Source organism: Moschus berezovskii, chromosome 3 (genome assembly GCF_049115385.1).
Source record: "Moschus berezovskii isolate FMDL1 chromosome 3, NW_MosBer_1.0, whole genome shotgun sequence".
In the NCBI taxonomy this organism is placed as follows: domain Eukaryota; kingdom Metazoa; phylum Chordata; class Mammalia; order Artiodactyla; family Moschidae; genus Moschus; species Moschus berezovskii.
Window position 1 is genome coordinate 17,864,498 of NC_142462.1, and position 144,179 is coordinate 18,008,676.

A 144,179-nucleotide genomic window follows, 5' to 3' on the forward strand; every position below is an offset into this window, starting at 1 on the left:
ATTTAGGATAGGCATTTTTGGCAAGAATATCACGGAAGTGGTGGTTCTTTTGTTGCATTCTTTCAGGAAGCATGTGGTATCAACTTGTCCCATTAATTACTGGTGATGGTAACTTTAATAGCTTGGTTCAAATAGTGTCTTCCAGACTTTATTTTACAGTAAAGTTACTGCTTTTTGCCAAGGTTATTGTTAAGATATATTGACCAAAGCAGGATATTGAAGAGATATTTACACATCCATATTCACTTATTCACTGCTCTATTATTTTCAATAGTCAAGGGGTAGAAGCAAATCAAATGTCTATCAACAGATGAATGGATAAAGAAAATGTGATATAGATATACAATGAAATATTAGGCTACCTTAAAAAAGAAGGAAATCCTGTCATATGCTACACCAAGAAGGAACTTAAGGACATTGCTGCTGCTGCTGCTAAGTCACTTCAGTCGTGTCCGACTCTGTGTGACCCCATAGATGGAAGCCCACCAGGCTCCCCCGTCCCTGGGATTCTCCAGGCAAGAACACTGGAGTGGGTTGCCATTTCCTTCTCCAATGTGTGAAAGTGGAAAGTGAAAAGTGAAAGTGAAGTCGCTCAGTCGTGTCCGACCCTTAGCGACCCCACGGACTGCAGCCCACCAGGCTCCTCCATCCATGGGATTTTCTAGGCAAGAGTACTGGAGTGGCTTGCCATTGCCTTCTCCGCTTAAGGACATTATTCTACCTGAAATAAGCCAGTCATAAAAGGACAGATACTATATGATTCCATTCACATGAAATAGTCAAAAATCATAATAAAAAGTAGAAAGGTAGTTGCCAAGGGGGAGGAGCAATTAGTGTTTAATGATTATACAGTTTCAATTTTGGAAGATGACAAAGTTCCAGAAATCTGTAGCACTACAACATGAATACAGTTAACATGACTGAACTGTACAGTTAGAAACAGTTAAGATTGCAAATTAATACTATGTGTGGTTTTTGTTATACAGTATGAAGAAAAACAAGATGGCCAGAACACTATGTGAAAAATGTTCGTCTTTAATGGTAATCAGTTCAGTTCAGTTCATTCGCTCAGTCGTGTCCGACTCTCCGCGACCCCATGAATCACAGCACGCCAGGCCTCCCTGTCCGTCACCAACTCCCGGAGTTCACTCAAACTCATGCCCATCGAGTCGGTGATGCCATCCAGCCATCTCATTCTCTGTCGTCCCCTTCTCCTCCTGCCCCCAATCCTTCCCAGCATCAGAGTCTTTTCCAGTGAGTCAACACGTCAAACAAATATTAATTAGCAAACAAACTTACAAGTTGCCGGGGGGAAGGATGGGTGGAAGGAATTGTTAGATAACTTGGAATCAGCATGTACACACTACCATATTTAAAATGGAAAACCAACAGGACCTACTGTACAGCACAGGAATTCTGCTCAATGTTATGTGACAACCTGGATGCGAGGGGACTTTGGGGGAGAATGGATACATGTGTATGTATGACTTAGTCCCTTTGCTGTCCACCTGAAAATATCACAACGTTGATAATCTGCTATACTCCAATACAAAATTAAAAAGAATTTTTTAAGAAGATTGCTTTGTCAATCTATTTTAAATGGTTGGAGGAAAGTACCACAATTTATTTATCCAATCTCTTGGTATTAAAAATACTTTCAAAATTTTGCTGCAATAAACAATCTTATGTGTAAAAATTATATATATTAATTAGAACCAATAGTAGCAATGAATATTATCATTATTGTCATCTTTGCCAACCAGCCTTTGCATGGATTAGGGTGTAAATTGATATTATCATCTCTTTTTTCTTATTGGAGTATTGCTTGGTATTGGGCTGTGTTTCCCCTGTGGCTCAGCGGCAAAGAATCTGCCTGCCAATGCAGGAAACACAAGTTTGATCCCTGGGTCAGAAAGATATCCTGGAGAAGGAAATGGCAACCCATTCTAATATTCTTGCCTGGGAAATCCCAAGGACAGAGCAGCCTGGTGAGCTACAACTCATGGAGTTGCAGAGTTGGGCATGACTTAGCAACTAAACAACAACAAACATAGTTTGGTCTTACTTTCTTAAAAGCATTTTGACAATTAATACATTAAATGTGGGGAAATAAAAAGTTTCAGTGAAGTCCTAACTCTAAGCACCTCAGAAGTGAATTTATTTGGAAATAGGGTTGTTGCAGATGTAATAGTTAAGAAAGTGAAAGTGAAGTCACTCAGTCATGTCTGACTCTCTGTGACCCCATGGACTATGTATATAGCCCACCAGGCTCCCCCGTCCATGGGATTCTCCAGGCGGGAATACTGCAGTGGGGTTGCCACGTCCTTCTCCAGGGGATCTTCCCGACCCAGGGATCAAACCCGGGTCTCCTGCATTGCGGGCAGACGCTTTACCCTCTGAGCCACCAAGGAAGCCCAAGTTAAGAAATCACACTGAAATAGAGTCAGCCCCTAATCCGATTTGGTGTCCTTATGAGAAGATTAGAAGAGACACGGACTTACAGGGAGAGAATGCCATGTGACGATAGAGATTGAAGGGATGCAGTTGCAAGGAAGCAATGCCAAGATGGCCAGCAAACCACCAGAAACTAGGAAGAGGCAGGAAAGGATTCTCCCTTAAGGTTGTGGAAGGAGCATGGCCCTGCTGGTGTGTAGATTTCAGCTGCTAGCCTCCAGAACTGTGAGACAGAAAATTCTGTTGTCTTAAGCCACCCAGATTTTGATACTATATTAGAGCAGCTTTAGGAAACTAACATAATGCTTACACATTACATTATAGGGAGATATTTTGAGACTATGCAAACATCCTATTTTACTGCAGAGATAGAAGATGTGTGTGTGTGAACATGTATACATCTTCATATTTTCTAGCTGTGTTCACTGGGAGGACTCAGAAGCAATGATACCCTAGAATATCAAGTATCCAGATCTTAGGTTCTACTTGATTATCTATGATTCTTGTGTTGAACAGTTACCTCTGTGGTGGTTCCAAAATGACGATTTGCTATCGCCATCATCATCTTCTACACTAGCTGATATTCTAATGTAATGAGGCATTTATTCATGCACGCATGCACGCATTCATTTTTTTATCAGTATAGATTCAGGGACTCTGATCTATAGTTTATAATATATTACTATACTAATTTTGTTACCCAAATGGTCCTATATACGGCCAGTGTGAGCCCCTTCTAGCTGGCTCCTGAATTCTCTTTGGTAAACCTCCATTATTCTTTGGACATTTAAGAATTTTCTGGCATAAGAAGATGTTCTGGGTCCATTTCCATGGTATTTCATCTGATACAAATGCTAAGCATGACTGGCATGTGATCATCTTTCCAATTTTATCTTAAATGTTTTCTCTTAAGATAGACCTATTTTCATCATTTAATCTAAGCATCTCCCTTCTTCATCCCCTATTGCAACACTCCTTTAGCCTCCACAGCCTTTACTTATTAACATTAGATTAATTCCCTCAACAAATATTTATTTAACACCAACTAGCGCCAGACAGTGTACTAGACTTTATTGTCTTTCGTAACACGCTATGTCCACTTTCTTTACCAAGCATAATCATGCCCAGAGCATCACAGAGCCTAAATAAATATTCCCTGAACGAATGAATGAGTGACCTGACACTAAATCCAATAAGAAATTCTGAGGTGGTTTGAGGGGGAAAAAAGGAACAGGAAAATATATTATTCTGTCAGACAAATTTATCTCAATCTTGCCTTATTGTTTTAGTACTTAATTTGCTTTAGACACATACATGGACCCCCAAATTTAGGCAATAAAAATAAGTTTGTCATACAAAAGTCATTAAATTAAAAAAAGTCATTAAATATATTTATAAAATTACTGATGGAAGTCCACAATACATTACTGAAAACTCTTGAGAACAGGTATATTTTAATATTATTTTAAGATTCTTTAAGTGTAATTAATATAAGGTATGTTCCTTATATTATGTAACATAGTCAATAGGGTAAGGGCAATACCCTATAATAAATGTTAAACTTCCTATAGCAAAGACTCATACCAAGTAGGATTGAGAAGGATAAGCATTTCTATTTTTGTTCAGGTCAAGTTCTATCATTAAATGGATTTTCTATGAAACTATTTAAAAAATTGATATCTTTGGATTTGGAAATAGCAGGTAAGGACTGTGAACTTAAAATCACATATTTTTCTACAATAATTCAATGCAGTATTTCTCCAAAATGTGTTTTTTTAAGCTTGATTTTTATACCTAGGCAGTTTCTTTCTTGTTTTTAATCCCACTGAATTAAAAATGCTATTTGACAAATTAGGTCATCGGGATGACAGAACTACTTACCTGCATATGTCCTTCATTTTCACATGCAGCTGTTAGTCCGTAAGACTGATCACATGCTGTGTCCAGTCCACATCTGTGGGACAGCACTTGTGTTTACCACACCAGCTTTTCTTCCGGAGTAAACAGCGTCCGTGGCGGTTATGTCTGGGGAGTAAGATATTACCAGCCAGTAGAGTACAGATAAGAGGGATAGAAGCCATTTGGAAGCCCATCTCTTACAAACAATCCACGACTTTTCGGCTTTAATTTCCTATTCTATAGAAGTCCTGGATATCACGTGTTCCAAATCGTACATGCATGGAGGAAGGCTGGCATAGGGGTGGTGGGCTCTGATGTGACTGAACAGTAAACTTTCAGGGTTAAGACACTGAGTTCAGGGATATGTTTGTCACATCAACACAATTCACAACGTAACCTTTTCCCTACATGAAAATCAATCCCACATGAAAATCGAGGCATGGGACCTCAAAGATAAGAGCAAACACTGATCAGGCAATTCTCCTTTACACATAACTCTCATTTATACCACAAGTTAATTGGCATGTCGTGCAAGACTGTGGACTGAAATGTCAGCTAGTAAGTACTAGTGATAATAATTGCCTTTACACCCTGACTGTCAACAATCCTTGACGAAGACATTTTGCTAATAGCTCACTCAGCTGTCTGTTTCTCACTCCAGTGTCCACAGCATCTCTGAGCTGCTCTGCCCCAGGTTTTTCTCCAGAGCACCAGCATCTCACCCAGCCAGAGCCCACCAGTGCAGGGGAGTCAACGCCCCCCAGAGCGACTCAACTACAAGATGGTGAATCAGTGAATGAAAAGTCTAACCCTTCTGTCATGTGGTGGGAAAATTCCGAGGTTAATGCTACACAGTTCACTAGTGATCCCAGCAGGACTGAGTTATGGTTTCCAGAAGAATAGCCAGATTCAATGACGTACCCTTCATTGTCTTTCTAACCTCTTCACCCTTTCTAGCTTCCTGGGATTACCTCCCAAAAAATGGCCTGTTTGGGGGAGAACCAAACTGATTCAGTACTTCTGTGTTGAATTTATCTATAAATTCAATCAATTTCATTCCCAATTGGTTTATTAAAAAGGAATTACATATTGTTTGAAAAGGATGCAAAAACAGACATTAGTCAAAACAGACAACAAACTAGTTACTGAGGTACTAGGGAACATATTTCTGACCCAATAAAATCCACTTTTAAGGCAGGCACTTTTCTGTTTGGGCTTCTTTTATGAAAATCCTCACCAAAAATCACGTATTCCAGTATGGAGAGACTTAATAGTCTATATTTTCAATGGGAGCCCTAATCATTTCTTACGTTCATGGCATTGTTTTGAATTATAGTATGTGTACCTATTGGCATAAGTTGCTTATTTTTTTTTAATCACTTTTTTCCTTCAGTGAGCCATTTTTGAACCATTGATCCACATTTGTGATTGGGAATGTAAAACAGTATTATAATGATCAGTTGGAGCCTCTGGAAAGTAGATGCTGAAACGGAATTGCAAGTTCAAATGTTTACTGGGACCAAAGTTGTGAAAGACAAGAGGGGATGGAAACAGAAATGGGCAAGGAAAATCTTCAACTCAGGGAAAATCTTCAACCCAATGATGGGAATCTGACATCTCTGAAAGGAACGGGGGTGGAGAGGAAGCAGGATTGGAAGGAGGTCATCTGACCACAACACACACCTGACAAAGTCACAGCCAACCCAATAGAAAGCTCCAAAAGAAAGATTTCCCACTCCAGTATTCTTGCCTGGAGACCCATGGACAGAGGAACCTGGCGGGCAACAGTCCATGGGGTTGCAAAGAGTCAGACATGACTGAGCGTGCACGCGCGCACACATGCACACACACACGCACATGCACACACACACCAGGCCCTAGGACTCAGACCATGCTCAGTCATGGCTGGAGAGCAGCTGTCCAGGAAGGCTCTACCTTTGTTCAAAGGCCAAAGGCAGATCCTTAAAGTGCTAACAACTGGAAGCTCTCAGCTAACCACTCTCCTCGCAGCTGAATGGCAAATTCTTTCCTGAAAGAAGATCCAAGCAGCACGTCACCATTGCTGCCACGACATTAACAAATATAAACATCAATATGAAAACGTGATAAATTACCTACGATGAACTGCAGCCTATTAATGGAACGTAAAGTGAGATGATCTAACCACAGAAATCCTTGTTGCCCATGTACACTCTTTTAAAACATGAGATTTATTAATAACGTAGTAAGGTTTTAATAAAACACAAGCAACATTTTAATTTTGTGAAATGTGAATAAGATACCATCCCCGCCTTTTTCTGTCCATTAGATTCTGGCGAACACTTAAACTTACATACCCTACCCTTTTGCTACTCATTAGAGGGATAACTGTAACACAAACTGTAGCTGATTCACGATTGTGCACGGCTTCCCAGGTGGTGCTAGTGGTAAAGAATCCACCTTCCAATGAAGGGGACACAGGAGATGCAGGTTCAACCCCTGGGTAGGGAAAATCCCCTGGAGAAGGAAATGGCAACCCCCTCCAGCATTCCTGCCTGGAAAATCCCATGGACAGAGTAGCCTGACAGGCTATAGTCCATATAGACTTGTAAGAGCACACATGATTCGTGACTCAACCACCACCACCACATCCTCTGTTAAGTCCCAGGAATATGTGGTTGGGAGGAGAAGTTTCAATGAAAAGGACATGATAGAGTGTGCCCCCCTAAGTGGAAGACAAGTCGTTGCACACAACACTGACAGAATCTTTTTGGATTCTGGAGTCAGATTTACATAGCATTTGTGTACCTCTGAGCAATTAATTAATAGATTAATACAGAAATCTGCCCAGAGCAGACTAGGAGAAGATTTTTCAGATGGTCTAGACCACAAGGTTTCCCAGACAGCCTCTGAGCTTGTATGATGGACACACTGATCTAACAGTGTTCACGATGCATGAAGCAGGCCAACATGTTATAAAGACACTCTGCTAAGCCTTGAAAGTAGTATTACCACAGGAGATCCTGGGGTTTTGGAGCTAATTCATGTCACCATCAGCAGGTAACTGTTCTCTTTTTGAGTAACAACTCCTGGCATGCTTCTAAAACCAAATATGTGATTATAGAGTCAGGATAAGTATGCAGTCTGGGCAGCCCGTCATGAACTGTAGATCTGAACTGTCAGATCCAAAGAACCACATTTACCCTAAAACACTCCAAGAAGTAGTATATAAAAGAATAACCTTTACAGGCCACAATGATATTTAAGTAAATGTGTTACTCACTTGGAACACAACAGCATACATTTATATATTACAGGAAGTGCTTAATAAAAATTTCATTCAGTTCAGTTCAGTCGCTCAGTCGTGTCCGACTCTTTGCAACCGAATAAATAGGTGAACCTGTTCCTAGCAACAAAAGATTCCTACTATACAGGAGACAATCAAATAGTTTCTGAAGTAAATTTTGCCACACATCAGGCTTCATTAATAATATTTATTTTAAAGATCACTCTTAATCGTAACAAATATAAAGTCATCAATGTTTTACAAATTGTCAAAAATGCCTTAAGTACAAAAAAAACTTAGTAAAATGAATGTTATACTGTATATTATTTGGTATATACTTAATACTGTCAACATGCATACCATATGTCAGAAAAGCTCATGCATTATTGGAAGAGAGAAAAAAATAAAAGTGCTATATTAAGACTTCCCAGGTGGCTTAAGTGGTAAAGAATCCACTTGCAATGCAGGAGATACGGGTTCAATTCCTGGGTCGGGAAGATTCCCTGGAGGAGGGTATGCCAACCCACTTTAGTATTCTTGCCTGGAAAATCCCATGGACAGAGGAACCTGGTGGGCTACAGTCCATGGGGTCCCAAAGAGTTGGACACGATTGAGCACTCACGCACGCAAAAGCGCTACATTGTCTGATTACAAATTCATTGCTTCAGTGAGTTTTCTTTCTTCAGGAATACCATTTACCTGCAATGTGTAAGAATGAATATGAGTGTGAGTTAGACATGGACAACTTTTAGACTTTGAGCAAAACAAATTATGGCAAGGCGTAATTTTCTATCTTCTTAACATAATTATGTTGCATTATTTCTTTGCATTTGGTTTTCAACAACAACAAAAAAAGAGGAAAGTCTAAATTAGTCCTCTCCTTCCTGGAGAAGGAAAAGGCTACCCACTCCAGTATTTTGGCCTAGAGGATTCCACGGACTGTATAGTCCATGGGGTCGCAAAGAGTCGGACGCGACTGAGTGACTTTCACTCTTGGGTCACAGTTATCATGTTTTATATTTCTCAAAAGGTATGGTCTGAAAATTTCTCCCACAATAAACAAAAAGAATGAGTTTTGACTGTGGGATGCATGACTGCATCATTTAATCATGGCTCTTTAGAAAAAATCATGTGTGTAGGAAGGACAGAGAAAACGAGAGGATCGGAAGGGACCTCAGGACTGGGGGCGTGGGCCCGTCGAAATGGCAGCACTACTGCCAGCTCTAAACTGCCCTATTATCTGAGCTAGTGCTTAAGGGCAGGGTTAAACCCCAGCAGGTAGTTCATTTCTTAAAGTTCCGATGATCTTTTAAGAGAAAACGACTAACTAAAGAAAACAAACTTCAAAATACACTCTCCACTGGCAAATTCCATAGAGGAAGCTCAAATAAAATATCTTGATATCCAAGAGACAAACATGGTGCTTAAATTATCTTCATAAAGAAAACTGTGATACCAACATCGTGCTTTGAGGTACTTGCAAAAAGCAGATTATATAACCCCTGCACAAGTGTTGTTGCCTCCTTGTGATACTACAGTACCCAGGAAGGAGCGGCAGGAAAGCTGTGCCCATGAAAATACTGACACATCCACAGCTGAATCTACGCATGTGCACACAGAATGGAATAGCGCTGAGAAGCAAACTTTATGTTTTCATTCAAATGAACAGAAAAGGAATAAGGAGTGTAACGTGCCCATTTAGCTCTTCTCTCCAGGAGGCACAAGTCTATTTGGTGTTACATTTATCAGAGGAAGAAACACAACAATCTATCATAATTATAAAAGATGCTAGCGTGGTTTCTCTCCCTTTAGCATCTAGGTACTTTGGTGACTCACTGAAAATGAGAACAAGTCAAAAATAACCAAGAAGAGATGGTGCAATAATATACCCCAAATTACAGAAAAAATATAAGAAAACAGGAAGGTAATAGGCTATAGTGTGAACTAAAAAGGAGATGAAAGCTTTCCTGACTCAAGCAAAATGCTTGTTTCCCAAAACCTGCTTTAGAAAAATAACTTAGAAAATTAGGCTGAACAACCTAAAATCCCCCTAGGGAAATTCATTGGCTCTTATAACACTTGCTCAGGCATAAATTGTCTTTTTATTTGGAAATGGTGCCTATTACTAAAATGTAGCAAGCTAACAAGTCTACTTGCTAAAAATTTATACAACTATTAAATAAATCTCTCTAACATCATATACTTAGGTTTCCTTATTTCCCCCAATGGGAGGGGAGAGAAGTAAAATCTAGATTTTTTATATATTCAAAAGAACTATTTACTGTTTTTCTAGATACTGTCTTCCTTCATTCCTTGTCTGGAATAATTAAGAAACAGAGGAAAGACATCTTGGGAGAGATTGAAGCCTATGAGGTTAATGAGGAAGAAGTTCTAACATTTCCACTGTAGAAATACCCTTTAAAAAAATTTATCTCTTGAAAAAAAAGTCATGAAATTAGTGGTAGTAAAGAGTCATTTATTTCTTCGTTCTTTAGACAACACGCATTTATAGCAGTTTGTTCCTTCATCAATCACCTGAATGCTCACATGATAGAATCACTGCATCAATATACTGAACAGTCTTGTTGAAACATGTTAACATTTAATTAAAACACAGCAATCAAAACTGTGGGGAAAATTCGTATAAACATTATCTCATACTTAAAATCTGATGAACAACTTCATTATACTTGCCTCAAATCTTTGAAAAGTTGTCAAACGAAAATCTCCTTAAATTCCCGAAAGCATTAATAGAGAAGGTAATTTTTTGAATGAAAATATGCACAGATTTTCTATATGTGCCTAAAGTTTTAACGAGACTTACTTAATAGCTTCCCCACCACAATACCACTATTCATACTCAGAATTCCACATCCAACTTACAGTTTTAAAACGTCTCTTGCTTTTCCAAAAAAGCTACAAAGGCATTACTGGTTGCTTGGCAATTAGAACTAGGAATCAACCACTAATTAGAAGACAATCATGAATAAGTTATCTACTTGGTACAGAGATGAATGAAATAATTGGCTGTGGAAAATTTTTAGGGACACTTGAAAGAAATAAACTTAAAGAAAGCAAGTCTTAGGGAAACAGAATAGTCCAGGGAGAATTGTCCGCCATCTTGTTATTGGTCATGTTATAACAGCTTTTTAAAGCTGCATTAAAACCAGGCCAACCATTTCTTCTTTATCCCCCTGAAGCCTCAGTGATTAGTCACAATGGTTTTCTTTTGTAAGAGTCAGTTTCAAGCTGCTCACTTACTGAGACAAATCCTGGAAGCATCCAAGCTAAGAATCTTTCATACCAAGGGGAAGAATAGGGAGCTTCGCTGAAGGAAGGGGATTTTATTCAGTCTTCCTTAATTAGACAGGACCTCCATGGACGCTTTTGCTTTAAGATCATTTACTCTGCGTTTATCACTCTGATGCCAATCTATGCAATAATCTAAGCTATTATCCTGAGGTTCTAACTCTGATTAGAGAATGACACAACTGTTTTGCCTTACTTGGTAAAGCTAAAACTTCATAAATTATCTACAACTAAAACAACCTTTTAATCTATTAGCTTCATTCATAAACATCAACTTACTATTTTTAGTACTCACCTGTAGTCTGCTGTTGGGGAATTTGAGTCTGATGTGGCAAGTTCCTAGAAATGATTAACATTTTTTAGTAAAACTGTTTTTATTCAAACACATATAAACAGAGAGCAGACACATTAGAATGAAAAACTTTATAGCTAGAAAGGACTCCAGAAATCATCCAATCAAGCACAAACATGGTCCCCCAACCCTCACAAGTTTATGGATAAGGAAACCGAGGTCTGAGAAAGATGAATAATAACAATATTTGATAAGATTCAAGGAGTTTCTACTACCTGCTAAACTCTATCTCACAAGAACACAAGGAGGTAGGTATCTATTATTTTTCCCAATTTACAGATGAGGAAATAGGCTTAGAGGTCCAAGGCTACATAGCTAGGAAGTGGTAGATAAAGATGTGAACACAGGGACTGCTGGCCGTGTGCCGACAACCTGTACACTTTCAGATCCAGGTCTAGATCACATGCACACACTCACAGAACAACATGTATCACCTTCTTCAATCACTGTGCCAAATCCGTGCTCCTCCACCCAGCCCCCAGGAAATGACACTGGCTGTCCACTAACTGGACAAGTCAAAAGTACACAAGTCCTCACTGACTCTCCCCTCGTTCCGCCCCCACATCCAATCACCTGGGAACCCTTCAGGGGTCTCCTTAGCCTTCTGTGAATCTATTCACATCTTCCCCCTCTCCACTGCTGCCTTGGTGGAAGCCATCACCATTTCTCATTTGGATCTTTGCAACTGGTCTGAATTGTTTCCTCATTCCCATTCTTGCTTCCTTGTCATTTACTGTGTACGCTGCAGTCAGATGATCTTCCAAGGCACAAATCTGACTATGTCATTCAAATGAACACATTTCGTTGTTTCCTTATACCTACCTGTGAATTAAGTTTCAAGTTTCTTAGTGTGGTACAGAAGTCCAACCCAATATATCTAGTTCCTATATGGAGCCCTCCCTGCACTGCTTGAAATGGAACCACCACCACCATGGCCTCTATTACCTCTTGCCGCCAACTAGCCTGCATTTATCCTTGCAAACTCAACCCAAAATTTGTTAGAGTGGCCTCTTGTTACTCCCACAATTTAAAGCACCCCACAAGGAATGTTAATTAAAATATTTAACTTATTACTTTCAATTTATAAAGTAACATCTCAAGTACCACCTCTTCTACGCCTCTTTCCTCTCCAAGCATTCCTTCCCCAATTATGTTACCATTCAGCATGCTTTCATGCACATGTTGTCATTGTATTTCTCCTCACTTAATATTTAATTGCCCCAAAGTGCCTTAACAATGAGAATGTTCCTAGTTTGTGTAGTACCCCTAGCAGTAAGCATACAACGTTTGAATGAACACACACAAAAATGAAGATACTTAAAAAGATTCATATAATGTACATGTTCACTGACACACATTCACCCACTCATTTTCATATTTTGATACGAAAACTAGTTTACAAAAATGTACAATTTAGATTCTGTGTAGAAGAAATTCTAGGAGTCAATCTTGCAACAGAGTAGGGCTTGATCTAAGCCAGGGATTTTCAAGGTTTTTTGTTTCTCTTCAGGAATGGAATTCCTTTTAATTGCAATCCTAAGCAGAACTCTTGATGTACAAAAGAGATAAATGCGAGGTTGCCTGGGTTGAAACAAGGGAGCCAGGAATGCCGCCTCCTTTGTTTTCTTAGCCTCTCATGCTGGCCCCGAAGGCATTTTAAAGAAACCTCCAAGAAACAGAGTTTGAAAACCATTGATCTGAATCATTCCAGCCAGGCAAATATTATGCTCCACATACAAGGACCTAAACTGGAAAACAGTACATGCTAGTTAAACATTGTTTAAACTCTTAAACTAATCCATAGGAATGTTAATGACTTCAGGTGTTTTTTTTTTTTAATTTCAGTTCTATTTAAAAGATACGGTTAAGGAAATAAAATCAAATTTAATTCAGTTTGACGAAGTTACTTTATAATTCATCTCAATAATCACATTCTTTTTTTTTGCTATTACCTATCAGCCCTATTTATCCTTGTGAGGTCTCAGGGAGTATTTTCCTTTGTTTATTCTTTCAGTACTTCACACATGTATTTATAGTGCTTTTGATCACAAAAGAAGATGAACTTACAAATCACGGAAAGGACATTAAGTTATATATTTAAAGATGGAAAAACAAACATCTTTACTACCAAAGTAAAAAATGCAATTTCGTTGGCATTTGGGAAGGGGATATTTGCCCTTTCAAGGGGAAACAAGAATTTTAACATCTCAGGCTCAGGTACAACTAACTTTGGGTCTATTCTACATTAGAAACAAATACAATATACCTCACACACACACACACACACACACACACCCTCATTTCCTATCATCTCTAGCTCTATTTAGCGTATTAAATCAATACATTTTGACAAAACAGAGACACCAAATAGGACAAAGAAAGTCTCTCAAAAACCCTAGATAAAGATAACCAAACTCAAAAATCAAGCTGTGAATGAAGTAGCTGCCAAACTCAAAAATCAAGCTGTGAATGAAGTAGCTGCCCCCCACTCCCACCCCACTCCCTGGTCAGCCCCCTCACCCTTCTGTGGAACACAGATTTCAAACCATAGATCAATCTATGCCCTGTAATTTCTTCTCTGGCCACCGTTTTTTTCCCCCTCTTCTGCTACAACTTTCTAAATGGCAATGGGCTTGGTTAGGTTTGAAGAGAACTGATTAGTTGAGAAAGTGCCACACACAAATAAGCAAAAAATTGAGAGAAGTATGAACAACTGTGTGCGCTACGTTAGTTTAGAGATTTAAAAGTATCTGCAGTGTGTGTCCCAATTGGTTAACGATGCACATATGCTCCTTGCAACTTCAACGGAAACTTACATGAGTTGCATATATATAAGCACAGTGTGTACAAAAAGGTGCTCAACAAAACATTTGTGGAGATTCAACATCCTCTGTCTCCAAGTGTATACACATAACTGATTTTGTGGCTGTCCAAACTTGTGGCTACATGTGAGCCTGTGAGTGTTAATATACCTATGATGGGCATATTTGAAGTACGTATTTCATTTAAAGGCTGAAGGGAGGTACCTCATTAAGAGTGCTGCTTAAGGAATACTGAAAAAATGCCCACTACTGACTTTGCTATAGCTGAGCAGAGAATGCTGTAAGAAAATGGAAACGTTTTCATCTTTGGTGAAAGCAGGTTGCTAAAGGCAATTAGACAGGAGAGTGGGGTCTGACTTCAAACAGAAGTCCTATAATCCTTCAAAGAAAGGACCTTTATAAAGTCATAAGACTATTTAGAATAATTAAGTTATTAAAGGACTAACAGAAAGATTATGATGGGTAAACTGAATTATGTAGAGAAAAGATTTACAAAAACTGTAATTCTCTGAATTATTAGCATTAATTATTTTCTATTTTTACTATCATTAATTACAGGCATTTAAATAGAAAATTATGTAAATTAGCTATTGCACAAACTCCATCCTTTAAGATAGCAAAGGTAATAACTTGCAAATTAACAAATAAGTGATTTGGGGGAGTACACAATCATTTATTATTTGTATAACCATCTTAAGGTAATTTGATGTTCCTGGATACCCCGTAGAGTTATTCTATGAGTAAGGGTGATGATTATCAACTCATTATATTCCAACTTGCTTGAAGACCCAGAGCAAAGAAAGGTTAAGTGATTTCTATAAAAGCCACAGAATCTGTGCCAGAGTTGAAAACAAATGACATTAGTTTACTTACGGGGAACACAAAACACTTCTCTTGTGAATTAGTATGGATTCATTTAACAATATGAAATAGTAACATCTTTTGGGGATTTCTCAATTATCAACAAAAACTGGTATTACCAAACGTTAAATTTTCTAAAAATTCTTTTCTACAGAAATGCTGATTTGGGTCCTGATTTGACTACTTTTACTGAGGAATCAAGTCATTATTTGGCTCAAAGAAGGAAGAAAAGACACAAAGAAATTGGAAACATCACCACAATTTTAAATTTCAAGATCTAATTTTAGTTAAAAATCAATGTAGAATATATATGCAATACAAAGAAAAAAGGAGATATTCATTTATTTTAGGTTTTTTCCTCCTGCTTTTATAAAGCCAAAAGCAAGTCTACTGCAACTTTAAAATGGAGTCCAAATTACTAGACCCAAAATCCATCAGAGAGATATACTTAATCGCTTTTAATGTATCCTTGCTGAATTTTTTAAGAAGTCAATGGCTCTGACATATACTTGGCTGCTTGATACTTGTTGTCAATAAGAAATTATTATCTTCATCTCCAGAAAGTCTCTTCAACTAAACCTAATTTTTTATTTATGGAATTTTACCATGAAGTTGGTTCTCACTATTACCCAAGGGAAGACAAATGGAAAAATTCTTTAGGTAAGAGCAAAATGATTAGTTACTAAATATCTATAATTAGAAGACTTAATTCTACTTTTATACTGTTAATTTATAAAAAATTAAACACAACCTACTTCCTGTTTTGAGGGAGACCCAATCACCCTGGATTAAGTGTTACGTTTAGCATAATGAATAAGGAAAATTTTGGTATAGCCAAGTAAAATCTTCCTGGAAAATGTTTGGGTACCTTCCCTTATCATTCCTTACATAAACTCCTCATTGAAGATGCCTCCCATGCAGGAAAAAATCAACTGATATTGATGTTGCTATAAGAAAAAGACAAAGACCACACGATTCATTATAAATTTAAGAATAAATCATTTTTCAGAAATTTGAATATTGGGGAGCCTCTGGTCAATGCTGTCCATAAAATTGCAGAGTGAGTACAATTTCCTGGGTGGTTTTTTATCCTTTCAAGGTTTACCATTTCTCTGTCCCATTAAGACATCATTTTCTAGTCACCACTCACCTCTCACTTCTCCACACCATCCCCTTCTGCAATTTAAGAGAGTGTGAAAGCATAGAGGCTGATGGGCATAATAAACTCACGAAGCCCAACAGTCTAGACTGCCACATTTTCTTTCGCACAGACCCCTCAAGGGGAATTAGGAGAAACTGTTCCCCCTCCCACCAGCCCCAGCAGAAATACCAGAAAATTTGAATCCTAAAACGGAAGCTCTTTAAATATTTAAAAGCTGGGATTCCCAATTTTATTTTTCCTGCTCCATCATAATACACCCTAGAAGCAGGGCCCTGGGATCAATATCGTTAAAGCCTCACAGGGGAGTGTCTCCTGAAACTTGGTTTGGGAATAACCAGGCTAGATTATCTCTCAATAGTCCTTTTAGGATCTACAATTCTATTCCTTGGAATTGGACTTTCTTAAATTACTGTGTTAGTCGCTCAATCATGTCTGTCTCTTTGTGATCCCCATGACTGTAGCCTGCCAGGCTCTTCTGTCCATGGGATTTCCCAGGCAAGAATACTGGAGTGGGTTGCCATTCCCTTCGCCAGGGGATCTTCCTGACCCAGGGATCGAAACTGGGTCTCCTGCATTTCACGCAGATTTTTTATCATGTGAGTCACCAGCGAAGCTCATAATTTAAATTAATATAAAAGCTTATCTTTGAGATACATCGTGTGTGCTAAGTCACATCAGTCGTGTCTGACTCTTAGCAACCCTATGGACTGTATGTAGCCTGCTAGGCTCCTCTGTCCATGGAATTCTCCAGGCGAGAATACTGGAGTGGACTGCTATGCCCTCCTCCAGGGGATCTTCCTGACCTAGGGATCAAACCTGCGTCTCTTACGTCCCCTGCACTGGCAGGCAGGTTCTTCACATACCAGTTAAAACTATATTATATTTTTGATATTATGTCTTTGGTAAGAAACACAACAATGATTCTTTGGGCAAAGAGAATTTACTCTTATTTTTAAGGTTTTTTTTTATGTGCATAATTTTTAAAGTCTTTATTGAATTTGCCACAACATTGCTTCTGTTTTATGCCTTGGTTGTCTGGCCAAGAGGCATGTGGGATCTTAGCTTCCCAACCAGGGATCAAACCTGCACCCCTTGCAATGGAAGGGGGAGTCTTCAGGGAAGTCCCTAAAGCAAACTGACTTTTAAGAATAACTTGAGAGTGTGCTTTCTAGCAATAAATTGTAATAAGTCAGGGAACTGCTTTTAGTGGAAAAAATTCTTCCTATTAATGGTCACATATTCACTAAGCTACAAAGATAAGCAATCAAGCACAGATGTAAGAAGTCTGACTGTATTTCAGGATGGGGAACATTTTACTGGCTAGTGCTCCTCAAGACCGTCAAGGTCCTGAGAAACAAGGAAGGTCTAAGACACTGCCTAGCGCAGAAGAGACTAAAGAGATACACCGATTATCGTGTCCGAGACAGAATCTTGGAGAAGAAAAAGCTCACTGAGGGAAAAACTAGTGAAATCTAGGGGGGCGGGGGGCATAGGGCAGGGCGGGGCAGTCTGAAGTACGGTCAATAGTAAAGCAGAAGTGTTGGATTCTCGGGCTTCCCAGTTGGTGCTAGTGGTAAAGAACCTGACTGCGGATGCAGGATACTTAGGAGATGCAGCTTCAACCCCTGGGTCAGGAAGATGCCCTGGAGGAGGGCATGGCAACCCACTCCAGTATCCTTGCCTGGAGAATGCTATGGACAGAGGAGTTTGGTGGGCTACAGCCCATGGGGTCACAAAAGAGTCAGACACAGCTCAGCACACACACACACACACACAAACAATAAAGACATTCAGTTCAGTTCAGTTCAGCCGCTCAGTCGTGTCCGACTCTTTGTGACCCCATGAATCACAGCACGCCAAGCCTCCCTGTCCATCACCAACTCCTGGAGTTCACTCAAACTCATGTCCATAGAGTTGGTGATGCCATCCAGCCATCTCATTCTCTGTCGTCCCCTTCTCCTCCCGCCCCCAATCCCTCCCAGCATCAGTCTTTTCCAGTGAGTCAGCTCTTTGCATGAGGTTAGCAAATATCAAATAAATCTGCTTTATATTTCAATACATGTAATAATTTTAAGCCTGTCTGTGCTGTCTAATCTGAAAAGGAGAAGGAACAGAAAATAACTTCTTTTCTAGCAAGTCCCCTGTCTCTGGACCTGCTCCAGTTACCCTTTCTACTATCTGTTCAATCAACTTGCCTGTAGCCTGAATCAGAAATCCTAGAGGTCAATGATCACAGTATCTATCACTGACTTGATATCAAGACTGGTAAATAATCTAATCCTTGTTTTGATCTAATTTAAAGTCTTTTATCCATATCTCAATTTTATTATCTGCAAATGATTAAACTTTTGTCACTATCTAATTTAAGGGGCCAGTCTGGAGTCATATGAAGCATTCTACCAAAAAGAAGGTTGTGTAACTGATAAATAACAGTGGCAGCCTCCCATTACACAGCGTTCTCTAGACCACACTGTTACAAGGTTCACTATACATCAGATTGACTTGTTTAAAAGACCCAAACAGATTTCTATGCAGTTTTGAAGAAAAGCTTTGAATGTTCTTGAGCCTTGCTTAGAAGTCAACATAAACTTGCAATCCTATCTTATGCCTAAATATTTCTGATGTCAAATCTGAAGAATAAATACAAAATGATGTAGCTATCCACATTATGAACAATAAATTCAGTACAGTCAGTATGCCTATGTGAAGATGAAACCCATGCCCTTTTAGAAAGAGTTTAATAAATACCAGGCCGCTCTATCCAAGGATATATCTGGTTATCAAGTTCTATAATGCCTCATCAAATATAATATCTCATTTTAACACTGAGAATTCAGTTTGATCCAAATGACCAAAATATTTATATATGTGTGTACCTGAGCCGAAACAAGCCTTCAAAAACAGGTTAGGAGCAAAAGCTGAATTCGCATAAAGGACAATTGTGATGAACCTGATACAATAAATTCCCTATTTTCTGGCATGGTTGGAAAATGAGGTTAATTACATATTCTGGCTTATAGAGAGTTACCATAGAGACCATGCACATATTATCCATTTCCAAGAATAAAAGAAAGATAATATACACTCAACACCGAAACTACATCGAATGTAATTTAATTTTCCTCTGATGAGTCAGACGCACTTGATGATCTTGCAGTGCCTCAGAATAATCATTGTGAACATCATCAATTATCTATGTACCCTATTTATATAGAAGTGCTAGTTAATGGACTTTTTCCATTAACATAAATCTGAATAATATAAAGATTTTCTGGACTTAAAAATACATGTATAGTCAAATTGTTGCAAGTTCAATAAAATAATCTATTGCATTTGCAAACAGAGAGATCTGATCAACATAATAACAGTCTTGATGGGGTTATGGAAGGACCAGGAAGATGCATTTAGTTATAAACTAGATAGGAAATTTTCTTTTGCTTGGGTATTAGCAGCAACATTGCCAAATTCTAATCACAGAGAATCAAAATAAAGCTTAAGGAGTTATCCTTATTCTCAACACATATAGTTAGAAAGCACATCTAAAAAATGACCCAGCCTTTTTTTTAATCTTCCCTTAAAGTTTTACTGACTTATTGTAAAATCACATTCAATTTCCCCTATTCATTATAATGAATGTTCTTCTCTTCTAAAATTTGACAGCATTATTTTGTCAGTAGAAGATTCCCAAACTTTGTCCTTTAGATAGTTAACTCTTCTGACCTTTTCCCAGGGATTCACAGGGCTAAAGGCTCTAAGAACTCCCCCAGTTTAAACCAAAAAACACAAGTCCTGTTTCTCAAATTTATTTGACCATTTCTTTTTTGAAGATATATATCAACCTTTGAAGAACAGGTATTGACATTTTACTAGCATTCTTAGGGAAAGAATGTGAAAAATGGAAACTTTAAAATTCTTCAATTCTTTTCAGTTTGAAAATGAATGATAAAGCTGTTCATAATTTTCATCTAAGAAAGACAGGAGAGATTGCAAAATTGTTAACTATTACAATATTCTTGAATACTGTAATATTCAACATTCTTGAATTTCCTAATTTTTCTCAACGGCTTCTAATAATCCTGGCAAAGAGGTTTCACAGTGACCCCACTAACTGTTTAAGGACATAAAAATCCATCAGTTCCATTCAGTACAACTCGATTTTGTGAAACTTTAATATTTATATCAATGACAGAATATCGTTTCTAAAACTCAAACTTTTAAATATATGCCATTTTCCCTACTGCTGATAGATGGAATCAGTTACTCACACACACACACGTACACACACACGTACACACAAATATATGCCTTGGCCTATTCAACAGTAAGTGCATACTGCTCGAGGACTTCAGGAAAATATTCATAATACTTTTAAGAGTTTCATGCTCTACTGACTGAGCTAGCTAGGCATGCTTTCATAATACTTTTAGACTGTCTGTCAAAGTCTTTTGATAAATTTATTGTCTGTCTATACTACTCATATTAATCACTATTTTAATTACTGTTTAATCTTCAAATTACCACATGTCATTTACATGGCTGTAAAACAAGCATATGCAAAGTAAAAATGTACCCAATATGCTGTACAAATAAATCTCGAGCCAGTAAGAGGTTACATTTACATCCTATCCTAATGTCTATGTGTGAGTATCTCTGTCCGTATGTACATCTGTGTGTTGGTGGTGGGAGGGATAGATATATTCATTCTATTTGCAAAAGTCAACTGAAAAAGAGAAGACTCTCAAAAGCAAACTGTGACTTCCTTAGGGAAACTGAATTTAACCCATTTTAACACATGTTTAAAAATGTAAGAATCATGTTCTTCGAAATAAATGACACTTTCACCTACAATTTCTTTACAGTGAAACAGAGTTTCTAGATATATAACGGGTTCTCAGGAACAACTGGGCAATCTCCTCAACTAATTTCCTCTACACCTACCCCTTACAAAGGCATCCTCCAAGCTTTCTGACCACAGTCCTTCTAGCACAACAGAGGTCTGTACTAATAAAGTGTCTTTACAGCCAAAATTGGAACTACTCATTTTGATATATAAGCAAATCATTAAAAAAAAAAAAAACCTTAAAAACCCTGAGGCAAAAAATCTAGATTAAATAGCTCCCTAATAATAATATTTAAAAAAAGGTTAACAGAACAAAATAATTCTAATAATAGCTTTAAAAAATAATCAATTTGCTATGCTTTAGGATATGCCTCTCTTTTCACAATTAACTCATCTTTGAGCAAGCATATGTGAGTACATTTGTTGTGCTAACATTAAGATGAATGTCATCTTGTTTAGATTAGTGAAGGAAAAAAAAATTTTCCTCAAAGTAATTTTATGTATTTGCCGTGGGGTTAGGATTTACACTATCAGTGTTTTTTGGGTACTTTTCTCCTCCAGTTATAAACAAATAAACAAACGCAACCATAATGAAGAGCTGTGGTCTTGAAAGACATTAAGTAGATACATTCATGCATTAATAATGACGGTTCCAAGTGGACACTTACTGCTGTGTTTGCATCAACGGCATATTGGTGCTCTCATAATTGTCTGTGTGTAGAGGGGGTATGATTTCTCCAGTCACAGGGTGAAATACAGGAAGTGTGGACAGGGGCCATGCTATCTCTCTATTCTTGGACATGTCACGAAGTTCTTTGGTAGATTTCTGAATAGCACTATGATGGACCAGTTGGATGCTAGGTCAAAAAGAAATAAAACAACACAGATTTAAAATCACATATTAGCTCCACAGATTATCCGTTTGAAAAAGTTACAAAATCTTTTTTATTTTAAATAAGAAGACATTATTGCACTTTGGGCATTCTATAAGTTATTTCAGAAAAAGATAAGTTTCACATACTTTTAACATAACAAAACTGAAAATTAGAAGCTAACTTTTAAATAAATGTTATTTCTCGTTAAACTAAGCTATAAAGCACTGTGTTAATATTACAGCCCTAGGTAGCAAACTACTATTCTATTTAATCTCTATGATTAAGATAAAACTACCATAGCTTTTATACTGTTGCTTCTGATGGGGCATTTATACATACTCACATAAGTTTCATTTTATGGGAGGTTATTACTGTAGATTCAGGAATACGTGTATGAAAGGTCTTTTCATCTGTTCTCTGGTTTATAGAAATGCAGATTGGGAAATCACATAATATAAATGCAAGTTAATATTCTGAACCTGAAATATTTTAGGTTTAATTTTTACCTATATAATCTTAGTTTTCACACCTTTTTTATTCTCTACCCCTCCTAAATTTCTCTATTTAGAAAGCAGCTTTCACATTTATGAAATAAACTATGAAAGATGATGAATGAAAAAAAAGCATGACACACATGTAAGGCGCATGATGAGCAACCGAGACATGAAAAAGAAATGACAAAGAAAATACCAGGAAAGAAGACACTTACTCTGGTGTTTGCATGTTTCTCTTTTCCCTAGAAACAAAACAAAATTTATGAATTAAATAATAGCATTGAAATTTGGAACATTAAGACTATATGCTCATGGATCTTGCATGAGGTGGAAATGCTGACATTGTTACTATTAAATGCAACCAGGCAGCATTTGCCACCAGGTTTATGACATTACTTGGATGAGTACACATACAGAAATGGAATACTGATGAGAAACACAGAAAAAAATGGGAAAAAATGGAGATTAAGCATCAAGCTCTTGGAAAAAAATTCTATGACATAATGAAATCAGGCTACATGAAAAAAATGGAAGAATTTGTTACTTGCTGCTTTATTAATATTTTATCATCTGCTTTGTCACCCTGACTTCCAGATAATCTCGGGAGATTATTTTAATTGACACAGATGTCCTGAAAGCACTAACTATTCATGAAGTGAAGACTCATTGCTCAAATTATCATTTTATTTTCATTAATTTACTCCTAGGTTTATATTTATCTACATATTAACTTTTAAACATTTAGGTTGTACTGCCCTGCTTGACATCCAGAAAAATTGCAAGAAGAAATCTGACCATCATTTCTGATCAGACTGAGACAATTTATTTAAAATGCAATTACCATGTCAATAGGTTCTGCAGTCTCTGCTTACACAGGACAGTTTATATAACCAAAATACCTAGCCTCCATTATCCTTGGGACTGTTTTGGCAGTATGAGTTTACATTTAGCCTTAATCACTTTTTAATATATTAATTACAACCTCTAGTTTATAAGACTCAAAACTATTTTAGTTCATTTGAAAGGAATAAAGTACTGCAGTTTGACTTGAACATAATTTCATTTATAAGGTGTTTTATGAACTAAATGAAACTTGGGTTTTAATGGAATCTTATATATTATCTTAGAAATTCTATAATTTTTTATTAGTGTTTTAAAGTACTCACACTCCTTCCCGTCGGCAGCACATGATATAAGCAAGTATTAGAAAGAGGACCAGTGCTACTGCCGAGGGCACAGCCAGTGTAATTAGGAAATCCGTGTAATAGTCTCTGCTTTTCAAAGAGTCAGAAGGGGGTTTGTACTCTCCACCATCAGGCAAAATCCCTTCTCCACGAATCACTTCCTGATAGGTGGACACTTGCTTTGTTTTATCAACCTGATACAAAAAAAGATAATTACACATGAAATTAATAGTTGCAAATATTATGACAGCTTAAGATCTAGACATACCAAGACAAATTTCTAAAAAGCAACCTTTCCTGATTACTTTATCACCTTGAACTTGCAATTATTTATGGAAACTAGGAAGAAGTAATGAATGAACGTAACAAGTTAGAAGTTGATATTGGCCTTTTCAGGTCCTTCCGACCACATATATACACACATATTTATATATACGCACACAAAAAATGTGTACACACGTATGATTGTTCTTTTTCTCTTTACTTCCCCTAAAGCAAAGATCCTCCACACAACTATACATACTTCTTGTTTCCTAATGACAAATCTCTAGGGCAGATGCCAACAAACCGTCAACTGACTGATAACCGGTAGGCAGGTATGGTTTCTAAGGTTGTTGAAAGGGAGTTAAAAAAGAGAGGGAGAGAGACAGTTTCTAAATGCCTACAACTTTGATCCTCTGCCATCCAACAGACAGAAGTCATTTTTAGGAAAAATAAACTATTTTCCTTAAAAATAGCTTAAGGAACATTCAATGCTATCGCTTCATTAAATTCTATCCCAGGCTCAAAAAATGTACAACATTTGTACTATATTAATTTACCTCCACCTTAACTGAATTGCTTTCACTGAGCTACATTTAATTATGCTAAAGGATTTATTGAAGGACACAATAAAATAGCCATGTGAAATTTGTTACTACATTTGTTCCCTGCCTTAAAAAATGTTGGGGAGAATTATCTGCAGCATTTTTCAGTATCCTCGCCCTTAAACACCACTTGAAGAATTTTGATAACAATACAATGCTAGTAAAAACATTATCTTCTGCCAAGGAATTGATGTTCTGCCTCCTTTGAGAATGGAACTAAATAACAAATTAACTTCCTCATTTTACCAGGGACATTAGGAGACTTATTGTCAAACTTGACCTTAGGCTTTATGTTTTGGTAAAGTGCAGGTCCTGATTTTCCAGTTCTTTTATATTTGCTCGATCATGCTTATTATCTGACTCTTATTTTAGCATCCTGAAATCTTCTGTGGTAAGATGCAGCCTATACATACATACATGCAAAAGAAAAAACCAAAAATTCCCTACCTGTCTTCTTATGCAGTCTCACCACAGAAAATGCAGTCTTCAAAGCATGTCATTTTTAAACCTTTAGAAATTAGATAATTTTCCTAAACATGAACAGTGCACAGCTCAAGCACAGGTAAAATGGCATCACCAGGGCTCTCTGTCTACCACTCTGGTGAGAGGCATCTCTTTAAGCTACGACTGCAGCCACTCCATCTTTTGTGCCCTTTTATGATGAGCATATGGCCAAAATACTGAGCTTTGTAAGTTCACAATTCATCGAATAGAACACATAACCACACAGCATCCGAATACTTTTACTGAAGTTGAGAAAACAGAGAAAGAAAGAGCATTATTTTCCTAAGGCACATGTGACAAGGAAAGAGGCCTCTGGGGCATAGGGCCATGGGTGCTAAGCGCTTCAGTGTGAGCAGGGTGTTCTCCTGCCCTGGATCTGGGAAAGGCGCCTGCAGCTGGTTTTCTAAGACATCAAGTGACAGTTGTGTTTATGTGTCAATAACTTTGTTCAAATGTCAACTTTAAACTTAGACCTAACTCACCACCAATCATTAAGAGTGGACTGAAGTTAAATCTAAAGGTCACTAAAGAAGTAAACCAACATTCCTAACTTCCAGAAATTAGGATCAAAAATATAATAGAAATTATATGTACAATATCATATGTATCTGACATACATATGCAATCTTACTCATATGCTCCTAAGTCTTTGAGCATGCTGATTAAAAAGTGATTTGGAAAAAAAATAATATTTAAGGGGCTCTGGGTAAGATTCTAACTTTCCTCTTCTCCTTTTATTCCTTGATCTTTCCCGACAATGAGTTTCCAGGACACCGAATCATAGCACAATTTTGCTTTAGTTTCAGATTTATCATTGCACTCCAGTCTCGCCTTCTAAAGTGGGACAAGGCAGCATGTTTGAGGCTTCCTGCCCATGTTACACTGACTCCAAAACTTGACTTAGTAGCCACCTGGATGTCCAGGGGATCGTTCAGACCACCTGCCAAGCTAATCCGGCCCCAACAACTAATCAAGAGTAGACTGAGTACAAAAGTGGAGGTACAATTTCTTAAATGGATGCACTGTCAACGGTCTCACCAAATCCTTTAAAGTCAAGGGAAGTCAACTGCAGTTAACAAAGTAAACCCAGGATTTGTTCCTAAAAGCAGTTCAGGTTTTAGTCAAATGCTATCTTTGGCCACATCACTTCTAGTTACAGTTGCAAAAACAAAACAAAACTCACCAATGAAATTTTGCACCAGTCAATGTAAAATTGAGTACGGAATTTTTTGTCACATGTTATTACAGGCTCCATTTCTTGACTGCATCTCAATTGATTCTGTGGATTTTCAACTTCTCGTAAACAAGAAGAAAATGGGACATCGGCACCAACCATGACATAAACGCTGCAAAAACGTGAAATTCTCAGGTTATCCTTTAAGAAAATTGGAAACACTGAAATAAATCTACCCTGAAAGCAGGATTTATCCTTTTGAATTGAGGGATTATCTAGAATCATCCCTAAGGTAGAGGCCTGGGCTTTTAAAGCAGTGATTCATGTAGGGGCTTCTTTTCATTCTTTCCTTTATTCGACCAATATTTACTGAGTGCTCTAGTGTACAGACACTCTCTTGACTCTGTTACTTTCTAAAAATTTTTTCACCCTATATCATATTTTGATTAGATTTTATAGATTCCATTCAAAATATTCTTGAATTGTTTAAATAATATTATCACTAAGATAATTATCACTAATAATTCTTCATCTAATTTCACTTTAATAAGATTGTGATATTACATCCTGAGGTGTGGAGCTGCAAGCAGATCTATTCTTTCTAACAGTTCTCTCTTTTAGGCTTTTCTACTGCACAGAGCCCCTACTGTTAGGTTCCTCAATACAAGGTCTCTAAATCTTTATCTAAGAAGCTAATGTAAGAGAAAAGCTACTGTTTGGTAAACACAAATCAGGCAAACAAAATTTGTTTTCTTGATATGTATCTTGGCAACTAGGGGAACTCAATTTAATTGACCAGTAAGAGTTTCACAATAAAAGAGAAGACAGAAATAATAGTGTTTAAGTCATCTTGGAGCAGCCTGAGCAGCTAGGAATTTCAAAGGTCTTTTCAAAAGAAAAGGGAAAACCAAAAGATTACTCTAAATAAATATTATTTCTTTTCTTAATGACAGTGCCATAATTACTTATAAAATGGAATAAACCCATCAAAATTCCTGCCATCTTTTTTTACAGAAATTGAAAAACTGATCCTAAAATTCATATGAAAATTCAAGTGGCCCCCCACACACACACAATTCTTGAAAAAGAAAAACATAGCTGGAAGACTCACAATTACCAATTTCAAAACTTACTACAAAGCAATAGGAATAAAGAGAATGTGGTACTATCATAAGCCTTGGCATGTAGATCAATGGACTAGAATTCAGAGTCCAAAAATAAAATCTTTGGCAAATTGATTTTGTCACGGGTGCCAAGACAATTCAGTGAGGGAAAAAACAGTCTTTATGGTACATTAGAACAATTGGCTATCCACATGCAAAAGCAATAAACTGGACCCCTACCTCACACCATATAAAACACTGACTCAAAAAAAAAACAAATAATCAATAGCTTAATGTAAGGGCCAAAACAATTAAACTCTGAGAAGAAAGCAGGAACAAATATTAATGGCCTTGGATTAGGCAGTAGTTTCTTAGTTATGACACAGAAAGTACCAGCAATCACAAGAAAAAAATAAATTGCATTTTATCAAAATTTAAAACTTTGTGCTTCAAAGGGCATCACCAAAAAAGTGAAAAGGCAATCCACAGAATGAAAGAAAATATTTACAAATCATACATCTAATAAAGGACTTACACCTATAACATATAGAAGACTCCAACAACTCCATAACAAAACGACAAATAACCTAATTTTAAAATGACAAAGGATCTGAATATATATGTCTCCAAAGAAGATATATAAATGTCCAATAAGTGCATGAAAAAATGTTCAATATCATTATCATCAGCAAAAGAGACATCAAAGCCACAATGAGATACCACTTTACATCCATTAGAATAGCTATAATGAAAAATACAGAGGATAGGAAGTGCTGCCCAGGATGCAGAGAAATTATAACTCTCCTGCTCTACTGGTGGGAATGTAAAATGGTGCAACCACTTTGGAAAACACCCTGGGAGTTCCTCAAAAGATTAAATACAGAGTCATTATATGAGGCAGCCATTCCATTCCTAAGTACACACCCTAAGAGAAATTTAAACACATCTATCAAAAACCTTGTACATAAAAGTTCATAGCAACATTCTTCATAATAGTCAATAAGCAGAAACAATTCAAGTACTCATCAACCATCAAATGGATAAAAAGTAAAATATCCATATACTATTACTCAGCCATAAAAAGCAATGAAGAACTGTACATACTACAACATGGATGACCCTTGAAAACAATATGCTAAGTGAAAAACGTTGGTCCCAAAGGACCACATATTATATGATTCCATTGATATGAAATGTCCAGGATAGGCAAATTCATAGAAACAGCAAGTAAATAAATTGTGCTTGCCTAGGATTGGGGGTTGTAGTGGTGGTGACTGCTAATGGGTGTGAGAAAGGAGTGTTAGAAGGATAAAAATGCTCTAAAATTGACTGTGGTAATGATTGTACAACTTTGTTAATAAACTAAAATATATTGAGCTATATATATTTTAAATAGGTGAATTGTATAATATGTAAAATATATCTCAATAAAGCTGTTTTTAAATGAAGTGAAATAAAAGCATGGAACAAAAATTCAAAGTTATGTAACTATGAAGCCACACCCTTAATTAACAGCTGTGTCCCAGAGCACAATTAAACACAGATTCAGCTGGTTGTGCTTTATGTCAAGTTAAAAATTTATAAGTTCAGAAACAGTAGAAGTAAGAAACCACTGGTAAAGAATTCACATGATTAGTGAGTAGAAATATATTCCATTTACAGGAATATTGCTCATCCATAAAAAAGAACAAAATAATGTCATCTGCAGCAACATGGGTGGACCTAGAGATTTCAAACTTGAATGAAGTCAGACAGAGAAAGACAAACATCATATTGTATCACTTATACCTAGAATCTAAAAAATGGTACAGATGAACTTACTAATAAAACAGAAATAAAGTTATAGATGTAGAAAACAAACTTATAGTTAGTTACTGGTGGGAAAGTGAAGGGTGGAGGGTGGGAGAAGGCATAAATTGGGAGATTGGAACTGACATATAGACTCATCTACATAAAAATTAGATAACTAATAAGGATCTGCTGCATATAACAGGACACTCTACTCAGTATTCTGTAATGACCTATGTGGAACAAGGGTCTGAAAAACAGTGGATATATATATATATGTATAACTGATTCACTTTGCTGCATACCTGAAACTAATACAACATTGTAAACCAACTACTCTGCAATAAAAATTTTAAGAGAAATATATTCCATTTAGAACAATTTGTTACTTTTAAGCTTCATATAAAGCCAATTTCTATCCCCTTAATAACTGCCTTGCAAAGACCATAATTTTCCTTGATAACTGTGAAATATATTTGTAAATACAGAAATTAAATATTTCAAAAATTGTTCAAAGTCCTCTTCCTTTTACATAACATTGATTTGCATTTATAGTTAGTAAGATTTTAAACTAATTCACTTCAAGATAACATAAACAGGCATAAGCATAAGTTTTGGGTGCTCTGAAATGTTTTTATCCCCCCTCAAATTATAAAAGCAATATAAAAATATTACATAAAACTTGGGGTATAAAAACAATTAATTTCTATTACCAAGATCATGATTTTCATTTTCCAATGTACCTTGCAGAATACTTTTCAAGTGCATATATTTTAACCTAATTGCAATCATCTCCAAAATATAATTTTGTATCCCACTTTTTCACTTAATGCATCATAAGCATTTTCCTCATAAGCATTTTCCATATTTTATAGTCTTTGTAATTACATTTTTATAGGAATATAATTTTTAAGTGCACATGATTTATTCATAATTATTTCAAGGCTGGCCACATAAGTTGCTTCTAATGTTTTGATGTTATAAATAATATTGTAAAGACAATCTCTGTGCATATTCTTTAACATTACCATCTTAAAAGAGATGCCTAGAAGTGGAAACATTTTTATGGCAGTTGACACATACTGCCAAATTACTTTCATCTCCACTTGGATATCCAGCAGCTTCACAAACTTAGGATGTTCCGAACTGAGCTCATCATCACCCCATCCCACCTCCACCTGTCGTCCCTTCCATCTTCTTCTCTCAGTGACTGGCAAGGGCAGATGCTCAAGCCCCAACATCACTGACTCCTGTCCTTCTCCCTATCATCTGTCTCTGACATTTACCCTGAAAGAACTCTCACACACACCTGTCCACTCTGCCCCTTCCCACAGCCAACACCCCAGTTCTAGTCACAGGGAGCGAAGCAACAGCACCTTGACTGTTCGCCTGGAACTCAGTCTCTCTCTGTCCCTGGGGAGTCTATCTGCAGCATGAATGATACCGGCTGAGAAACAGAAGCATTTGTACATTTGAAAGTTGCTAAGAAAGTAGTTCTTACAAGTTCTCATCACAAGAAAATAAAAACTAACTGTGAGGCAGTGGATGTTACCTGAAGTTACTGTGGTGATCACTTCATAACATATACTTCTATCAAATCTTCATGCTGTGCACCTTAAACTTATCCAATGTTATATCATCAATTGTAACAAAACTGGAAAAATAAACAAGTTAATTTAAAAATTGCAAACAGACTACTCAAGAGAAGTAGATAGTGGATTAGACTTGTAGGTTAAAAAAATAGGTATTTATTGGTTTTTTTTTTTTGTATAGCCAGTAAGTTTTTCCCTTATGGCTGAAAGTGAAGAGGAACTCAAAAGCCTCTTGATGAAAGTGAAAGAGGAAAGTGAAAAGGTTGGCTTGAAGCTCAACATTCAGAAAACAAAGATCATGGCATCTGGTTCCATCACTTCATGGGAAATAGATGGAAAAACAGTGGAAACAGTGTCAGACTTTATTATTTGGGGCTCCAAAATCACTGCAGATGCTGATTGCAGCCATGAAATTAAAAGACGCTTACTCCTTGGAAGGAAAGTTATGACCAACCTAGATAGCATATTAAAAAGCAGAGACATTACTTTGCCAACCAAGGTCCGTCTAGTCAAGGCTATGGTTTTTCCCATGGTCATGTATGGATGTGAGAGTTGGACTGTGAAGAAAGCTGATCGCCAAAGAATTGATGCTTTTGAACTGTGGTGCTGGAGAAGACTCTTGAGAGTCCATTGGACTGCAAGGAGATCCAACCAGTCCATTCTAAAGGAGATCAGTCCTGGTTGTTCATTGGAAGGACTGATGCTAAAGCTGAAACTCCAATACTTTGTCCACCTCATGCGACGAGTTGACTCACTGGAAAAGACTCTGACACTGGGAGGGATTGGGGGCGGGAGGAGAAGGGGACGACAGAGAATGAGATGTCTGGATAGCATCACCGACTCTGTGGACATGAGTTTCAGTGAACTCCGGGAGTTGGTGATGGACAGGGAGGCCTGGCGTGCTGTGATTCATGGGGTCACAAAGAGTCGGACACGACTGAGCGACTGAACTGAACTTAACTGAAAAGTTTTAACATCTTGGCTTTTTAAAAGATAAATTTTTATGAGGCCATGTATAATAATTATAATTTCATGCTATACATGCTAAAACATATTTTTCATAATCTGCTCTTTTCCTAGATCTTTGATATGCAATTTTTGATTTACAGCTATTTTGACAGGCTAGCTTTTCGATAGGCAGAAATTCAAAATTTTTATGAAGAGAAATGAGGATGCTCTTTACATTTATGATCTTAGCCATGCTCTCAAACTTTCAAACATACGTAAACAGATGGCATGGCAGTGTATTATCAAGTACAAGGCTCTCAAGCAAACGTTAACAAAACATGGTGACTCACAATCTTAGGAATTGAGCAGTCGAAATAAAACTTGCTCCTTGAAGAATTTTTTTCTTTCACTTTGAACAACTCAATTTCCCTTGAGGTAAAACCCATTTACTATGGTCTTTACGCATACAATGTGCAGAACCATGCTACAGGTAAAAAAAAAAATTGTGTCAAAACTCTCCTGTTTTTCTAGCAATAGTCAGATAAACAGATCCAATGATTATATTTTTTACCTAGTTGTCCAAATGATGAATGTATTTTATCTATGATTTTACGCATATAAGAGACAGAGGACGGTTTAGAGGTGAAAGTGTCCAGGTACGTTACACGTTGCCTGGGAACTCCTGAGCTCTTAAGAATGCACTCTGATTCTTGCCTCTGTCCGTGACCCCACTTCTCTGTTCTGTACATATCAGTCAATTAAAAAATAAGATGAAAAACAAAGAAATAAAACTAAATAAAGCATCTAATTCAGAATAAAAAATAAAGAATAAAGGTCATTTCTAGACTCTGCTACTACTGTTTGTTACTCCTCTTTACTGAAGGGAAGAATGATCTTGTCAACCTGCACCCAAGACTCAGACCTTTCTGGGGGATTTTGTGGGAGTGAAGAAAGGAGGCATTTGGGTTCGATCTACTCTTTTAGCTCGTGCAGTGCAGTGGGGCTCAGCAGGCCTACTTGCTAAAATGAAAATGTTAACATACACGATTGCTTGCAAGGTCCCCAGTGCTACACAAGATAAAATCCACACAGTTCTTCCTGGAGTACGAGGTCTTAACATGGTCTGCTCTTTGCCTCTTTGGTCATTATTATTTGTGGGTCCCGGTCCCCCATTTGCACACACATGGAGCAGCTTTCCAAATACACCGGGTTTCTTCCGACCTAATGGCTCTTGCTTAAGCTGCTCCCTCTGCCCAAACGCTCCCTTTATCACTTTTTGAGCTGGCTAATTTGTTCATTTCAGTTCAGTTCAGTCGCTCAGTCGTGTCCGACTCTTGGCGATCCCATGGTCTGCAGCACACCAGGCCTCCCTGTCCATCACCAACTCCTAGAGTTCACCCAAACTCATGTCCATCGAGCTGGTGATGCCATCCAACCATCTCATCCTCTGTCATCCCCTTCTCCTCCCGCCTTCAATCTTTCCCAGCATCAGGGTCTTTTCAAATGAGTCAGCTCTTCACATCAGGTGGCCGAAGTATTAGAGCTTCAGCTTCAGCATCAGTCCTTCCAATGAGCATTCAGGACTGGTTTCCTTTAGGGTGGCTAATTTGTACTTATATTTTAAACCTCATCTCCTCTATGAACCCTCTGACATGGACCAGAAGTGGGGGAGGAGTCATCCCCATGAATACCTTCACTATGATACATACAACACTGTTTTCTAATTATCTGATTGCTTTCTGGTCCCTAAGAGATGTGAGCATAGAATATACTCTTTATTTTTTTAATTTAATTTTATTTTTAATTGGAGGATAATTGCTTTACAATCTTGTGATGATTTCTGCCGTGCATCAGCATGAATCAGCCATAGGTATACATATGTCCCCTTCCTCCCTGCCCATCCCATCCCTCTAGGTTGTCTCGAACGCTGGTTTTGAGTTCCCTGCATCAGACAGCAAATTCCCGCTGGCTACCTATTTTACATATGGTAATGCTGGGAAAGGCTGGGGGCGGGAGGAGAAGGGGACGACCGAGAATGAGATGGCTGGATGGCATCACCGACTCTGTGGACATGAGTTTGAGTGAACTCTGGGAGTTGGTGATGGACAGGGAGGCCTGGGATGCTGTGATTCATGGGGTCATGGAGAGTCGGACACGACTGAGTGACTGAACTGAACTGAATGTATATGTTTCAACTGTACACTTTAAATCACTGTACCCTAGAAAGTAATACATTATTCCTCCATAAAAAAATATTTACAATATGCTAAACAATGGAAGAAAAAAATCAATCTATGCCTAGAATTTAGAAGAATAGAAACTAAAGACATATAGACAAATAGAGTTGCATGGATTTTTTTAATTGACTTATTTCTATATTTATAACAATGGGTTTATATTGGCTTCCAATTTTGTTATTAAAGGCTCAAAAAGTCCAATCTCATATCATCATTCCCTAAAAGAGAGAATAATTGCATCAAAAATACTGGAGGCACATTATTTAAGAATAAAGAACTATCTTTATAAATCACCAAAGATGGGGATGGACTGAGCAGAGAGCTACAGACTGGCCCAGGACCATGGCCTTGCATCAGATGAGTCTTTGGCAGCCTCTGACTTACAGTTTCTTCTCCAAGTGTAACTTCTCTCTGAGCCCTTTACAGAGCAAAAAGCAGACAATTAATTAGAGGGTGCACTCTGTGAGATTGTCTAGAGAATAAACTAGGATTCTCTGTTGCTGATTGAGGCTAGATCCACAGGCTTTGGTAACCAGAGGAAACAGTGGTAGGTTTGACAATCTCTTATGAAAAGTGAGTATATTCTTTAATCCTCACACCCCATCATTCCCTTCATAACCACCATTTACACCACATCACTCACCCTGAGTTGGCGGCTACGCCATGCCCAGACTGAAATATGAACCTGCTCCTCTTTCCACCAGCTTTATCCCAGGCTAAATGCATCCACGAGTCCTTAGTCTCTGGCTCAGTGTCAAGAGCAAAAGCAGCCCTGAGACCACACCCAGAGACTGAGAACAGTTGCCCTGGGGTTATGGGTCTGGAAAGTGAAAGGGAATCTTTTCAGGAGGTTCAGCTTTTCTTTGCAGGAGCTTATTCACCCTGAAGGAAATCTTTACTGTTGGTTTCTGTTAGATTTAGAAGAAGTTTAAAAATGTCCGTGAGGTCTGCAGAAATGAGGGGACAAAAATGCACATCAAGAAGGATGAGGAGCTCGGGCGCTGCAGCCGGGGCTCCTGGTGACTAATATTTAATGCACTGTGGGCTGTGGAAGGGCTGGAGGCTTAGCTCCTCTTGGCCATCTGCTGTGAGTTTGACTAATGTGGAAAAATGTTCAGTTAGTAAACTGTGGCTGCCATGCATCATAATAGGAAATAATTGAAGGAGATTTTTTAAAATCACGGACTGAAACTCACTCAGAGTATAAAGCAGAACACAGTTAGTAGGTGTTTAATACTTCTGAAGTATATTTTTAAATAAAATTTTAGAAAATAAAGTGATGCAATTCCTTTGCATCTCTGACCATACCCTTGATCTTTCCAGTATTTCATTTTTAATGACATTTATAGGCCATGTTACTTTCAAAAGAAAGTACAGAGGCAAAAAGTTTAAAAAGTGGATTAGGAATCATGATGTTGTTGTTCGGTCGCTAAGTCACATCCAATTCTTTTATGACCCCATGGACTGCAGCCGACCAGGCACCTCTGTTCATGGGCTTTCTCAGGCAAGAATACCAGAGTGCGTTGCCATTTCCTTCTCCAGGAATCGAACCCACATCTCCTGCATTGCAGGTGAATTCTTTACAGCTGAGCCACCAGGGAAGTACCCCCTACAAAAGTTCAACAAGTGAATTAAGAATCATGATATTCACCATTAAAAAGGACGGAAGGCACAAGATGTGAGTTAAGCACTGAATTTATTCTAAATTGAAGGCAAATAGGGTAAAAAAAAAACAAACCTATTTTTGTTACCTTGACATTACCTAACAACCAAAGAAAATATGCAAAATTATTTCCAGGGACATATTTTTCTTATGCAATTATACTCAAGTAGGATCCTACTCCACTGGTGCTCATACAGGTACTCTGGAGTAATAAAGCTGGCACTGGGTACAATTTATAGAAATTCTATTTTAAATGACTTACCATATGAATACTTTGTAAAGGTTACAGCTTAACATTAAATTAAAACTCATGGAAAGCATTTATAGTTGGGAAGGGATCTGAGACAACAGGGTCCAAATAAATGCCACGGGACTGACAACACATGCCTCCTGCTAGCAGGTGCTGGGGGTCATCAGCTAATGACTAGATTCTCCAACAAGTACTTGTAGGACAAGAAATTCTGTTCTTAATTTAGACTCACATGCTCAGGCCCAGCCCTAGACTCAAAAGATCTAGAATCTCTAGTGGGGATCAGAGGCCAGGAACCTAGGTATATTTTTAATAAATCTCTACTGGCAGTTCTCAAGCTAGCCACATTTGAACCGTCCCATTTTAAGTCAGAGTTTGGTTTAGAGAGGTGTTAGTTCAATTTAGTCTCTGTGCTGTGCTCAGTCACTCAGTCACGTCCAGCACTTTGCGACCACACGGACTGGAGCCCATCAGGCTCCCCTGTTCAAGGAGATTCTCCAGGCAAGAATGCTGGAGTGGGTTGCCATGCCCTCCTCCAGGAGATCTTCCTGACCCAGGGAGCGAACCCAGGTCTCCTGCATTGCAGGCAGATTTGTTACCATCTGAGCCACCAGGAAAGCCCTTAATTTAGTCTGCTGCTGCTGCTGCTAAGTTGCTCCAGTTGTGTCCGACTCTGTGCGACCCCATAGACGGCAGCTCACCAGGCTCCCCCGTCCCTGGGATTCTCCAGGCAAGAACACTGGAGTGGGTTGCCATTTCCTTCTCCAATGAGTGAAAGTGAAGTCGCTCAGTCGTGTCTGACTCTTCAAGAACCCATGGACTGCAGCCCACCAGGTTCCTACATCCATGGGATTTTCCAGGCAAGAGTACTGGAGTGGGGTGCCATCTCCATAATTTAGTCTAGTGGTGGCTCAAAGTGCCTCTGTGGGTGGCGCCTACACTACTGATTAGGGAAGGGGTGAGTCCCGAAGAAAGCACAACGATGGCAAACTCTACCAATGACCGGTTTTCCTGTTGTTTCCTCCAGCATCTTTTGGTCATTGTTTTAACAATCACTGTGGAACACATTACTTTTAAGAAACTGTTGAAAAGACTCCAGGGACTTCCCTGGCAGTTCACTGGTTAAGAATTTACCTTGCAATGCAGGGGACGTGGGTTCGATCCCTGGTGGGAGAACTAAGATTCCATTCCATATGCCATGGAGAAACTAAGTCCATGCACTCCAACCACCGAGCCCAGGCACCACAACCAGTCTGTGCATGGCAACCGCAGATCCTACATGACACAGCTAAGACCCAGCAGAGCCAAATCAATGAACATTTCTTTAATAGACTCCACATTGAGAGAATGTCTTCAGGGAGATACTCCTGTTCATCTCTTCCTATGGTTCTACTTTAATTACTCACTGGGAGAAAGATCCATGTTGTAACCTCTGAAGTAAAATGTTAAGCCCAGAATTCTGTTTTCACAGAGAAAGCCAACCAGCAGACAGGCAAGAAATAAAGCAACTATTTTTCTCCGGACACTTGCAGGTATGCTTGACTGACTTCAAAAATCCATTATTGTACCATACGAGATACAACTTAATTCTGAAATTTGTAAGCTGGACTTTACAGGTCATTGCTTATGCTTCCATCTCCTTTCTGACTACTTGCTCTACCTTATCTGTGTCTATTTGGGATTTCTTCCATATTTCCAACAAAGTTCTCCTTTGAAGTTGCCCTTAAATTTGATTCTTATTAATCCAGACATTCTGGTTAATTCCAGATGTCCTCTGTATAAATGTTACCAAGAATATGGATAAAGGAGCAGTTGGAAAAGGATATGTTACACACAATGTGATTTATTCTGTATCTCCTACTTTTATAGGATTTAGTTTTTTTAAAAAAGCAGATCTGCCTCAACTTGCAGATTAGAAATTAAACAGTAAAATTTCATCAATGTGGGCATTCAATCTGTCATTGTGCTTGGGTATAAGTGTTTTATAACCCCTACAAGTGTGTAAGTCACATTCTATATCTGTAAGACTTGAGAATAGACAAGTCCCTTTCAAATGCATTGTCTCTTTAATCCTCACAACAACCCTGAGGTTGTTCCCATTGGAGCAGACGAGGAAGCTGAAGCCCAGAGGGGTGCAGCAGTTTGCCCAATGTCACCCAGCTTGTGAGTGACAAGGCCAGGCTTTAGGAATGGGTTTCAAATCCACCCCAGCCATCAATCATCGCCACATGGTGGAAAGAATGTTAAAGGCGAAGAAATAGTTTCCTAGAATAAAGTTACAGCAATCTGTATGTCCTTCTGCAGCTGATAACTGGGGCATCAATTTCCTTTGAAACTCAGGGCCCTAAATAATCAGCTTCTCTACAGAAGGTACAAAAAAGACTTAGCACTGTAATTTATGATGCAAGTCCTGACCTACAATTAGCTTTCAAAGGACCTGGAACATCAGATATAAAGGACCATTAACGTAACCTCTTTGTCAATACAGAAAATTGCTTTTTTTTTTTCCACATCTCTGCAATACCTATCACTTATCAAAAAGAAAAATGCCACAGGCCCTCTTCCATCTATACTAAGTTTGGTAAAATCGCCACATTTAAAAATCCACACTTAAGGCAATGAGATGAAGTCCGCTTACCCTTCCTTCATGTCGTTGATGGGCAGTGGGACCCGGCCGCCCCGGTCAAGGGCTGACGTGATGTTTATGGCGTTCAGGCGCTCGGGCTGCCACACATTTTTCACAGCCCCCAGGAAGTCTCCAAGAACCTCGCTGGCCAGCATTTCTTCTACGTTCATATTTTTAATGAAGAATTCTGCTTGATAGGGTAACGGGAAGTCTAATTTTGGTGGGAAAAGGGTATGCACACCTTTAATGAGGGAGTCTTTTGAAAGGGAAACAAAACAACAACTTGAGATTTGTTGATGTGTCACAGTCCTGGCCTTGGGGAACAATATTATTCCTGACTTCAAAGGCTTTCCGTGTAACAGAGGCTATATCTAAAAACACCACATACATTTGACCCAGAATTTTATCTATGATGTAATCAAATCCAAGGGACAGCAGGGCAGTTCACAATTATAGGAAAAAGAAACAAAGAAAGAAAAGGAAAAAATGCCAAATCTCATATCTGTCTCTAACTTGCCAGTGGCCTGCCAGCCTTCTCACCCGGCCGACGTACTCAGGAGAAGAAGCATTTTCAGAACTGAGAAAAATATTTTGTGTTTGTAGTGTTTTAAAGTCGACAGATCTTTTTCACGTTGTTTAATTTAATCATTACAATCTTAGGCAGTGCTATTTCTATTTGAACAGAGGAGGAAGCTGAGACACAGAACAACATCCTTTCGAATAGAAAAGATATGACAAAATACCTGGACTTGTTTGTGGGTTGCTTATATAGGATATGGAAAACCGTATTTTTAATTTGCAGTGTTACTGATCCTTTTAGAGCATGCTAAAACATGACATTTAACTAAAATAAATATTGACTGCGTTTTCAATAAGTACTTTGAAATCATAACTATTTCATTCATTGGATCACTCCATAATTAGATATTCTAGAGAAATCGTATTTAAAATTTCTCATGAAATTCCATATCTCACATTGTTACAGATTTACTTAGCTTTTTTCCTCCTCAATGTCTCATCAATAATTTCCCTCTAAAGATGCCAAAAAGAAGCCAACCCAATGTCCAATTCAGACTCTCAATATAAGAAACTTGACATAAATATAATTGATTTCAGCTTCTCAAATGTTAGTCTTGAATTACAAACTGTCATGTCCTATATTCTGGCTGTTATATTAAGACAAAGAATAGCTTTATTCTTGTTTAGTAATATTTCTGTAATAATAAAAGCTACTTTCTTTTAATACTCTGAGATAGACCAAGCTAAGGGAAACAGGTGAATTACCATATTTAATACTCACAGTCAGAAAGTGAGTAGGTACTTGTATCTTTCTCCACACTTTCAGAAGAGGAAGCTAATTTTTAGATCATATGAACTTACCTCACATGATTTTTACCTAAGCTAAAAGAGACTGTGTATATAAAGTACTCACCAGAGCTCCCAATATACAGTAAGAATTTAGAAAATACTAAACTTTAGCAATTATTATAATAATATGCACAGGTTACTTATTTGGATTCCGCCGTGAATATTTCTGGACTATCCACAGATTTAAAGTCCCCAATAATAATTATATTATGTATTGTTGTTGTTGTTCAGTGGCAAAGTCATGTCCAACTCTGTGACCCCATGAACTGCAGCGTGCCAGGCTTCCCTGTCCATCACCAACTCCCAGAGTTTGCTCAAACTCATGTCCATTGAGTCAGCGATGCCATCCAACCATCCCATCCTCTGTCGTCCCCCTCTCTTGCCCTCAATCTTTCCCAGCACCAGGGTCTTTTCCCCTCTGACTTACTATAACTCATGTACTATCTGTCCATTCTTATTTAATAAACAAAAATTAAAATTATACAATAAATAACTGAAACCTTGATGACTCATTGATTATGAAACCTCTTTAATATTAAAGGACATTTGATGCCAGAGCTGAAGTTAGGAGATATTCTGGCTCTAGAGTTTTCAGGAGAGTTTTCTGGAGTATAGTGTCTCTGAAGATTAAGTTTTTCAAAGCCCTAATCACAGAAGGCTCTTCACTCTTCTCCTACACTGTAATTTATTCTGCTTATGATTTTGTTAGATCTGTTTGATGTATAGCCCATCTGTAATCTTCTAAAATATGCTGTTTATTCTCTTTGATGTAGATAAGTTTCCTGTTTTATACAGATACGTTTCCTGTTTTATATAGATAAACAGTAGCTTAATCATGTTACATTCCCCCCCACCCCATACTGAGAAACAGTCATGCATTAAAAATGTCAGGAAGAACAGTTTCTTGGCAATAAATAATATTTATAAATAATACCAAGTACAGTTTGTTGAGAAGGCTAGAATCCTATCATCCATTCACTTCATTTGGTGTTTCTATATCCACTTGTCAAAAAAAGCATGCAAAACTTTTTCCTGTTTATCATCAAGGCTCCTTCTTGGAGAGCTGCTCCTGGCTTTCCCTAATGCCTGTGACCTTCCATGGCTCCTAAGGAGGCTGGCAGCCAGCACGCCCCTCCGCGGCTCCAAGCAGTATAAGTTGCCTGCCATCTACCCAGCCAAGTGCTCTTGCCAGGTCTCCTAGAGATGAGTCACAGGAGCTTTCTAACTTTGGGGAAATCCCGTGCCTGCTATATTTGGACATCACAGAGGCCAAGGGAACAGTAGGCCAGCAGAGTGGAGGCATAAAACCTGATTTAGAGAATCACTCTACACACTCTCCTTGAGCTTCACGTTGTGCGACTCTACAAAACTCACTTCCCATTACATCTTCCAGAGCAGGAGACAGCTCCCACTCAGCAGGAGACAGAACTGTGCATGGTCATCCTGATACTCAACTCCTGTTCCCGCTCTTCCTCACCTCATCTGGGAGCAACGGCCTATGTACACGTCATGCCCACAGATGCACACCCTAATGACCACATGCATTCCATCAAAAAGAGCAAGGAAAAATGACTACCTGTTGGTGCACTGGTTTTCAGAGTTTTGGCCACTGCTGTTGTTGACTTACTCAGTCGTGTCCCCTCTTTGTGACCCCATGAATGGCAGGCACACCACACTCCTCCGTGCTCCTCTATCTCCTGGAGTTTCCTCAAATTCATGTCCATTGAGTCTGAGAGGCCATCCAAGCGTCTCATTCTCTGTCCCCCCTTCCCCGCCTCCCCTCACTCTTGCTGTCTAATGCCATCTAATAATCTATAAACGGAGGCTTTCTAAACCCAGAGATTCATCCTCTCCCAACCCTAACTTCGATAAATAGCCCCTCAGGCCAACTTTCAATCCTATAGTCGACTAGCAGACTTCCATTAGTATCTACTTGAATATGGTTCCCATACGTCAGCATCACCTGTTAGGATATATTCTGTGTCGACTAGACTGAGACCAAGCTTGAAAAGAAAGCAGTTCAAACCATAGGCCAGGTTATTTTTCAATTTGTTGTTTTGTTCAGTCGCTGTCATGTCCAACTCTTTGCTTGTAGGGATTCCCATACCTTGCAAAACATTTCTGAGTCCCTCTTAGAATGTATGAGTGAGGTTAGTGGTCCAAGTCCACTGTAATATAAGTATATAACTAAACTGATGGATTCCCAAGGAAAGGGAACATCACAACCATTCTGCTCATTATGTATATTCCAATTTTACATGGACAGCTTGGACTGGATGCAAGTACCCAATTACAATTGGAATAAAGAGTAAAAAATCTCTTTAATCTAAATACGAGTACCTTACAAAAGACCTTGGGATGTGGAAAAGGGGACAGAGAATCTTCTGTCCTGGCCAAAGGAATGGGCACTTGCACTTTCTGCTCATATATGAAAGTAACAGTGAAAGTCGCATGGTCATGTCCAACTCTTTGCAGTCCCATGGACTCTAACCTACCTGGCTCCTCTGTCCATGGAATTCTCCAGGCAAGAATACTGGAGTGGGTTGCCATTTCCTTCTCCAGGGGATCTTCCCAACCCAGGGATCGAACCCAGATCTATTGCATTGCAGGCAGATTTTTTATCAACTGAGCAGCTAGAAATGGTCATTTTATGCATGCACATTTGTTGTCTGCAATTAATACAGCTAAAATGCCAAAAGGAAAAACTCGTGATAAGGGGTTCAAAATCATCAAGCATTCTCCTCAATTATGTATTATATTACATTTTCATTTCTACTGAAATTACTTTCTTTCATAGAGTGTAAAGATAACTTCAAACACAGCCTTTACTGAATTACTATGAATTTCCAAATTAGTAGGCCCTGATAAAATGTGTTGTACTAGTAAACAGAAGGAAGAATTTTCCTATCCAGGATACACAATTGTTTCTCTGTGCTGGGATGCGGGGGGAGGGGGGGAGTTGTATCAGCTCTTCTCCCATCACCCTCATAAATGATATCTGGTATGCCAAAGCCTTTGACTGTGTGGATCACAACAAACTGTGGAAAATTCTGAAAGAGATGGGAATACCAGACCACCTGACCTGCCTCTTGAGAAACCTGTATGCAGGTCAGGAAGCAACAATTAGAACTGGACATGGAACAACAAACTGGTTCCAAATAGCAAAAGGAGTACGTCAAGGCTGTATATCGTCGCCCTGCTTATTTAACTTATATGCAGAGTACATCATGAGGAACGCTGGGCTGGAAGAAGCACAAGCTGGAATCAAGATTGCTGGGAGAAATATCAATAACCTCAGATATGCAGATGACACTACCCTTATGGCAGAAAGTGAAGAGGAACTCAAAAGCCTCTTGATGAAAGTGAAAGAGGAGAGTGAAAAAGTTGGCTTGAAGCTCAACATTCAGAAAACAAAGATCATGGCATCTGGTCCCATCACTTCATGGGAAATAGATGGGGAAACAATGTCAGACTTTATTTTTTGGGGCTCCAAAATCGCTGCAGATGCTGATTGCAGCCATGAAATTAAAAGATGCTTACTCCTTGGAAGGAAAGTTATGACCAACCTAGACAGCATATTAAAAAGCAGAGACATTAGCTTGCCAACAAAGATCCGTCTAGTCAAGGCTATGGTTTTTCCCATGGTCATGTATGGATGTGAAAGTTGGACTGTGAAGAAAGCTGATCACCAAAGAATTGATGCTTTTGTACTGTGGTGCTGGAGAAGACTCTTGAGAGTCCCTTGGACTGCAAGGACATCCAACCAGTCCATCCTAAAGGAGATCAGTCCTGGGTGTTCATTGGAAGGACTGATGCTAAAGCTGAAACTGCAATACTTTGGCCACCTCATGCGAAGAACTGACTCACTGGAAAAGACTCTGATGCTGGGAGGGATTGGGGGCAGGAGGAGAAGGGGACGACAGAGAATGAGATGGCTGGATGGCATCACCAACTCGATGGACATGAGTTTGAGTGAACTCCAGGAGTTGGTGATGGACAGGGAGGCCTGGCGTGCTGTGATTCATGGGGTTGCAAAGAGTCGTACATGACTGAGTGACTGAACTGAACTGATAGCATATCATGATTTATAAATTTTAACCACAATGTTTTTAGGGATATGTCTTTCCCAACTGAATGCCAAAACAGCGTCAGAATATGCTAAGTGTCAGAGTAACTCTTGTGTCCCTAACCTTCTAAATCCTAAGGTATCACTTAAACAATTTGAGTATGTGTAATTCTAAATTGCTGATGGACTCCAGCAATTACTCCAGCTAAATGCTTAGCTATTTAGAAAGGCGACTGTGACTCAAATGATGGTTTATTTCTGTACACTGACATCTCTTTATCATCACATACAGCTAGACTACGAGCTATGATAGGTTTTAAAATAAAATCATGCCAATGATGAATTCTATGACCAGGCCTATGTCAAACACATTTTGAGCCTCCTTACCTAGACTTACAAGAGGAATGGTATTAGTCCCTGTGAACAGATAATTTAACCAAGGCCTGGAGAAATAAGAGGCCTCTATATTTGGCTCCCTATCCTGAGGTTTTCAACACCAAAACAAACCATGATATTTTGTAATGAATTAAATATTGCTTAGTTTTCTTTTCTACATTTTACTATTTCATTAGGTATGGTAGGTATGTGGAGCTTTAAAATCCTGAACGAGATTTTATATAACTATAAATTATAAGTGAAATACTTCCTGCAAATAAGGAAACAATCAATAACGTATTTTTCCATACCTACCTTCTGCTGACATTATATTAATTATCAAATTGTGCCTTGCAGTCTCAAAGGTACGCCTATTATAGGCAGTTATCTATTAGAAAAAGAAAGTCGTATTAAAGAAATGAAATGTTATTTGAAAAATGAAATTCATTAAGGGCTAAATGAAAACAAATTGTCGTTCTTTCCATTTTCATTATTTGTCTCTATACTTACAAAATATTCCTTCTCTGAACAACAAGAATCAGAGCTTTTAGCAATATTATGGGAAATAGATAATTAGTCAGGTCTATTAAACATGCTAAAACAACAAGTTAAAATCAGAAAAACCCTTTTATAGAAGACTGTTAAGTGCCAGTAGCAATGCAGATGCATCATTAGTAAATGGATTAACTATTATGAATTACTTACCAGAGCCATTCTAAACTTGAAAAAAAAAATACAAAATCTATTTCTGTACTTTTGAGTGGAACTTAAGGATCATACCAGAGAGCACACTTTAAAACAAGCACATCTCTGTGCTGTCTGCATTTAGGACTAAACTGTACACCAACCAGTCAGGCAACATCAGGACCCTTTTGGAAATCATATCTCATAATGGGAGCACAGCAGTAGGGATCACAGTCTGATGGCACATGCTCAAAACCACAAATCAATTCCTTCACAAAAAAATATTGGTAAATGTTTGTGGAGTCAATGAACTTACATCAAAGTCAACTCAGAAATAGCCACTGCAAACAACAAACAAAGCAAAGGCCAACAGCAGGATGTGGCTTCAAAAATCTGAGAATAATTAACTTTATAACAGATATGAAATCACTCAGACAGGCCTGCAGTACCTTAAAAAAAACAAAAACCAAATGATTGTCTTAGCATCCCAGCACTGTACTTCTGGCAGTAACTGCAGCCACAGTTGACGCTGAGATAAAAAAGTAAGACAAAAGAAATATCTTGCACACTCAGAACCAGTATCAAAGATTTTAAGCATCATATATGAGCTTTAAATACATCATCCTCATCAGAAATACCATTTGAGACAACAGTGAAAATCAGAATTTGGGAATTAAAAATTCTAAAACTTTAACAATATTTAAAAGTACATATTCTGAAAAGTGTATTATTTCACAAAGATAAAAGAACTTCTCTCTCTACAATCTGTCAGATTTCTTTTGGATTCAGGGACTTTCTTTGCTGCTCTCTTCTGGGACACATGATCAATGAGGTTCCCAACCAAACACTAAAATTAAGACTAGTCGTTAAATAAATGGGGCATTATTGTTTGCAAAGAAGCAAAAGACATTTGGGAATGCTCATGAGTTTAAAAGTTTACGCTGCAAAATGTTAATCATATTCTCAATGGAAAAAAATACTAAATATTATTTGCTATAATATCTTAAAGCTAATGCTTAGGGAGAAAAAGTTAAACATTTTCTCAAATTAATGGTAAGATTTTTCTAGCTAGCCTTCCCATAATTATCAGAAAGTTCATTATTGTAAATTTCATAATTCTAATAAGTTTTTTTAAAATCACAGGTGACATAAGAGAGTGAAGAACCTTTTCATAAATCAGGAGGATTTTATTATCCAGATTTATATTTAATTCTTAATTTTAAAAGTTAGAATGCAATTCTTCTATCATTTCTAATGAGATATTTAAATACTGTAATATCATCTATCAAAGTCTACTTATCGTGATGTGAAGCCCTTCATAGCAAAGAGATAGCTCATGTGTATACTTTTGGATCCCTTATTTCTAAATCAGTGGCTGATTTATTTTAGATGCTTAATAAATATCTACTGAATAAATTATGGATGTAAGTGACTAAATACTTAAGATATGCAAATTTTTTCACTATATTATTAACAGAATATTTTTAAATGCTGAAAATATGTTTTTATAGGCAGATATAAAATGAGTTATTTACAGATAAAACACTACCTGTGTTAGATGAAAGATATGCTGTCTTCATCATTTTTAAAGATGTCATTTGATACTTATTCATAACCTTATATGTTGGTAGTAAGGTATAATGAACCCCTGTGAATCATGGCTCAACACATGTTTCTCTTCTGTCCTAGCTTCTTGCCTCTCTCCTACCAGAGAAACCATTTTGGATTTTGTGTTTATCATCCCATTCATTTTAAATACAGTTTTATTATACATGCATGTATGTTTAAAATACACTGTTCACTTTGATGGCTTTTGAACTCTATAAAAATCATAAACTAGTCTTCAGAGGTTTGGGGTTTTTTCCAACATTATGTTTAAAGCATTTATTCATGTTGCCAGGCAAGTCCAACTTCACTCCTGCTCTAACTGTTCATTGTGTGAAATAATAATTCCTAGAATTATTTATCTATTCTCTTGTTGATGGACTTCTGGGTCTCGGTTGGTTTGTGGGTTTCCAATGTTTTCCCATGCAAACATTGCTCAAGGAACATGACTGTGCATGCCTTTGGGTGCTGGACGTTTGCAAATGTTCCTTTTTTTAATATTTTGGTCACACCACGTGGCTTGCAGGATCCTAGTTCCTCGACCAGTGATTAAACCCCAGGCCACAGCAGTAAAAGCACTGAGTCCTAACCACTGGGACACCAGGGAATTCCCTGCAAGTATTTAAGTTCATATGTAGAAGTGGGATGGCCTAGATCATAGGGTACCATAATATTCAGCTGCGTAAAAGTGATTACTCCAATTCCCACGTCCACGGCCAAAGAACTTTCCTGAGGGTAAAATTCTCACTGCAGTCTTAATTTTAATATTCCTTCTTATACTGATGAGAGTAAACTTCTTTACTTAAATGGCATTTATGTCTTCTCTTTGGTAAAAATGTCTGTTCATGTCTTTTTCCTACTGTAATTGTAGATATCCTTTTTCATATTTTACATACTTATTATTAGTCAGTTACATATATTTCAAATATCATCTTCCAGTTTGTGGGTTGTCTTTTCTTTAAAGTTTTCTTTTGATGAATGGAAGTTCACAAGTTTACTATAGCAACTTGATCTAGTATTTCTATTAAGTAAAACATATTTAGGTTTTATTTAAGATATTCTTTCCTATCCCAATTCAGAAAGATACTCCTCTACATTTCTTAAATTAATTTATTTTGATTGGAGACTAATCACTTTACAATATTGTGGTGGTTTTGCCACACATTGACATGAATCAGCCACGGGTATATATGTGTTCCCCCATCCTGAAAAGCCCTCCCACCCCATCCCTTTGGGTTGTCCCAGAGCACTGGCTTTGAGTGCCCTGCTTCATGCATCGAACTTACACTGGTCATTTATTTCACATATGGTAACATACACGTTTCAATGCTATTCTCTCAAACCATCCCACCCTTGCCTTCTCCCACACAGTTCAAAAGTCTATTCTTTACATCTGTGTCTCTTTTGCTGTCTTGCATACAGAGTTGTCATTACCATCTTTCTAAATTCCACATATATGCATTAATACACTGTATTGGTGTTTTCCTTGGAATTGCTAGGTCATATGACAGCTCTATTTCCAGTTTTTTAAGGTACCTCCACACTGTTCTCCACAGTGGCTGTATCAGTTTGTACTCCTATCAACATTGTAAGAGGGTTCCCTTTTCTATACACCCTCTCCAGAATTTACTGTTTGTAGACTTTTTGATGGCAGCCATTCTGACTGGCGTGAAATGGTACCTCATTGTGGTTTTGATTTGCATTTCTCCGATAATGAGTGATGTTGAGCATCTTTTCATGTATTTGTTAGCCATCTGTATGTCTTCTTTGGCAAAATGTCTGTTTAGTTCTTTGGCCTACTTTTTGATTGGGTCGTTTATTTTTCTGGTGTTGAGCTGCATGAGCTGTTTGTATACTGGAGAGTAATTCTTTGTCAATTGTTTCCGTTTGCTATTACTTTCTCCCATTCTAAAGGCTGCCTTTTATTCTTGCTTATAGTTTCCTTCATTGTGCAAAAGCTTATAAGTTTAATTAGGTCCCATGTATTTATTTTTGTCTTTATTTCCATAGAGGATCTTGCTGTCATTTATGTCAGAGAGTGTTCTGCCTATGTTCTCCTCTAGGAGTTTTATAGTTTCTGGTCTTACATTTAGATCTTTAATCCGTTTTGAGTTTATTTTTGTGTATGGTGTTAGAACGTATTCTAGTTTCATTCTTTTACAGGTGGTTGACCAGTTTTCCCAGAACCACTTGTTAAAGGAGATTGTCTTTTCTCCATTGTATATTTTTTTCCTCCTTTGTCAAAAGTAAGGTGTCCATAGGTGCATGGATTTATCTCTGGGTGAATCAACCTTCCTGACTTCCGACGATATTACAAAGCTACAGTCATAAAGACAGTAGAGTAATGGCACAAAGACAGAAATACAGATCAATGGAACAAAACAGAAAGTCCAGAGATAAATCTACATTTTTATATAATAGCTTAAAATTTTGCTAAATCTTCAATATACCTAGACATGAGTTTTGCATTTCCTGGGAAGTAAGACTCTAATTTTATGTTTGCCATGTGGCTGAGTTTCAGTCAAAGGATTCCTTTTCCTTAATCTGTGATATGTGGTACCATTTCTTTAGATACATACTGTTGTTCTTTATGTACATGGACCTGTCTCTGGGCTCCCTATTTTATTCATTGGTCAATTTCTCTATTCTTGTATCAACACAAACTTATGATTGGTTACTACAGATTCACAATAAATCTATCTGGAAAGGAAAGAAATCTTACTCCCTTTTTTTTCCTCTTTAAAAGTGTCTTGATTTTTCTTGGTCATTAACATCAATTTTAGACTTAGACAATTTTAGTTGTCAAGTTTCGTGAAATAACCTATTGAGATTTTTTAATTTGAACTGCACTGAATCTATAGATCAATTAGGGAGAAAGCGATGCTTTCATGATATTGAGTCTTCCTATCCCTGAATGATAGGATAGCTTTTTATTTATTCAGGCAGTATGTAATATCAATACATTTTTATAATTTTTCCCATACATACCTTTTGTTAGATTTATTCCAAGTACATTAGAATTTTATTACTAAAAATGGTATCTTTTAAAAACTTGTATTTTTCTCAATACTTATTTAATAAATAAATATAATTAAGTTTTTTATATAAATCCTATAACGTACTGTCAGGCTTTCTTAAGATTTTAATAGCTTACAGATTCTTTATATCATTGACTATTCCATTTCTTCCTTTCAAACCCTTATAAATTTCTTCTCTTTATTTGCTGCACTGGATAGGACTTCTAAAATATTCTGTAATAGATGTGATAAAGGGAGCTATTCTTGTTTTGTCCCTGAATTTAAATAGAATTCTCCTAGTGTTTTCCCATTAAAAAACGATCTTTGCTATTAAGCTCACTTGTTTTCCTAGTTTGCTCAGAGTTTCTTTTTTCTTATCAAGAAGAGGTGTTGACTTTTAGTAAATGCTTTCTTTGAATCTATCCAGGTGACTGTGTTTTTCTTTTTGAATCTAGCAATGTGGTGACTTCCATTTATGTTTCCTTGGTAACTTCACTAAATATTTTTAAAATTATTTTGACAATAACTCCAAATAACTTTCCTATATCTACACATATTCTATCTTATATCAACACTCCCTTAAGAAAGCAGATTTATAGACAGACATCATTGAAAAGTCATGTTAATACAAACTTCAGTTCAGATGAAGAAATACCTTCTCTCAGTCAACATGGAAGTTCATATCCACAGTCTATGGCTGATTAAAACTCTGGAGAAAAAGCAAAGCATGTAGCCTCCTGAGAATCTATAAAATTACTACAAATTTCTGGTGGTAGAAAACATGTCACCCACGACCTGCACAAAGCCCTGGCAATTCCACAAGCAGTTCCAGTGCTGGTGCCCTGGTCACTACCAGTAAGTCTTTACAGAATTGGAGAGTTAAGTTCAAGAGGGAGGGGACATAGGTATGCCTATGGCTCACTCACACTGATATCTAGAAGAAACCAACACAATATTGTAAAGCAATTACCCTTCAATTAAAAATAATAATTTTTTTTAAAATTCCAATTTAAGATCTTAGAGGCATTGAGGCCGAAAACTGTAGCAGAACTCTCTTGCCATTAATTGCCACTGTATTTCTGGTTTTGTTAGGTATAGCAAAGAGTAGAAACATTTTTGGCTTTTATATCCATTCATTAAAAAAAATTAATTCCCATTAAAGATTTGATGTCATCATTGTTTTTATTGTCTTAATTTCTTTTTTTTTTTTTTTGGCCGTGCCACACGGCATGTGGAATCTTAGTTCCCTGACCAGGGATCAAACCCATGTCCCCTGAAGTGAAAATGTGGAGTCTTAACTACTGGATTTAACCACTGGACTGCCAGGAAGTCCTTATTGTCTTAATTTCTAATATCTTCCAAGTATCATGTCAGGTACTGATAAAAATCTGATTAATTATAGCACCACCATGACTCCCAAAGTCAAGGTCAAACATATCTGCATGGCTTACAGAGCCCTCCAAGATCTGCCCGTATCAGCATCAACACCTCTGTTCCCATCATTTGCCCTCTGGAGTGAACGCTGTCCTCTGCTGCTGCTGCTAAGTCACTTCAGTCGTGTCTGACTCTGTGTGACCCCATAGACGGCAGCCCACCAGGCTCCCCCGTCCCTGGGATTCTCCAGGCAAGAACACTGGAGTGTGTTGCCATTTCCTTCTCCAATGTGTGAAAGTGAAAAGTGAAAGTGAAATCACTTGGTCATGTCTGACTCGTAGTGACCCCATGGACTGCAGCCTACCAGGCTCCTCCGTCCATGGGATTTTCTAGGCAAGAGTACTGGAGTGGCTTGCCATTGCTTAACCACCCCTAAAGTTCTCTAGGACCACGTGGTTTTGTTTATGCCTCCAAGATTTTGATGTGCTGTGTCTTCTTCCTAAAATAGCCTTCCTTCTTCTTAGTGAATTTCTATTTACCCTCTTACAACTCTGCATCAGACAGTACCTTCTTATTATAACAGTTATGTCAGTGTTGGCTAAGTCTGAGTTTCCATTCCAGCGCTTCAACCTCAGAACTGTAAGACATGGCAGGGGATGGCAACTATTCATTTCTATACCACCAACACCTATCATAATGCTCAGTACATGGTAGGGGCTCAAAAGACATCTGTTTAAATGCTTGTATTTGAATTAACATGAAATCTGAAATTAAAATTTGGAGGAAATAAGTGCATTCATCTTCTTAAATAGAATTCATAGGAATCTATTTATCTTAAATGCCTTTTAATTTTTTTCACTAATTTAGACTGCCTCTTTTATATAAAAGCTGAAACAGAAGACTCTGTAGATGAACAGAAAGAAACAGTATATTTCCAAATGTTATGTGTTTCCATGCATAAAATACTGAAAACCACTGCCACATAATTTTAAATACATTTGAAACTCAAATTACAAATAAACAAGAATATAATTTTGCTCTTTCTAAGTAAATTACCTCAATGACTGTTGGTTTCCCCACATTTTCGGCTGTTGGAGACCCATAAAGGACTCCATCACTATATGGTGTCCTTTGGATATATCGAAGCCATCCAGGACGGTCTGGGTAACCCATTAAATTTGTGTTAAATGTTATGGGATCATTACTAATCTCACCTAGGTAAGAAACACAGAAGTAAGATATAAAAGCTATTTTCACGTGCTGCTTTGATAGTTTCAACAAAAATATGTCTGTCTAAAGAGTTTTTTCTAAACATTTGTAGCAAATTAAATAAAACCAAAAGAAATCCACCTGAGAATTTACATTAGGACCTCACATAAAGAAAAAAATCATTTTGGTGGTTTAGTTTGTCTAGAAATCTGACACAACAAAGAAAGCATATTCATGCAATTTTTTCCAAACTGTCTTTTCCTTTCTTTAATTTTTTTTGGGGGGGCATGGGGGTCACAGAGCAGTGGAGAAGTTCTATCAATGAGACAACTAACTTTCAGGAAAATCCCCTAATCCTGTTGATATGCTCATTCTTTTAAGAAATCTTTCTTTCATTAAACTCTGAACACTATCAACCTAACCTTAAGGGATATCTCAAAATTATAAACGTATCATCAAAACAAAAATAATGCAATTCCAAAACACTGGAGGATGAGTTGTAAAATCCAAATCTAAAAGAATTTCAATAACATGACATTTATTAATAATAAACAATAATAACAGCATCATTTTATTGGCATATACCAAGCCCCATTGCTGTGTCTGGCCTCCACAGGCACTATTATTTCATCTGATTCCAAACATACCAATAAAAGCAGTACTATTATAGCCGTAATTTTACTGATGGAATATGTAATTTTTCATGTTAACTCCTCATAGTCAAATTAAGTGGGGAAACGAGAATTTAATCTTGGTTAACCCTAGAAACTATGCTCTTAACTCTATGAAACTATGTCTTCTGCTGCTGCTTAAAAGGTTTAGCTATACAGTTTTGCAAAAGTACAATGCCTCATGAGAAAACATTTTATAAATAATTGATGAAAAGATTGCCTTCTTTTCTTGAATACTGGTGAAAACATGCTTAACTATATTTTATGAGTATTTTCAGGTATGCTATTCATCATATAATCTACAAAAATAATATTTATGCCATAATTTTCAAAAAATCCATTTTTGTTACTTAAGTAAGAGTCATAATAACAATATATTTTCTCTTGCTATTCTTTCTATATCTTCATTAACTGGATGACATTTATGACAATCGAACAAAACATAATTTAAACCAATAGATGATTAAATAAGGCTTTGTAATTGCTATTACTTTGAAGAAAAATTAATCTCCATTATATTATCATGAAGTTATATAAAATTATTTCATGTTGTAAGTTTTTTTGAGAATTTTCTTAATATCATATTTCATTCTCTTCTATGATATGTGTATAATTTTCCAAAAGTCAATGTCCTAGGTAAGACTCTAAGCCTTAATGTGGAAAATCATAATTTTACAGTTATAATTATTTCTACAAGAATACATGTGGATGATTTGTCAGAGGTACAAAACTCAAGACTAGATAATCAGAAATATGCTTTCTTCAAAATTCAAAAATGAATTGTTTTCTTCTGTAATTAAATGTTGAATCTTACAATGGGAAATATCCTATATCAATTTATCATATATCCCGACCATGTCAAATAATGTCAGAAATATCTGATTAAACATTATCTGGATTATGCACAAAAGAAAAATTTAATAAATTAACCTCTTTTTTTCCCCCACCAAGAACATACCAGGTTTGGGGTAAGGTGGAAATTCCCCCTTAAAATACTCTCTTTCCAAAACATGAACAAAGAGGACGCCTGCGGAGGGGTAGACATTCCGATCGGAGTGTACCTTGGAGAAAATAGTGTACACTGCAAACAAAAAGGGAAGAGAAGAGATAGAAAGACAAATAATGAGGTCTGCTTTTGCAGATTCACTTACACTGTCAAACCGGGTTTCACCACAGAGACATTTCTGAGAAAACTGAAGCAACATGCAAGATACTGTTAAAAAGTTTGTTTTACGACAAAACATGGAATAACTCTCAACTTGGTGTGTTTACAGACTTTTCAAGCACTATGTAAGCAGAATTAGGCACAATTAATTTTTTAAATTGTTATTAAATAATAAAGACAACCATAACATCTCTTTGGTAATTTTTATGGAGATTATTACCAATGAAGTACATTATGAGAAGTGATCAACTATATAATTGCTACAGTATCTTTTTCATTTTACCTTTTTTTTCAAAGAAAAGTATAAAGAATAACTTTTAAATGGTAAGAATCTCCACTGTATTAACTGTTTGCCAGACAAAGCATAAATACCATTGATAAATGTAAGGTGACTTTCAGAAATATTTATGAAAAGGCATTGGGTACTCTCTGAGTATTAGTTCTCATATCTCTTGTAGAAATGATTTATTCCACTTTACCTGATCTTGACATTTAATAATTAATACATATAAGCTAGTTTATTATGCTATTTCCTAAACAAGCAATAACAATTATATAATAAAATTCAGGGCAAATCACTTCTTTAAGTGAAATGGGGCAGATTTTATGATTTACTGGTTCCTGAAGACACATGATGTGAGTACATTAAAATGACCAAATTGGTTTGATTAGTTTCAACTTATCATTTTTTTTCCCTCTGATATCATCATCTCCACCAACACATTACTGCCATTACCCTTGTCACCTCTCCAATCTCTTTTGGTTTTCTCTCTTCTTGTTTGGCTAGTGGCTGCAATTTTTAAACAGATAAACCCTATCAGGCAAGTTCTTTCTCTTAGTCATTGATGGACTTGTAAATGTAGTAATTAACCTTAAGAACCCAAGGCTGCTCACTCCAGGCTCACAACTAACTAAAAGCTCTGTATAGTAAAATCACTGACAGTAATTTTTCAGCATAAAAATAGGAACTCACAAAAAACATTGCTGTATCTGTGAAAACTTGCCCCTGCAGTTCCATGGATGGCTGCCAAAAATGGGGAACTGAACTAAAACATTTGGCTGGTAGCTTCATGTATCCACAGCTTTACTATGGAAAACACAACTTCAAAAGCTAAAGGAACAGAGGGAGGGAAGCAGCAAGTAGGTGTAAACTAGGTACATAGGGAGACTTGCTTCCGGACCTGTTGTGTACCAGCAGTAGGAAGCATTCCCATAGTTTTAAGTATCCAGTCTTTACCCAAGAGCAATTAACTCACCTGTGAATATGGTCTCTTTCCAAAAGAAAAAGAATGAACAAATAAATCGTAGAAATATAGTGAGGATGAGAACTGGATATTTTGCACCAATCAGATTCCAGTGTCCCCGGAGTGCTAGGTGCTATGGGGACTGCAAAGATGAAGGAGACCCAATCCCCGTCTTCTGTGAGCTCCCCTTCTGGTTTGGGACAACACCACCCACCTCACAGAGAGACAAACTGCTCTGGCAAGACCTGGAAAGATGGTGAGGAGCAATGGAAGTTGGAAAGATCTGGTAAAGGTTTACGGAAAAAGTAGAATTCAATATGGCTTTTAAAGTACCAGCAAGATTCTGAAACTCAGAGATGGACAATTCCGGGTGAAACATGCAAGATACAATCGTGGGAGACTGTGGGGCCCTTTTGAGAAAGGGAATTAAGCCACTGATGCTAGATCCTGGTAGGGAGAGGAAAACTGGAAAGAAGAACCAAATTACAGAGAGCTGTAAACTCCTGCTGAGAAGTTACTTCATGCTATACACAAGGGTGTTTAAATTCTAGATCACAGTCTTACATCCAAAGCACAGGAATGCTTTACATTATTTAAAGGAATCTCTTCAGAGCTGATCCAATTAATTCTTTCTAGAGATTAAAAACATGTTGAAGTCCAGCACTGAACTTTATTTACCTTTGTTGTTTTTCTGGGCACCTAGGAGGTGTCTGGCATATGTTAATAATTTTATAAATGCCTACTGAATGGATTAATACAATCTAATACATAGCAAAAAGTACAGGGAAACAGTTCTTATGTTTGTGTACTAAATATATATAATGCTTAACTTCAATTTCGATTTTGTAACATATTAATTCCCATATGTGTGTAGCAGTTTATGGGTTACCATTCTTCATTTACATTATAAACTACTAACAGTCTCTCTTAGTTTCTGCTGCCATAAGGTAGCAAATGCTAACTTCTAAATCAAAAAGAAAGGTTGTTCATATTAAATAATATTGAAATGATTCTTTTTTCTATATGGCTTGTGGGCGGGCCTGAAATGGAACCATAAAAGGAGCCTGTCACTGCTTATCATCTCACTTCAAGGACTAGTATAGAACATCTCACTTTCTGCTTTCAAAAAAACAATTTTTTTTCTATGATCTACAGAGCCAAACCACAATCTACCATGGCCCTCCTGGGTTTTAAGATGACATGCACATTTCTTTATTCATGTGTATTCAATTGCCTTTCTGCAATCTGCTGAACTGCATACTTGCTGGTCAGTTACCTTGGTGACTCTGCTTCGCTTTAAGTATAGTATGCCATTCACTTTGAGAAAAACATGATACAGATGTACGACACATTCATCATCCAGAAATGGAAAATGACTAAGCCACTATGTTTTGTTTGTGAAAATAATACTTCCTTTCTGTAGCATCAGTTTAAATTATGGGCACCCACACATTTTAGAGAAGTGCCCTTTACCTTACCTTTCCCATTTGTTACTTGCAAAACAAACAGTTCTTCAATAGAGGCTATTGGGGCAGTATTTACACCTAGCTTCCTTTCAAAAATAACAAATGACAAAGAGAATTCAAAGTGATGAGCTCCTTTTCTAAACATGAGCTATACAGACAATACTGAGCAAGTCTGCACTAACGCCAACAAAGGCTGTTCCCTAACAGTGAACACATGCTGCACTCACAGATGTCCAGGCAGTCCTCACAAACAGTAAGTTTGCAGCATACTGTTTTCTCTCAAAGCAAGTTTTGAAAATCAAATTTAAACACTCGAAGAATCTCTGAAAGACATGTCTCTGAAATACACTGAACAGTCTCCGAAATACACAAGCATACTGTGCAGTGCTAATCAAGCTGAGGTCACAGGGTCTGGCCGCTCTGTGTATCGCATGGCTCTGCAATCGTCTACGGCTGCAAATCCATCACCTCTGCAAGCACATGCCATTGGATACAAATGAAACAGGAAACCAGTCTGTTGCTAAATCCATCACCATTAATGGTCAAAACAATTAAACCAAAAGTCCAACTCACAGGGGGTCAAAAACATCATCTTCAAACCACAAGGGTAGCCAGATGTGCAAAGATTAAAAATTGAAAACAGGTAGTCACAAGTAACAGAATTTTTTAAAGGAAAAATTACATATCTGAGTTAAGAAGAGCAAAAGAATATGTGGGCGCAAGTGGTTGGGGTAATATTTCACCATCCCAATGCAGCTCCAAAATCCCTTATTAACACACTAGCAAAATCTTTCCATAAAACTATATTCTCTGTATGCTTTCATCATAAGGCATAGAAACTACAGACCATTTTCAACAATGTATATTATGTCAACACAGAGAGCCAAGAACCAAATAACAGACAGTGATGGCAGTAGCAATAAAGTGGGACCTCATGCTAGCTAAATAGCATCCTGTCTTTCTTTATTAATAGTCCATTTGAAATTTTCTCCCCATGGGAGCAACACTGAGATGAGAGTAGGAGGGTGCACATTTGTGCGCTTATTTACAATTACTGAAAAACAAACGCAAATCTGCATGTGTTAACCAAACATCAAATCTGAAAGGACTGTGGTGATACACTGCCAGAGAATCTACAGCATGACACTTCACAATCACCAAAATGATTTTTCAATGGCATATACATGTGCACAGACATATATAAAGCCCACTGTCCACAAAAAAGTCCAGAGAACACTTACAAGCCCTTTGTCTGCATCTAGAACGAGGAGATGACTATAAACTGGCTGCTGAGTGTGGGACCAAGTCTCAGCTAGATTGAAATCTTAAAGCCTCCTCTCCTCTGAAATCTTTAAGAAGTCATAAAGGATTGTCAGTATCCCCATCGAGGTGACCTTTATAAGGCAGCTATTATGTTGACGTCTCTCTCATAGAATGCTTATCAACAAATTAATCACTTTCAAAGGCCCACTTACATTATAATCTTCTAATATTTTTTTTTTGCAGTTTAAGAGAATACGGTAAAATCTCAGTTTACCAGGAACCCCAAGGAAGGAAACATTTTAGAGAGTTGAGTTTTCTAAAGTACTCAGCGGTCGATCCTTTTTCATTATGGGTATAAGATCATCATTTAGCACATCAATTATTGCACTCCACTCTATTATACAATGACGCCCTTATGGACTGTTTGGTTGCCTTGCCATTTACTGATCATGCTAGTGCTAGCAGGTAGCCGTCTGCTAATGCGTTTTGAGGTTGCGCGTTTTATAGATTTTCTGTTTTCTCATCTGTAGACAAGTTGTCAGCTGTCATTTCTCATCGCTATCAGGAATGTTTCCTCTAACTGCTTCTCCGTGCCTTCTAATTTGCGGCTATTAATCTACTGCAGGTTTAGAAACCAGACTACCAAATGAGGTGGAATTGCGTGTTAAAGTAAGAACAAATTTGTACTGTCCTATCACTCACAAGGCTCTGCCAGAGCTGAAAAAAAGAAGCCTGCATCTCCCACGTCCCTTTTGGCAACCCAGACACCCTTTTGTGGCATATTTCCCAATTCTTTTTTGACACAGTATATTCTGAAAGATGATCTTACTATAATTGGGAGCCAGCCATGATTTGAGGAGATGGCGGCATAAACTCTACATATTAAAAGTATTCAGAAAAAAAAGTGCACCATAGAAAGCCTTTATTTAATCCATATGTTACATAAACAAACTGTCAAATCAAAATGAATGGATTTAATGTGCTCCATAAAATAATTTCTTACATATTTGCTGGGTGGGAAATACACTGCACAATTTAAACAAAGAGAACTATTGATTAAGTGATCTATTACCCTTAGCAATAGCTAAATCAGTCTAAGACTATAACACACTAAAATAAGTAATTTATTAATAAGAAATTGAAGCCTATTTACAAGAGCATTTCAATTTTGTTAATTTGCCTCCCTTGTAAGCTACTTATTGGGAAGCATGACAAGGGTGCCTTAACCGAGTACAAATTAGTTAAATAAGACTGCATGTCTTTCAGATGTTCAAAATACTGTTTTAATAGTAACTATTATTTGAAAAAAAATTGGATAAAAATGATGAAGACGACTTTTAAATGTTTAAGAGACAAAGATAATACTGAATAGCCACTTACCTGGTACAGCTTCTCAAATAAACTTTGGCCTAAGCAACTACATTTCCCAATTCCTCAAAATCTTATTTATAGAAGAGACACTTCTCTGCTAAAGTGAAGAATTGGATTATTATTAAAAAAGAAAGTTACACAAAAAATACAATTGCTGAAAACCTATTTTACTGTATGAGCTTTGCTGATAATTGAGAACTGTAAGTACTGACAGAAAAAACAACCCTTGCCTTCTCTTTTATAGTTTTAATATCTAAACGTCTTTATGAGGCTCAGAGCCTTGTATACACAGCACTCCAAGAAGCTTCTACTGATTAATCAGAATTGATTCTAAGAGTTGAATTCCATTTTGCTATCTCTGCATCAAGAAAAATCATTTTAGGGATTTCAGAGCCTGATATATCTCTGGTTTTCTCCTTATTTTTTAAAGGTGTTATTTCTATAGTCTAATTGAAATTTAATTATTAAACCAGATAATGTCTATAGAAAAATATTTTGAAAGGCATCAATATCCAGCTGGTATACAACCTGTTTTGCTTTTTTTTTTCCTCTTTAAAAGTTACTGTGTGTTTTATCAGTCCAGCTTTATAAATGTTGGCTTAGAATCAAAAGCTTTTCTCCGCAGTCTGCCCTTCACCCCTTGAGTTTACTCAACATCAAAGTCCTGAAGACCATTCATTCAGCAGTGGTCAGCTATTGTTTTTATTTCAGCCCCAGAAAGTCCACACTTGGGCTGTAGAATTCATCACCGGCAAGGCATTAAATTGCCTTTTCAAACGTCATTCCTCTAAGAGATAGGACCACTTTTCTTTACCACTACCTGGCTCTTTTTCTGCAAAAAGCAGAAAGGTTTCTTCCTGAGATTTTTTCCTCCCCAACCAAAGCCACTTACTTAAACCATTTTTCTACATGGAATTAAATATCTTCATTTTTCCATTGAAAGATCACATGTGTTTGTTCTGTTGTTGTTATTTTTTTCATAAATGTCAGTTGGAAAGTGGTTGCAGACCATTTTTAATTGGTAATCAATAAACTTGGTCTCATAGAACACTGCAATTGAAAAGGGCTGATGATGATATATATATCATCCTGTCGGGATGTGCCAAACACCTTTCTCTACTAAGGGACAGATCATTGCGCTACTTCCTATTTGGATATGGCCTCAGCATTCGACTCAACCCAGGATTCCTGCTAGTTAATACCAATCAGAGTTAGCATCCATAAAAACAAGTTCAGTCCTCCAATTTTAGAGTTAACAACACTGAACCCAGAGAGACTAAGTGACAGGTTCAAGCCTACAGGACTAGAAAGAGGAACAGCCAGAACTTGAACTGGGGGTAGTTACGCATTTTGTTGATTTTGATAACATAAGGTAATACACTTGGTGGCTGTTCATTGTTATACCCCACTACAATATACATAAACTCAGTGCTTTCTGCATATAGATATTTTAATAATGCAGAACTATAATAATAGGATTTAAATTAGAGGAAGAGACCAAGAAGGGAGAAAAAACTAAAGAGTGAGTTCAAGAGAAACTGGGGAAATAAGAGAACGTGGTGAACTGAACTGGTTACCTCAGTAGATTCAGGATGTATTGATCATTTCTATTTTGAAAACTATAGTTATGGCTCAGGTTCCAAGGGGAAAATCATTGTGAGGTCCAGTGGGAGCATGAAGTTTGAAGTAGGAAGAGATAAGGATCTCTTGGAGATTCTAAAAAATGTGACAGTAAAAGCCTTGGAATAGTATATTTCGCTAAGAATACCACCATAGTGGAGGACTCAGCTGAGCTTAACAGCCGGTGAGAGAGTATCTGAAGAAAATCAAATAAGAATGGAGTGACATGCTGAAAGAGGACAGAAAGTCTAGAGATCAAAGTTAAAAAGAAGAAACTAAAGAAAGGGGAAAAGAAAGCTGCAGGTAAGTGCTAAATACTATGAGGTCCAGAGGAAGGGTTTTGTTGATCTCATGTGAAGCAGCAGGAATCTGGACAGATCCCAAATCCTTAGGAGATTGACAGAATAGAAATACAATGCCAAATCTGAGGCCATAACTAGAAAGATTAGAAAATAGGAAGAGTGGATGTGCGGAAGAAGCTGAAGGCCCTCAGCTTGATTAAGGAACAACCAGATAAGGTGGTGCTAGTGGTAAAGAACCTGTCTGCCAATGCAGGAGATGTAAGAGATGTAGGTTCGATCCCTGGGTCAGGAAGATCCCCTGGAGGACGGCATGGCAATCCACTCTAGTATTCTTGCCTGGAGAATCCCAAGGACAGAGGAGCCTGGAGGGCTGCAGTCCACAGGATCGCAAAGAGTTGGGCATGACTGAAGAGACTTAGCCCACATGCACGCAGATCAAGTATTCAGAAATGAATCCCTTGAAGGAAACAGAGAAAATCCCTTGAGAATATCTAAGGAGGGTGTGGGGAAATGGCTATGGGACAAATCGCTTAGATCCTAGAACAAGTGCATCTACTGCTTTTTAAAACAAATTTCTGCGAACTCTCCAGAAGTTACTGTCACAACACTCTCTTTTCTTTTAGATATTAGAGATGAAAATTCCTTAAACATGCAAAGGCGTTCATGGGTTTGTTTCAAAGACAATAGAGCAGAAGAGATCCTGGGAGTCTTGGTCCCACTGTGAAACAGATCTGGGAGTAGAAGATTTCAGCTGAGGAATAATTCGATGCTATCTGGAAAAAAGTTAGTGATCCCAACTCAGAAATGTAAGAAGAAAATGAGGTAAGCCAGGTATCGCTCCTATAAATACCAAGAAAGTCTTACATGGCAGTTAAGTCCATTTTATCACAAAAAATTCCTGTTCTTTTCAAAGTATTTTTAAATTGCTGTTTTTTAATAGATAGTTTGATTACCCCTAAGTTATAGAAACCAATCTACTGTTCTGCTACTGTTCCTGATCACAGAGTAGAAATTTGGGGGTGGGTGTGGGTGGGAAGAGTGTGGTTAAGAGGGATTGTAAAGACAAATAATCCAGAAATATTAAGTGAAAGCTCATGATGATAATTGATATTTTTAAAACAACTAATCTTTCTGTTGTTAAGTAAGTCTTTTTCTCCCTGATGAAATGCATTATTTCAAAGGTCCTGACATATTGCTAATGGACACATTAAAGATAGGGAAGAAAAATTTAGAAGGACAATCAATCATTCAAGGGTCAGGACATCTTTTCAATAGAAAACAAATGCCATCTATTTATTTAATAGCAAAACATACTAATTTGGTTTTGCAACAAAAATCATTCAAAAAATCATTGATAATTAGACAAAATATTCTATGACTTTATGACCATTTTTCTAAGGTTATGCAAATACTGTTTTTAAGTGATTTATATTAAACATACTTCTTAATGTTTTTCAATGTTACAAATAAATTGTTATAATAACTGCATTGCAATCAATTGTATAAGTGGCAAGCTAGTGACTGGATAGGTTAAAAACAAAGTATTATTTTTAGTTTAAAAAAGGGTAAAACTACAGCAAAGGAAAAAAATAAACCTGGAGAATAATGGATTAAGAACACAGACGATCATAAGTTTTAGAAGATTAGGAAAATAAATTTTTTTTCAGATTGACTTATCAAAAAAAAAAAATCCACACATGACTAAAAAAGCAAAAGAACTATTGGAAGCGGACATTTATCAGCTCCCCGAAAGGGATTCAGATTATAACCTAAACTCACCATCTTTCTTTCCAGCAGTCATTTTTCTGCTGATAATAAAACTGTTGGCCTGTTTGGTCTTCCATTTAACTGTTCCATTTATGCCATCAGCACAGCTTAATAAAAAAGCTTTTCAGAATGAAACAAATGCACAAAAAATGAAATTAATGTCAAAATAAAATGACTATCGCAGATTACCTATTACTTATTAACCGACAGCAGCTTCCTTCCAGCCCGGCAAGCTACTGAATTCCATTCAATAAATATCTGTGGCATGTCAATACAGGGTATATGTGGGGATACAAGGTAAAGACACAGTTCCTGCCCTCCAAGGAGCTTACAATCTATAGGGACTGATACTTCATGCACAGATATACATATGTCATATACAGAAATACATATATATTAAAATATACAGAAATATATATATTATATCTCTTCCCAAGTGGTACAGTGGTAGAGAATCCACCTGCAATACAGGAGGTGTGAGAGATGAAGTTTCAGTACTTGTGTCAGGATGATCCCCTGGGAGTAGGAGATGATAACCCGCTCCAGTATTCTTGCCTGGAAAATTCCATAGACAGAGAAGTCTGACAGGCTACAGTTCATGGGGCCACAAAGAGTCGGACATGACTGGGTGAGCGCACAAGAGAGATGCAATATAAATACATATATATATGCATGTGCAGAAATGTATAGTATAGTGTATATGTATAGCAATTACACATATACACACAGTGGCAGAAAACATAACTGCTACTGGAGGGAAAACAATTATCCCTGGTGAGGAACGTCACGATAACTTGAACCTGTCTTTTAAATCTATAGTTGAGTTTTGGAAACATTACAGCAGCAGCAATGAACAGAGAATCGGAGTAGGGGACACTAAATAGGGGCTATCTCTGGAATGTAAAGTAGCAATCAGCTTAAATCAAGGGTTGAAGAAAGGAAGAGTAAAGGTGGGGCCAGTTATAAGACATCATGGGAGATAATACTGACAATCCTTTCCACACTGCTGGATGTGGGTGAAAAAAAGAATCGATGGTTTTGAATTTTTGACCCAGAATGACACAGAACAGTACTATATTGACTGAGTGAGTGCAAGTCTCTTCATTTCTGACACTTTCGCGACCCCATGGACTGTACCCCGCCAGGCTCCTCTGTCCATGGAACTCTCCAGGCAAGAATACTGGAGTGGGTTGCCATTTCCTTCTCCAGGGGATCTACCCAACTCAAGGATAGAACCCAGGTCTCCTGCATTGGAGGCAGATTCTTTACCATCTGAGCCACCAGGGAAGCCCCACAAGGAGTTCATTTCTGGAGAAAGATGATAACTTTAATTTGGGATATGTCAAATTTGGGGTACCAATTGGATATCTAGGTGAAACCAGCTAAGAGGAAGATGGAAATAGAGCTCTGGTTCATAAGAGAACCTAATGCAGGCTTCAGATACAGATTTGAAGTTCATCACCAGAGAAATGATTGCTGAAGCCAAAGCCCCAGTGTAATTCCTTAAAGAGATCATGCCCTCAGCTAACAGGTGTTAGACTGTCAGGTACAAAATGATCTGGAGAAGATACACATTAACGTTCTTGGCTGACTTGCCTATCCTATTCCCAATTATCCAACTGCCAATCTTACTGCTTACTCTCCCATCTTTCATCCTTATCTTCCAGACTTGATATCTGGGTACCATTTCCCTAACTACAACATTGGGTCACCATCTCATTCTTTTTCCCTCTAGCCATCTCAGATATGTTCCCTCTGGGTTTAGCTCAGTCCCCAAATCTCCCTGGGTGTACCCCGTACCTCTGCCCTAGCTTCTGGAGCTGAAATACACAGCAAGAAGGGATCCACAAAGAGTGAAAGGGACAAAAAAGGAAGAGGAACATGTCAATAAATACATTCACGTAGCAAAAACACAAGATGATTCTGCAAAGAAATAAGAGACAGAGCAGGTTGGACAACTGAGCCTGAAGTGTCATATATGTGTTAACGGAAGAGATGCCAAAAAGGAGCGTGATCAACATCCTCACTTACCGCGAAAAGGTCACAAGGAATGAGAGCTTAGCTGCTAGGGAGAAAAGGGAGAAGTCAGCGGTGACTCCTTAAAGTGGAGCTCCAATAGAGCGATAAGAGTAGAAACCAGAAGCAAAAGGCCGAGATGTACATGCAACAGATGCAGTTTATCTTTTAAGAATACCGGCCAGAATAGGGAAGCAAAGAAATAAAATGACATGGCAGACTGAAGAGCAGCAAGGCAGAGAGAAAGGTGGGTCCTTTTAGTGTAGGGAGACAGACCGTGTTTATAAGCTGAGGAAAAGACACAGGACAGGGAGACTAGGAGTAAGGAAAAGGAGCATAAACAAGGGGACACAGTCCCAGAAAAACTGGAGTAGGTGGCACCGAACACGTATAAGTAAAGGAAATACTTTATGAAACAGAGAGTTAGGCCAAGTGAAGACAGAAATGTTTGTCGGGGGCGCAGAACACCTAATGGTGAAAGGGCTCCTCACTCCAGTGAAGCTGAGAAGAAAAGTTTGTTTTCATTTCAACTGAATTTTCAGTAAAATTCTGAACTTTAAATTACAAGACATACCAAGTCCCCTTCCAAAATGAAAAGAGAATACATTTCAAAACCCAAGTTATTAAAAATAAACAACTGAACAAAACCCCAGGTGATCATTTCAGTGATACCTGGGAGTGGAAAGCAAAGGCCTTAGCATCCCAAGTGAATAAATGACTTGGTTGGTATTGAATTTTTTAAATCATGCAAACGTTAAGTATACTAACTTTCTGTCTTCTAAACGACCAATCTCATGGCTGATTCACCTCATAAATGATTTTTTCACCTAAGAATTGAAGCTATGTCATTTTAAATCTAGATGAAGAATATCGTAGTCATTTCCCAAATAATTTAACATGAAATAGGGTCAGAAGTGTTCCTGGTCTCTTATGGCAAAATACCCTACCCCCAAATTTTTCTTAATTTCTGGGTTCTAAAGGCAACCTGCTGCTTCCATAAGAATCATCTGGGCAGCTCTCTAAAAATGCATATTCTCACACACCCTATAAAATGCATAACAAACAATTTTAAAACACATATTCACGATTCCACCATGGAGAGTCCAGCTGAGGTGGGTTACACAATTTCATCAGGTGATTCTCACACACAAATATGAACTCTAGAAGACCAACAGAAGCCCTACAGAACCCAAGAGTATATAAGATATTCAAGAAGGCGCGTCAAAGGTGCCAGATGTAGGGGTAACCTTATACCTGAAACCTTCACTCTCTCTTAACTCCAGCTGGCTCATGGATGTAGCCAATTTGCATGTAAGTCACTGCTGGGCAGTGAGAAACCTCAACCCAGACAGACAGGAAGCAGGTGGCCAAATTCTTCTCTACAACTCTTCAAAGAACAAAGTATCTATATGGACCTGACAAACAACATCTATATCTAAATCTATCACATCACCTAGACCTGAGCTAGGTGCTTTCATGGAGATTGTCTAGTTCAATCCTTACAAAACCAAGAGAATGTATTAGCATGTCTGAAGGTTACAGACACTTGATCCTATAGCAGAATGGAGTAAATCCTGCAAGCAAGCAGGCACTGTCAGAGTTCCAGACTTCTTCATGGATTGGGGAGTTACCATAAAAAAAAGAATGAGGGGGTGTCCACACAGTACCCCTTTTGTTCCTTTCTTTATTCTAGTCCAGTGGTTCTCAGACCATGCTGTGCCTAAGAGTAATTGTTCAGTTATATACACAAAACTACACATATGTACTTTATAGTAGCTTAAAGGATTTACTAGGGTAACTTAAGTTTATGGAAATTTTTTGGTCTTACACTGGCTTTCAGAACCTCACTAAACCCATAAGATTTAATGCCACTGCACACCCTTGCTGGGTGAACCAACGCACCATGGCTCATACTTTCCAGGTCCTGTATAAGTGTAGTCTACTTGACTTTTACAGACAAATTTCAAAATTCAAATCTGATTGGTGCTTCAATTGTTAAATACTAGAGGCAGGGTAAAATATTTTAAAGGGCTTCCCAGGTGGCTCAGTGGTTAAGAATCCTCCAGCCAATTCTGAAGATGCAGGACTCACCAGTTCAACCCCTGGGTAGGGAAGATCCCCTGGAGGAGGAAGTAGCAACCCACTTCAGTATTCTGGCCTGGAGAATCCCATGGACAGGAGAGCCTGGCAGGCTATGGTCCACAGGGTTGCAAGGAGTCGGACATGATTGAGCGACTGAGCACAGCACAAAACAGTTCAACACATCCTACAAATAAAGTTCTATTCTAAGGCTGGCATTGCTTTGAGCATGCTCATTTTTTAAAAGTTTATATTGATCCATCTAAAGTCCTACTTTGACTACATAAGACCACAGTCCAATAAATCTCAATAAAAAGACAACTTCTTACGCCCCTACTCACCAGACAGTATCAATAAAGGCAAGACACAACCCCATGGATAACATGTCTGCTTAAAGATTCAAGTCCCACACCTTGAGGGAGGAATCTCAGCAATATTGAAATATCTATTTTTCATTATGCATTCAAGATCATGGATCAACCCAACTAACTTCTTGTGTAGAAAATTATTATAATCTCTATAATGGTGACTATTGTCTTCTTCCTTAGATCTTGAATTTCCCCTTTATTTCATTTATGCTTAATAAAAAAAACTTTTTGAAATTTATTATTTATTGACTAAAAGATTATTTAAATTAAAAAAAGAAAATTATTACAATCTGTACATTAAGAAATAGAGAATACTTACTGGTGGAAAAAAGCTAGAATTTTAATAACTGATTTTCATTGAAAAAGATCACCCCATTTTTTTCTGTGAGAACAAATTTCCTTAGTTAGGATGGGAAAATATGGCTCAATTTTTTAAAATATTTATTCTATACATTTCAAGATTAAATCTAGTGTTTAAAAAGAAAAATGTCAGCCTGTATAGACTGGTTCTTGGAATTTTTCCAAAGATAATGGACCATCTGAAAGGAACTCCACTGTGCTCACTGGGTTCATGAGCTACAGTTGTACCTGGATGTGAGTTTCGCTCTAATTCATAAACACAAAAGCAAAGAATAAAATGAATCTTGTGTTTACAGAGCCCAAACTAAGACAGTCACACAATTAGCTAACATAGCAAGGTATACCACTTAACCAATTCTTCAATGCTCCCTCTCAAAAATCCTCACAGCCTGAATGAATCCAGTGGTGGCTGGCAGGACCTTAAGTTCCCTAGAAATACTTAAAGTTCAATACTTAAGGTTTGCCTTAAGGTTCCATGATTCATCTGGAGTCTTGCAGCAGCATGACCACATCTCATCTGGCCGGGCAAACACTCTCTGAAGAAACATTACTCTTTCCCAAACCTGAATAATTCGCTGACTTAGGGAGGTGGGGTTTGCTATTTAATAAAAGCCACTGAAGAGTTGTGAATAGTGACTGACTGCTGATGATCTAATCAAAATGTCAAGGGACAGAAACAATAAATAACTTAGTCCGACATCACTGTCCAAGTAAATAGCTGCTGCTGCTGCTGCTGCAGGGTACGCCAAATGAAATGTAATGTCATTAACACACTTACCTTAGAACCAGACTGTCAAGTCATCCTCTGCCCACTGTTTCCTCTGTCTCTTTTCCTACTTCGCTCAAAGGGGACACAGATGAGGACACGAAGGGAGCACAAACGGGATACACAGCTCACGCCCCTCATCTCTTCCCTCACCATTCCCCATGTCATTATGTCTCACCTTTGCCCTCTACATTTTCCCCTCCCTTTTTCATGCAACTATCCTTAATATTTTGTACACTGTCTCTTATACTGAAATCTTGTTTTCATATTTTTCTCTCTAAAAAACATTAGCTGACATTATCACTGGCTACCAAGTTGTGTGTGCTAAGTGCAAGGTACTAAAGGTTTTCTATATAACTCTTTCAATCCCTACATCATCAACTATGTAAAATAGGTACTATTAGTTCCATTTTAAAATAATAATAAAAACTCCTACGGAATTACATGACTTAATCCCAGATCATATATTCAGTACGAGGCCAAGTTGGATTTTGAGCCCCTTTCTTGGCTGACTGCAAAGTCTCCATCATCTCAATACTATCCCCAAAGGGTTAAATGAGGATGCAATTTGTGAACTATATTTTTTATGTAATTTGAAATATTATTATTATTACCAGCAGGTCCTTTACAACTTATTTTTCTTTCTAGAAGAAAATAAGTTTTCCCTGACTGCTAGATTAGAAATAGCTAGCAACGAGGAAATGCCCATGGAAATTAATCCTGTGTGTTAGGTACAGACACAAACAAGTCATTAAAAGAAGAAAGTTAAAAGGTAGCTGGAACCTACGGAGAGAAAAATGGCTTTGCTGAGAACTGTCCACCCCAACCTCCAAGGGAGTCAAGGAAAAATATTCCTAAGAGAAGTATAACAGCAAGAATTTAAACCGAGAATGACAGAATAAGAAGCCTCTAAACTGTGTTAAAACAGCAGAGCCTGGCAGGGCAGAACATAAACAATTATTTAATATAATGTAAAATTATTAGAATTTTATAATTTTAGCATAAGCTTGGTAAGATTTTAGGCTTCAGCGTGAAATAAAAATTAAGAACACAGAAAGGCTGGTGTTTAGCGTTTAAAATCAGCATCTCTGGAGACAGAGCACCCGGGTTCAAAATTCCAGTTTCTGTCCACTGGGCAAGTTATTCAAGGCCTCTGAACCTCAGCTTCCTCATCTGGTAGGAACAAAACAGTGCTCACCTCATAGCGACATCGTGAATATACGTAAAACCCTGAGAAGAGTGCCTAGCGCACGACGACATTCTCAAAAAATGAGTTATTATTACACTTAAACTTCACTTACTATGAAGGAAATTTTAGATTTCTTTCAATGTGTTTCATTTAAAAAAAAAAAACAGACATTCAAATGAAAAAACCATTGTCACTACAGTTGGCATTACAGAATACAGAATTCTTTTTTTTTTCTCCTTCACAGTCAGGAGACACATGAAAAAATGATATTTGGATGGCAGAGCGGAATAAATGCTGGAGGCTGCTCTCCAGCCGAGATAAACGCCCAGGGGTTCAAACCATTCCAAACTCCACAGGGCTAAGAAGATGGCACGTTAGCAAGTCTTCGTTCCCAGTATCTGCCAAGGCAAACTGGTGGAGAGCTACAGTTTAACCCTTCTGAGGAAAGCCAGGTGTAATGAGAAGTAAATTACACTGACATCTGTACTGTCTGACTGTCATAAACTCTCTGGTATTTATTCTCAGGAAATAACGCAACAAAAGCAAAAACTGCAAGGGCACAAGATTCAACTTTGCATCACACATATCAAAACCGGAGAAAAACTGAGACATCCAGTCAAAGAAGCAGTGTTGGTTTGAGAGAACAGTTTGTGGAGAAGGGAGGGTTATCCACTTCTCTTCGTGGATTGACTTGTTGCTCAAAGAGCCCAACCAAGGCACATACTGGGTTTTCACTGACGGGATACAGTACTTTCTACATTCTATCTCAAAAATACTAGATGGAGAAGGAGCACCACTTAGGTCCTTGAAAACGGGATACATAAAACATGCAATCGCTATATGCATAACAATTTAATGTCCCCATCTGCAAAGTGTTGGACTGTTTGAAATTATTAAAATTAGTGAAAGGCAGAATACAAAACCCTACGCAGACTGAAATCTAGCCTAACAGTGCAATCTAGTGGGAAAGGATTAAAAGGCAAAGCAGGAAGCGCGACTGGGCTCGGGAAGTAAAACTGTAGGGAAAAATTCTGTCCAAAATAAAAAAAATATAGTAACACAGTAATAATGAGTGTTTATTTGAAACTGTCATTATTTTTCTTTATTACAGAAGCCACACATTTTCACTGTAATAGATCCAGAGAGTATAACCAGGAGGGTGTGAAATATAAAAGTTCCTTCCTACATATCTATTGCCGTCCCTCTAATGGCACTGCTAAGGGCATCCCCTCTCCACAGTCCTCACATCATTCCATATTCTATGCATATATAAATGTATGTTTGTACACAAACACATACACACACACACATACCATGATTTTCTTTCCATGATGTGATCACACTTTTCTGCCCTAGCATATATCTTGGACATGTTTACATGATATCACATTTTAAGACTGCACAGCTTTACGCTTTGCGGCTCAATCATAATTTATTTATCATCACCTCAAGCTCCTGATTTTTCCCTTAAAGTATTGTCTTCTTCCGGCATTCCTTATCCTGAAAATGGTGTCACCATTCATTCTCATGAATACAACAGAAATTTAGAAATCATCCTTGATTTTTTTCCTAGAGAAATCGTCTCTGGTAACTCTCCACCCAAAATTCAACCCCCGACTCACTCCTATTGCTGTTTACCCCTCAACATGTTCTTCCAAACTTCATCTCCCCACCACCACTCTAGCTAGGGGCGGTCATCTATTCCTCTCTGCCCTGGATTACTAAAGTAGACTTGGAACTACTGCTTCTATTCTGACCCCTCCAATCCTGTCATCACAAGGCAAAGTGCTCTTTTTGAAACACAAATTTGATCAAGTCCTGCTTAAAGCCCTCCAAAGAGGTAGGTTTTAGATTTTAGGATGAAGATTACACTCTTTAAGGTAGTCTAAGGGGTCCAGCAAAATTTGCTCCCTGACCCCCGCATCCAGCCTCTTCATACTGTGCTTCGCCTTCTACCCGGGCACCAACCTCACAGGACTTTCTAGAGCATCTTCTGTTTGCTAGGGCACCCTGCTCCAGAACCTCTACAGAGCCCTTCCTTTGACCTTCAATATACCTTTCCTCTTCACCTCACTAACATCTACTCATCCTTCAGGTTTGAGTACCTTCTCAGATAAGCCTTCCTTAATCCCCCTGACTGGCCAAATCCCCTGCTTAGAAGTTCTATTAGTATTTGTAACACTTACCATAGTTCTAAGGGTACACTGATTGTGTGATTGATTAATCTTTGTCAACACCCTAGTATAAAAGTTCCCTAATCTAGGACCATGTATTCCACAGCATTTAACACAGTCTCAAAACCAGTCAACACTCAAAAAATAAATGAATAAAATAAGTACTAGTTAGTAAGAGGAGCCACTATTTTTTTCTAATTTTTCATTACTACTATCAATATAAACATCCTTATACTTCTATTTTTCATCACCTAAAAGAGTATCTTTATAAGCTAAACTCCTAGAATTTAAATGGCTAGACAAAAAATAACGTATATCTCAAATCTTCATGAGCACCTGTTCTGTTTCTACTTCTGCAGCACTGGCCTTTGATTAGAATCAGCTCTGTAACTACAGAAGATGAAAGATGTAAAGTGCTGCATCGATTAACTCTTTCAGAGGAGAGAAAAGCCACTGTCATTTTACTGCACAGTCAGGAACACCAATTTGCTAAGGAGAAAAGAAAAATGAAAAACCCTGGGGCTAATTTTTCTCTCCCTCTGCATTCCAAGGTGTAAAAAAAAAAAAAAAAAAAAAATCAACTTTTACTTCTGTGCCTATTGCTGAAGAAATCCCAGAGAACTTAAATATTTCACTTTAACTGCTATAGCAAAATTAACTGTGATCTCTTCTTTCAAATTGACAGTGAACTCCAAATCTCCATAAAAATAAAAGTGGTGACCAAATGAATGAGTGGAAAGCTAAAGAACGGTAAAGAATTTACACTGGAGCTGCCTAACTCCTAAACATTTTTGAAATGAGCGGCTTCATTTGTCAGAAAAGAGAAACGTCTGCCTTCTGTGTCACAACATAAGCCAGGGCAATATCCGTGGTACAGAATGCCAAAGAGCTAGTCTAAAAAAACTGATTAGTCCAAGGCAATTAACTAGAACGAGACATGCTGAAGATGAGTGCTTTTAAAGCAATGAAACACATGTAAAACACTACTGCATAGATACTGCGTAGGAACTCTCAGATGAAGACATAAAACATAAGATTTTTACCAAAGCGACCCAAGAAGAAAACAGCACTTGTCTAACGTTGAGTTTGGCAAGAATATAACGTTAACAAGTATACCAGCAGTCCGTGTTTTGCAGCAACCTGTTTATTTCCTAAGACAACTTCCTGAAGTTTTAAAATTTAAACACTGGGGATTATTTACTTCCCAAACCCAGCAGCAGGAGCAAGTATTGCATTCAAGGAATTGCAAGTAGCCGCCTGCAGATCAGGTGCAGGAGAGTTGACAAGCCAGGCACTCAAGCTTTGAGCATTTCTCTCTCGGAAATATGAGCTCAGCTCTGGAACGCCTGTGGCATCTTCAACAACTGGGAGCCGGGCCATCGGCCATCGCAAGCTGCCCAGTACATTACTACAATCCCACAAAAGTGCATTATACTTTTATAAAAGATAGAGAAAATAAGAAGAGAACGTGTTTAACATTAAAAATACATTTCACATATTCAGGGTTCGAGTGACCACATCTCTGACCTCACAATCTGAGTGACGGAGAAAGTTCTGGGTGTGGGGAGAAGGGACAGGAGTAAAAGAAGCATGACGACATTGATTTTAAAAGATGCCTGAAGCATGGTCTCTTCTTTCTTCACATTTGTCATCAGAATCCCCTTAGTTTTCAAAGGTCACTCACAGGCATAAAAATCATCACCGTGGAGTGAGACGTGTTGGGCTTATCACTTCTTAGAACTGAGGTCCTGTGTGCCTACTCCACTAAGGAACTTTGAGCAATCACATTTTCACAGTTGGAGATAGTAATCAAAATAAACAATCCATAGGCAGGTGGAAAGAAAATCTGCCCCAAGACATGTTTGAGACACGAAGCCGGTGCTCCGAGGGCAGTGACGAACCAGGCTCACTTCAAAGGGAGTTAAAAGAGCACAAGGTCAGCGGCCTACTTTTGATTGAAAGGTTTTCTTTTCGAGTGAGAAGCTAAAAATTGTAACTGTTATGTATTACAAGGACATAGAAGAGGGGAGGCAGAAGGAAGAAGAATGGCCTCACATTTCCCCTGGGTAAGAGGCTCTAGCAGCATAGGGCTCAGCTGTCCTGTACCAGCGGCTGGCAGCAGTCTGCTCCCCCTTAACCCAGAGTGCCCCCCAGGAACCCACAGCAAGAAACACCAGGGAAGGAACAACTTCAGGAAGCAACTGAAAGCCACTTTAGTTCTCAGATTTTCACCTTTGAAATGAAATGAGAAGGGAGGAAAGGATGCGTTAAAATGTCCAGTTGCAGCTGTTTCCAAGTTGTAAGAAATCAACCTGCAACACACAGGACTACTCTTTCTTTTAGACAGTTGATCAGAAAAAATAAAATGTTTATACTTAGACATCAATGCACCTCTGCTGTCCTGCACTAAAATGTTACCATGGTCTCAAATTAAACATTCATTGCAAAAAAGGTAAATATTTCCGACACTTGAAAAAAAGAGACCAAGTAAAGGTGCTAAGTTGATTCCCTTCTTGAGCTTCACTGTTAGAAAGGTCTCAGGTTGAAACCCAGCTCTATCTTTCACCCACTACAGCTGGTTCTGCTTTCTGAAGCAAACAGAAGAGAGTTTATGTCTACTTTTAGTCTTTAAGCTAAACGTTTCCAGACCTTTTGAGGATATCTCCTATGTCAAGATTGCCAGACCCCTCACCATCCCCACGGATTGTTCTGGAAGTTGTCTAATTTGTCAGTGTCTCTCTTTAAATGTGACAGCCAGAAATGGACACAATACTACAGATGTGGTTAATTAGAGCAGGCTACTATTAATTTTTGTGACATATGGACACTATACTATTACTGGAATATAAATTTGATTATTTTTTAAATTTTGCAGCCACATCATGCCACTGGTTCATATTAACTGTCCTTCTCCTCAAAAACTGCTACCATATAAAGTCATTTCCTTCCTTTATACAGGCCAATGAATTATGAGGCATTTACTGCTTCAAAATATATTTCTGAATAGCACTGCAGCCTACTTAAACCATATTAACTCTTAATTCTGTTATCTATTTGTAATAGATTTTTTTGAAGTCAACGACGGATTTTTAAAGCAAGCATCTTAGAACTTCATCAAAGTTATCCATAAAAATGTTGAAAAAGAGAAGACCCAGGGCAAAGGCTTGTGATCCTTCACCAGGGACCACTCCCAGACCCAAACCCAGTAACCAACACGGATTGCCCCAGGCTCACAAAGCAATCCTGCTTGTCTATACAGCATCTTACATAGGAGAGCCTCTGAAAAGCCTTGACAAATGCTTAGCTGAAAGCAAGATTCAGTTAACTTTCAAAGCAAAGTGTAAAAAAGCTACACACATGAAAATTAAGTCAAGTGAAAATACATATGCACATGGAACAAAGACTAGAAGGGAAGGCACATCAACGCAAATGTTTGTTCTCGTGTCAGACTATGGAGACTATTTTTTATTCAATACGGTCTTTACTATAGTTACATTGTTTGAAAACCTGAAGTCCCCGGAATTTTGCTTAGACAGAACTGTTCATGGAAGCTGTTCAGAAGCCATCCACGTGAAACAACTTTAAGAGAATTGAGCCTCTATCTGATTCTACCATCCTGAAAACCCCAATCGGGAAACCAGTCACTTGAAAAGACTTGTTGATCTTTAGAAACACTAGCTTCCTTTTTTCAATTCTGCAGTGCTGCTTGTGGCTTAATATTTCTAGAAATCAGGGAGGCAGCAAATAAAGTTTAGAAAAAGCCTCGGTGTTTTGCGTGCGTGTGTACCCATGCATCTATCTGTCCATGTCTGTCTGCCTGCCTGCCTGCCTGCCCATGTCTGCCGCTCTTTCTGTCACGTCTCTGTTGGAGAAGTTGGAAAGGACAGGAATAAACAAAAAGCATCATGTTAATATTTCCGTGAAGCTCTGGACTTCACAGAGCTCCAGCCCAAGGATCTGTAGTGGACATGTAAACACATGTTATCTATTCACATAGAGTCCTTTTTTACACCAAGAGTGGGTACTAAGATCAACAACAGAATCTACACTTGGGTGTTTAGAACTGAGGTAACAGTAAGTTAAAAAAAAGGGACCAGACAGAGTAAGCATGGACACTTAGTAAAAAAGAAGAAAAAGCAAAGTGTCTGGTTATTTTAGAGAAAATGCGACCCATAAATACTGCACTTCTTAAAACCCCAACCCATCTGAATAACTGACAAAGAATTTTTTAACATGTCAAGGTTTCTTCACTGCTTCAACATTTTATTTCAAGCCTGGTTTTCATCAGTTAAAACCAGTGCTAGAAACTGGATATGTGTTATCTTTCTCATCTGTTTTCTCTGGTGCTGTCCCTTGCTAATTTTCAATGTCCGAGAGACAAGTGAAAATTCCACTTTGCTTAGAAAAACAATTTGCCTACCACACTAGAATTTAAAGTAAATAGATGAGGTCGATCAACAGTTTTTAGATTTATGGCAAACTCTTTATAATAAATGTATAAAATGATCAAGTATTAAGTCCAATTAATATTTGACAACTGAAAATTTTACTTTGCTGAGAAATAAATTATTTTTCCTACCACACTAAAAGTTAAGTCAAATGCATGTAGTAAATCAGCAGATTCATAGATCCAAAGCAAACTGTCATCTAAAACAGATAAAATGTCTAGCTAGAAAGTCCAGTTACTGTTTGGCAAGTGAAAATTCTACTTTTTATGAAGTACATTTTTCCTACTACCCTAGATATTAAGCTACATAAAAGGTAAATCAACAGCTTCACAGATACATGGCAAATTGTCTTAAATAAGTAAAATATCCAATTAGAAAGCTATTATTTGACAAGTGAACATCCCACTTGGGTTTGAAATACAATTTTCCTACTACAGTTGAAGTTAAACACAGGTAGTTAATCAACAGCTTCATAGACCCACAGAAAATTCTCATTAAAATGGATTAAAATGTTCCCATACAATGCCCAGTATTATTTGATAAAGTAAATAATACATATTAGCATCTCTTTTTGCTATGCGTGTAATCTTGTGCAAGACGGGTAAGGAACAGATAACACGGGGAACAACTATCTGAGAAAATCTGAAATTCACTTATGACATCAAATATCAAAAGAGGGTTTTAAATTCTTATGTATTTATGTGGGGGTGATTTTTAATGTTGTTCTGTGCTTTAGGTAACATAAAAATGTCATCTCAATATTTACCTATTAACACTGTATTTTTGTTTTTATGTTTAATATTGTTTTGCTGCTTTAGATTAAATTTTTTTCTGAAAGCTACTTATCTATTGTTGCTTTTTTCTTTAGAAAAATCTATTTCTAAGCAAAGTAAAAATTTTTTCATATATATAGAATAAAAAACACAAGGATACATCCCCGATTACTATGTGTGTGTTAGAATAGTGAGATCAGAGGAAACTCAGTTCTTTGGTTTTAAATATTTTTGTACTAATGTTCATTTAAATTTCAATTAGAAAAAGTAATGACTATTATTTCCATTTTTTAAAGATTCTGAAAATTTAATGTTATTTAGATAGCTAAGGCTCCTTGAAGAGAAAAAAATGGAGGAAATTAACTTGATCCCATTTTTAATTTTCAGAAATTAATACATGTGCAACTCTATGAAAAATATACATTATTTAGGCACAAGTGTATGTACAGAGAAAGTAGAGTCCATAATGTTTACTGGGGTTGTCACAGGATAAAGAAGTTACAGGTGATCCTGATTTTCTTTTTGAGTTTTTTTTTTCCAGTTTTCTGGAGTTTTCCCACCTAAATTTTGTACAATGAATATGAATTACTTTTATTATGATAAAGATAACACTAAAGCTGGGTTTTTTTCCTCCACCCCACTCCCCCAAAAAACAGTCCTGGCTAACATTTTGAAATAAAAATTCAAATAGGTTCAAACTTGTTCAAACTTTTTTGCTTTTTAAACCTGAATTTTTTTCTATCACCTATCCTGTTTCTTAATCTCATTTTTTAGAAAAAGAATGTCTATCAATTACTAAACAACTAGATGAAATAACTTTCCTGGATTTAAAAATATGCTAAGAATTTGATGGTCTGGCGGTCACCAGAACAGTATTCTAGAAAACATAAGAAACCCTGAAAGCATTCAACATTGCAGGGAAGAGTGAACATTCTAAGCATGGAAAGACACTAAGGCACTTCTAAACACTATAATTATATTCACCCAACTTCCTAGGAAAATATCTTTCAGTGCTGGAAATCAGCACTTCATTTACTCATATATCTGATGGTCAGTATTTTATTTCTGATTAAAAAGTAGAGTTTCAATAAATATCTAGAGTTTTGTTTACTCTTAGAAAGGCTGGTTTTAACTGAGATCTCTACCATTCTGTCATCTACAACGGGTCAAATTCTTATCTATCCTCTATATACAAATTAATATGCAGCAATGTTACTGAAATTTGCTATTTTAGCCTTAAATACAAACGTGTCTCATCTGTGTCTCAGGAACCTCAGTTGTAGACAATTGGTTTTTTCATTTTAACTTAAAGTTCTTTTGCTAAGATTATCAACAGATTGTCCCTTTTCTCAGTGCCTAACACTTTCTTAAATTGAAATCCACGTTACGGCTTTTTTATTTCAGCATGTTTCTTCATCAGTATTTTAATCTCGTAACTCACTGCAATTTTCTCTAACGTAAAATATATACGTTTATAAACATACACAAATATTTGTGGCCAAATCTTGGCAACGCGCTTTAAAGGATTAAACTTGCGGTTACCGTGACTAAAGGTATTCATTCACACTACAAGATTTAGAAAAACGTAACGTTGCAGGGAGATCCGTCTCTGCGTAAACCTCCTAATCATCACCAAAAGGCCGTAGCTGGGAGTCTCCGAAGCCCGCCAAATACACTGGAGGCATCCACAGCTGTTTTTAATTGTTTTCACTTTCTCGAAATAGTGTACTTGGTGGGGCAAACCGTTGTGTTTGCAGCGTCTCTGGCCCCCAGTCGAGGTTAACCCTGACCTCAATGCCCTGTTTAGCTCCTAGCATTTCAGGATTCCGTTTCCCTGCTAGGCAAAACCTAAGAAAAACGAGATTTCTGTTGCCGAGAAATTCGCTTAGGCAGAAAAGAGAATTAGGCGTGTCAGATGCATATTTTTATGTTCTCTCTCTCGGATTCAAGAAAAGGGGGGAAAAAAGATGTGGTATGTTGGCAGAGCTGGGCACAGCTCGACACCCATTTCCTGTGGCTCGCCTCTGGGCCACAGAGCCCCATTCGCAAGGTAAGCCCCCACCCCCCAGGTGGTCGGCGACCCCCAGCCTCTGAGGCAGGGACCCGGAGGGGCTCATCACCCGGACTGCTGGGGACGGCTGGGGGGCAATGGGGCTGGAAACTGGAGATGGAATCTCGGCGCTGCTGGGCAGGGAGGGGCCCGCGGGGGCGGGAGAAAACAGGCCAGGGGTCAAGCCTGGCAAGGAAAATGCTGGGCTCCAGAAGTGGGGTGCGGGGCATCTCGGAGGAAGCGAGCACCGGGGATGCCGCAGCACGAGGGGCTCATGCCCAGAAAAGGCACCCAGGCACCCCAAACCCGGGAAGGGCGGGTGGGGAAGCAGCGGCCTGTTGGCCCCAGGACCTCCCGTCGCGCGCGGGCCACTAACCTGTCAGCAAGAAGGTGCCCGTGGTCGCGGGGCTCATCCTGCGCGTCCCCCGACCCTGTCCCGTCCAAGCACAAGGGTCTCCCAGCGCCCACCACCGGGGCAGCTGCATTCTTGGCCTGGCTAGGCCGGCCGTCCTCGACGCTCCCCTCCCCTCCCTTTCTTCTTTCCTCCCAGCTCGGCCAGTTCAGCATCAGCATCCTGCAGCCCCCTGCTTAATCCCGAACTCCCCCTAGCGGCGGGCCGGCGCAGCGGGGCCTTCGCCCCCACCCCCACCCCATCCCCCCATCCCGCCCGCCCCCGCTCCCCCTCCGCCCCCCCAACCCGCGGAGCACGCTGGGATGTGGCGCCCCCTCCTCGGTTCAGCCTATATAAGGCTCCCGGTCGGCGCTCCCGGTACACGCGCTTCAACTTCGGTTGGTGTGTGTCGAAGAAACCCGACTACGACCTGAGGAGACCAGCGGAGACGGACCACCAAACCTCGAGGAAGGTCCGCTGAGCGGGCTCGCGTCCGGAGCCACTCCGGGCTGCGGAGCGCCCAGCGGCGCCCACGCCTGGCCACAGGTGTGGGACCCCATCTTCCCGGCCTTCGCAGAGGAGTCCTCGCGTGGTGAGTATGCGGTGAGGATGTTTCTTTTTCTTTAAGATCACGTTCATTCCCCGTTCTTATCGAGAGCTGCGGGAGATGGAATAGCGCCCCGAATGTCTCCACGCACACCTTGTCACGCCTTCACTGGCTGCACCCCAAAACTGTGTGGAGAATCCAAGCCTTCAGGGCTTTGATTTCTAGTACTTAAGTCTAGATACGGGTTGCAGACAGATATGAGCTGCGGACAAACATGAGCTGCAGACGGACATGAGCTACAGACCAATTTGCAGATGTGCTGCAAAGTGATATCCGCTACAAACTAATTGGCGCTTCAGATGCGCTACAAACTGATGAGCGCTTCAGATGCGCTACAAACTGATAAGCGCTTCAAATGCGCTACAGACCCGATAGGCGCCTCAGTGCGCTACGGACTGATGGGCACACTTCAATGCGCTACAGACTGATGGGCGCATCAATGCGCTACAAAGCGATGGGCGCGTCAATGCGCTATAAACTGATGGGCGCTTCTTTTGCCCTGAAACCAGTATGAACTGCGGTGATTTATGAATTGCCGCGTTTTATGAACCACAGACTAATGACTGTTTTGCGCTTTAAATGCGCTACAAAATCTGAGCTGTAGAAGATTAGCGCTACAAAAATGATCCGATAGCACTGCAACAGCGCCTCGTTGCGCTACGAGACTCAGGAACCGCAGAGGTACTCGAGCTGTGGAACGATTTATACCTAAAATGCGCTACAGAGTAATAACAGCTGTAGAAATAGACAAGCTGTACAGTTTTGCGCTACAAAGAAACCATTTGAAGCGGACAGGAGGTGAAGAGTAAGATCACTCTGTTCTTAGAGGAACCCCACCCTTTGTCTCTAACACACCTTTGGAATGGCTCCCACTATGTTTTTCTGCAGGACGGTTCTCTGCATGATGGTTCTGTTAGACAAAATGGAGCCCTGGGCAAAAATTAGTGTTTAACATTCTGCCCACACCATTCCTGCTATGGCAGCGGAGTGGAGGGGCTCTGACTGTAGCGTAAAAGGGAATCTTTTGGTGGTGGCAGGGCTGCCTTGCCTAGTTGCGCTTGATTGAAGTGGTGGTGTAGTTGTAGTGGTGGCGCGAATTGGCATCCAGCAACAGTTTGTGGAAACTGTTGGTTTGCTTAGTATTGGGAGGCGTGGGGTGGTGGTGGGGGACTGGATCTGGGGGTGATTGCTCTTGTTGCATGAAATGAATCTGGCTGGTGGAGGCTGGTGGGAGGGGTTTGGGGAGGGGGGATCCTGGGAGAGGCATGCAGCCAGTCTTGGACCTGCCCCGCCCATCCTAGCGCGCCTTCTCTGCAGTATCTGCTCAGAGAAGGCTTAGCGCCGCCCAGCGCCTGCTCTGAGCGCGCCTCCTCTGTGGCGCGCCTTCCCAGAGCGCGCCTTCTAGATCCCGCCTCCCGAAGCCCCACCTTCCCCTGAGCCCGCCTCCTCTGAGGCGGCTTCCCTAAACCCCACCTTCCCCTGAACCCCCCCTCCCTTAGGTGGCACCTCCAGACCCCGCCTCTCTCTGAGCCTGCCTCCCCCGAGGTAGCTCGTCCAGTCCCCGCCTTTCAAAACTTGGCTCCACCCTGAGCCTGCCTCTTCTGAGCTGGCCTATGGCCCCGCCTCTCCAGAGGGCACCTGCGCCTGCGCAGTGTGAGCCCCCAAACCATCTCGTCAGGGTTTTCCCCCCGCTCCTGTGCGCCTGCGCACCTTCACTGCCTGAGCCTGGCTGCACAGCCCCGCCCTCCTGCGGTTTCGCTGCTGTGGTTTCTCGTCTGCGCAGGTTTTGCCTTTTATCCACTGGTGTCTAATAAATATAAGAATAATATATAAGGACAATTAACAACAATAACAATTATACATGGCATTAAAAAGCCACTTTTTATAAGCACTTTGTATATATTAAATAACATAAACCCACAATTGTGCTTCCAAACTGGCATGGCTAGTGCCTCTAAAGGCAATCTAGCTAAATGTTTTTACTACAAATGAAAAATAAAATACTTTAACATTTTTAAGTTTTAATGTTTTTTAAATCTTAATTAAAATTTGATTTTTTTAAATTAAAAAACTTTTTAAAGTGTTTGCAGATACTAGTGGACCTTTGTGGTGGGACCCAATGGAATCAGATGCTTTGGTGAATACAAAATAAAGAACAACTTGAACTTTGTTTCACAGGAGTTTTAAGTAACTTTGTTGGTGCTGCTGGCTTGGCCTCTAAAGGAGGATGAGGTGTATTTCTGGATTTTTTTCTTGGAATCTCTAGGGCACTAGCCCTGGCTAGCTTGCCTACGTAGTATTAATTGGGTCTGGCATATTGTAGGCGTTCATTAAATGATCAGAGTAAAATGGTTTATTCAGTGTCTTCCTTGGTGTGTGCAGGTGTTTTCTGATTTTTTGTTCCTGGCTCTTTCCTGTGGTGTTTTGCTGTCCTGGGTTGTCCAAGACGCTGCTTGTTTATCTTGCTCACATTTAACAGGATCTTAAAAAAAAAAAAAATGCATTTTTAAGTTTGAATAATGTAAGCTGTAATTATAATTCAAAACAGCTAAATTAATTCAAAACACTAAAAATAATTAGCTTTTTTATAAACTAAGAAGCAAAGCTAATTATTTAAATTTGGGGCAAGTGGATTAGTTAATGGCACATAATTGTCATATTTAAAATTTGTGTAATGTAACAAAGTGGTTACATTACAAAATACAGATTGAAGGTTTTAGCTAGCATTTTAAAATATCTGTGTAAAACAGATTTATAGTTTACTGCCCGTCAGATATTTGTTTCTAATTAAAAGAAGAAATTTTAAAACCTGGTTCCATATGTTATAAACTATGAACCAGGAGTGTTATAGGGGCATTTGGAAGCATTGGCTCCCCAAATTTGTCACTCCCCACCAATCACCCCCCAAACACACACTGCCACCAAGTATATAGTCTATGGATAACATACCATAATTACAGCTTGAAGTCCCCAGTTTCCATTTACCCACTTTGCCGCCCTAACCCCTCTTCTCTTTGGAAATTCTGTGTCTGCATTACAAAGAGGATTAAAACAATGTTTTTTTAATGTGCATATTATTAGAATTTGCATTTCACTAACTGTACAGTTCTCAGAAATGTGGACATTTGCAAATGTAAAACGATTAAGCATTGTTTGGTGAAGTGTCATTTACTAGTGTGATGGGTAACGTGTGATGGTTTTTTGCTACTGTTGTGCTTTGGTGTCTTTGGTGGGGGCGTTGAGGGAGGGTAGGGTGGGGGGAATAGAAAGTTTCAGAAATCATTGTGAAGAGTCAAAGATTAATCGAATGTATTTAATTCTTAAATAGAGTGATACTGAACTGTTTTTCATGTGTAAAGGTGGCGTCTGTCGCAGGTGGCTTAGCTGTATTCTTTGAGGTTTTGTTTTAGGAATGGGGCCTCTTGACTCCCACCTCTGCAATCCAGTCCCTACTAAGGAGGCATTTAAGGAGCCATAGTCCTGTCATTCAAATCAAGTCACAGTGCCCTTGTTGCCTGTCATCTGGTGCTCCAGTTGCTGTTAAAACATTTGTAAACTTTACTTCTGCTCTTAACTTGCTTGCCCACTACCCTATTCTGGGCAGTTGACCCTTTTAGGACTTAAGAGTCCCACCCCAAAATTACAAACCCTGGGTGTGGGAGCCTTAAGCTTGATACTGGTAAAAGTTAGGGACCTCAAACTAGTGATCTCACAGGTCAAATAAGGCCCTGAATTTGTTTGACCAGCACTGGATTTAAAAATTATACCAGAGTTAAAAGAGTTTGGGGTGGAGGGTATTCATCCCCAAGTGAAATAGCTGTAGCCCTTCCCTATTGTCCCGTCTCTTTTCACATTTCTGTTACCTTCCTGTCCCCAAAAGCATTTGAATTTTAAGGTCTTACTGATCTTCTGTTTCCATAAACTATTCAGTGATTGTTTACTCATTTCCTAATGTATTGTTATTTTTGTCCTGTCCTTGTGTTTTGCAGATGTGAAAACCATCAGACCTGGGCCTCAGTAAAGCCCACCCCAGTGACTGTGATTGACATATAGGTGGTTAACCTTTCTGACCTGCTCCAGGCCATGCTGTGAAATGCCTTTTCCAAAGTCTTGTCTTTAACTTTTGAAAGTATTAGTATTTTGATGACAGAAGTGGCACCTCAGTTATCATGACATGACACAGTGACCTGTGCTTATTAGTTGCTTTTTAATGGGACATTAAAACACTTCATTTAATTAATAAAAATGGCAATATTTTGTGACCTCATATTCTGATTGTCACCAATGAAATCGTCTTTAAGCAGTTGGACATGAAACAATGTCACAGGCTATGATGTGTTAATTACATCTCATTTTTTCTAAACTTGAATGTCTTATCTTGAATGTCAACTATTAATTGTTTCCATAGTCTAAGTTATTAAAGTAATTAAATAACAGTTTAAAAATATTAAAATGGCACAGTAATTCTGTCCCTTAAGGACTCTGCTTGCTGCATAGCCACTCCTTGAAGAGGCCTAACCAACAGCCAAGGGCATAAGGGAAAATGGCTGTGGGTGGTGGGGCTAGGGCAGGGGAGGGGCCTAAAGAACTTGGAGGGGTCTCAGAAAGAGGAAGAGGAAGGGGTATTTCTCTGTAGCCAGGCACCATGTTTAATTACCATCACCTCCCCCCCCCACCCCTGCCCTTACCCTATTGATGAAATATTAGCAATTTTTCACCTAACTTCTCTGAATAGCATGTTTACTTTTGTGGCTTTATTTTACATAATTAATTTGGTGTCTGTTTTTGCCTTGGTGGGTCAGAAAGGAACAGGTAGCCAGGACTGCCAAGTTAAAATGTAATGAATAGGCAGTCTGCTGGCTTTATATATTCTATTTTAAAAGTTTTGAGCACTTTCCTAGTTTTCCAAATATGAACACTTAATGCCCATTTTAAAAATCATTGACGTGTTAAAATAATTACTCTAAATGAGTTTAATCCTATTTCCAGGAAGTACACATGCCCCTGTGTGCTGATTTAGTGTATGTGTAATTTATTGTCACCCTACCCATAATTAGGGCATTAAGTCCCCGCGTTGCTTTTCCCTTACACAGTCATTCACCCCTATGGACACAGTCTTTTTTTTTTTTTTTAAAAAACTGAGTATCTTTAGGTGGGATGTGGAACCCAGGTTGCCATAGTTGCAGCCCCTCCCTGTTTTAGCCTCAGCCTCATTATACAGAAAGTTAAAGTTTCTGTTTTTATTAATAACTTTATTAATATCAGCTAACAGTTGTTGAATATGCACTGTGTGCTTTACTTGCATTATCTAATTAAACCCTCATTGTAAGTCTGAGGGACAATATTACTGGGCTTCTTTCTATTTTATAGCCTAGCTACTCCTAAGAGGCATCAATCAATAACTGCTGGTTGACTGCATAATAAGGAGAGAAACCAGTATATACAGGTTGCTGCTCAGTACCATTTCTGTCCCAAAGGGGAAATCTAATTAGGGTTTGAAAAGGAATTTAGACAGTTCTCTGTGATAGCTATTAATAGTTACCTTCTCTATAAAGGTGGATCAGGGTGGGGACAGTGGGCCAGAGTGCCCCCCCATAGATTGATGAATACAGTCATTGTGATTTTTAGACCCCCACCCCTTCTGTTTCTTGGTTCTCTATTGGCTGGAATAGTAGCTGTTTTTTTCCAGCAACAAGTAGTTATCATTTTGGCTTTATTTTACATAATTTTTTGGTATCAATCTTTGCCTTGAAGGTTTCTTGCTCTGCTTATAAAGGTTCTTATTTGGAGTGTCTCTACATTATTTATTAGTCAGTAAAGGTAACCATGCTGCTTTTAAGAGTTGCATATTGTTAAATTATGATGAACAGGTGATTCTTGAGGAGGAAAGGATCATTTAGACATCAAAGAGGCGGATGCTTTTCATTGTCCACAGCCCTATTTGATTAACATCTTTTTTGTGGGGCTTTGGTCTGTTTATTAACTATCGATATAAACAAGGGGAATAAAGAGATACTTTAAATACATGAGTATTTAGCAGATACTTCCTATTGTGGTGCTTTGAATGTATGTGTTGAATTTATGCTTTTATCTTCACTTACAGAAACAAAAAGCTTCTGAAAACCAAAAGGCGAAAAGGTGGACGCGGAGGCCAGGACACAGGCCTCCATTCCCACAGGAGTGAAGCTTCTGCGCCCGGGAGGTCTCCTCCCACCCCAACCATCACCCTGGGGCCCGACTGCCCACCACCTCCGCCTCCTCCTCCCCCCAACGATCCTTCCTCCCCCTCCAACTCCCCCTGCAGCAGCCAGAGGGGCCAGTACAACCCCAACCTGGGAGAACGCCGGCGGGAGGATCTCTCCGAAGAGATCAACAACCTCAGAGAGAAGGTCATGAAGCAGTCCGAGGAGAACAGCCACCTGCAGAACCAGGTTCAGAAGCTCACGGAGGAGAACACCACCCTCCGCGAGCAAGTGGAGCCTGCGCCTGAGGAGGAAGAGGACGACATTGAGCTGTGCGGCGCCGCCGCCGCTGCCGCCCCGGCCGCCCCTATCGAGGAGGAGTGCCCCGAAGACCTCCCCGAGAAGTTCGACGGCAACCCAGACATGCTGGTTCCCTTCATGTCCCAGTGCCAGCTCTTCATGGAGAAGAGCACCCGCGATTTCTCTGTCGACCGTGTGCGCGTCTGCTTCGTGACCAGCATGATGACCGGCCGCGCAGCTCGGTGGGCCTCGGCCAAGCTGGAGCGCTCTCACTACCTGATGCACAACTACCCAGCCTTCATGACCGAAATGAAGCACGTCTTCGAAGATCCCCAGCGGCGCGAGGCCGCCAAACGCAAGATCAGACGTCTGCGCCAGGGCATGGGGTCGGTGGTTGACTACTCTAATGCTTTCCAGATGATTGCTCAGGACCTGGATTGGAACGAGCCTGCCCTGATCGATCAGTACCACGAGGGCCTCAGCGACCACATCCAGGCGGAGCTGGCGCGCCTCGAAGTGGCCAAGTCGCTGTCCGCGCTCATCGGCCAGTGCATCCACATCGAGAGAAGGCTGGCCCGCGCGGCTGCCGCGCGCAAGCCGCGCTCCCCTCCACGCGCGCTGGTGGCGCCGCACACCAACAATCACCACCACCACCACCAGGTAGACCCGACCGAGCCCGTGGGGGGTGCCCGCATGCGCCTGACGCAGGAAGAGAAAGAGAGACGCCGCAAGCTGAACCTGTGCCTCTACTGTGGGAACGGAGGCCACTACGCTGACAACTGTCCTGCCAAGGCCTCGAAGGCTTCGCCGGCGGGAAACTCCCCGGCCCCGCTGTAGAGGGACCTTCAGCGACCGGGCCGGAATTAATAAGGTCCCCCCAAGATGATGCTGCGTCATCTCCACACTTGCAAGTGATGCTCCAGATTCATCTCCCGGGCCGACATAGCCTGTTCGTCCGAGCCATGATCGATTCTGGCGCTTCTGGCAATTTCATTGATCACGAGTACGTGGCCCAGAACGGCATTCCTCTGAGAATCAAGGACTGGCCCATACTTGTCGAAGCGATTGATGGACGTCCCATAGCATCGGGCCCAGTGGTCCACGAAACGCACGACCTGATCGTCGACTTGGGAGATCACCGCGAGGTGCTGTCGTTCGATGTGACTCAGTCTCCGTTCTTCCCCATCGTCCTGGGGGTGCGCTGGCTGAGCACACACGATCCCAACATCACATGGAGCACCCGATCGATCGTCTTCGATTCCGAATATTGCAGATACCACTGCCGGATGTATTCTCCGATACCGCCACCTCTCCCACCACCAGCACAACCGGCGTTCTATTACCCGGTAGAGGGGTACAGAGTTTACCAGCCCGTGAGATACTACTACGTGCAGAATGTGTACACCCCAGTGGATGAGAACGTCTACCCAGACCACCGTCTGGTGGACCCTAACATAGAAATGATCCCCGGAGCACACAGTATTCCCAGCGGGCATGTGTACTCACTGTCCGAATCTGAAATGGCAGCCCTGCGAGATTTCGTCGCCAGACACGTGAAGGATGGGTTGATCACTCCCACCATCGCGCCGAACGGAGCCCAGATTCTCCAAGTGAAAAGAGGGTGGAAGCTGCAAGTTTCTTATGACTGCCGGGGTCCCAACGGTGTCACCATCCAGAATCAGTACCCTCGACTCACGATTCCAAATTTAGATGACCAAGCTCACCTGGCGACGTACACTGAATACGTACCTCAAATTCCAGGATATCCGACCTACCCCGCCTATGCCGCGTACCCGACCTACCCGGTAGGATTCGCCTGGTACCCCGTGGGGCGAGATGGACACGGGCGATCCCTCTATGTCCCCGTGATGATCACCTGGAATCCTCACTGGTACCGCCAGCCGCCAGTGCCCCAGTACCCGCCGCCGCAGCCGCCGCCACCGCCGCCGCCGCCACCCCCGCCGCCTCCCTCTTACAGCGCCCTGTGAATAGGCAGCCTGCCCTTCAGGATCTCCGCCCTCAAAATGAACTCCTGTTCAGCTTCTCATCAGTGACTGTGCTACATTGGGCCACTGCACCTTCAGACCAACCTGAGCACAGGCTTTCCTCTGAAATGGTTACAGAAGGTCAGGGCCACCCTGGACTGACACCCATTTCAAAGCACCCACTGACCTCCGCTGTTTGGTGGGAGCAACAAAATATTTGCCAACAAATTATCTCTGGTTTTCCACCTTAACTGCCAACCTAATTAAAATTCGTAACAAGTTTACTTCCCAGCAAACCTTGGGTTTTACCTGCTGAAACCTGTCACCATCTGAATTATGGGCTGTCAGATTCCTCTTAACAGTTACTGAGAAGCTGATGCAAACACAGGAAATGCTGTTTTCCTTATGGAGGGGGAGTTGAGGAGGAGGACATGACTTTCCTTGCAGTTGAGGTACTTACAGCCTTGGAGGAGCGAGGCCTTATTAAGGAAGCCACAGTTACTGGTGCAGTGCCAACGGCTTCCGTGATTTTCTGGCTGCACCCTTTGAAACTTCACCATCTTTAAACTCCATTTTCATGACTCAAGGAGCAGCAGCTTGACCGGTTCTCTGGGGAGCAGGCAAAACCCCTTCAACAGAACACCTCAGGCCTCAGGAGGAAGTGCTCTGAGGGACTTGTGCATGTCTTGAGTGTGCCTTCACATCCTGGTGCAAGTCATATGTACCCAATAACTGACTTTGTCACAACACCATACCATCACCATGCCAGCAGTGGCTTCCACACAAAACAGAAAGCCTGGCAACCAGAGACTGTTGGTGGCTCCAGTTGGTTAGATATTTGTGAAATGTGATCACCTGTCAGTCATGGATGAGGGCTAACGAGTAGCTAATAAGGACTCCTAAATCCCTGTACCCGACTCTTAAAGGAGAGACTCACGGTTAATGGTACCACCTTGACCTGGAACTTCAGAAAGAATTTTCACGAACATTGTTCACTGGCTGGAAGGGTGTCGCCTGAAGTCTTGGGAGCATCTGTCCTTGTCTCTGCCTCCATATGCACCCGGGCATTTCATTACCAGTCCCCTCACTAGACTGTAGCACTAGGATGCTTAGGGAGGGGGAGTGTATTTTAGCATCCTCTAGGGGATGGAGCCGATACACTGCCAATGAATGAAAGGCCTCAGAAAGCAACCCAAAGCAACAGACAACAGAAGAGTTGTCTTCAATCCAGTGACATCAGCTGGTGTCTCCTGGATGCTTTGTGCTAACCTGGGACTGCCTGACTTCCTTTAGCCTGGTCCCTTGCTACTACCTTGAACTGATTATCTAACCTCTCTCTCTGTTTACTACTGCCACTTACCCTGCTGCAGGATTTGACATCCTTCCTGCCTGGTTGCTGAGACTCCATTTTGCTGCCGTGGCATGGAGAAGAAAGAGGCAGGCTTCTGGGAGCATGTGTTGCAACACAGTCTCCAACAGTTTGAGCAGTAGAAAACAATATGGTGTATATTTCAAATAGCCTGTCATGAAGAGGAGTCCAGTGGTGAAGTTTCACTTTTCATCAGCATCACCCTTCACATATTCATTATCACTCACCCTTTCCCTTGCATGTTTAAATACTTAAGAGTTTTAACTATAGGTTGATAGTGTCGTTTAACAGTGTTTTAAAGTAGTGACTCTGCTTTCAAAGTAATTTCCATTGAATTACTATCCAACCCCTATTAAATCAACTAAAATTGATACGTATGGTAGTGTAAAATAGTTCTTTACTGTGAACTTCTCTTACAACACTGTGAATAAGAGGCTCCTCAGACTGGAGTACTTGTATAATAGTTCATCTTGTTCATCTTCAAACTTCTATTTTAACATCATCTATAGTTTAAATTTTCTTTTTTGATTGGGCATTTAAAAATCAAACAGAATGAGACCAAAGTCAAAGAAAATACCTAATTGCCTATTGGCTATTTAATCCAAAACAACTTTACCTTTTTTTTTTTTCCAATGGAATCTGAAAGCTTGTCAGTCACTCATGTGTTTTAGGTTAATTTCTTTTTAAATGGTGCATTTGTGCTTCTGGACTTTTTGAAGCATCACGTCAGTTTACCTCAATCAATCCATCCTCCATACATTTGAATTCCAGTTGCTTTGTGTCAAATTTACAGCTATCAATTGATCTTCAAGCTGCAGAGGGCCTAGAAGTGGGCTACTGTCTGCAGCCCCGGCATGTGCACACGGACATTGCCATCGCTGCGAGCGGGAGTCTGGAGATGTGACGCCAGCAATCGTGAGGGAGCATGGTGGTGTGGGTTAACACCTCACAGAGGAAATCCCTGACACGCCTTTGGCTGTTCTGTAGAGCTTGTGAAAATCTGGCAGTGTGTACTATGCCCTGTAGCTATATATACTATCTATATACGTAGGTGTTCAAGATAAGTAATCTCAGACTTACTCTATAGAATCAGAATTTTATTAAGTTTCCTTTAGCTCATGTGTTTTCATCAACTTTTTTTTGATTGAGTACTTTAAAAGTTTCTGGCATTTTCCAACAAGATGCCTTTATTCCTAAGAACGAGAAAGCAAATTAATCTCTAAAGAATGTGGAAAGGGAGCAAAATAAAGATGATAAAACATCAAAATTATTAGCAATGCCAGCAGTCTGCCTGTTGAAACAGTGACAAAATTGATTGACTTTTGGCCCACAGTTTCAGTGTTAAAAAATGAAGGAAGAAGATACAAGCTCCCATTGTTAGGCAGACCTGGAGAGAACTAGCTAAGGTCACCATGCTAGGTTGTTGAGATGGAGGAAGTTTATGTACCTTTCTGAAGGGTCAGTTTAGTTTGAGCCATGAGGTACTTGTAGTAGATACTGGAAAATGGAGAGTTGGTTGGAATAAATCATGTGAGTTAGCACAGTGAACTTCAGTTGGACAGAAAGAGGGGCACATCTACAGTGCAGTCAGGATTTCTGTTTGAGTTTGCAGGTACCTTTTGGACTCCTGAATTGATCCAGTCGTCATCCACCACAGACATCTAACATCAGAATTCCAAGACTGGCAGCAGAGGACGCTGCTGGAAAGACCTGGGCAGAAGTGACGAGAACCACCTGCAGAGATGACGCGCCTGATGGGAACCACACTCCGTTTCCATCTTAAAGAAAGAAGGCCCATCGGTTAGCACTGAGCGTTCTTTGTTGTTTCAGATTGTAGAATGCCATCAAAGTGGTCTGTGGAAATTTTCCTTGTTTTTATTTCTTTGTGTAACGATTTAATTGGGGATATATATAATCATAAGTATTTTAGGGGGGGCTAATAAGTAATCTTAAGTGGGTGGGATTAGTTAAAAAGCATGATACTATTAGATACCTCTATAAGTAAACATGTGCACCTCCTTGCAATTCTTTACCCTATGATTGCTACCTACCCCTAAAGATTTCAGATAAACTTGAAGGGAACTGCAGGGAGATCAACCTTTTTGGGGCTGTTGGACATGGATAGAAACTAGTAGGAGAAAGTTCAGGGATGACTGGATAAGTAATCTAATAGAGGCTCTTTGCCCTGAGTATTAACTCTGGGGATTGAGATTGTAAGCAAAGTCTTTAGAGAGTTAAGGTAGATAGATAGATGCCCTTTGAGAAATTGTTGCTGGAGTGATATTGATAACGATAGATGGTAAAGATTCATGGAAGTTACAGAAAAGTGATGAATAAGAACCTTTGCTTATGCCCCTGTCAGTGGCCCTTCTCCTTACCCCTGCCCCTTCTTCCTAACTCTGCACTTCCCACCTGCCCCTGCGCCACCTCCCTACCCTTCCCCATTGATTGCTATTTACTCTGTATTTCTCTCTATTTACTAATGTATCAACTGATGTTATAATAAAAATTCAATAAAGATTTAGTGGTTAAGTGCAAACCGTGTCTTGATCATTTCAGCGTACACTGGGCATCAGGTGGTCGGGGTTGGGGGAGGATGGGGAAGGGGAAGAAAGAAAGGCGGCGGGGGAGGGGGAGGGGGAGGGAGAGGAAAGGAGGGGTGCAGCGAGAACAGAAGAGCCGGTGAAGGAAGAAGCAGGCAGAGGGAGAGGGTAGGGGAGTCAAGAGGATGGGGCTGGGGGTGGGAAGGGTGGGGGTGCTGTATATCAATCAAGCAACAAAGTGTCCATTATTTACCCAGAATATCCCAAGAAGTTGATGAAATCATTCCCAGTGCAAACCTTTGGTGTATAAAATAAAGCCCCAGGATTAATAGCAACTCTATGGACGTAATATAAAAAACTTTCTAAGCTGAAAAACTTGAACATAAATTAAGGCCACACAATTAATAGAGATTCTATCGACGTATACTATTTTTATATGAGTTTACCATGGGGTCACAGAGTTGGACACAACTTGGTGACTGAAGGACAACAACAAACTTTGGAGTACCTGAGATTTATTAATAGAAAATTATTAAAAACTTAAGGATAAAAGAGAAGGCATACCAAATGTACTCAGGTATGACATGAAGGGAAATTAGCAGACATGTTTTTAACACCAAATAACACTAAAACAGTATCAGAGTTAGCATGAAAATCATCTATGAAGTGACAAATGAGGTTGAGGACGCACTCATCCTATCGAATTTTATAACAGTTGTAGGATAATAGGTTGTGTACAGAAAACTTGAGCTAAAGGTATGTTGATCATTTCACAAAGTATATGTTGTCAAACTATTAAAGCTGCTCACCTTATATATATCAATTAATCTCAATAAAACTGGAAGAAAAGATAACATTGCCAGTTTCTGCTGTTCCTTAGAAACCCTGAAAAAAAGGACTCAGTGATGGGCAAGTTTTGAAGGGTTACTGGGTTCATTGATGGGGTAATGACATAAATGCAATCGTTTATTGGGAGTTACACAGGGGAGACGATGACTGAATGGAATGATCTGGGGTAAGGAAGGACGCACACAACCTAAAACCTTTCACCTTAGAAGCACACCATTCTGAATGGTTACTCATCTAGCCCAGAGTTCATGGGCTTCCACAGTGCGCTGAGTGGTGGGCGGGATTTGCAAAACTGGTGGTGAGACAGAATCAAATGCTTACTTGGGGGTGGGCATTAACTTAATTTAAACAATACACTGTTAAAGCTATTAACCAAACCACTTTGAAAAGAGGAAGTATCCATACATTCCTGTTTTTTTGCACCTAGACTCCTCCCCTTTCTGACCTGCACTTCACTTCCTAAACCACATGATTAAACGAAACTTAATGGAAAATGCACAAATTATAAAAACACATAAAAGCAATTAAGTATTAATGTGTAAAACTTTTTGATCCATTCCTCAAAAAGTACACTCGTAAATTTCAGGTAGATCAAAAACTACAGAAAGGAAGAAGTACATAGTGGCAGAAGAGGGTAAACACAATTATTCATGGAAGTAAGTTAGCAATGGCAGCTAAGACCAGCCGTTCTGAATTCACAAAGACCTGTTCAACATAATGAAACAATACATGGTATACACCTATGATAACTAGCTTATTTACCAAGCAACTAATATTTTCCTGGAGACAGTAAATACCCAGCCCCCACCCTTTACTCATTTTTGGACTTCTTTGAAAATATATAAAGAATAGAGATGGGTAAATAATAAATTAATAGATGTGTGCACGTGTATGTGTGCATGTGTGTTCTGACTTCCTTGAATATATACAGAGAAAACCTATATGGATAAAAATTAAATAAATACATGTGTGTGTATGTGTTCTTGCTTCCTTTCTGAATATATGTAGAGAAAAATCTACATGGATAAAAAATATGTGTGGGGGTGTATATGTGTTCTGGCTTCCTTGAATATATATAGAGAAAAGTCTTCATGGATAAATAACCAAATACGAGTGTGTGTGAGAATATGTATGCATGTGTATGTGTGTGTGCGCATGTGTTCTGGCTTCCTTGAATATATGTACAGAAAAATCTACATGGATAAATAATAATTCATTAAATATATATGTGTGTGTGTGTTCTGGCTTCCTTGAATATATATAGAGAAAAATCTTCATGGATAAATAACTAAATATGTGTGTGTGCGAATATGTTTGTGTGTGTGTGTGTGCGTGTGCGCATGTGTTCTGGCTTCCTTGAATATATGTACAGAAAAATCTACATGGATAAATAATAATTCATTAAATATATATGTGTGTGTGTGTTCTGGCTTCCTTGAATATATATAGAGAAAAATCTTCATGGATAAATAACTAAATATGTGTGTGTGCGAATATGTTTGTGTGTGTGTGTGTGCGTGTGCGCATGTGTTCTGGCTTCCTTGAATATATGTACAGAAAAATCTACATGGATAAATAATAATTCATTAAATATATATATGTGTGTGTGTGTGTTCTGGCTTCCTTGAATATATTTGGAGAAAAATCTTCATGGATAAATAACTAAATACGTGTGTGTGTGTGTGTGTGTGTGTGCGTGCACGTGTTCTGCCTTCCTTGAATATATGTACAGAAAAATCTACATGGATAAATAATAATTCATTAAATATATATATGTGTGTGTGTGTGTGTGTGTGTGTTCTGGCTTCCTTGAATATATATAGAGAAAAATCTTCATGGATAAATAACTAAATACGTGTGTGTGTGCGAGTATGTGTGTGTGTGTGTGTGTGTGTGCGCGCGCACATGTGTTCTGGCTTCCTTGAATATATGTACAGAAAAATCTACATGGATAAATAATAATTCATTAAATATATATGTGTGTGTGTGTTCTGGCTTCCTTGAATATATATAGAGAAAAATCTTCATGGATAAATAACTAAATACGTGTGTGTGTGCAAGTGTGTGTGTGTGTGTGTGTGTGTGTGTGTGTGCACATGTTCTGGCTTCCTTGAATATAGGTACAGAAAAATCTACATGGATAAATAATAATTCATTAAATATATATGTGTGTGTGTGTTCTGACTTCCTTGAATATATGCAGAGAAAAGTCTACATGAATAAACAAAAATAATTAAATAGAATAAATATGTGTGTGTTCTGACTTCCTTGAATATATGTAGAGAAGAATCTAGTTGGATAAGTAATAAGTGTGTGTGTGTTTCATGTGTGTTCTGGCTTCTCTGAGTATATATAAAGAATCTAGGTGGATAAATAATAAATATTTAGATCAATAAATAAAGGTGTGGTCAATAAGTATGAATTTCTTTTAACGTGCCAGACACAAAGCTAGCTTTGGGGGACACAATGCTGGGCACAGACCTTGCACTGAGTTACCTACTGCACTTAAAAGATAAGTACCCAAGGATTCTCTAGCCAGAGTACCCCAACTTTTTAGGCATCATAGTTACCCAAGTTATTTTTGACCAGGCACAATTTAACCATCATTTACTGCAAGAATCTTACTTAATTTGTGGCATTAGATATTTTTTTCTAGAATACACTAAATTTCTCAAGTATTTGTTTTTATTAGTGTTTAAATGAAAATTAGAAAGGATCAACAAGAGAAAGAGAGCCTGGATGGCTCTTTTCCTCCCAAATTAATCTAAGAAACCCGTTCAGCACACAGTAAACCTCCTCCCTAATTCTATTCCCAGATAATCACTAGAGATGGATGATACACATACATCAGAAATCTTGCTTCCTGGAACTCAGGGTAATTTACAGAATAACATTTTGATCTAAGACAATAGCTATTATTAATTATTAATTACTCTGAAAGATCATTGATTACTATTTTTTTTGTCTTATACTATTTTGTCTTATTACTATTGTCTTATAGTCCAAGCATAAGACAGCAGCTGGATTAAAATGATCAGTTATAAAACTTCGTATCATTGACTAGTTCCTTTCAAGCAGAAACAGGTGCAAGTTTTACCTAGAGACAGACACTCATGAAAGTTTATAATGGATAAAAATTTTTTCAACATTAACAAAAACATTTTTTCTATTCTAAGATGTTTCAACATTATTGAAGGACCCTGATGTTAGAATAGGTCTAATAAAAAACACAGCATCTCACCTTTTAAGCCTAACCAAGCTTCGAGACTATGTATTGTTCATTTCTGTAACTTTGAATCACCTGAGCAATGCCACCCAGATTTTCATCACTGCCTGCAGTTCTTCAGACTAATCACAATCAGGGTAAAGGCATTTCGCTAGTTTTAAGACCACAAAATCTGTATATCGAATTACCAATTTTGTATCAATCAACACTGAAATAATGCCCAATTCTGAGAACTAGGTCTAAGCTTTGTTCAGTTCAGTTCAGTCACTCAGTCATGTCCGACTCTCCGCGACCCCTTGTTACTAGGTGCTAAAACATCAAAATCAACGTTGGGTTTGGGAAAGTGTTCACTGATTGATTACCTTTCTCCTCTTTTGAACCTATTTGAGGAATGAACACAGGCAGTTGGATGTGGATTAAAGTGAGTCTTTTTCAAAATTAATTTTTATGGAGAGACAATTGACCTAATGTTACATTAATTCCCGGTGTTCATCAGAATGATTCTACATATGTATATATTATGAAATGACCACTGGTAAGTTCAGTTAACATCCATCACCACACATTTTTTTCTTGTAGTGAGGAATTTTTAAATTTACTATATTCAGTTCAGTTTAGTTCAGTCGCTCAGTCGTGTCCGACTCTTTGCGACCCCATGAATCACAGCACACCAGGCCTCCCTGTCCATCACCAACCCCCGGAGTTCACTCAAACTCATGTCCATTGAGTCGGTGATGCCATCCAGCCATCTCATTCTCTGTCATCCCTGTCTCCTCCCACCCCCAATCCCTCCCAGCATCAGACTCTTTTCCGGTGAGTCAACTCGTCGCATGAGGTGGCCAAAGTATTGGAGTTTCAGCTTTAGCATCAGTCCTTCCAATGAACACCCAGGATTGATCTCCTTTAGAATGGACTGGTTGGATCTCCTTGCAGTCCAAGGGACTCTCAAGAGTCTTCTCCAGCACCACAGTTCAAAAGCATCAATTCTTTGGCGATCAGCTTTCTTCACAGTCCAACTCTCACATCCATACATGACCACGGGAAAAACCATAGCCTTGACTAGACGGACCTTTAGCAACTTTCAAATATATAACACATTATTACTAAGTATTGAAACCATGTTATACATTATATCCCCAGGAATTATGTTTTTAATAATGGGCAGTCAGTACTTTTGAAAACCTTCACCCATTTCACCCACCCTCCAGATTAGGAACCACTAATCTCTATCTGATGTATTTTTAGATTCCACAAGTCAGTGAGATCATACCAGTTCAGTTCAGTCACTCAGTCGTGTCTAACTCTTTGCAACCCCCTGAAGCATAGCATGCCAGGCCTCCCTGTCCATCACCAACTCCCGGAGTCCACCCAAGCCCATGTCCATTGAGTCGGTGATGCCATCCAACCATCTCATCCTCTGTCAAACCCTTCTCCTCCTGCCCTCAATCTTTCTCAGCATTAGGGACTTTTTGAATGAGTCAGCTCTTCGCATGAGGTGGCCAAAGCATTGAAGTTTCAGCTTCAACATCAGTCCTTCCTATGAACACCCAGGACTGATCTCCTTTAGAATGGACTGGTTGGTTCACCTTGTAGTCCAAGGGACCCTCAAGAGTCTTCTCCAACACCACAGTTCAAAAGCATCAATTCTTTGGCATTCAGCGTTCTTTATAGTCCAACTCTCACATCCATACGTGACTACTGGAAAAACCATAGCCTTGACTAGATGGACCTTTGTTGACAAAGTAATGTCTCTGCTTTTTAATATGCTATCTAGGTTGGTCATAACTTTCACTCCAAGGAGTAAGCGTCTTTTAATTTCATGGCTGCAATCACCATCTGCAGGGATTTTGGAGCCCCCCAAAATAAAGGCAGCCAATGTTTAAACTGTTTCCCATCTATTTGCCATGAAGTGATGGGACCAGATGCTATGATCTTAGTTTTCTGAATGTTGAGTTATAAGCCAACTTTTTCACTCTCCTCTTTCACTTTCGTCAAGAAGCTTTTGAGTTCTTCACTTTCTGCAATAAGGGTGGTGTCATCTGCATATCTGAGGTTATTGATATTTCTCCAAGCAATCTTGATTCCAGCTTGTGCTTCTTCCAGCCCAGCGTTCCTCATGATGTACTCTGCGTATAAGTTAAATAAGCAGGGAGACAATATACAACATTGACGTACTCCTTTTCCTATTTAGAACCAGTCTGTTGTTCTATGTCCAGTTCTAACTGTTGCTTCCTGACCTGCATACAGGTTTCTCAAGAGGCAGGTCAGGTGGTCTGGGATTCCCATCTCTTTCAGAATTTTCCACAGTTTATTGTGATCCACACAGTCAAAGGCTTTGGCATAGTCAATGAAGCAGAAATAGATGTTTTTCTGGAACTCTCTTACTTTTTCCATGATCCAGCGGATGTTGGCAATTTGATCTCTGGTGCCTCTGCCTTTTCTAAAACCAGCTTGAACATCTGGAAGTTCATGGTTCCCATATTGCTGAAGCCTGGCTTGGAGAATTTTGAGCATTACTTTGTTAGCATGTGAGGTGAGTGCAATTGTGTGGTAGTTTGAGCATTCTTTGGCATTGCCTTTCTTTGGGATTGGAATGAAAACTGACCTTTTCCAGTCCTGTGGCCACTGCTGAGTTTTCCAAATTTTCTGGCATATTGAGTGCAGCACTTTCACAGCATCGTCTTTCAGGATTTGAAATAGCTCAACTGGAATTCCATCACCTCCACTAGCTTTGTTCGTAGTGATGCTTTCTAAGGCCCACTTGACTTCACATTCCAGGATGTCTGGCTCTAGGTGAGTGTGAGTGATCATACCATCGTGATTATCTGGGTCATGAAGATGTTTTTTGTACAGTTCTTCTGTGTATTCTTGCCACCTCTTCTTAATATCTTCTGCTTCTGTTAGGTCCATATTATTTCTATCCTTTATCGAGCCCATCTTTGCATGAAATGTTCCCTTGGAATCTCTAATTTTCTTGAAGAGATCTCTAGTCTTTCTCTTTCTGTTGTTTACCTCTATTTCTTTGCATTGATCACTGAGGAAGGCTTTCTTATCTCTCCTTGCTAGTCTGTGGAACTCTGCATTCAAATGGGTATATCTTTCCTTTTCTCCTTTTCTTTTCACTTCTTTTCACAGCTATTTGTAAGGCCTCCTCAGACAGTCATTTTTCTTTTTTGCATTTCTTTTTCTTGGGGATGGTCTTAAATCCTGTCTCCTGTACAATGTCACGAACCTCCGTCCATAGTTCATCAGGCACTCGTCTGTCTATCAGATCTAGTCCCTTAAATCTATTTCTCACTTCCACTGTATAGTCATAAGGGATTTGATTTAGGTCACACCTGGATGGTCTAGTGGTTTTCCCCACTTTCTTCAATTACAGTCTGAATTTGGTAGTAAGGAGTTCATGATCCGAGCCACAGTCAGCAGGTCTTATTTTTGCTGACATTATAGAGCTTCTCCATCTTTGGCTGCAAAGAATATAATCAGTCTGATTTCCGTGTGGACCATCTGGTGATGTCCTTGTGGATTACTATGATATTGAATGGTTTGCCTTGGAAACTGACATATAGTGAGATCATATAGTGCTTGTCTTTGTTTGATTTATTTCTCTTAGCATAAGGCCTTCAAGGTCCATCCAGCTTGTCTTAAATGGCTAGATTTCATATTTTTATGATTGAATAATATTCCATTGTATAGTTGTGTGTATATATGTATATATATTTTTTCTTTATCCATTCAGCTATCAATGCATGCTAAGAGTGTTTCTTGGCTATTATAAATAACACTGCAATAAACACAGGGTTGCAGATATCTTTTTGAGTTAGTGTTATCATTTACTTTGCATAAATGTACAGAAGTAGATCATGTGATAATTCTGTTTTAATTTTTTGAAGAACCTCCATATTGTTTCCACAGTTACTGCAACCAATTTACATTCCCTTTTCCACACATCCTTTCCAACTCTCATTTCTTCCCTTTTGGATGATAGCCATTTCAAAAGGTGTAAGGTGATATCTCATCGTGGTTTTGTTTCACATTTCCCTGATGAGTACTGATTTTGAGTATCTTTTCATACACCTGTATGTCTTATGTGAAAAAAAGTCTATTCAGATCTCTCACATTTTTATATCAGGTTGCTTTTCTGCTGCTGAGTTGTAGGAGTTCTTCATATATTTTAGATATTAACCCCTTATCCTATATAAGATTTGCAAATATTTTCTCACATTTGGTGGGCATATTCAGTTTCTTCATGGTTTCCTTTGCTGTGCAGAAGTATTTTAGTTTGATGTAGTCCCATTTACTTATTTTCACCTTTGTTGTCTTTGCTTTTAGTGTCAAATCGAAAAAATCATTGCTAAGACTGAGATCAAGGAGCTTATCATCTTTTTTCTTCTAGGAGTTAAATGGTTTTGGGTCTGACATTCAAGTCTTCAATCCATTTAAGTTGATTTTTGTGTATGGTGTAAGAAAGTGATTCAGTTTATTCTTTTGCATGTAACTTTCCTGTTTTTTTAAATACTATTTATTGAAGAAACTATCCTTTCCTCATTGTATCTTCTTGGTTCATTTGATGTATATTAATTGACCATATATATGTGGATTTACTTCTTTGCTCTCTGTTCTGTTTGATTGATCTGTTTGTCTGTCTTCACGTCTATACCATATTGTTTTGATTACTATAGCTTTTTTGAAATATAGTTTAAAATCAGGAAGCAAGACACATCTAGCTTTGTTTTTCTCTCTCAAGGTTGCTTTGACCATTCATGATCTTTTGTGATTCCATACAAATTTTAGGATTGTTTATTCCATCTGTGAAAAGTGCCATTGGAATTTTGATAGAGACTGCATTGAATCTATAGATTTCTTTGGGCAGTATGAACTTTTTTTTTTAACAACAGTAATTCTTCCAATCCATGAGCCTGGAATATATTTCCATTTGTTTATGTGATCTATTTCTTTCATCAGTATCTTAGCTTTCAGTTTACAGATTTTTGGCTTCTACTTTAAAATATGACCTAACTTTCAGTTTACAGATTTTTGGCTTCTACTTTAAAATATGACCTCACTGACCTAGAGCCAGACATCTTGGAATGTGAAGTCAAGTGGGCCTTAGAAAGCATCACTACGAACAAAGCTAGTGGAGGTGATGGAATTCCAGTTGAGCTATTTCAAGTCTTGAAAGATGATGCTGTGAAAGTGCTGCACTCAATATGCCAGCAGATTTGGAAAACTCAGCAGTGGCCACAGGACTGGAAGAGGTCAGTCTTCATTCCAATCCCAAAGAAAGGCAATGCCAAAGAATGCTCAAACTACCGCACAATTGCACTCATCTCACACGCTAGTAAAGTCATGCTCAAAATTCTCCAGCCAGGCTTCAGCAGTATATAAACCGTGAACTCCCAGATGTTCAAGCAGGTTTTAGAAAAGGCAGAGGCACCAGAGATCAAATTGCCAACATCTGCTGGATCATGGAGAAAGCAAGAGAGTTTCAGAAAAACATCTATTTCTGCTTCATTGACTATGCCAAAGCCTTTGACTGTGTGGATCACAATAAACTGTGGAACATTCTGAAAGAGATGGGAATCCCAGACCACCTGACCTGCCTCTTGAGAAACCTGTATGCAGGTCAGGAAGCAACTGTTAGAACTGGACATGGAACAACAGACTGGTTCCAAATAGGAAAAGGTGTACGTCAAGGTTGTATATTGTCACCTTGCTTATTTAACTTATATGCAGAGTACATCATGAGGAACGCTGGGCTGGAAGAAGCACAAGCTGGAATCAAGATTGCTGGGAGAAATATCAATAATCTCAGATATGCAGATGACACTACCCTTATGGCAGAAAGTGAAGAGGAACTCAAAAGCCTCTTGATGAAAGTGAAAGAGGAGAGTGAAAAGGTTGGCTTGAAGCTCAACATTCAGAAAACAAAGATCATGGCATCTGATCCCATCACTTCATGGGAAATAGATGGAAAAACAGTGGAAACAGTGTCAGACTTTGTTTTTTTGGGCTCCAAAATCACTGCAGATGCTGATTGCAGCCATGAAATTAAAAGACGCTTACTCCTTGGAAGGAAAGTTATGACCAACCTTGATAGTATATTAAAAAGCAGAGACATTACTTTGCCAACCAAGGTCCGTCTAGTCAAGGCAATGGTTTTTCCCGTGGTCATGTATGGATGTGAGAGTTGGACTGTGAAGAAGGCTGACCGCCGAAGAATCGATGCTTTTGAACTGTGGTGTTGGAGAAGACTCTTGAGAGTCCCTTATACTGCAAGGAGATCCAACCAGTCCATTCTAGAGGAGATCAATCCTGGATGTTCATTGGAGGGACTGATGCTAAAGCTGAAACTGCAATACTTTGGCCACCTCATGCGACGAGTTGACTCACTGGAAAAGACTCTGATGCTGGGAAAGGTTGGGGGCAGGAGGAGAAGGGGACGACGGAGAATGAGATGGCTGGATGGCATCACCGACTCTGTGGACATGAGTTTGAGTGAACTCCGGGAGTTGGTGATGGACAGGGAGGCCTGGCGTGCTGTGATTCATGGGGTCGCGGAGAGTCGGACACGACTGAGCGACTGAACTGAACTGAACTGACTTTAAAATATTCCTAGGTCTATTATTCTTGATGCAATTGTAAATGTGATTGCTTTCTTAATTTCTCTTTCTGGTAGTTTGTTATTGGTGCACAGAAATGCAACTGATATTTGTTTATTGATTGTGTACCCTGAGGCTTGGCTGAATTTATTTAAAACAGTTTTTGTGTGCAGTATTTTGGGTTTTCTATATATAATATTATGTCATCTTCAAGTAGAGACAAATTTACTACTTCTTTTCTTATTTGAATGACTTTTATTTTTTTTCCTTGACTAACTGCTCAAGCTAAAATTTCCAAAACCATGTTGAATAAAAGCGATGAGAGTGGGGGCATCCTTGTCTTGTTCCTGATTTTCAGCTTTGAGTGTGACTTAAGCTGAGAGCTTGTTGCATATGGAATTTATTATGTTGATCTACATTCCACAAATAACAAATATTGGCAAGAGTGCAGAGAAAAGGGAACCCTTGAACACTATTGTACAAAGGTAAACTGATGCAGCCACTGTGGATAACAGAATAGAATTTTCTAAAAAAACTCAAAATAGAGCTACCAGAGACTCAGCAATTCTACTCCTGGGTATATATCTGAAAAAAACAGAAACACTTATTTGTAGATACATGCACCTCAATGTTCATAGCAGCATTATTTACAATTGCCAAGATTTGGAAGTAGCCCATGTGTCCGTCAACACATGAATGGATAAAGAAGATGTGATATATATATATATACATATATACAAACATAAATATATTGCTGCTGCTGCTGCTAAGTCACTTCAGTCGTGTCCGACTCTGTGTGACCCCATAGATGGCAACCCACCAGACTCCTCCATCCTTGGGATTCTCCAGGCAAGAACACTGGAGTGGGTTGCCATTTCCTTCTCCAACATAAATATATCACTCAGTTATTAAATAAAATTTTGCCATTTGCAATAACATGGATTGACTTGCAGGGTATTATGCTAAGTGAAATCAGTCAGAGAAAAGACAAATAATGAATAATGTTACCTATATGTGGATTCTAAAATGTAAAACAAATTAATGAATATAACAAAAACAGAAAAAGACTCAAAGATATAAAGAATGAACTAGTGGTTACTGGTGGGGAGAGGGAAAGGGGAATGTTCAAGATAGGAGCTGGGAACTCAGTGGCCAGAGTTGTATATCTTTTGTTACCTGAATGTTGTTGACTGGACACATTTTAATATCCACTTTCATAACAAATGGCAAGTCACAGGCATTAGTTTCTGCAAAAACCCCCCAATCAGTAATGTTTTAAGAGTTGCAAACTACTATGTATAAAATAAATAAGCAACAGGGATACATTGCACAGCAGAGTTCTCCTACTGAGAACTTCTCTATTGCCCACACGCCCCCTCCCCAAGTCCGGGCCAAAAAAAGAGCATTAACTTCTGTAAATGTGATGGGAAAAACTTAAAAGACGCTTCTTGTCAGGGAATGACGGGCATCTTTCCTGAAGGAACCAGAGATAAAAAGTGAGACAATCTGCTGACCTTCCTGAAATGGTGAAATAAGGAAAGGTTCACTGTGGTCCAGTTAATTTAAGGCTGAAGTTACATGTTCTTTGTTCTTTTCTCCATGTCCATTCGTGTCCATCTGGGGATTGGATTTTACATTTTTAATTTATTCCAGCCCAGGAGGTCATGGTGGATTTTCATTTTCCATGAAGTAGAATTTGCACATTATTTAACTCTTCTAACTGGGGTTAGCTGTAGGCTAGAGAACATTCAAGCTGGGACTGTCCCAACTATTGCACAATTCTTTAATGAATTGGCTTCCCCACTGGCCTGTGGCCAGCTCCCATTAGCAACCCTGCTGACTCAACACTTTGCATTCCTTTGTGCTTTCTAGCACTCATCCTGCTAGCTACTTTATATTTTTAAGAAATTCCTCGAATTTTCAGTATCATTAGAACATCCTGCTTTGTTTCCAGTGCTGTAATAGATTTATTTGTTGCTATCCATGTATCATTACTATTTTTCAGGGTGATCTTAGAGATGAAGGAAAATAATGTCTGTCATCTTGGTGTGGAGGGCACATTTTTTTTTTTCCACTTCACAATGGGTAAATAAACCAATGGGTAAAATCAGAATGAACAGGCTTAACTTAGATTAAATAGGCATTGGTCTGATTGAAAATTCAGCTTTTTATCAGTATTTTTGGAATTTGTGCTTGTGCCAAGAATAATGGACATGAACATCTTTATTAATTTTATTTTTTTTTTCATGAGCAAAATGTTTTATTTTCACTGCTGATTTCTGTGACAGCTCGTATACATATTGATTTATCCATTTCTCTTATCTAGATGTCTATAAAAATCAAATGATCTTTAAATTGGATTTAGATCCATCTTGAGATTAGTGTACTGCATCTAAATAAATACAATTTGCCCTTTCAATACATGTATGTACTTGAAGTTTTATTTTATTTTATTTATTTTTTTTGTAATTAATTTATTTTTTATTGGAGGCAAATTATTTTACAATATTATATTGGTTGGTTTTGCCATACATTGACATGAATTCGCCCCGGGTTTACATAAGTTCCCCCTCCTGAACCCCCCTCCCACCTCCCTCCTCCCTTTATCCTCCCTCTGGGTCATCCCCGCATGCCAGCCCCGAGCATCCTATAACATGCATTGACCCTGAACTAGTGATTCATTTCACATATGACAACATAGTATTATTTGATATTTATACAGTTTGATGTTTGTACAGTCATTTCAGTACTCCAGAGAAATTTTTCTACATCACATCTATGTCCATTAACATAAAATACATCAACATAAATAGATTTTTCCATGAAGATGAAAACATTTATTATGGTTATTTTGGAAGGTGAAATTTTGACTGACATTATTTTTGTTTCTAAATGTATTTTCTAAATTTTCTACAACAAACACACATGTAATCAAAAGGGGAACGTTTGTTTTCTTACAGTTTTGCTAGACAAATGTTATACCATACCCATCGCTACAAAGTAATTACATTTTTGAGCAGTAAATTTAAGGTATGGAAAATCTAAGGCATGAACAGTCTTATATATTCTGGTTGCACAGAAATCTTTTTGTGAAGTTTAAAACTTCATGTGTTATTTCTTTTCTACTTTTTCCTGCCAACTGCTGACCTTCAAAGTAACATTATTATCGAGATGACTCGTGAGAGTCAGTGTGAAATAGAACATTTTGCTGCTGGAAGTTCTTAGATTGCTTAGTACTATTTGGCAGTATTGTATAAAGGAAGAACAAAGTTATAAAAACTAAGATTAGAAATTAGCTCTGTCAGCACACCTTAAAAGAACTATAATTTTGTTAGGAATGTGTAACAAAAGAGTCAGTGTTAACTATTCATTTAACAATAACATTTATTATGCAGAAGAAATAATGTGTTACTAGCATTAGAAGATGAAATCTCTCCTAACGTCTAATCTGGCAAACACATCTTTAAAAAAATATTTATTTATTTATTTGACTTTGCTGCATCTTTGTTGTGGCTTGCGGGATTTTTAGTTGTGGCCTGCTAACTCTTAGTTGCGGCATTTGGCATCTAGTTCCCTGGACTGGGGATTGAACCCAGGCTCCCTGCATCAGGATGGAGTCTTAGCCACTGGACCACCAGGAAAGTCCCAAGATAATATCTTTTAAAATAAAAAATGTTTTCTGTATCCCTTAACTGTTTACTGAGTTGTATCATATGATTATTATTAATCAGAAATAATTTTCTCCTTGTTATCATTTAAGTAGCTTGTAAAGAGTCCTTTTCACATTAATGTAGAAATACACAATGTGGTTCAATGTACATTCCTTACAAAAATTTGGTGGCATCTATATTATTAGTGGCTTCCCCTGTAGCTCAGTTGGTAAAGAATTTGCCTGCAGTGCAGGAGACCTGGGTTCGATCCCTGAGTCGGAAAGATTCCCTGGAGAAGGAAATGGCAATCCACTTCAGTATCCTTGCTTGGAGAATCTCATGGACAGAAGAGCCTGGTGGGCTGCAGTCCATGGGGTCGCAAAGAGGTAATAAATAATACACAATTTTGCACCTGAAAATAATAATAGAACATGGAAGCTAGGAGTTTATGTGTCTTTCCAGAAGTTAAGTAAATAGCTGAGCTATTATATAGTGACCAGTTCAACTCCCAATTTATCACTACTTTCCTGTGAGTCCTGGGAAACCCCTAAGTGTTTTAGTCCTTTTTTGTCACTGTTGGCAGTACAATGACAAGTACGGTAACACTTGTAGCTATATGATATATTAATTTTGAGAAGCTATAGGTAACATTTATAAATTGGATGGTCTAGTGAAAAAGAAGTATTAAAATTGTAGTATCTTCAAAACCACCATGAGATAGCATTTCACACTTGTTAAAACAATTACTATTAAAAAAGAGAGAAAACAGAAAATAACAAGTGTTGGCAAAATTGGAACCCTGATGCACTGTCGGTGGAAATGCAAAATGTTGTATATGCTATGGAAACAGTGGCCTCAAAGTATTGATGATAGAATTAGCAAGCCCACTGCTGGGTATATACCCAAAAGAATGGGAAGCAGAATCTTGAAGAAATATTTATACACCAATGTTTATAGTAGCATTATTGACGATAGTCGAGAGTTGGAAGCGATCCAAAAGTATGTGGTATACATAGAAAGGAATATGATTCAGTTTTGAAAAGGAAGGAGAGCATGTCACAGGCTACAACATGCATGAATCTTGAGGACATCATGCTAAGTGAAATCAGCCCGTCACAAAAAGTCAAACACTGTATTATTACACTTATTCAGTTCAGTTCAGTCACTCAGGCTATCTGACTCTTTGCGACCCCATGGACTGCAGCATGCCAGGCCTCCCTGTCCATCACCAACTCCTGGAGCCTACTCAAGCTCATGTCCATCGAGTTGGTGATGCCATCCAACCATCTCATCCTCTGTCGTCCCCTTCTCCTCCTGCCTTCAGTCTTCCCCAGCATCAGGGTCTTTTCCAATGAGTCAGTTCCTCACATCAGGTGGCCAAAGTATTGGTGTTTCAGCTTCAGCATCAGTCCTTCTAATGAATATTCATGACTGATCTCCTTGAGGGTGACTTATATGAGTTATATGCTTACACTTATATGTGTTATCTATAGTAGCCAAACTTACTGAACAGTAGAAGAGTTTTTACCAGGGGCTGGAATGCAGGGAGAAATGGGGAGTTGTTACTTAATGGATACAGGATTTCAGTTTAACACCATGAAAATGTTCTGTAGAGGCATTTCACAACAATGTTAATATATTTAACCTTCAGTTCAGTTCAGTTCAGTTCAGTTGCTCAGTCGTGTCCGACTCTCCGCGACCCCATGAATCTGTACAGTTAAAAACTAATATGGAAAATATTATATTTTTAACAATAAATAAAAATAGAAAAAAGTATATAAATCTGTCTAGATAGGATTAGCTTTATGACTTTATAAGAAGGCAGCTATAGGAATGGAGAGCTCAGTAAAAGATTCTCTTCCCTCTAATCTCTCTCTAGGCTTTCAATGCCTCCCTTACAGCATCATTCACTGGGTTATAGCATATTCACTAGTGTGAGTAAATAGCTAACAAAGTGACCCATAGTCAAGTATTTACATTTTAAGAACATTTATATCAGATTTTTAAGAGTAAGCTTTGATAGAATAGGGTTTCCCTTGTGGCTCAGCTGGTAAGGAATCCTTCTGCAATGCGGGAGACCTGGGTTCGATCCCTAGGTTGGGAAGATCCCCTCAAAAAGGGAAAGGCTACCCACTCCAGTATTCTGGCCTAGAGAACTCCATGGACTGTATAGTCCATGGGATAGCAAAGAGTCAGACACAACTGAGCGACTTTCACCTGATAGAATAAGGGAGGAAAAAGAGCAGAAAGGAAGGTTTCCTTGGCGAAGGAGGAGTCACAGCCTGGTGAAGACTAGCTGTTTACCAAAAAATTCACCTATTAACTCCATCTCAGACCTGCAGAAAAATTTTCCCTTCCTATTTCCTGTTGCCCTGGGGAAAGATTCTGTTACCAGAGTAAAGGGATCCTCTCTGTGCAACCTATGCATGCCTGTCTAGGGGCACACAAAAGAAACGTTATGAGGGAATGACTTTCACAGCTCTTCACCTCTGCTCCATCGGTGAGCTCCATTTTAAGCAGCATTTTTCCTGTTTTTGAAATTAAATCCCATATTGACTGTTTCTCCTCATTTTCACATCTTCCTTTAGTTCGACTGTAGAACAATGCATTATGACCGTTACAAGGGAACCAGAAGTGGCAATTCATTTTAAGACCCATTCCAACACTGATCACTCACCTCCCAGCGTTGTGCTGTGGGACTCTCTTCTGGAAGAAACACCATTTTTCATTTTGCGATTTCTACATATATGAATACTACTCCCCTCTCCCACCAAAAAAATGGTTACCATGGAAACCGGGGAGTTAGTAACTTGGAAACTTTCAAAGAGGCCTTTAGCTGCTGTGGCCAAAGCCAGGATAATAAACACGCATTTACCAGGGGAATACAGAACTTTCTGTCATAAAGTTGGCTGCTGTTTCTGCCAGGTGCTCCATAACTCTTCTACAAGTGTATTCCCAATACAGGAACAATATTTTCTGTATTAGTGATGTAGGAAAATGTTTATTATTTTGACATAGCAGTATGGTGGTTAGTGAAAAAAATTAATTAAAACTTGATTTATATTACCTTATGTGCGTACATCTTTCCCTTCTCTTCAGCCTAAAGCTTCAAAAGGGCATTCTTGAGGGTTTTATAGGTTTAAGTTTCCTTTATTTTTAGTGAAGAATTGAAGTGATTTATTACACAAAATTTGGATAGCAGAGTAAGTTACAAAGGTGAACAAAACCCATAAACTCATTCTCCTAACTCATTTTAGTAAGTAACTGATCTATGTACTCCGAGTATTTTTTCTTAAGCATGTTTTTAATGTAGTTGAGATTATTGAAGGCTTTCATTGCAATAAATTCTGTTTATCATCTAGATCTTGTACCATCAGAGATTCAAATTGACGGTGATCCATTCAGCTGTTTCCTATTTCTTAGGCTTGACAGGAGGAAAGGGTTGACTGTTGGTAACAGGAGACAGAGAAGGAGACATTATCAACATGTAAAACTTCCTTTTCTAGTCTGAACATTAAACGCTTTACGCTCGTCTTCCTCTAAAGAATGCTCCTAAAACTACTCTTTGTCCAAAATTGTTCTGTGGTTGTTACTGTTGGTCTTGAAATATTTCTTCTGGTTGGCGCCCACATCAGCCTCTCTTCTTTCATATTCTGTGGCAACACGAACAGCATCAACTGTAGCCCAGAGTTCACACATGGAGTCTGAATATACTAATTTAAGACTGAAAGAATATGCCATGTACGTCTTTGATCCTCAGTATGACACCTGAAGACACTGTTGGGAATCTAGAAATCACATGTAGGGGCAGGTAGATTTCCTCACAAATAAATTCTGAAGCTGGAGAGATGCTGAACAATTAGCTAAGATGAGGGTACCGAAAGTATTCTCAAAACAACCCTGTTTCCTGCAGTTTCTTTGCACACACAAAATGATAAAAATAATACTCTTTCAAAGGCCCAGAAACCATCCCAGGACTTGCCTACAAGTCTCAAAGAATAGGAGGCTTTAACATCTGATGCTAAAGCTGAAACTCCAATACTTTGGCCACCTCATGCGACGGGCTGACTCACTGGAAAAGACTCTGATGCTGGAGGGGATTGGGGGCAGGAGGAGAAGGGGACGACAGAGAGTGAGATGGCTGGATGGCATCACCGACTCTGTGGACATGAGTTTGAGTGAACTCCGGGAGTTGGTGATGGACAGGGAGGCCTGGCGTGCTGTGATTCATGGGGTCGCGGAGAGTCAGACATGACTGAGCGACTGAACTGAACTGAACAGAACATCCCTGAAAGTCCCAAGCATAGTGAATTTGCCATTAGCAAAATATTTGAACTTCTAAGGACCAGAGGCTGGAGAAAAAGAAAGGGAATTTATCCTTAAACTGAAACTACAAAGGCTATATATATTTTTTATTTTCAGCTGCCAAACTGCTACTATGTAAACATTGCTTAGAAAGGCTCTTTAATCTAGATGCTCTATAAAATGAAAAAGATGTCAAAATACTCTTCTAAAACAAAGAATTCTAAAGTTCAGTAAAACTTAAAAACTGAGCAGTGTTGGCCTACACCCTGCACAGTGCTACAAAAAAAATAGAAAATAAAATAAAGCTAGAAGTCATTAGCTGGGACCTGGGGCAAGAACATAGGAAGGTCAGTAATGTGACTTGGTATAGGTGAATTAATCTTTGACAAAGGAGGCAAGAATCAACAATGGGGGAAAGTCAGTTTCTTCAGTAAGCGGTATTAGGAAAGCTGAATAGCCACATGTAAATCAAAGAAGTTAGAACACATTCTTACACCACATACAAAAATAAACTGAAAATAGCTTGAAGACTTAAATACAGGACTTGAAACCATAAAACTCCTAAAAGAGCACATAGGCAAAACATTCTCTGACATAAATCATACCAATGTTTTCTTAGGTCAGTCTCCCAAGGCAATAAAAGTAAAAGCAAAAATAGACAAATGGAATCTAATCAAACTTATATTTTGCACGCAAAGGAAACCATAAATAAAATGAAAAGATAACCTATGGACTAGGAGAAAATATTTGCAAATAATGTGAAGGACAAGGGATTAATTTCCAAAAATACACAAACAGCTGATATATCTCAATAACAAACAAACAAAACAAAAAAATGGGCAGAATACCTAGACATTTCTCCAAAGAAGACATACAGATGGCCAATAGGCATGTGAAAAGATGCTCAATTTTTAATAGTTAGCAAAAGATTGCTAACTATTAGAGAAATGCAAATCAAAACTACAATGAGGTACCACCTCACGTTAGTCTTAATGGCATAATAAATGCTGGAGAGGGTGTGGAGAGAAGGGAAACCCTCTCTTATACTGTTGGTAGGAATGTGAACTGGTGCAGCCACTAGCAAGAACAGTATGGAAGTTTCTTTAAAAACTGAAAGGAGTTGCTGTATGATCCAGCAATCCTTCTCCTGGGCATATACCCAGATAAAATTATAATTGGAAAAGATACATGCACCCCTATGTTCATAGCAGAACTATTTACAATAGGCAAGACTTGGAAACAACCTAAATGTTCATCAGTGGATGAAGAAGATGTGGTGTGTGTGTATTTGTTTGCATGTATATGTATATATATATATATACACGCACAAACAGTGGAATACTACTCGGCCATAAAAAAGAATGAAAGAATGCCATTTGCAGCAACACAGATAGATCTAGATATCATCATACCAAGTAAAGTAAATCAGAAATAGAAAGACAAATACTGTATGATATCACTTGCATGTGGAATCTAAACTATGACACCCATGAACTTATCCACGGAACAGACTGACAGACATAGGGAAAAGACTTTCGGTTGCCAAGGTGGAGGGAGGTCCAGGGATGGAAGAAGGGAGTTTTGGATTAACAGAAGAAAACTGTCAGAATGGATAAATGACAAGGTCCTACTGTACAGCATAGGAAACTACATTCAATATCCTATAATAAATCATAAAAGAATATGAAAAAGAATATATATATGCATAATTGAATCACTTTGCTCTAAAGTGATTTAAAGCAAAAAGCGATTTAGATCTAAAACAAAAACTAACACAGCATTGCAAATTAACTATACTCAGTAAAATAAATTTTTAAAAATAAATAGTTACTGAAAGGTACAAACTTTCCATTGTAAGACTAAGTCCTGGTATCCCATGTACAACACAGCAATTATAGTTAATAATACTGTTTCATATACTTAATGTTTCTAAGAGAATAGATCTTAAATGTATACACCACAAAAAGAAAATGCTAATTGTGTAACACGATGAAGAGTTAGCTAAGATGCTAATCATTTTCAATATACAAACATATCCAATCAACAAGTTCACCTTAATTGTATACAATGTTATATGTCAATTATATCTCAATTAAGTTGAAAAAACAGCAGCAGCAATAATAACAACAAGAAACCCTTAGTCTCTGGCAAAAAGTCAGAAGCAAGTAACCGTGAACTGTCTGCTTTACTAAGAGGAAAATGTATGCTTTAGTTTTCCTCTCCTAAGAAGGTAAAAGTATGTAAACTTAGACCTGCCCGGCAATTAGTGTTCCTTTATTTATCCGATTTGAAATGACTATCCAGATAGTCATTTAGTTTAGTTTAGTTAGGAAAGACCCTGAAGCTGGGAAAGACTGAAAGAATAAGGAGAAGGGGGCATCAGAGGATGAGACGGTTAGATAGCATCACTGACTCAATGGACATGAAGCTGAGCAAACTCCAGGAGATGGTGAATGACAGAAGAGCCTAGCGTGCTGCAGTCCATGGGGTCACAAAGAGCCGGACATGACTTGGTGACTAAACAACAACAGTTGCAAGTTACCAAAATCGGAAGACTGCTTTAGACAGACATTCCCAAAGCATAATTATTTCTAAACAGTTTTAAAAGGTCTCCTTTTTTCCTTTTCACTCTTAGAGATCACATAGGAGTAAAGTTTCTGAGAGCCCAAGTAGATGATTTATATCTCAAGAGCACAAGAACAGAAACACCAGTTCCTTCTAGAACACTAACTTCCTCTAATGGTATACGCAAAGTTCAGTTTTAGAGTGGTAAAACAATTCCCATCTTGGCCATTTTCAGAGATTTATTTTGTTTCTAGGTTCTAAATAAGCCAATTCAGTTGAAAGAAACAGCAATACTACATATCGTTCACTCCCATTCATACGCCTCACTTTCAGGGGAACGGGAATCAGTATACAAGTTAGCCGGTACCTCGACTGTTAACACAGCCTCTGTGGCCTTTCTTAAATAGAAAGCAGTTGCTAGCCTGCAGCTGTGGCCACCACCTTATTGTCTTTCTTTCCTGTAGAAATGGTGGCCAAACATCCCCACAATAACCTTAGGAGGGTCTGTGATTTCTCGGTACTCTCTCGGTGGCCCCCACTCATCAAGGACAGTCACCAAAGGGCCCCACGTACCAGCAGGTGGCCACGCCAGGGTTGCACCTGAAACGTTCAGGCCCCACACGCTAGGTCCCTGTAACTTCCCATCCCCCATCTTTATTTCCCAACATATGGTGGCTCTTGGGAGTGTCCTGGGTCTCCTGGCTGACTCTCTACTTGCTGTGCCACACCCCAAGGCCTCCAAGGCCTTGCCCAGCTCAGGACCAAAGAATGAGCCTGAAGTTAGTCCCAGGGACATCAGTGGTTTAATGGAGAGGGGACTCTTCATCTGAAGCAAGGTCTTGGAGCGAAACCCCGCCATGTGCAGGCTGCAGTGTTTGCTGCCAGGGGCAGGGGGAGGTTATCTACCAGAGGAGGAATTGACATCAGATGGGCTCATAGGTTATCAGGGAAACAAGCCTTTGACAAGCATAGTGAAGAGTTCTGACCTAAAGCTAGAAATCATTAGCCAGGGCCTGGGGCAAGTATGTAGGAAAATCAGCTGTGTGAGTAGGGTGTAGGTGAAGCAGGCATTGGTTGAACAGGGGATGCACAGAGAGCAGGAGAACAGCCACCTCGGGAGTTCCCTGGTGGTCCAGTGCAACGGTTAGATGTGTTCACTGCTGTGGCCCCAGGTTCAACCCCAGGTCAAGAGAACATCTTGAGTGACTTGACTGGACAAGTAGCTACAACATGTGTTAAATGGTACTTTACCACTAATATCAGTTCAGTTCATTTCAGTCGCTCAGTCGTGCCCGACTCTTTGCGACCCCATGAACCACAGCACACCAGGCCTCCCTGTCCATCACCAACTCCTGGAGTTCACCCAAACCCATGTCCACTGAGTTGGTGATTCCGTCCAACCATCTCATCCTCTGTCATCCCCTTCTCCTCCTGCCCTCAACCTTTCCCAGCATCAGGGGCTTTTCAAATGAGTCAGCTCTTCGCATCAGGTGGCCAAAGAATTGGAGTTTCAGCTTCAACATCAGTCCTTCCAATGAACACCCAGGACTGATCTCCTTTAGAATGGACTGGTTGGATCTCCTTGCAGTCCAAGGGACTCTCAAGAGTCTTCTCCAACACCACAGTTCAAAAGCATCAATTCTTTGGCGATCAGCTTTCTTCATAGTCCAACTCTCACATCCATACATGACCACTGGAAAAACCATAGCCTTGACTAGACGGACCTTTGCTGGCAATGTCTCTGCTTTTTAATATGCTGTCTAGATTGGTCATAACTTTCCTTCCAAGGAGGAAGCGTCTTTTAATTTCATGGCTGCAGTCACCATCTGCAGTGATTTTGGAGCCCCCCAAAATAAAGTCAGCCACTGTTTCCCGATCTTTTTGCCATGAAGTGGTATAAATCTTATGAATGTCTAGGCACAACTAGAATGTGTGTTTATATCTATTCTTTTTATTGAGAATTATTTTATTATAAAATTGTGGGCTATCTCTTGCACTAACATAGATGTATTACTGGGTTTCTCTTACGGCTCAGTGGGAAAGAATCCGCCTGCCAGTGCAGGAGATGCAGCTTTAATTCCTGGGTCAGAAAGATCCCCTGAAGAAGGGAATGGCAACCCACTCCCGTATTCTGGCCTGGGAAATCCCATGGACAGAGGAGCCTGGTGGGTTACAGTCCATGGGATTGCAAAAGAGTCAGACATGACTTAGTGACTAAACAAGATGTATTATTAGATTTTATTAAGAAAATTTTCTATAAAGTAGATAGCCCAACATTTTCTGTCTTATGAACTCTCCAAGTGTTAAAAATCATCTTAGCCATTTTGTATGCTATACAATAAAAAAGTAAATTCAATAATTTATACAAATAGTTTATTTTGCACATCAACAAAAATACAATATAATATTCATTTAAAATAATAATTTTAATACTTAAAATATTTAAAATGTCAATATCTGACAATTTTTAAAATACATAAGGATAAATTTAGACCTTTCCTATCGATTAAGAAAAAAAGGTGCTAATTTTCTTGCATTAATTATGTAAGAAAATGCTTCTGTTCTATTCTGTTCCGTCGCTCAGTCACTATACTTAAAATAATATTTAAAATGAAATAGGTTTTATTTTGGGACTGAATAGATGTTTAAAGATATATGAATGTGTAACTAAATGTTCTACATGAAAAAAATAAAAAATGACTTTGCAATTTTAACATAGTCTTCAAAAAATCAACAGATTTGTTGATTTTTTTAAATTATAAGTCCAAAGCTGTGTTTTCAGGCAGTTTCTGGATATCTTTCCAAAATAAAATAATAACCTTGGGGTATAGTAATTACTGATATTTTACAACACATGGCTAACACATTATGTTTTCTCCTTTTAACATAAATTTTTTAAGTCCTTCTCTTGAAGAACTATTTAAGAGTAATATAGCTCCTGGATTTGATTAAAAATAGCTTTTTTATTATAACCCCTGAGGAAGCAGAACTGCCTACTTCAGAGTATGATTAAATTTATGAGATTGATTTATTACAGTGACAAACAATATCAAAATTGAAACAGTAAACTTTTCCATTAGAGTACAATAGATTAAAAAATTTTAATATATAATATTTCTTAGGATTAGATTCCATCGTGGACAATGAAGGCATTAACAAACCTCCTGACTCTGTCAGTTTATTTGGCACAATGTACAGTCTCAGAATATTTTATATGAATTACCTTTTCATTTGATAATTCTCATGAATTCCTTATACAGTAATGAGTTAGTTCAGGAGTATTAATATAAAGTATATCAAAGTAACCTAAAATATTTCTGGCATCTCTCTTTTTATAAGATAAATGTATAAATCATTGTGATTTTCCAGGGGCTCTTTGAGAAATGCCATAGATAATTTTAATTTTAAAAGACATCTAGTGTTCATTTTGGCAGCACAAGGCTATGGTTTTTCCCGTGGTCATGTATGGATGTGAGAGTTGAACTGTGAAGAAAGCTGATCGCCGAAGAATTGATGCTTTTGAACTGTGGTGTTGGAGAAGACCCTTGAGAGTCCCTTGTACTGCAAGGAGGTCCAACCAGTCCATTCTAAAGGAGATCGATCCTGGGTGTTCATTGGAAGGACTGATGCTAAAACTGAAACTGCAGTACTTTGGCCACCTCATGCGATGAGTTGACTCACTGGAAAAGACTCTGATGCTAGGAAAGGTTGGGGGCGGGAGGAGAAGGGGATGACAGAAAATGAGATGGCTGGATGGCATCACCGACTCTGTGGACATGAGTTTGAGTGAACTCCGGGAGTTGGTGATGGACAGGGAAGCCTGGCGTGCTGTGATTCATGGGGTCGTGGAGAGTCGGACACGACTGAGCGACTGAACTGAACTGAACTGAACTGAAACTAAAACTGGAATGATACAGAGATTAGCATGGCCCCAGAACTAGTATGACATTTAAATCTGTAAAGTGTTCCATATTTTTTCAGCAGAAGTTGCCAGAAAAATTGACTATTCACATGCAAAATAATGAAGTTGAACTCTCACCTTAAACCATATACAAGAGATTAACTCTAAGTGAATCAGAGACCTAAACATAACAGCTAATACTAAATAGACACTTGGGAGAAAACCCACTTAAGGTAGTTAAACTCAGAGGACAGAAAGTAGAATGTTGGTTGCCAAAGCCTGGAAGGAGGAAGGGATGGGGAGATATTGTTTAGTGGGTATAGAGTTCCAGTGGGGGAAGATGAAAATGTTCTGGTGACAGATTGTGGTCATGGTTGCACAATAATGTGAAGTGACTTTTTGCACTTGATGCTATACAAATGTATACTTAAAACTGATTAAGATGGTAAATTTTATGTTAGATATATTCTGACACACAAAAAAATTAAAAAGACATCCTAAATTTTTAGTTTTTTGAATTTAGGATCAGTAATTCTTTAGTAATCTTGAGTAAGCAAAATAAAAGTTATCAAAAGGATTTGGTCATCTGACTGAGACAGAGCACATCCCTCTGAGCAGGGATGAGTGTACATAAATAAAAGTAAAAACTGTATTTTACAATGAAAATAGAAGGTGACACAATAGTAAGGAAGTCAGCCAGAAAGAAAAACAGCAATACAGCATACTAACGCATATATAAGGAATTTAGAAAGAGGGTAACCTTAACCCTGTATACGAGACAGCAAAAGAGACACAGATGTATAGAACAGTCTTTGGGTCTCTGTGGGAGAGGGTGAGGGTGGCATGATTTGGGAGAATGGCATTGAAACATGTATATTATCATATGTGAAACGAATCGCCAGTCCAGGTTCAACACATGATACAGGATGCTGGGGGCTGGTGCACTGGGATGACCCAGAGGGAGGATATGGGGAGGAGGGAGGTGGGAGGGGGGTTCAGGAAGGGGAACACATGTACATCCGAGGCGGATTCATGTCAATGTATGGCAAAACCAACCAATATAATATTGTAAAGTAATTAGCCTCCAATAAAAAAGAAAAAAAGGAAAAAAAAAGGAATTTAGCTGTTCTGAAGAAATGAATTTTTTTAAAAAATAATCAAGGACATAATAAAGTCAGCACAAATTACTAAGAACTTATTCTTGCAGTATAAAGAATTTCCGCTAAACTTGCAGATTACACAGAAGGTAAAGAATAATCTTTTATGTCCCTTCTTAAAAGCAGACTAAATATTTCAAGAATGATTTATATTTTCACAGGCAGAAAATAAAATTCCAGTATTGCATTAATTTAGTCTTTGGCAGCAAAGGATATTAACATATCTTTACAAACAAACTCATCAAAACTAAGCAAAATTTCACCAAAATGAAAGTATTTTGTCTATGTTCTTTCAGACTCAGATATTCTAAAATATTGCAAATAAAATTCATTTATCTGAAATCATTTACAACTTGCTATAAATACTCAAGTTTTATATTTCACTATGTTCTTTAAAATTCTAGAATAAACTGAACTTTACTCTGAACAAATTAATTCTGTTTTACCTCAGAAATAAAAAAAAAAATTGCCAGGCAACCTCACCTGATTGTCAAAGTTTGTATTTCTCTTTCTCATTTTGTATGAGTTCATTTTTTTAATTGCTGAGATTTTTTAAATGAGCCATAGTATGGTCTATTTAGAGAATGTTTTATGTTCATTTGAATGATTATCATAAATCTCTTTTTATCCTGGGTGATATTTCCTTTCTTTGATGCCCACATTATATAATATTAATATAGTCACTCCAAGTTTCTTTTGATTATTATTTATATAGTATATCCTTTACATAATTTTAACGTACTATTGCAGAGAAAGTAATCAATTGCAAAAGAGCATGAAGAAATTTGGGCATTGATGGAAACATTCAGTATATTGACTGGCAATGATACCACAAGAGTTATATCTGTTAAAATTCATCAAACTGTATCCTTGAATTGAGTGCAGTTTTTAGTACAAAAATAATACCACAACAAGATTGATTACAGACAGAACATAACATAAAAAAAAAAATCTAGAAGCTCTCCAAGTATTTAGAAATTAATATACTTCTAAATAAACCAGGAGTCAAAGAAGAAATCACAATGAAAATCTAAAATATTTTGAGTTGAATTAATATGAAAAGACTTCATATCAAAATATGCAGAATGCAACTAGAGCAATGTTTACAGAGAAATCTATAGTTCTAAAAGCTTATATTAGACATTTAACAACACTGATCTACACCTCTACCTTAGGAACCTAAAAACAAAAGTTAAATCCAAAGTAAGTCAAAAGAAAGGAACAATAAAAATCAGAGCAAAAATCAATGATGTGGAAAATGGCTGATAATGGAAAAAAATTAACAAAACAAAAAGTTTGATCATTAAAAATATTAATGCAATTGATAAATCCCTGAATAGGAAACATGCTGTTTGCTTTCTCTAGGACATGAGCAAACTTATCAAAGAAAACTGGGTATCTTGGTGTTCTAGATAATACCTTTTTTTTTTTTTTACCTTGAACATTACCAAGAAAACTATGGATATTAGTCTTAGCAAATTTAGTGTTAGCAAACAGTTTAGATAAGATTATGAAGGATGCTGTTCACCATACAAACAATAAAGGTAGGGAAAGGATATTCTTAGTATCCATGCAAAAGACATCAAATTATGACCAAGTGTATCATGTTCACAGCTTATGAATAATCATACAAAACTTAGAAATAAAGCCAAGACAGTTTAGTGGATCATTATTTAATAGAAACATCTGAGTATTATTTTTAAGAAAATGAAACTGGCACTTTCACCTATATTTTACCATTCTCTTCACTATTTGACTAAAGCTCAGACAATGTAAATTTCATGTGATTTTGTAGATCTCTATGTGATAGAAAAGTTAACTTCCAGAATTACATTGGGTTTTTTTTTTTTGTTCATTTTTTCCTGTGAAGTAACAAGTTTCGCATCTCACCTAAAACCTTACTCTAATATTGGTACCTATAAATAATTCCTCAAAATGTTTTTGAATTAGCTTTACCATCTTACTAGCTAATGTTAGGAGAGAATTCTCCATGGGTGTCTTACATTTCTGTGTGTCTTATGAGCAGAGGTAGTAACTGCCTTTGTTCAGGATTATCTTTTAAAGAATGTTTGTATACCAACAGCCTTGGAACACAGTATTTGCTTCCAGAGAAAAGTGCAGGTTTGCTTAGAGTCTTGGAACACAGAGATAGGTGCCCCTTCCGAGTCGGATGGGAGTCAGGCATGCTTAGCATGCACTACCTAAGCTCAGAATTTCTCTCCTGAAAGGCATCCATTGCATGTGCAGGTGTCACCTGGCCTTCTTCATATCATTGTGGGGAAATTGTGGTTTGAAAAACTGACACCAAATATGCTTATGTTCATACAGCTTGTTGTGCTGTGAGTAATACATTTCTTCTTGCCTCTGACCCAAACATCTTGTGTCTTCAGCTGGCAAACATGAATCCCTGGCAGGCAGCCTTTCAGCTTGTAACTAGGGTAAAACCTCCGACCCTTCACAGTACTTGATAGTTCCTTCACTTTTTAAAAAATAAGCAAAATATATGTTCATTCTGTATTGATAAGAGAGCTATGTTTCGATTATTTGAAAAATGTACTTCAACATGATGATAGATCATCCACTGAGATACCCAAGCAGCCTAACCTGCGGGTTCAGTAGAACAGCATTGTGCAAGAACTGAACTTAATGTGTCCTTAAGCTGAGGCATGTCTTTCCTTGACCCCTGCAGGGATTCCCAATCAACTGTAGAAAAAACCTTTGTTGACTCACTGTTTCTCCAGCTTTTTCCTTTCTTCCCCCTCTCCTGATTTTTGTTTCCTTTCTTGGTTAAGTGTGTGAGTTGGTCTATGCTTTGTCTAACTGAGTGTTTGGGCCAAGTTGCTTTCCACAGTCAACTGCAGGGACAAATGGTCTAATAGGTCATCTTGCTTGCATAGTCAGATGAGCATCTGATGTGTAAATAATTTGATTTGTGTGTGGCTGATCAATATTTCCCGATTGATTGCAACATTTCTGATAATCTCTTTGAACTGTCCTGACATTTAGTAATCTCTGTGAGGGTGATGGAGATCTGTTCTTTTTCAGGTGAGAGATAACAGAGAATCTGGTTTGTTTTCCTTTTTGACTATCTGTGAACCCATATCAACTAAGAAAATATTTCTGTGTCCATTGAAAAGGAAAAAGAACTGGGGAGTTTTTGTGCTCTGTGTTTACATTTACCCGTAGCTGAGGTTGGAGAAGTAAAGCTGCAAGTGTTTTCTGTGGTTTTTGTGACTGAGAAAAGTCTTTAGTTCCTTCAGGGTGATTTCAAATATTTTTCTATCTCCAGAGGGTAATAGTATATTGGACTGCAATGTCTTACAAAAGCAGAGTTCTGTTCTAATTTTTTTATATAAGTTAGTAAGTTATTACATACATATAATGTTCCCAGAATTTCAGAAGTTAAATAAACTAAATTTTAATATTTTGTATAGGTTAGTCTTTTAAAAATGCATTTCTAAAGGAACTTAGTTCAGAAGCATTTTTATATGAGTCCAAAATCTATATTATGAAGATGAAATTTTGGACAAATCAGACTGGATTTGTAATTTTGGTTTAAACTAGGGTTTCTTCAGTTTGGCACTGTTGACATTTTAAGCCACATAATAAGAATTTAAAAGATTAATTTTCATTTAAACATACTTTAGTGTTTTTTTTAATCCTAAAAATACTTGTGGAAACAAAGATAACTTACTGGATCCATGGAACTGATGTAGGAAATCTTAGACATTTAAATCGTGAAAAATTAAATCTCATTTTGTATTTAACTAAAATCTTTCACTAAACATTTTACATGTTGATAAAATTAGCAAGAAAACATTATGTTGATTTTAAGCTACAATTAAAATACTCTAATTTGTCCAAAGAATTATCTTCTTAAGAAGAATATCTTTTTGGTTTTTTATATATAAGTAAAATCTCTGTAATAATCTAAAAAATTTTAAAGACTGAAATTTTGCCAGAACTTCTCAATGATGAGTTTTTCTTTCTAGCTGGGAACCGCATGCATTGCTTAAAATCACAGTCAAGTTTTCTTTTGAGTTTCACTCTTGGCAAGGAAAAACATACAAAAGAAGCACAAACAATATAATATTTCCTCCATCCCCATTATATTTTGGAAACTTTAAACTTTATATCTGCATTAGATATTATAGAATTTACACATCATGGCTGAGCAAAGTTCACAAACAAATTAACTTCCAAATTTCCAAAGAGAAGGGGAAAAGAAAAGGAAAGAAGACATAAGAGAAAGTCAGCTTAAGACAGATATAGAATTATCAATAAAAGGCTAATTATCTAACCTCTGCAAGGAAGGGAAAGGGGTCAGATGAAGGAAACTATTTTTACAGATATACACACAAGATTAATAAAGCATTACAGTTTATCTGAATAATAACTAGGGTTTTTAGCAAAACCTGCTTCCTTGGTGGCTCAGATGGTAAAGCATCTGTCTGCAGTGCAGGAGACCCGGGTTTGATTCCTGAGTTGGGAAGATCCCCTGGAGAAGGAAATGGCAACCCACTCCAGTGCCCTTGCCTGGAAAATCCCATGTATGGAAAAGCCTGGTAGCTACATACAGTTCACGGGGTCGCAAAGAGTCGGACACAACTGAGCAATTTCACTTATGATTAAAAATCTGGTACTCAGAAGATCCCTTGGAAGAGGGCATGCAACCCACTCAAATATTCTTGCCTGGAGAATCCCATGGACAGAGGAGCCTGGTGGGCTACAGTCCATGGAGTTGCAAAGAGTTGGACGCAACTGGAGTGAGTTAGCATGCACACTCTCAGTAATCACCAAAGTGGGAAAACTTAAGAGGGTGGATCTCTTATGTTAAAAAGTAATCTCTTTTACATGTAGCTGTCCAAACTACTTAGAGACCATCTTTTATCCATTTTATATTGTTGTTTCCTTTGTCATAAATTAATTGACCATATGTGCATGGATTTATTTCTGGGATTTCTATTTTGCTCCATTAATCTATTTGTCTGTTTTTGTGCCAATATCATGCTGTTTTGATTACTGTGGCTATATAGTATAGTCTGAAGCCAGGGAGATTGATACTCTGGCTTTGTTCTTTTTCTTCAAGATTGCTCTGGTTATTTGAGGTCTTTTGTGGTTGCAAACAAATTTTAGTGTCATTTGTCCTAGTTCTATTAAAAAGTCATGATTTTTTTGATATTTCATTTATATGCAGAATCTAAAAAATAAAAAAAATGAATGAATATGACAAAACATAAATAGACTCACAGATACCATAAACAAACTAGCATTTACCAGTGGGGAAGGGCTGGGGGAGAGGCAAGATAGAGAAAAAATATTAAGAGGTTAAAAACTACTAGCTATGAAATAAACAAGACACAAAGATGTGCACGGGGAATATAGCCAATATTTTACAATAACCTTAAATGGAGTATAAACTATAAATGTATCAAATCACTATGTTGTACACTTAAAAACCAATGTAATACTGTAAAACAATTATAACTCAATTTTTTTTTAAGTTACCTCTTATTTGGACACATAAGTCAGAGAATCTCCTCCCAAGATTTTCTTCCCATTTGCATCTTGTTCATGTCAGGAATTCCCTGAAATGGCCAGAGTAATTCTAAATCCTCCTGTTAGTGAGAGAAATACGCACATGAATGAAAGCATGAAGGCAGTACATTCGTGCCTCAGAGTGTCAAAGACGACCTCATGTAAACCACAACACTCGGTGAGAATCTGGCCAATCAGCCAGACTCACAGCCTCCATACTTCCATCTCCAAGCAAAAGAAATGAAATTAAGTGATGAAACAAAGGCCAGATAGAGAAACAGCTTTATGAGGTTTGGATTGCCGGGCACAAGGCAAAAATGGTCCTGTAAGGATGTGGGTCTGATAAGGTGTTCTGAACTTGTCAGCACTTGGAGATGGATTGAGAAACAAACTACTAAACCTATGCCAATCCTTCCCCACTCTGAGTTTTCTCTGATGACCTTACAACAAAAAAGTGACAAAAACATAAAAAGAACCTTAATGGTGTGTTATGAATAACAAGCTAGGTTTGCCTCCAAGCGTGAGTTTTCAAATTGGGTAAGATAGACAAGGGATTCCCAGGAGGAATTCTCTTTTCCAGGAAACAAAATAAACTTGGCTTAAGGGAGTTTCACATAAATCTACTGGACCTGAGCACTAATGCAGGACCTACTGGACCACTGCAGAGGAGGAGATCCCTGAAGAGGATGTTCAAGAAGCCTCAAAGATCCATGTGGTTTCAGAGCTGAGGATCTTGGGCTGTGTCAGCCAGCCGGTGTTGATCCGATCTTCTTGTATCTCCAGGGCTGTAAGTGTCAATTCACCAAAAGAACAGCAGAGAAACCTATTGATCAAGTGACGCTAAGGCTATTAGATTGCTGTCACAAGGGGGAGCACCCCCATGATCTTATATGAGAAGGAAGATTTCAAGAAGTAATATTTGCAGGGTTCAAGAAGCTGGACTTATAAGATTTAGAGCAAGTCTTTCATAGCAATTTATTTTTGTGATAGTTTTGACACAATAATTTGGAATTGGTGGACATAGCAAGGTGTTTTGATGACTAAACTGCTGAAGGATAATGAAGCTCTTTGCCCAAACCAGCTAGCTAGTATTATCTCAATAGGAGAACTGTTTATCCAAATGAGCAAAGTATATACCTAAACAAAATTGGTTTGCAGAAATTCACAGAACAAACGGTAAAATTTACTGATTTACAGTCTTATCTCCTTGGGGCATGAGCTTCCCAGGTGGCACAGTGGTAAAGAACTTGCCTGCCAATGCAGGAGATGCAAGACATGGGTTCAATCCCTGGGTCAGGAAGATGCCCTGGGGTAGGAAATGGCTACCCACGCTAGTATTCTTGCTTGGAAATTTTCATGGACAGAGGAGCCTGGCAGGCTACAGTTGCAAAGAGTCAGACATGACTCTTTGAGCATGTATGCACGCCATTGGCCAGAGTTCTCTAGAACAAATGGTTGTGTCATGATGGCATAGGTGGTCTGAGTTCTCAGAAACTTTCTGTTCTGTGACCCCTACTATGGCTTGCCTAGTGGCATACATGAAAGTATCGTTGCTTTCAGATGATTTCCCTTATAAAAATTAGTAAATATCTTTCATAGGAATAATTTTCTTCTCTTTTCTCAAAATATACCCTTTCTTTAGAGTAGTATTATCCTTTCATCGATCTGGAAATGTTTCTTTTTCCCATTTTCTTGCAAATAAGTTACTAGGTGTTAATAGCATGCATGTGTGCTAAGTTGCTTCAGTTGTGTGTGTCCAACCCTTGGCAACTAGAGAATACTGGAGTGGGTAGCCATTCCTTTCTCCATGGGATCTTCCCAACCCAGGGATCCAACCCACATCTCTTGCGTCTCCTGCACTGACAGGCAGCTTCTTTACCACTAGTGTCACCTGGGAAGTCCAGTTGTTAATAGGTTAGAGTTAGAAGTTTTGACAGGGTTTAGATCTCAGATTCTTTCCAGCTTCCTGGGCACACTGGGCTCTCCTTCCTTAATCTGCTCCCATTTATAGCTAGCAAGCATTCATCAAACTTCTAAGGAGAGTAACAATGTTTTCTGGCTTTAATATTTTGCAATTATTTCCATACAAATCCAGGTTGAGAAAAATTAACAGTTTGACCTTATGGCCCTTCTGTAAAGCAAACAAGTCAGACAGTTTCATTCTAACGTGACCAGTAAAATAATATTACAGATGACAGAATCTGTCCACTGTAACATGACCACTGGCCACTTTGTAATACAACTGCTTCACTGTTTTGGATTACAGTAAAAATGTTTTCATCCATTGTAATGAAGTGAAGTAGCCTGAGATACATTACATATGTTACTGCTTGGATTTATTAAAACAGAGAATTAAAACCTAAATTCTAATACTGCTAAATATTAGAAACATTTCTAGAAACCATCCAAAAGAGCTTTTTATTTCAACAAGTCAGATTAAGAGGGAGACAGAAATAGACAATACAGATACAAAAGGAAAACGACCACATTGTGTGTCCAAGTGTCAAAAGGAAGATTTTAAAAGTCAAAAGTGTAAAAACTAAAAAAACTATTGGGATGTCTGAAGGGTAATTAGAAATTTTCTAACATTTATAACAATTTGAGCCCTAGAAGATAGAAAGAATATGAAAAGAATGCAAGAAATGGTCATGTCCAAGGTTTTTTGAAGATAAACAGGAAGCTATTTAAGTATGTTAGGACACAAAGAAGTGAAAAGCCAAATAATATGATGAAGCAAGAGGCAACAATCAGTGGGGGCCCCACACTCCTTTTGGAAGACAAAAGTGGGCATCTTCTGATTAATGTCAGTAAACTGTTCCTGACAATCAGCACTTACACCCAAAATTGTTACCAGAAGCCTAATTATTTTAAACAGGAACACGTTTAATATGTTAACCATCAACTCAGTGCCTCCAACTAGTGTCTTAAAATACAGAAAACAGTTGCATATGAGTAACAGACTCTAACATTAAGATGTGAAATTATTATAATTAAATGTGTTGTGTGCAATAATGCTACTATGTCTTTTTTTTTTAACACTGTGGGCATCATAAGAATCACAATAAAAAAGATTTTTTATTGGCATTATATTATGCTTGATTCTCTCATTCTGTCAATTGTATTTGAATCATGAGTCAAAACTTTTCCCTCTCATCATTTTGATTTAAAAAATATTGCATTGAGCTTTGGGAATGAAAATGTACATTTGATCCCATATAAACACCAGCCTAAAATATTGTTTTGAGAAATAAATATGTTTTATGAAGTTCAGTTCAGTTCAGTCGCTCAGTCGTGTCCGATTCTTTGCAACCCCATGAATCACAGCACACCAGGCCTCCCTGTCCATCACCAACTCCCGGAGTTCGCTCAAACTCATGAACATCGAGTCGGTGATGCCATCCAGCCATCTCATTCTCTGTCGTCCCCTTCTCCTCCCGCCCCCAATCCCTCCCAGCATCAGAGTCTCTTCCAGTGAGTCAACTCTTCGCATGAGGTGGCCAAAGTATTGGAGTTTCAGCTTTAGCATCAGTCCTTCCAAAGAACACCCAGGACTGATCTCCTTTAGGATGGACTGGTTGGATCTCCTTGCAGTACAAGGGACTCTCAAGAGTCTTCTCCAGCACCACAGTTCAAAAGCATCAATTCTTCGGTGATCAGCTTTCTTCACAGTCCAACTCTCACATCCATACATGACCACTGGAAAAACCATAGCCTTGATTAGATGGACCTTTGTTGGCAAAGTAATGTCTCTGCTTTTTAATACACTATCCAGGTTGGCCATAACTTTCTTTCCAAGGAGTAAGCATCTTTTAATTTCATGGCTGCAATTAGCATCCACAGTGATTTTGCAGCCCCAAAAAATAAAGTCTGACACTGTTTCTCCATCTATTTCCCATGAAGTGATGGGACCAGATGCCATGATCTTTGTTTTCTGAATGTTGAGCTTCAAGCCAACCTTTTCACTCTCCTCTTTCACTTTCATCAAGAAGCTTTTGAGTTCCTCTTCACTTTCTGCAATAAAGGTGGTGTCATCTGCATGTCTGAGGTTATTGATATTTCTCCCGGCAATCTTGATTCCAGGTTGTGCTTCTTCCAGCCCAGCGTTCCTCATGATGTACTCTGCATATAAGTTAAATAAGCAGGGTGACAATATACAGCCTTGACATACTCCTTTTCCTATTTGGAACCAGTCTGTTGTTCCATGTTCAGTTCTAATTGTTGCTTCCTGACCTGCATACAGGTTTCTCAAGAGGCAGGTCAGGTGGTCTGGTATTCCCATCTCTTTCAGAATTTTCCACAGTTTATTGTGATCCACACAGTCAAAGGCTTTGGTATAGTCAATGAAGCAGAAATAGATGTTTTTTTTGAACTCTCTTGCTTTCTCCATGATCCAGCGGATGTTGGCAATTTGATCTCTGGTGCCTCTGCCTTTTCTAAAACCTGCTTGAACATCTGGGAGCTCACGGTTCACATATTGCTGAAGCCTGGCTAGGAGAATTTTGAGCATGACTTTACTATGAAGTTGCTGCTGCTGCTGCTGCTAAGTCACTTCAGTCGTGTCTGACTCTGTGTGACCCCATAGACGGAAGCCCACCAGGCTCCGCCGTCCCTGGGAATCTCCAGGCAAGAACACTGGAGTGGGTTGCCATTTCCTTCTCCAATGTGTGAAAGTGAAAAGTGAAAGTGAAGTCGCTCAGTCGTGTCCGACCCTTAGCGACCCCAGGGACTGCAGCCCACCAGGCTCCTCCATCCATGGGACCTTCCAGGCAAGAGTACTGGAGTGGCTTGCCATTGCCTTCTCTGACTATGAAGTTAGGGGCATTTAAATCCAAGAGGCGTCCTAGTGGGGGAAACTTCATTGTGGAGAGAATCAGCAATTTATGCCTATATTTTAAAAACTGTGACTTATTTGAGGCTTAAATCTGTAAACTATGTGAAATTTCTCCATCCCCTTTTGAAAGGTACAGTGATTGTAACTAAGACTTAGTTTGAGCCCCCACACCATTGTCATTAAGAATCATTCGAGGGACTTCCCTGGTGGTCCAGTGGCTACGACTCCACACTCCCAATGCAGGGTGCCTGGGTTCGATCCCTGGTGAAGGAACTAGATCCCACATGCCACACTAAGAGCCTGCATGCCACAGCTAATAATCTCATATGCTGCAACTAAGACCTGGCACAGCCAAACAATATTTTTTAAAGATCATTCTAGAATTTTGCTTAAATAGGAAGAAAACTCTGATATACTACCATAAGGATGAATCGGAGAGTATTAGGCTAAGTGAGATAGCTAAACACAAAGAGACAACACTGTAAGATGCCCCATATATGAGGGATCTGGAGTGGCCAAATTCATGGAAAGAAAAAGTAGAAAGGTGGTTGCCAGGGTCTGCTGGGAAGGGAGAAATGGGGAGTTGTTTTGTTTTTTTTAATGGATATAGAGTTTCAGTTTTTTCCAAATGAAAATGTTCTGGAGATTGGTTGCCCAATAAAATGAATATATTCAATATTACTGAAATGTAAACTTATGCTTCATGCTATGCATTTCTTTTTTTTTTTTTAACAAAAAGAAAAAAAGTGGGTAGGGGGGAGAGAATTATTTCAAACACTCACCTTACTCAGAAACCATCTCTAAATGTTCTTGGTATGACAGATTATATCTTTAGTGATTAAGCATCTTTTTGCCCAGGAAGAATCAGGAGTATGTATAAGAATCTTAAGATAATAAAATCCATAGTGTCAATATTTTGTACTAAAGAGTCTTGCATGTTTGCCTCTGCGGTGGTTTAGTCACTAAGTTGGGTCCAACTCTTGTGACCCCGTGTACTTGTGAGCTCACCAGGCTCCTCTGCCCACGGGATCTCCCAGGCAAGTATACTAGACTGGTTGCCATTTCCTTCTCCAGGGGATCTTCCCAACTCAGGGATTGAACCCGGGTCTCCTGCATTGCAGGCAGATTCTTCACCTACCGAGCCACCAGAGAAGCCCTATTTGCCTCTACTTTTTTTTATTTATTTGTATTAATACCCTCGTAATTCCATTTGCTAAAGTATACTTGTGTAATTGATTTAGGTTTGTGGTATTCAATTCTTAACTAAATTTATGTACATTCTTTAAAAATTTAAGATATCTGAATGAGATTAAGAAGAGTTAAGTAGCCAGGAAGGCTGTATCTAAGCTAGGCAATTGTTTTGTCAAAAAGAAAACTGAACATTTTAATGTAAAATGCTAAACGTAAAAGGCAATGTAATAAACTGAGATGTTTAAGGGAATTTAATAAGGTTCTAAAATCCAGCTTAAAAGCAGCTGTAAAATATTTCTAGACTTTTAGAAAGAATTCAGAGACTATAAAGGTACATTAAAAGCTTGAGAAAGAACCAAGTAAATAAAATATTCATTTAAAAAGTAACCTAAGTAAATCTCTAAATGGCCTTTTCTACACATAAAAGCTGTCCTTGAGGGCAATTTAAAAAAAACAACCTCACTTTCACACAGAGAATAATACAGAATGTAAAGAAGGGAATGAGAGCTGGGTAGTTGTGACGTGTGAGCAAGTCAGGTATCTGGGAGAACAGAAATAGAACTAAACTCAGTGACTGCAGAGAACCACAGCTAAAAATGGACGTGCAGACGGTTTTACTACTTAAATTACATTGAACTCTTCTTGATAATTTTTAACCTCAGAGCTTTTCCTCAGTTCTTTATTTATTAATTGCCTCACCAGCCGGCAATTTGTGAGTTCTAGGGTTGGCCTGAACCTGTGGGGCTAAGACTAGCAGGATCCTTGATAATGAGCAAGGCTTAATTCTCTCTTCATTGCAGGGACAAAGTAACATAATTCTGCTCAGGTGCAAAAGCAGTTTGAACCTGTCTCTGTCTCCAGTTCTCAAAGATTTTTCTCACAATCAAAGAATAGATTTTCCTCTCTTTTTAAGCAATCTGCAAAGCACCTCACTCAGTAACATTTACATTGAATAATTTGGGGGGAAGGTATTAAGGATGACCTGGTGTGATACCATTTTAATGAGCCAGTTTCTCTCTAAAAGAGCTCCGGGGTTTGGTGAATCAGAGGCACAGTTTTAAATGAGTCAGAATCATGTATTGATCACCCTCTGTGTGTAGATGATCATGTTAGTGTTACTGACAATTTAAATGAATAACAAAAGAAAAAACCTTGGATTTCAAAGAGTTTCTAACAGCCCTTTTGGAATACGGAACACTTACAGACAGGTAAGCCCAGGGTGACATGCGGCAGCCATATGTCACTTCAAGGCCTTGAGTCACACAGCAGGAAAAGAGGAAAGGAAATGAGGACTCCAAGCAGGCTGTAAAAATGAAGTTGCCTTCAAAGGAATCCTCAGACCAACCATCAGATGGAAGATGTCAAGCAGGGACTGGAGGAATCCGTCCAAAATTATACCTCTTACTAAACACAGAACTTGGTCCAACTGTCAGTTTGATGAAGACTTTGCAGATTAAAAAAATGAAAAGTCACTGCCCTCAAGGAGAGCCTGAAAATACTGGTAGATAAGAGCAGAAAATGTGTCACGTACAGCTTCACCCCAGGCCTCTATAGCAATCAGCCAGAAGAATCACAGCTTGGTCAGCGACTGCCAGCTCCCTCTCACTGGGGGACCCAGCTTGTTGCTCAGGACCAACCAGAGAAAGCAAAGTATGTGTGCTTAGTCGCTCAGTCGTGTCTGACCCTTTGCCACCCCACGGACTGTAGCCCACTAGGCTCCTCTGTCCATGGGATCTCCCAGGCAAGAATACTGGAGTGGGTTGTCATTCCCTTCTCCAGGGGATCTTCTTAACCCAGGGATTGAAGCAGAGTCTCCTGCATTCTGGGTGGATTCTTTACCGTCTGAGCCACCAGAGGCCCTATATAGATTTATATAGATTTATATTCCCAAATCAGTCATGGAGGAGGACCCACCTCTGCTCAGCCCACTTCTGTCTTCCCCCCAGAGGCCTATCCTCCCACTCTCCCCTCATCAAGCCTCCTTTCCTGTCTTGGAGTCACTGCTAAAAGCAAGTGATTGGGTTTGAGTGCCCCAACTGGTAGCAAGCTCTGAATACATCACTTTCTGAAATTCTAATTTGGGTGGTACTCATTTATTTCCACAGTTCTGGTGGAGGCCCCATGCAGACACTGTCTGCTCTGTATGTGGCTGCAGACCCCAGACTTCAACCAGACACAAGAGATCCCCCCCAACTGCCCCCAAGGGTGCCCTAGATGTCTTGCTGCTCGTGGCCTACGGATGGCATGCCAGAATAGTGGGTCAGTACTGGGTGGTGAGTCAGCTCTGGGTCTGAACACTGCACTCTTTGCAGAGTTCCTCTGCTATTTATCCTCAGATTATTAGGCAGGCTTTGTTACTGGTTCTCATTTGTTTGGTGTCCTTGGTGGAATCAGGTTATTCTTCTTCACACTTTTATGCAGTGTTGTGCGCTTTCTGTTTTGTGTTGTGCTGTCTGAAAGTGTTGTTTATTATAAGAAAGAGAGTCCCAGGTGAAAACACAGGCTAAGTGTCTGTCAGGGTCCCACTCAAACATACCCTCTTTTGGGCTTCCCTGTGGCTCAGATGGAAAAGAATCCGCTTGCAATGGAGAAGACCCAGGTTCAATCCCTGGGTTGGGGAGATCCCATGGAGAAGGGAATGGCAACCCACTCCAGTATTCTTGCCTGTAGAATCCCATGGACAGAGGAGCCTGGTGGGCTACAGTCCATGGGGTCGCAAAGAGTCGAGCATGACTGAGTAACTAACTCTTCTACTACCAGGCTCCGTAAGTCTGTTCGGTTACTTCCCAGACCCATGCGTTTGTTCTTTTTACCCAACAGACATCCATTTGAACAAATTCTGCTAAGGGTCACCAGAAACCTGATGAGTGTTTTCTCCCATCCTGGCTTTTTATCTTGAGACCTTGGCTTTGATTTAGGCTGACTGTTTACTCTGGAATTCTGCCTGTGGGGTAAAGAGTTTGAGGGGAGGTGTGAAGATTATTGGGTCTACATTTGAAGGTAGCCAGGCAGCCTTCTGATTAAGAGCCCAATATATGAAGACCACAAGCATCACATTAGTAGCTCTCATGGCATCATCTAAGCCTAAATCCTATCCTCAGAAAGAATGTTCCTCTGTACACTCCCATTACCATCCTTTTTCCTGAACCTCTGTTACTAAATGACATAACTTCACCAAGGATGATCTGGGCCTTCAGGGGTACTCTGGAGAATATTTGACTTGAATGAAATTGTTCATTCAAGAGGTGCCTTGGAAAAGAAAGAAAATACGATTTTGGGGGGCCTGATGGGCAACAGTTTTTTGATTGGTATGACGAAACCTCTAAATGAAATCCTAAATCAAAATTTGTTTCACTAAAAGAGTCTTTGACCAAAAACAATGAGCAATTTAAAGAACTTAAGCAAAAGCAAACTAGTCTTATTTCCCTGGTAGGGTCTTCAGTTGCCTCCTTGTATCCCTTCCCTTAAACTCTGATCTCTCTCCTCCTTCTTCCCCTGGTCCAGATCCTTTCTCCTAATGATGACTCCCCAAAGACTCTAAAATAGCACTTGTTTCTAAAGATCCATGCCTCCCATGAGCCTGGCATGCAAACAACTATAGAATTTAAACCTTTGAACCAAGGTGAATTAAAAGCTGTAATTAAGGATTTCCCCAACACAGACAAGACCAACAACTATTCATAGATGAATATAGACTTATTTCAGATGCATATGACCCAGGGTTATCTGGCCTCTATCAGCTTGTACATATGGTAGTCAGAACTTCAGACCTAAATCCTAGACTGGAAAAGTTAATTAAACCAACTCACAAAGGAACCTACAAGATGTCTTTCTGCTTTTCAAAAAAAAATTAATGTATTTGACTGCACCAGGATTTAGTTGCAGCACGTGGTGTCCAGTTCCCTGACCAGGGATTGAACCTTAGGCCCCCTGCATTGGGAGCTTGAAGTCCTAGCCACTGGATGACCAGGGAAGTCCCCAAGACCTCTCTTCCGACAGTCAACCTGAGGTTCAGAAAGAAGCTTGAAAAGGAGACCAAAGTATTCTCAAAGCCATACTTCCAATAAAAATTGTTTGGACTCTGATTGACTTATACAAACAGAAAAAAAAGATGAAACTATAGGAACAGGTTATCAGTCAAGATTTAAAAGATCTAAACTTCCCCTATGATTCAGTTCTGACACAACATATAGATGATGTCATCCTTTGTTCAGAGAACAAGGAAGCCCATGCAAAAAAATTGCCATTTACAGTCACAGCAGAAAAAAAGACATGCAGTTCCTAAAGACATTACAGTTTTTCCAAAATATTACTCATTATTTAGGGCATGACCTAAGTAAGAAGAGAAAAAACACTCTCTAAATAAACTAACAATATCCAAATTTAGCCTACAGTCCTTATAAAATGACAGTTGAGACAATTCCTAACCTTACTGGATTTTGCAGACACGTGGGTGCCAAATTTTTTTGAGTTTCAAGCACTTCTTTATGAATTGAAGCGTTTGTAGGTCATGACTATGGAGATAGCTGAGCAATCCCCAAGTGGTGAAGATCTGGGTCTCTACCCTTCCCTGAGCTGGTCAGCCTCTGACAAGTGATAGAGTGAGCAAAGTGTGAGGGGAGGTAGACTGAGAGACACACAGATGGGCGCCGGCCAGATCCTATGTGCAATCTGATTCTGACCCACAACTTCTGCTGCAGTTGGCCCTGAGAATCAAAACTTGGCTGATGACTACCAGCTTGCCTAATTTTCGCCCTAACTTCCAACCTGGGAGGAACCAGAGAAAGCCAAGTAATCTATACCACACTAAGTACATAGGGTGCCCCATTTCTAGTTCGCACTTTGTTTCCTCTATAACGCTTTAGCATGGCCCCTGTCTGCCTCTGAGTCCCTGCCAAGTGACGGAGACTGCCTTACTATAGCAAACTCTGAATAAATAACCTCTGTTTATTCTCACTTGGGTTGTCTTTATTTATTTCCACATCTTCCATTCAGAATTTTCCCATTTGAGAAATTTTGGTTTCTAGTTATAAAAGTTTCTAAGCACCATCCATCACACCTAGAGCCAAGATAAAAATGAGGCAACTTGATCCCAAGGGCTTCCCAGGTGGCGCAGTGGTTAAAGAATTCACCAGCAATGCAGGAGCTGCAGGTTTGATCCCTGGGTTGGGAAGATCCCCTGGAGGAGGGCATGGCAACCCACTCCAGTAATCCTGCCTGGAGAATCCCATGGACAGAGGAGCCTGGTAGACTGCTGTCCATGGGGTCACAAAGAGTCAGACATGACTGACGTGACTTAGCACAGATGCACAGAGAGGAGACCTGGGTTCGATCTCTTGGTCAGGAAGATCCCCTGGAGGAGGGCAAAGTTACCCACTCCAGTATTCTTGCCTGGAGAATCCTACGGACAGAGGAGCCTGTACAGTCCATGGGGTTGAAAAGAGTTGGACCCAACTGAGCACACAACCACTGATCCTGAATTGCAGAGTCAAAACCTCTGAGTGAAAGTGCCATTTTGTCTTACTCTACCAAAGTCACACTCAGAGAAATACCAGCCACCCCTGCAATAAAGATAACATATTATCTCCATCAACGTGATAGAAAACTAATCCAAAACCCAGAAGTAGGTGAAAGTGAGTAATGGGTATTCTCTAAGCACAGTGCTGGACTTGCTGCATTAACTTCCTATTGCCTGCACTATTATGTAACTCTGTAGGGACAGAGGTTAACATGCAGAATTTTTGTTCAGTAGAGACATAAATAACTTCTATCCTGTGTCATTTACTGTCCTATAAGATATGAAACAGCTTAGTATCTACCTCAGAAATCTACTAGTAATATTCTTTTATTAGATTAAAATTTACATTCCTGGCTCCTCAAAAGCCCTCTGGACTAGTTTTAACATCTTACTGGCTCCTTCATTGATTGATAAGTTGAATAAAATCTTTAACACATGTTCATTTGATATTTTCCTGAGACATGATTTTGTTTTATGAAAATTATACTTTAACCATTTAAAATGTAAGCCCTTACACACCAAGGAAACCAGAATTGAAAGAGACACATGTACTCCAATATTCATTGCAGCACTGTTTATAATAGCCAGGACATGGAAGCAACCTAGATGTCCATCTGCAGACGAATGGAAAAGAAAGCTTTGGTACATATACACAATGGAGTATTACTCAGCCATTAAAAAGAATACATTTGAATCAGTTCTAATGAGGTGGATGAAACTGGAGCCTATTATACAGAGTGAAGTAAGCCAGAAAGAAAAACACCAATACAGTATACTAATGCATATATATGGAATTTAGAAAGATGCAAATGATAACCCTGTATACGAGATAGCAAAAGAGACACAGATGTATAGAGCAGTCTTTGGGACTCTGTGGGAGAGGGTGAGGGTAGGATGATTTGGGAGAATGGCATTGAATCATGTATATTATCATATGTGAAACGAATCACCAGTTCAGGGTCGATGCATGTTACAGGATGCTCAGGGCTGGTGTGTGGGGATGACCCAGAGGGAGGATAAAGGGAGGAGGGAGGTGGGAGGGGGGTTCAGGAGGGGGAACTCATGTACACCCAAGGTGGATTCATGTCAATGTATGGCAAAACCAACCAATATAATATTGTAAAATAAAAATAAATAAATAAATAAAATAAAATTGAAAAAAAAAAAGTCCTTAAAGGAAGGATGTCACATATTTTTTTTCTTCTTAAATATTATAATATGATAATATATACTAATAGCTGTCCTAATATTGACTCAACTGTGCATTCCTGGGATGTAGTGTACATGATATTGTGATGCCAAATTCTAAACTACAAAATATACAATTAGAATTTGGCACCACATACATACATAGAATGGAATATTACTCAGCCATTAAAATGAATGCACTTGAGTCAGTTCTAATGATGTGGATGAACCTAGAACATGTTTTACAGAGTTCAGTCAGAAAGAGAAATATAAATATCGTATACTGATACATATATATGGAATATAGAAAGATGATACTGCTGAAGTTATTTGCAGGGCAGCAATGGGAAAGCAGACACAGAGAACAGACCTGTAGACACAGCGGGAGGGAAGGAGAAAGAAGGTGAGATGTATGGAGAGAGTAACATGGAAACTTACATCACCATATGTAAAATAGATAGCCAATGAGAATTTGCTATATGACTCAGGGAACTCAAACAGGGGCTTTGTGACAATCCAGAAGGGTGGGGTGGGGAGGCAGATGTGAGGGAGGTCTTGGAGGGAGGGGACAGGGTTGTGCTTATGGCTGATTCTTATTGATGTTTGACAGAAAACAAAATTCTGTAAAGCAGTTAACCTTTAATTGAAAAATAAATAAAGTGGCAAAAAGAAAAAAAGAATTTGGCACTACAAAGTAAGGAAACCAGGAAAATTATATTTCAATAAGATAGTAACAGCAAGGAGATATAAAATATAAGACCAAATAGTATAGCGGGAGGTGAAAAATACAAAAACTGAAATGAAAAATTCTGGAGGGGTTCACTAGCAGATTTGAGGAGGCAAAAGAAAGCATCAGATATTTAAAAAATAAGTCAAATGAAATCATGCAGTCTGAGTAGAAAGAAAATAAAAGGATGAAGGAAAATAAACAGAGCTTAAGAGAACTGTGGCACACTGTCAAGCATGTGAACAAATGCATAATGGCAAGCCCGGAAGGGGAGAGAGAAGTGGGATAGTTGAAGGATACGCAGTATTTCAAGCAATAGCGGCCAAAAGCCTCTCAATTTAAAAAGACATGAATCTATACATTCAATAAGCTTAACCCTGCCTGTTCGTTTTTGCTCATTTTCTCAAATATTATATATATATACATATTTCATCCATTCTATGGCTTTGTTTATAGCGTTTTATTGATAGATGATTTAACTTCTATATCCGCAGTTCTTTTTGTTTATTTATATTCTGGGGGTTCCCGTATTGCTAATTAGTTACTTCATCCTCTTCAATATTATACAATTATTCTGTTACACTTGCTTCTAATATTTCTATAGTTTAATTTTTAACATTTAAAACTTGATTCCATTTGCAATTAACATTTCCCACGTGAGAGATCGGGGAAATAAAACCTTTTCTTCTAAATGTTCAACCAGTTGCCCTGACATAATAATTGAATAATATATTATTTTCCCCACTAACTTTCTCCCCTCAACTAACTTCTAATGCTACCAATCTCTACCTGTACCCTTTAAGATTTAACATATACATGGGAAAATTTATAGACCCTTTCGTCTGTCTTTTTCTATACCAGCATCTATGCAGATTCAAGAAAATTTTCATATCTAATCGCACAACTACTTCAATATTATTTTTTTTCACAAACTTCTTGGCAAGGTTAATGTATTTATTCCTTTACATGAACTTGAGAATTATTTTATTGTATCAAGATTAAACATCTTTGGAATTCTGATTGGAATTGTATTCGATTTATATATAATTCTGAGGAGGATGGATATGAAGACTTCTCATCCTGGAAAATGATGTCTATTTAATAAGATTTGGTTTATAGTACTTAATAATTTTCAAAGTTCTTTTTACAAAATCTCATTCTTTTTGTTAAATTCATTCCTGCATATCATATAATTTTTTCCTGTATATCATATGATTTATTATGGATGCAGGAAATTTTTCCATTCTGATTTCTATCTGGTGATTTATATCATTAAAACTATTAATTTTTATGTTTTTTGTTAGCTGTTTATTAAATTCTCAAACTAGCTGTCATAGTTTACAAAGTTGAGCCTCTTTGACTTTCTTGGTATAGATCCATAAGAACTATAAATAATAATAATTTCTCCTTTCAATAATTATTTCTTGTACATTTTGTATTAGCTACACTCTTTAGGAAAAAATGAATAATAGTGGGTGAATAGTAGACATTCTTGTCTTTTTTACTTGTTTTAATGGCAATGCCTTCAGTATTTTTCTATTTTATATGATTTTTGTTGTTGGCAGTAGTTTCTGACAAAACATTTTTTCTGTCTTTAAGGAATTTCTTTTTGCTTGGAGTTTTAATCAGGAAAGGCTAATGAATTTTACCAAATCTTCAAAAGTTATCAATTGATATCACATAGTTTTGCTTTTTATAATTTGAAGTATTACTTTGACAGATCACCTAGTTATAATTGCCTTTCTAGAATATATCCGACTTATTTTTTAGTAAAATCCAGGGCATTAAATCATGCCCTGCTGGATCTGGTTCTTACCTATTTCCAACCTCTTTTGAAACCCATTTCCCTCTTAGCCCTTCCTTGTTACTATTCCACCCCACTAGCCTAACTTCTGGAGAAGGAAATGGCAACCCACTCCTGTGTTCTTGCCTGGAGAACACCAGGGACGGGGGAGCCTGGTGGGCTGCCGTCTATGGAGTCGCACAGAGTCGGACACGACTGAAGCAACTTAGCAGCAGCAGCCTAACTTCAATACCCCAAGATCACCAAGCCTTTCTTGCATATTGTTATATTTGCCAGGAGTGTTTTCTCCCTACTTCTTCACAGGTCAGACACGGTCTCACCTTACAGACCTCAGCTTCTCCTCAGAATCACTTTTCCTGACTAATCTGTTTAAAACTTACTCTTCTGGGTATTGTTTGCCTGATTCACTGATTTGATTTTCTTTACATCAGTTTTCAAAAACTATTATTATCTTGCTGGGGTGTTTTTGTGATTTATTTCAGGATTAGCAAATTTTTTCCATAAAGTGGTAGCTAGTGAATATTTTAAACTCTGGTCCTTTTGGTGTCTGTCACAGCTACTCGATTCTGTCACCCTTGTGTGTAAGTGGCCATAAACAATACATGAAGAAATTCATGTGGCTATGTTCCAGTAAAACTACAACACAGGCAGCAAGCCTGTGGATGGCGTTTGTTGACTTCAGGTTGTTACTTTAGTTGTTGTCTCTCAGTTTACCAAATTGAGTATGGATCAAGATTTCTACTTGAAGCACATGTTCAAGCAGAGGTGTAGTTGCATTCTTTTAGGTTTTTATCCAAAATGCTATTTTTTGTTTTACTCTCTGGGTGACTTTACATTTCATTTTAAAATCACATTTCTTCTTGGAATTATATTGAAGTGTGCTTTCAGTTATGAAAAAGTTTATATTTTTTCTTGTTATTCATTTTAATTTTTCATATTTTAGTGAAAGAGTATTACTAGTGTTCTTTATTCAAATTTTTTCCAGGCTTCTTATTGGAAGTATCCAAGCTTCCTGCCCAATTACCAGAAATTTTTTACAGTTGTTTCGAGTGAAATATAATAACAAATACATATAGTGATAAGGATACAAACTATCATATACATATATATGTATGTTCTGTTCAAATGAGGAGTATCCTTAGTTTTTGATAAATATCAGTGATTATAAATTCAATTTTGCTGTATTTTTATTATAAATATCCCTGTTTTTAGAATACTTTTAAATTCTACTACATCTGTTATTAGTAATAGCATCCTCTGATTTTTAATTTGTGTTTGCCTAATGTATCTTTCTCCATCCCTTTGTTTTTATTCTTTGTTTCTTGCAGTCAGTTTATGGCTAGATTTTGTTAAACCAATCTAAAGTTTGTCTTTTCATGAGGGAATTTAACCAAATCATTGTTCAGTTTGATTTTGTTTTATCTAACCTATTTTATATACTTCTTTATATGTTTTGTTATAACCTTGTTTTCCTTCCTGGGGGCTTCCTGCATTGACTATTTAAAAATTATGTTTCCCTTGGTAATTTATTCTATTATATAACTCTATAGTTCTATTTTAATCGACCATATTTAAACTTCTAATTCTCTCTAATGGCATGCCAAAACGAAACAATTTTTGTAATCCTGTGTCCCAACTCTCTCTTCTATCATTCTCTGTTTTTTTCTGATGCTGGGGATTGCTGGTCTCTGGCTGAGAACTATGGAGGCACAATATCCACTCGAATACACTCAGGCTCTCTTAGATATTCTAACTGAATGTAGATAGAGTTAATGAGGAGGGGAGACTGGGGACAAGAATTTCCTCCCTCAGAATGTATCTACAATGAGAAGGTGATGTCCAGCCAGTTTCCGGTTGTTGACCTTCTTCCTGTCAACAGGCTGCATCCATTCCCTGTTGCACTGTTCCAGGGCAAAAGGTGAAGCCTTCGTTGGCTATGATTAGACTTGTTTAAACCTTAACATCTGCTTGTAATTAGGATGAATCCTTCCAAGTTTCTGATATATGATGAATTCTAATCCTTAGTTTCCAGAGCCATTGCACATGTTTTTCTAATGTGTGTTTTCATAGATATTTCATAAAAGTTTGGGGGTTTCTTTAATAGATCTTTAAAAAGTAACACATGTTGCCTAACGTTTAGAAAATGCAGAAAAGTCCCCAGAAAGAAAATATTCATAACCCATTTATAAAAAGATCATTTCTTTTATCAGACTGCTTATATATATATTATTCTAATTCTGATTTTATATCTGCTTTTGTAATACTAGAGACTATTTGCAAACTGTTCCATATTTAAAATTTTTATATACATGGAGTTTTTTTCATTCCATTTAGTATTCTTCAACAGCATAATTCTTATTGCTACTTAGTATTTAATCTATAATTTCCAGAGAATTATTTTCAAATTTATTGGTAGAGTTGTGCTAGTATTTTCCTTTTACCTTTTAGTATCCCCTGGACTATGCAGATATCTGTTTTCTCATTCTTAAATTTGTTTATTTGAATTTATTTTCTATTACTTTTATTCATGTATGTAGAGGTTATTTTAAAATCAACACTTTTTAAATCTTTGGTAAAATTTTATTTTAATATAATCTCAAACTTGTATAAAGTTGAATGAATAGGAGGACATACCTGTATGCCTATTACCCAAATTCACCAATTGTTTGCATTTTGCCTGCTTGCTATATTACTTTATATGGGTATATTATATATATAATAAAATATATACTGCTATCACTATTCTACATCACACTGCTTTTTTTCTGAGCCATTTGGGAATAAGCTGAAGATATGCCTACTTTTCCCTAAATACTTCCATGGGTATTTACTGAGAACAAGGATATTTTCTTACTTAACCATAGTATAGTTGTCAAAATTAGGAAATTAGACATTGATACACTATTGTTGGCACAGCAGCCCACTCCAGTAGTCTTGCCTAGAGAATCGATACTATGGATGGCAGAGCCTGATGGGCTACAGTCCACAGGGTCGTGGAGTCAGACACAAGTGAAATGACTTAGCATATGCACACACATGATTGTTGAAACCACAGTTTCAAACTTACTTATGCCTCAACAATGCCCTTTTTAGCATTACTTTAGTTATCACATCTTTTTAGGATTTTTAGTCCGAAAGAAATCTTTCTTGAACTTAATGTTTTGAAGAAGGCTGTTATTTTTGTTGTTGTTATTTACTCTTTTTTTAAAAAATTAATGTATTTATTTCAATTGGAGGCTAATTACTTTACAATATTGTATTGGTTTTGCCATACATTGATGTGAATCAGCCACCAGTGTACATGTGTCCCCCATCCTGAACCGCCTTCCACTTCCCTCCCCATCCCATCCCTCTGGGTCATCCCAGTGCACCGGCTCTGAGCACCCTGTCTCATGCATCAAACCTGGACTGGCTATCTATTTCACATATGAAAATATACATGTTTCAATGCTATTCTCTAAAATCATTCCACCCTCGCCTTCTCCCACAGAGTCCAAAAGTCTGTTTTTCACATCTGTGTCTCTTTTGCTGTCTCACATACAGGGTCATCACTACCATCTTTCTAAATTCCATATATATGCATTAATATACTGTATTGGTGTTTTTCTTTCTGATTTATTTCACTCTGTATAATAGGCTCCAGTTTCATCCACCTCATTAGAACTGATTCAAATGCTTTCTTTTTAATGGCTGGGTAATATTCCATTGTGTATATGTACCACAGCTTCTTTATCCATTCATCTGCCAATGGACATCTAGGTTGCTTCCATATCCTAGCTATTGTAAACAGTGCTGCGATGAACACTGGGGTACACATGACTCTTTCAATTCTGGTTTCCTCAGTGTGTATGCCCAGAAGTTGGATTGCTGGGTCATTTGGGAGTTCTATTTCCAGTTTTTTAAGGAATCTCCATAGTGGCTGTACTAGTTTGCATTCCCACCAACAGTGTAAGAGGGTTCCCTTTTCTCCACACCCTCTCCAGCATTTGTTGCTTGTAGACTTTTGGATAGCAGCCATTCTGACTGGCGTGAAATGGTACCTCATTGTGGTTTTGATTTGCATTTCTCTGATAATGAGTGATGTTGAGCATCTTTTCATGTGTTTGTTAGCCATCTGTATGTCTTCTCTGGAGAAATGTCTGTTTAGTTTTTTGGCCCATTTTTTGATTGGGTCATTTATTTTTCTGGAATTGAGTGGCATGAGCTGCTTGTATATTTTTGAGATTAATTCTTTGTCAGTTGGTTCATTTGCTATTATTTTCTCCCATTCTGAAGGCTGTATTTTCACCTTGCTTATAGCTTCCTTTGTTGTGCAAAAGCTTTTAAGTAGGTCCCATTTGTTTATTTTTGCTTTTATTTCCATGAAGAGGGCTGTTATTTTAGAGAAAGTCCTTTAAATTAACTTTGTCTGGTCTTTCTTCATGAGAAGATTTAGGCTGTGCATTTTGGTGGAATTATCACAAGTGATGTTGTGTCACTTTCCATGCATGATACAAGGAGAAATGATGTTAGTTTTGGTCTCTTGGTTAAGGTGGTATCCTCAGGTTTCTTCACTTTAGAGTAATTGTTTATTCCTTTGTCATTCGTAAGTAATTTGTGGAGAGAGAGTTTCAGACTATGAAAAAGTCCTGATCTTTTCTGCCCATTAATTTAAACATCTCTGATTGGCTGATTTTTAACTTAACCACTCCT

The 144,179-nt window shown here is 38.6% G+C and overlaps 2 protein-coding genes and 1 pseudogene across 6 annotated transcripts; 2 read left to right on the forward strand and 1 right to left on the reverse strand.

Moving 5' to 3' along the window:
• Window positions 1–7,812: 7,812 nt before the first annotated feature.
• Window positions 7,813–79,627, reverse strand: SGCE (sarcoglycan epsilon). 5 transcript variants are annotated; one of them, XM_055420440.2, is made up of 11 exons: window positions 79,435–79,625; window positions 53,596–53,718; window positions 51,814–51,971; window positions 44,393–44,465; window positions 38,281–38,479; window positions 26,071–26,233; window positions 23,500–23,711; window positions 22,549–22,575; window positions 21,633–21,821; window positions 11,223–11,266; window positions 7,813–8,317 (listed from the first exon to the last, which is right to left on the reverse strand). In XM_055420440.2, the coding sequence occupies exons 1-11, from the start codon at window positions 79,541–79,543 to the stop codon at window positions 8,301–8,303; spliced, it is 1,314 nt and encodes a 437-aa protein (XP_055276415.1). In that variant the 5' UTR covers window positions 79,544–79,625; the 3' UTR covers window positions 7,813–8,300. The 5 variants fall into 5 exon arrangements, with proteins under 5 accessions (XP_055276415.1, XP_088689441.1, XP_055276416.1 ...); XM_088833315.1 differs by lacking the exon at window positions 79,435–79,625 and adding an exon at window positions 62,848–62,965; XM_055420441.2 differs by lacking the exon at window positions 22,549–22,575 and having other exon boundaries at window positions 79,435–79,626.
• Window positions 79,628–86,163: 6,536 nt separating this feature from the next.
• On the forward strand, window positions 86,164–92,421 carry PEG10 (paternally expressed 10). The gene is given in 2 exon segments (XM_055420443.2): window positions 86,164–87,346; window positions 87,349–92,421. Coding segments are annotated over 2 exon segments (2,076 nt in total). The 5' UTR covers window positions 86,164–86,448; the 3' UTR covers window positions 88,527–92,421.
• Window positions 92,422–117,510: 25,089 nt separating this feature from the next.
• On the forward strand, window positions 117,511–117,609 carry LOC129552891 (U6 spliceosomal RNA; annotated as a pseudogene).
• Window positions 117,610–144,179: the final 26,570 nt, after the last annotated feature.

Coding starts and splice junctions, on each gene's coding strand:
- SGCE (XM_055420440.2), bottom strand. CDS start 79,543: ATGCAGCTGCCCCGGTGGTGGGCGCTGGGAGACCCTTGTGCTTGGACG. Junction 44,466..51,813: donor GGAAACCAACAGTCATTGAG/GTAATTTACTTA, acceptor TTTTTCTAATAG/ATAACTGCCTATAATAGGCG. Junction 21,822..22,548: donor AGAAACATGCAAACACCAGA/GTAAGTGTCTTC, acceptor TTTTTGACCTAG/CATCCAACTGGTCCATCATA.